General features: G+C 41.7%; 1 pseudogene; it reads right to left on the bottom strand.

Moving 5' to 3' along the window:
* Positions 1-10795: 10795 nt before the first annotated feature.
* LOC126189084 (5S ribosomal RNA) lies at positions 10796-10913 on the bottom strand (annotated as a pseudogene).
* Between the last annotated feature and the right edge of the window lie 133266 nt (positions 10914-144179).

Genomic DNA, 144179 nt, shown 5'->3' with positions numbered 1-144179 from the left:
ATTGTTTGTGATGAACCATAGGCCGGACGCGAACGTCGTAGGGCTTAGTTTCCTTTAAAACTTTTTTTCTTAAATTGTGCTCTGGGATGTCTGCTTTATTTGATAGTTCATTCTAAGTTCGACAGAAACTCCGTTATCGAGTTCCAAGGCGATTTGTGGAAAAGGGTCTCTGAAAACCATTCGTAGCGCAAAAGAAATATTCGATATCACGGCCTGTGTGGCAGCATGTAATTTTAATCACGGCCTGACTGGCGTTATGGAAATTAGGAACGAGCGTGACTTGAGATCGGACCAGTTTGCTAAAACTTCTGCACAAAACTGGCCGAAAAGCGTTTCGAGCAAGCTGAGCAACCGATGACACAACTTGCCAAACAAGTCAATAGGACCGACATGCCCACGAAGAAGATGGAAGAGAACTTATTTTTCAACCTGGAAGGATTTTTGTATTGCCCAGAGACCACTGACTAGAGGTATGTTCAACTTGACTACTAAAAATGTAAACCTAAATTTAAAACGCGTTTTTGCTCGAAAACGTAATTTTCAGATGTTGAGAATTACGATACCGATCGGAATTTGATTCCTGAACTCCAAATAAATAGATTTCGCTATCAGCTTATATAGGCACTTAACGATATCTTCAAAAGTCAACTTCTGATGCGACTTTGCGAAAAACATAAAATTGTTTAAAGAATACTTTTTTGTTCACTATTATTTTAGTCGAAATTGGCAGGTTTATGACGATCACACTTACACCAGCCTAATAAGTCATCATCAGAACTAAAATCCAGACAAAACAAGTATGTAAAATTACCACTGAAAATAAAATACTTTTAGAAATTTTAATATGGAGTAGTAAATTGTGAATCTATCTTCTGGATTTTTAGTTCTGATAGTAATTCATTAGTCTTGAAACTGTAGTATGGTAGATCCAATTAAAGAGAAAGCAGCAGAAGAGGTAGTGAGTCATACTTTCCAAGGAATTATTAAGTCGTTCTCGGAAACTGAACTTTGGATAAATTTTGAGGAAACAAATTATTCAGTTGTATACAATAACTGATATAGCGTATGAGCTGGAGTCAGTAACTTTGGTATAATGTTTCACATTTTTGGGTAAACATATTTATGAAAACTTGAACTGGAAGAAGCATATTTCAAAACTTGTCAAGCAATTAGGTACAGCTACATTTGCTCTTAGTGTTATTGCTAATGTCGGAAACATATTTTGCATATTTCTACTCGTTAAAATCTTATGGAGTAATTTCCTGGGAAAATTCATCACTTAGAAAGAAAGTACTGAGTTCACAAATGCGAGCAGTAAGAATAATATGTGGTGTTCACCCGTTCAAGAAGCAGGCACATTAACCGCGGCGTCACAATACGTAATAGGATGTTAGGGATAAAGGTACAGATATGATGATTGGCACCTTGTCTTTTTTTCTGCGTCTGTTTTCCCACAAACGCACGGCATAATTTATTACCTGATATTTCATGCACGATTGTAACTGAAGTGGACTGTATCTGTCAGTAAAGACTTTTCTGTGTTGTATCCATGCATCCATACTCCAATACCTGATGTGTTGCCCTGGGGAAAATAAACCTTGCTGTCTTGCGTGTGTCATTTGTTCCTGCAGGTACTAAGCAACCTAAAGCTGCACTGCTTGCAACAGCTAAATTACTAGTCTCCAAGTGAAGTAAATATATAGGTAATATTTTTCTGTAAAGTGTCCTCAGTCATCAATAGAAATATGTAATCACTCACCAAATTCTACATCTACATCTACATCCACATCCATACTCCGCAAGCCACCTGACGATGTGTGGCGGAGGGTACATTGAGTAACTCTATCGGTTCTCCCTTCTATTCCAGTCTCGTATTGTTCGTGGTAAGAAGGATTGTCGGTATGCCTCTGTGTGGGCTCTAATCTCTCTGATTTTATCCTCATGGTCTCTTCGCGAGATATAGGTAGGAGGTAGCAATATACTGCTTGACTCCTCGGTGAAGGTATGATCTCGAAATTTCAACAAAAGACCGTACCGAGCTAACGAGCGTCTCTCCTGCAGAGTTTTCCACTGGAATTAATCTATCATCTCCGTAACGTTTTCGCGATTACTAAATGATCCTGTAAAGAAGCGCGCAGCTCTCCGTTGGATCTTCTATCAACCCTATCTGGTACGGATCCCACACTGCTGAGCAGTATTCAAGCAGTGGGCGAACAAGCGTACTGTAACCTACTACCAAGACAACAGTGAAGAAAAAATAATTATTCGAAACAGACTGAGTGCTCCAATTTGACAACCTTAAAATTTGTTCCACAGTGTTCAATCACACACAATCACTAGAGCCTTTACTCTTCTAGAGACTGGAAACATTCGATCTATGAACAAACTTTGGAACATCACTGTGTTCCAACTCATGGCATTCTCCGGCGCTTGACGTCAGACATGGCACGGGTTTCTCTTCTTGAGCAGTATGAAGTATTTAGGTTTCCGCCCAGCAATAGTTCCTCTTTGGCATAAGCATGCGAGGGGACTGCGGGATAGCAGGACACGCGTGACGCGTCGCGGCAATATGGATGCAGAACACCTGGGTGGGCGCCAGCGGGCCTGGCGCTCAAAAACACGGCGGGCGGCAGTCGCAGCTATAGCGGCCCAGCCGCGTCAGCCCAACGGAAAATAAAGCGTCGCGTCCCGTGACGGCAATAACTCAGCCGGGAATTTTAATTTGCAGCTCTCAGCGCGGGCGCCGCTCTCTGCGGACCGTGGAACTGCACACGCGTGTGCGGCCGCGATGTGTTAAAAGAGAAGCGAACAAAGGGGAAGCGCGCAAGCGAGTGTGGGTGGCAGCGCGGGTGCGGGGCGACAACGTGAGCGGGTCGCAGGTTTGGAGCGCAGCGCGCGCCGAAATGACAGCCGCGCCCGCGGGCGTCGCGGCACCAGCGGCACAAAGGGGCGCGCGGGCGGGAGGGGGTCCACACTGTACCGTCTCTTAAACGCTGTGCGTCAGCCAGAGCCTGCGTTCCCATCGCTGTCACTCGTTGAGCCAGACAGATATCACTGCAAGGTACTCGCCATACGAGATTGCGTGGACGCTGATGTACTTGGATATAGAATCGAATATTTTAACGATATCGTTTTCTATAACGCCATAGCATAGGAAAGGGCTTTACAAAACGTATTCTTCCATCATCATCATTTAAGACATTATGCCTTTCAGTGTTCAGTCTGGAGCATAGTCCCCCTTATCAAAATCCTCCATGATCTCCTGTTCAGTGCTAACATTGGTGCGTCATCTAATGTTAAGCCTATTACTTCAAAATCATTCTTAAACGAATCCACGTACCTTCTCCTTGGTCTACCCCGACTCCTCCTACCCTCTACTGCTGAACCCATGAGTCTCTTGGGTAACCTTGCTTCTCCAATGCGTGTAACATGACCCCACCATCTAAGCCTGTTCGCCCTGACTGCTACATCTGTAGAGTCCATTCAGAGTTTTTCTTTGATTTCCTCATTGTGGGCACCCTCCTGCCATTGTTCCCATCTACTAGTACCTGCAATCATCCTAGGTACTTTCATATCCGTAACCTCAACCTCATTCATAAGGTAACCTGAATCCACTCAGCTTTCGCTCCCATACAACAAAGTTGGTCGAAAGATTGAACGGTGCGCAGATAACCTAGCCTTGGTACTGACTTCCTTCTTTCCAAAAGAGAGTAGACCGTAGCTGAGCGCTCACTGCATTAGCTTTGCTACACCTTGCTTCCAGTTCTTTCACTATGTTACCATCCTGTGAGAATATGCATCCTAAGTACTTGAAACCGTCCACGTGTACTAACTTTGTTCCTCCTATTTGGCAATCAATCCGTTTATATTTCTTTCCCACTGACATTACTTTCGTTTTGGAGATGCTAATCTTCATACCACAGTCCTTACATTTCTGATCTAGCTCCGAAATATTACTTTGCAAACTTTCAATCGAATCTGCCATCACAACTATGTCATCCGCATATGCGAGACTGCTTATTTTGTGTTCACGTATCTTAATCTCACCCAGCCAGTCTATTGTTTTCAACATATGATCCATAAATAATATGAATAACCGTGGAGACAGGTTGCAGCCTTGTCTTACTCCTGAAACTACTCCGAACCATGAACTCAATTTACCGCCAACTCTAACTGCTGTCTGGCTGTCTATGTAAAGACCTTTATTGCTTGCAAAAGTTTGCCTCCTATTCCATAATCTCGTAGAACAGACAATAACTTCCTCCTAGGAACCCGGTCATATGCCTTTTCTATATCTATAAAGCATAGATACTATTCTCTGTTCCACTCGTAACACTTCTCCATTACTTGCCGTAAGCTAAAGATCTGGTCCTGACAACCTCTAAGAGGCCTAAACCCACACTGATTTTCATCCAATTTGTCCTCAACTAATACTCGCAGTTTCCTTTCAACAATAGCTGAGAATATTTTACCCACAACGCTGATTAAAGAGATACCTCTGTAGTTGTTACAATCTTTTCTGTTTCCATGTTTAAAGATTGGTGTGATTACTGCTTTCGTCCAGTCTGATGGAACCTGTCCCGACTGCCACGCCATTTCTATTATCCTGTGTAGCCTTTCACGACCTGACATTCCACTGTATTTGATGAGTTCAGACTTGACTTCATCCACCCCAGCCGCTTTATTGCACTGCAATCTATTGACCATTTTCTCCATATTCTTCCATAAGAAAGGCAAAGTGTAGAATCCCCCGTATACTGTGTGATAAAAGGTATCTGGAGACCCCATTTAATGTGGACACCAGATGCCCCTTGAGCCTGGTGGCCTGGAAGAATAGAGGCAGGGAGTGTTGTCATTGAAGGCGCAGTAATAGTAGAACACTTTGCCCAAGACAGCTCATTGGTTTCGAACGTCGACTAGTCATTTCATGTCATACGAGTGACAAATCCACCAGGGAGAGTTGGGTTTAAATCTGGAAAAGTTGACTGTTGCTGAGGTGATTGCGAAGTAGAAACGAGAATGAAGAGCCACAGTTACACCTTGACCAGCAGACCTCATGTAATGATGGCCAGAGACCGCCCACCATCGCCGAGGTTGGATGCAAAATACTTCATGAAACCAGCAAAACAAATCACTCTCAGTACCAAAATGCTATCAGCAGTCTAGCTAGCACAACGACAGTGTGCGTGAGGTTAAAAAGAATGGCGTACGATGTACCAGCAGCTTCTCAAGCCTACATATTGTTCTAGTCAGCGTTAAACGGCTTTTGATGTGGTGTAAAGCGCAATGCCACTCGACGGTGGATGGCTGCATATCTACATCTACATGGATACTCTGCAAATCATATTTAAGTGCCTGGCAGAGGGTTCATCGCACCACATTCACAATTATCTATTATTCCTATCTCGTATAGCGCGCGGGAAGAATGAACACCTATATCTTTCCGTACGAGCTCTGATGTCCCTTATTTTATCTTGGTGTCAACAAAATATTTTCGCATTCGGAGGAGAAAGTTGGTGGTTGGAATTTCGTGAGAAGATTCCGTCGCAACGAAAAACGCCTTTCTTTTAATGATGTGCATCCCAAATCCTGTATCATTTCAGTGACACTCTCTCTCATATTTCGCGATAATACAAAACGTGCTGCCTTACTTTGAACTTTTTCGATGTACTCAGTCCTATCTGGTAAGGATCCTACACCACGCAATCTAAAAGTGGACGGACAAGCGTAGTGTAGGCAGTCTCCTTAGTAGGTCTGTTACATTTTCTAAGTATCCTGCCAATAAAACGCAGTCTTTGGTTAGCCTTCCCCACAAAATTTTCTGTGTGTTCTTTCCAATTTAAATTGTTCGTAATTGTAATACCTAGGTATTTAGTTGAATTTACGGCTTTTTGATTAGACTATGAAACGTCCCCTTAGAACAAATTATACAAGACTGTGCTTAAACTAACACACAATATTTTTAGCGCAACGCAATCTGACTTTCCAAAATCCCTACAAAGGAATGGCCCCGACTAACATTAACCTGTACCTTTCACAAATCACTTACCTCACCAAAAATCTTCGTTACTCGAACTACTGCAATACAGCGAGCGCCACTACTGCCAGCTAAATAAAAGATTCAAACTACGGAAGGCACTAACTAATGATAGGCATAGTTAGCAAATGAAAGATTTTAATAGAGAACAAACAATGTATTTACCTTAATATCATCAAAAGTCATAATATATGTAATTTCAAAACTCCGCCATTTCCTTCCACACATCTACCACTGCTGACGGCTCACCTCTAACTGCGCAACGCTACGCGCTGTTCACATCCAGCTGCCGCTGCCCAACACTACAATGGCAGACAACAATGCAAACTAGCCACAGACTGCACACAGCACAGCCAGTGATTTTCATACAGAGCGCTACGTAACGTTGCCAATAAGAAAACATAAACAGCCTACTTACAACTAATTTATCGTGTAACCGAAGTTTAACGCGTACCTTTTAGCTCTCATGTGGATGACCTCACACTTTTCGTTATTTAAGCTCAACTACCGCTTTTCGCACCATTCAGATATTTCTTCTAATTCGTTTTGCAGTTTGTTTTCATCTTCTGATGACTTTATTAGTCGATAAACGACAGCGTCATCTGTAAACAATCGAAGACGGCTGCTCAGATTGTCTCCCATATCGTTTATATAGATAAGGAACAGAAAAGGGACTGTAACACAACGCCAGAAATAGCTTCTGTTTTACTTGATGACTTTTCGTCATTTACAACGAACTGTGACATCTCTGACAGGAAATCACAGACCCTGTCACATAACTGAGACGATATTCCATAAGAACGCAATTTCACTACGAGCCGCTTGTGTGGTACAGTGTCAAAAGCCTTCTGGAAATCCAGAAATACGGAATCGATCTGAAATCCCTTGTCAACAGCACTCAGCATTTCATGTGAATAAAGAGCTAGAATACGACTAATTTGGTTTGACGAATCGCCCTATACTCTGCATGGCTTTGGAGTTGGCGAATGCGGTACCTGCCATCAAACGTATTTGCAACTGTGGTATCGTCCAGAGTTCGCAGTGCCACACCAAAGATAGTGAGGCACATCAATACCACAGATGTTAGCGATGTCCCGCTGCAAACCGCAACGACGAATCGGAAGTGCTCCCGGAAAGGCCTCATGTCTCAGCACTGCAGCGCCTTCATACTGTGGTCAATAAGAAAGAACTATCCCCCAGTTTGTGACCTCTGCTTCAGCAGTCAACATTATCTAGTAGGACCGTGTTAGTCTAAGTTGTGTCACTGTTGAAAGTTGTGGCCGGCCGCGGTGGCCGAGCGGTTCTAGGCGCTACAGTCTGGAACCGCGCGACCGCTACGGTCGCGGGTTCGAATCCTGCCTCGGGCATGGATGTGTGTGATGTCCTTAGGTTAGTTAGGTTTAAGTAGTTCTAAGTTCTAGGGGACTGATGACCTCAGAAGTTAAGTCCCATAGTGCTCAGAGCCATTTGAACCATTTTTTTTTTTTTTTGAAAGTTGTGCTTCTGAATAACATTTGTGATTGTATGCATCAAGTGACGCTTTCGTTCAAAAAAAATGTTCAAATATGTGTGAAATCTCATGGGACTTAACTGCTAAGGGTATCAGTCCCTAAGCTTACGAACTACTTAACCTAAATTATCCTAATGACAAACACACACACCCATGCCCGAGAGAGGACTCGAACCTCCGCCGGGACCAGCAGCACAGTCCATGACGCTTTCGTAGTCAATTACACTTCCGAATATTCTACGCTCTCCTGTAGCCAAGGACTATCTCAAGTTAAATAAATCTTATTCTTCGTTTATGTATTAAAGTGAACTGGTATTTCATCTGTTGTGGTGAAGAATGAACCATCTCGAGCACTAAAGAAACCCACGGTTGTGGCTCTACAATTGTAATACTGTCTCGTCACAACAGCAACATTGAAGTACGGAGGAGGCAGCGTTCGAATACGCAGGTGTTTTTCGTGGTTACGGTGAGATCCTCTTCTTGCGCTTAAGGAAAAGGTGAATACGGAATGATATGAACACATTTTACAGCATCGCATACTGCCATAATATTGTATCATCATGCTATTGTATTCTATTGTAAGGCAGCATATACCAGGCAATGGTCTGCGGACCATCATGTTCCTGAAATGGAATGACTTGCCCAGAGTTCTGTCCTCATCCAAATGGGACTTGTTTGGATGAGTTGCACAATCGCCTTCGCTCCAAGCCCCAACTTCCACCATCAGTACCTCCTCTGGTTTTCCTCTTAAGGTAGAATGGGCTGCCATTCCTCCATGGACATTCACACATGTCATTGATAGAATCCCAAGTGCAGTTCAAGACATTATGAAAACGAAGGTCGGACTCACCACATGTCAATTTCGTCTAGCAGCAGTTCAGTCTGCCTCAGTAACTGAGTGTTCAGCGTAGATGGATGCCATGTGGAGGACTGTAGTGCAGTTCCCGGTACTGCCAATGATTCTTCCTTGATGAAAGGAGTGATGAAGGATAGGGTCAGCCTCGTGACGCCAGTTGACGAGCTACTTGAATGAGAAGTACTGGCTCCAAGGTCTGGAAAGTCGGCAAAACAGAGAGGAGAGCGGTGTACTGACGACATGACCCTCCATACCATGACGCCTCATGGCACAGGATGACACGGCGACCGGTCGACATCCATTGGCTCTTCAAGGCTCGGACCCGGACTTCATTGATCAGATAGTCTAATTGGGGTTCCCTACACTTATCACAAATTCCTTTGGAGTAATAGTTTAACGTAAGCTCACGGAACATAACATTAGTAACTCATGTTTTAGTGTTTCGTATATAATTACCACTGTGAGGTTGCTCGACGTGGAGAACTTACAATACAAAAGTAAGGAACTATCACATGACCAATCCATTACGGAATATCCCCGATCTGCTGATGTATTACGTGTCTACGTTGAATGATATAATTACCACTCACAGCAATGTGTGACGCATTGAACAAACACTGGTAGAAAAAAAATCCTGACGGACACGACAGACAATAACTACTGCTATCAGTGAAGCTATGTACATTTTAACAAGTTTTGAACTGAATATTGCTGAGTATAGTTCATGCAATCGTTATTTTGAGGCGAGTACTCGCATAATGCCATAGTTCCTAGCGACACACAAAACACAGTTTTAGTGGGTCAAGAAACACAGAATCGTAACAGGAGTTGACTGTAGACGTAGAGTGTCGTCCGATGAGTCTTGAGTTTGGCTCCGATCAAATGATGTGTTCACCGACAACTCAGTGACGCGTTTAGTCTACCGTGTATCTCAGGCCAAAAGTAGTTCTGTGACGTTTTCGGGATGTACTTCATACCATGACTTGGGTCATCGCATTCGCATTACTTTAAGAAAACATACCAACAACTGCAATTCAACTTGATAATTTTATTTGGCTACCAATTTTGATGTCTCATTGGCACAACATTCAGAACCCTATACACGAAACGAGGTAAGTCATCCAGTCATTTGTGTTGTAATAGGGACAGCTATATTCAACTAGTTAACGCAGACTTTCAAATTCGGACCACGTCAACTGAGATGTTTTTGGATGTCTACAGAAACCAGATATAGTAAATCCTAGAATAACACAAGCCACTAGATCACTTACCTAGTTTCGCATATAGGGGTCTCAAAGTGGGGCCAATGAGGCGCCAACACTGGTAGCTAGAAAAATTATAAAATAAAGTTACGACTATTAGGATCTGTTTTGCTCAGGTCTTCGACCAGCCGCAGTGCCATTTCATTTACATAGACGGAATTACAGAAGCATTCACACGAATGTGAACTTGGACCAGCATGTATATCTAAACTTCTTCGGTGACCGTGTGCTGTCCTTTCTTCAACAGGTTAATGTTGAGTAGACACTCCACGTAGGCGGCAGAAGTGGCCGAGCGGTTCTAGGCGCTACAGTCTGGAGCCGCGCGACCGCTACGGTCGCAGGCTCGAATCCTGTCTCGGGCATGGATGTGCGTAATGTCCTTAGGTTAGTGAACACATGTCTATGCCCAACTAACCTACGTTCAACAAAATCTTGTACTGTATTTTACACAAGACTAACATCAGACTTTAATATTCATCACTCTCATTGGAGATGATCGACGGATCAGAGTCAGACAGTTCGTTGCACAACTGGACGTCTCTGTTCGTAGTGCTGGCTCACTGGTTCACCTCTTGGAGTACTCAAAGGTGTGTGCTCGCTGGGTTCGTCGCCGCCTAATACAAGACCATAAAGAGCAACTAAGGATGATCTGCAGGAATTACGTGCGCATTACGAGGCTGAAGGTAACAATTTTTGTCGAACATCGTTACAGGCGATGAAACATAGGTTCATCACTTCTAACAGGACACTAAATGGCTATCCATGGAATGGCGCCACACCACCTCTTCTGCGAAGGTGTAGTCCAGGGCCGCACTCTCAGCCGGCAAATTCATAGCAACGGTCTTTTGGAATTCTGAAGAGGTTGTTCTGTTTGATTTCTTCCCTCGTGGTGCAACGGTCAGCTCTGATATTTATGGTGTTCTCCGTCCGAACAGGCCTTGGAAGGTACAACGGCACCGACCGACCGCCGTGTCATCCTCAGCCCTCAGGCGTCACTGGATGTGAAAATGGAGGGGCATGTGGTCAGCACACCGCTCTCCCGGCCGTAGGTCAGTTTCCGAGACCGGAGCCGCTACTTCTCAAACAAGTATCTCCTCGGTTTGCCTCACAAGGGCTGTGTGCGCCCTTCTTGCCAACAGCGCTCGGGAGTCCGGATGGTCACCCACCCAAGTGCTAGCCCAGACCGACAGCGCTTTACTTCGGTGATCTGACGAGAACCGGTGTTACCACTGTGGCAAGGGCGTTGGCAGACTTAATGCCGTACCTGGTATCAAACCCGTATTTCACGCTTATCACGAGCTGTCGCCCTACTACTAGGCTATCCGAGCACTTTACGGTCTTACCCTCAGGAAACTGAAGAAATATCTTCAGCGTTTTCGTCACCAAAAAAATGCAAGCGAACTTCTCCTTCCCCACGACAACGCAATGCCTCACAAAAGACTGCGCAACCGAGAGGTACTCATAAACGTTCTCTGGACTGTTCTTCCTCATTGACTCTGCAGTTCGGATCTCGCACCTTCTGACTTCCATCTGCTGGCCCAATGAAGGATGTACTCCGCGGGAAGCCTTAGGTGGAGGATGGTGACGTGGTTGATGCAGCAAGGCGTAAGGTCGTTGCGTTGAACGGGATTATGTTGAAAAATAGGGTTTTGTAGCCAGACGTGTAAGGAATAATATACTGTATTGGAATCCCGAACAAAAGTAACCTGCTTTAAAAAAAAAAAAAAAAAAAAAAAAAAAAAAAAAAAAAAAAAAAAAAAAAGAAATGTATTGCATTTCTTACTCAACGCCTCCCGTACCTGTGTCACTGACGATTGAACTTTATTCTAAAATGAATAGAATAATTGTAAAGCACATACAGACACTGTGGAAACTTATATGACAAACAGTTTTAAATTATTGACTTTGTATTCTTATAGATGGTCTAAACTGAAAGTTGAATAAATGGAGATCAAAATGTATTAAAATATATGGGGAATGGTTTTCCCCTTGTCAAATGGAACGACTTTGACTTACCGAGGACAATTCCAGATCCATACGCCCAACATCGATTTGCTGCAGAATCCTTTAATACTATTCACAGTTCGAATATAGTAAATTTTCGTGAGACTGAGACGGCCGAGATGTCCAAGAATCAGCATGGTTATAGAAAGCTTCGCTGGTGCGAAATTCAGATTCTCCATTCCTCACATGATGTAGTGGTCCTATAGGTGAAGGGAAATGATAGATTCCGTATTTTTAAGTTTCCGGAAAACATTTGCAACGGCACCTCATTACGTTGACGAAAGTACGAGAAGATGTAGCAGATCTGCAGATATGTGAGTGGCACGAAGTCTTCTTAAGTAACAGAACCCATTATGTTTTCCTCGACGGCGAGTGTTCATTAGCAACAAGGTTACTGTCAAGAGTACCCCGGGAGAGTCTGACAGGACACCTATTACTTTTCTGTATGCATAAAGGAGTTGATGAGCATTGTTTACGGGAATCTAAGATTTCTGTTGATGCTCCTATGTACCGGAAGGTGTAGAAGTTGGGTGACTGTAGGAGGATACAAGATGACGTAGACAAAATTTCTATTTAACTGTAAACGATGTAGAAAAATGTAAAGTAACATGGATGAGTAGGAAAAGTGAACCGGAACGTTCGGATACAGCATTAGTATCGTCCACTTGAAACAGTTGCATCGATTAAAGATTTGGTCGTAATATTGCAAAGCGATATGAAATGCAATGAACACATCAGGTTGGTAGCTGGGAAAGCGAATGCTATACTTTGTTTCATTAGGAGACCTTTGGGAAAGTGTGGTTCATCAGCAAAAGAGACCGCTTATAGGATGATAGCGCGACCTATTCTTGATTTGAGCTAGAATGTTTGGGGTCCGTACCAGGTCGGATTTTAGGAAGAGATCGCAGCAATTCAGAGACAGGCTGTTTGATTTGTTACCGGCAAGTTCGAACAACACGCAAGTTTTAGAGATGCTTCGGGAACTCAAATAGGAACCGCTGCATAGAAGGCGAAGTTCTTTTTGAGGAACACTATTGAGAATATTTAGAGAATCAGCATTTGAAAGTGACTGAAGAATTATTTTGCTCCCGTCAACATACATTTTTGCGTAAGGACCACGCAAGTAAGAGAAGAGAATTAGGGCTCACACGGAAACAGTCGTTCTTCTCTCGCTCTTTCTGTGCGTGGAGCAGGGAAGGAAATGGCTGGTAGTGGTGCAGGGAGTGGCTTCTGGAAAATGTTTACAGACGTAGGAAGAGAAACAAATACTGGACAGAACGATGTTAGGCAAAAAGGTAGGTGATGAATATTATGCTACACGAGACGCTGCGCGTTTTGCAACGACTACTTGGGATCAATACAAGCAATTAGTTTTGCTGACACGGTTGACATACCAGAAATTCCGAAATTCACTCACAGATAACCAACGAGGCACAAATGTGCGTCGTGTGCGATTAGGTCCGACTGCTAATGCTGGCAAAGGAGCCGGCCACTCCGCCTCTGCTTGCTAGCGGAGCGTTTTTTACTGGGCCCTCGCTCCCCGCTGTGCATTAAGCCTGCCGGTCCAGTGCCGAGAGTGCTGGCCAGCTGAAAAACAGTCGTGCGTTAAACAGCGCCCGGGCTAACGGGCCGGCGGCTAAACGTGTTGCGTACCCGCTCAACTCGATTTGGGGATTCATTACGAATAAACGCAAACAGCGTGCCGCCAGCTTTTAATGGCGTCCGAGCTGACAGAAATGTGCGGCCCGCGCACTCGTGTGAGAGTCGACGTGTGTGCGAGACACACCCGCCCACCCGATATGCGACAACTCGGCGCTGTTGGCACAGACCTAATATACTAGCTCAAAGAGAGAGCTCTTCAGGTCTCTGGGCAGTCGCCCACGGACGAAAGAGTGAGAACGGCTGTGGCGAGGATAAATGGGAATGAAACCGTACCTTACGTCAATGTGTTTTCTAACTATATAGCCAACCTCTGAATTTTCACAAGATTATTTGTGATTTTCGCCAGATGGATTACTAAAGTCATATGGAAAATTCCCACTCACTGCCTCTACATTAACTGGACATATTTCTAAGTGCTGATAATTGGCTGCCAAATCGAAGCATAGCAAAAAGATATATATTATTATAGGTATAGTTTGTGTTCTGTTGGACATGTCCGACAGCACAACCACCATTTTTGATAAAGCGGCCGGTGTTACCACTATGGCAAGAGCTTTGGCAAAATTTGTGCCGGACCGGGTATTAAACCCGTATTTCACGTTTATCACGAGCGGTCGCCTTACCATTAGGCTATCCGAGCCTATATATGTCGCGTGTATCTCTATATAAAAAGGCAGTGTAATGACTGCTTGACTCATCATCGCCCAGCCCAAACCGCTAAGGATAGGAACTTGAAATTTGGAGAGGGTGTTAATCATTTAGTGAAAGCATCGCTTAGTAAGGGATAATTCGAAATTCCGCGCCTAAGGTGGTGAAGTGGGGATTGAAATGTCTTTTGAAAATACGGCGGTATTAAAACAATTTTGAAGCTGCAACTACAAAAAATTGTACTTGTTTTCCCTTCATAAATTAAAGTACATACTTAAGTATTTTTAGAAAGGTATTGTTCAAAATGACATCTCGAGAACGTTGAACTAGGGAATTAGAGAATTTCAGAAAATACGTCGCTATTAAGGCATATTTGAAGCTGAGTACACGAAAACTGGTTTTGGTTTATTGGTCAGAATTATAAGAACGTGTGCTTCAGTTTTTGACTTAATTCAACCTCTTAGGAGTGAAAGTATTGGGTCAAATTTTTTGACGTAATTGTCATTAAAGTACTAATAAAAACATTCTTAAATCTACCTGTATGAAAATTAGTATTTGAACTTTTCGGTTGGAAAAAAAAAAAACCATACGTATTTGAGTGTTTCTGGAAATTCAATCCATAAGGGGGTAATGAAAGGGATGAAAAATTTCATGGAAAAATTTCATTACGAAACAATTTTAGAAATTAAATGCCTGAAAATTTGTATTTGGCTTCTAAGTTAGAAATAAAAAATACGTGTTTCAACGCTTCTTGGAAATTCTACTGCCCTAAGCGGTGAAACAATGGATGAAACTTTTCAAGAAAATATTTCGTACAATATTTCTAATGCTACATCCACGAAAATTTTCATTTGACTTCTAAAGAAGCATGGGGTAGGAGATGAAAGTTTCTACGGAAATATCACCACGAGTACTGTAAACGCAGGCTTAACGAACACCTGCGACTCTAACTGCCACATCGCTTTTTGGTCAGAAGTGCACTCGGGAAAGACTATAGTTCTATGGCCTTAATTAGTGTCCAAAGGCTAAGAGATGTTGCAGTTTGAGAACAACGTAAAGATTCGATTAAAAGGAAACAAAAACAATCTTTACAGACCGTACCGTCAACTCAAGCGAAGCAGTGGGCGATAAACTAGTGGTATTATATGTGTGGTCGGATATTTCCGGTAGAACAGACACCACACATGTAACATATGTGCTGCTTCGTGGTAATGATAACTTCAGTCCGCCGGCCGGTGTGGCCGTGCGGTTCTAGGCGCTACAGTCTGGAGCCGAGCGACCGCTACTGTCGCAGGTTCGAATGATGTCTCGGACATGGATGTTTGTGTTGTCCTTAGGTTACTTAGGTTTAAGTAGTTCTAAGTTCTAGGCGACTGATGACCTCAGACGTTAAGTCGCATAGTGCTCAGAGCCATTTGAACTTCAGTCCTAATGCACACTATGTCCGATCTCTCGCAGGAATCAAGTATAGCCGCGAGCAAGGGAATAATGGATTGTGGACGCTACATGGACAGTGTGCGGCAATTTGGGAATTTGAGTTGGAGTTAAGGCGACCAACCGCGTGATGCAGGAAATCCGGGTTCGAGTCCACGTCGTGCAGCACAAATTTCACTTGTCATTAATTTAATTCGGTGCCCAATTTCGGCTTAGATCTATATTTTCTTAAATCACAAATCAAAAGGGAGTCACGTAAATCTGAAACTCTGAGATGCATTAAAACTATATGCTACATCAGGAATCTGACTCGTACTATGATCATTGTAGGCACAGCCTTTAATGTGGGAGATGATAGGCGTAGCTGACGTGCGTACAAATCTGAAAGATAAAACAAATCGAGAGGCAGAAATGGAGAGTTTCTCTGGAGAAACTGGTAGCGGGGGACGCTAAAGCCACGTTCATTGCTGGAACGTATTATCCACAAAGTAATATCTGTGTCAGGAGGGTAACAGCTCGACCGAAGTGATACTGCGTGTGATTTTTCCCAAACTTATGGGCGTCTTAGGAAGTGAAGCTCGTAAAGGCGCGAAGAAGAGCTACTTTCGACTACTGCAATAACTTCAACTAAATGAATAATTTCGTAACCTTTCGCAGCAGGATTTAAGTTTCAAAAATTCTTTTGGATTGTAAAATGTAGGCAAAAATTTGGTCGCATTTCCCTGATGGAATTAGCAATTCTGATGAAGGCTACTGGTAGTTGTGGTCGAGACTTTGGTACATTTTAGAAACCGAGTTGTATGAAATACGAATGAGGTTAAAAACAGTTTCTTGCACCGTACTAAAAGAACACGACGAACTGAGTAACCCGCATTTCTAAATTGTGTGAATGCGCTTCACCAGCATTGTCAAGTGAAAGAAACTGATTCTTTATAAAGTAAATATAAACTAGGTAATGAGCTGGAACCCCAAATCCAATAAATAATAACTGGATTATTTATTTTCAGTTTTTTATTGATTGACTGATATAATCTGGCAATCTCTGCACCATTGCGAAAACTACATTGATTATGGCAGCAAGTGTGAAAGGGTACAGTACCGCCCGACATTGAAAATAGGTACAACATACTTCATTATTTTTGTCAGAACAACACATTTTTTTTAAATAACTCAATTTCAATTAATACAGCGAAGCCGGATACCAGTGTGGGAAAGAATGACAATTTATTTATTTAATTGACCACATGTGCACTCCCATAAAGTAAATCCCTACATCCAGTTTGGTGAGATCTGTGAAATTAATGAATGTATGGTCGTCTGCTAACCGCAGATAGTGAATGTGAATATATGATCATCTTTGAGACGATCCTTTGGTGGGACCAAAGAGATGAAACTTACCTGAGCTTTGAGCGCCTGAAATGTGGCTGACCAATACGGTAGCAAGGTGCTCCCCCACTTCAGCAGAGGTGCGAGAGGACCTCGAGAACGGCCATGTTTCAGCACTCTGCCGCTGGAACTTGTGCTGTTATGACCTGTTTTAGTTGTGCTCCGTAATGACGAAAGAGTGGAGACATGGTATGCATGTGGAATATTTAAGAGTAGTTTGAAATAATAATTTCTCTATTTCAGGAACTTTTGTGGGGAGAATTAAATGTCAGGCAGGTAATATTAACGGGATTGTAGTAACCTTCGGAAGTGACCAACGGTCACAATGAAACCACGTGTAGCAATAAGTTGAACTACTTCCGTGTGCTTAAGTTAAGTTGAATTACTAGCGTGTGTACAATAAGTTGAAATATTTAAGAAATAGCGTGTGTACCATAAGTTGAAATAATGAAGAAATGGCGTGTGCAGGACTTGAAATTAGAGACAAGTACTTCCACGTGGTGAGTACTGTGTGAGTCTCAAACTGTGTATGAGACAAAGGATAAAGAGAAGTACTCGTCCATGGTATCAGTTGAGGACTCTCGTGTGTGATGAATACGTTCTTAATATTACTTTGCGTGATATGATTCCGTGTGACGCTAGAATCAAACTCTGAGAGAGAAGCAAGGTGAGTCGGCCGTCTATCCAGCAACGCCACTTGGCTTGCATTGCACAGGAAGACGTGCATATATCTCCAGAGTTCATAGTAGGAAAGTAGAAATTACGAAGTGGGGCAGTGTCGTGTGAAACTGGGATAAATATTAATTGAAGTGGGAAAGCTGAAAGTGATAATGTTGTGACTATTACCTGTGTAGTATTTCATATTGTAGTGTGGTGTATGTCATGTAATTTGGGTATGTGTGGTTTGCATGGGAGAGTAGCGAGGTAGTTTCAAAAGATTAGTGGGTTATGCTTGTTCCTTCTGTACCGCTCGGTCTGGAGGAAAGTTTCGTGATGATGATTGTGAGAGTCGAAGTGTGAGAAATAATAAAAGATCCACCATCCTATCCAGAAAGTGCACTGTAGCGTTAAATAATTACGAGACCATAATATAGAGATTCACCAATGTAAAGCCATGCCCACTGGGCGGAATTTCTCATGTGTTATTGTTGTAGGTTATAGAATTTGTGTGTTTAGGTTATAGAATTTATCGGAATAAATAAGATAGTGAAAAGAAAAAGATTGGTGGACTTTTCCTTCGAATTGTATGTTGTCATGATGTCCCGAATTTTTAATGTGTGCGCCATTCATATTCAGTGCGGTGGCCACGTGTTGATAAAAGCCGTTAAATAAAAGACATAAAGAAAATGTGGTATTGCCAGTGCGTAGTGAACAGTCTGAGTTCTGTAAATCACTGATAGTCAGATGTGCGTTTCCGTTGCGTATTATTCATACAGGAGGATAATTTGTAACTTAATTGTGAGTACGAGAGTTCATGTTACTCGATAAATAAGAATGAATCCACTCGCTTGGCAGACCACTCATCTTGCAGGCCTGACTGCTTGATGCCACAGTATGAGCAAGGCATGTGGGTGGCTCTCAAGTGATAGGAGAATAGAATAGATATGTAATATTCCTTAGTGTTCAACAGTAACGCTGAATTGTTCTTTTGGATCGTAACAGTATGCAAATATTGGCTAACTAAATACCCCATTTGTCGTTATTCTCGTTCAAAATCGTATACAAAACGAGGACCATTCGTAAGTTGCAGAACAGCTTTTATGGGCGATACCTTTCATAATCACGAAAATCCCTTGTGGCTCACTGAAAAAATGTTCAGCAAATTCAAAGTAATATTGGCTCATTACATATATGCTTAAATTTTACAGAGCCCTTGACTGTTTACACTGTGCAACAAGTTTTCATCCCAAATTTAACCGAGCGAGGTGACGCAGTGGTTACCATACTGGACTCGCATTCGGGAGGACGACGGTTCAATCCTGCGTCCGACAATCCTGATTTAGGTTTTCCGTGATTTCCCTAAATCGCTTCAGGCAAATGCCGGGATGGTTCCTTCGAAAGGACACTGCTGGCTTCCTTCCCCCTCCTTCCCTAATCCGATGAGACCGATGACCTCGCAGTTTGGTCTCTTCCCCCAAATAACCCAACCCATCGCAAATTTATAAATTACGTTTTTTTACGATTTATCTGATTATTTATAAGTAATATGAAGCGAACGGCGGATAACGGAAGTAAATAAGCTCTAGCTTTAGAAATAATATCCTACCTTATATCAGTAATATACATCACTATTTTTACATCTACATCTACTTGATTACTCTACTATTCACAATAAAATGCCTGGCAGAGGGTTCAATGAACCACTTTCAAGCGGTCTCTACCGTTCCATTCTCGAACTGCACGCGGTAAAAGCGAGCACTTAAATTTTTCTGTGCGAGCCCTGATTTCTCTTATTTGATCGTGATGATCATTTCTCATTATGTAGCTGGGTGCCAACAGAATGTTTTCGCAATCGGAGGAGAAAACTGGTGATTGGTATTTCAAGATTTAATAAATAATATATCCTAAAATGTTTCACACGGGTAATTTACAATAATTTCGAATCTCTGAGGTAAAGAATCAGTAGAATAATATTCATATAAAGTCTGTTCAGAACGTTACTAAATTAAAGCTAAAGAAACTGAAAAAGTTTGTGTGTTTTAAATTATGAAATAAACACAAGCAATCCATAAATATACAATAAAGAAAATAACGGTACGCACCATTAGAGTATATAGTATTGGGTACTATAAACATATTTGCCATCGTTTGTGCTCTGACCTGATATTTTCAAGAATATTTGATGTTATAAATCTGTTGCACATTTCCTATTGGCTTTTCGCTTGTGAGTACCATCTGGAACTTTCGTTGTAATAGTTTAGCCGTAATCTGTCAAAATTGGAGGACGTCACTTCCCTCCACAAACGTAATTTCTGAAGATATCTTACGTTATGTTCGTCACAAACTGCTCCGCAGTTCTCAGGGAAGAAATCGAGATGGACCTGAAGGTCAAGCATATTCAGAAACATGTTACAACCAAATTTTCCATAACACCACAACACTTGATCCAGACGTTCCTTGTAATTTTATGCTCTCTTGCTTCCCAAGAAAATGAAACAAACGGTTTTGATACATTTTGAGACAGCATTCTCATTACCGTATAACATTTTATCAAGTTACTGTGACAAAATGTAACAACCAAAACAATCTATGATCACTAAGTGTTTGTTTTATTCCGCGTCCGGCTTCCATAGTAATGATCATCTTCAAACTGATCTGCCACCTTGAAACTTATAAGAGGGGCAGATGAAATTTGTACCCATGATTGGCAACGTCACATGTTTAAAATAATATAAAATTGCAGTAATAGCACACGGCCCTCTACGAAAGGCCGTTGTTAGCACGCCAACTGTTTTTGCATCTTTTGTTCACTTCAAGGAGTTAGGTAAAGATGTTAGCTGCTTCTCAGACAATGTTAATCATGCTACTACTTATCATAATACTTTTATCCATTAATATGCACATTTATTTTTATATCAGTCTAAAGGTGGTCATCATGATTGAAACCAGTCATTGGATAAAACAAATACCTGACATTATACAGTGTTTTGGTATTTACATGTTGTTGAACTTTGGATAACTGACAGTTTCAAGGTAGCCACGTCTTCCCTCATCAAAATTATTTGACTTGATACAGAATATGTGCACCAACGAAGACATCATCGTAGACGTTTGATCACTCAATTTTCTGAAATGTTTCGTGAAGTCGTAAACTTTGTTATTAATTCCCTTAGCAAAATATTTATGTGATGTACAAATATTACTTTAGTGGAAAACAAATGAACAAATTACAATCACCATCGTCCATAATTCTAACTGAAGTCAGGTACTGAATTGGTACGACCAGAGCGTTGAATAATATGTCTGTTACATTATTTGTTTCTTGTGATATGTAAGAATTATGCTTGAGTTGGCAATAAATTTCTTATTTTTGCTCTATCGATGAAAATCTTTGTAAAACCGATATCAGACGCAAGTTTAAGTTTTCCTTAAGCGGGTAGTATTATCTAGCCAGCATAATACGTCAGTGAGACTCCTCGGTGAGTTCGAAACGTGGACTAATCATTTGATATTACCCGAGTAACAAACCTATGAGGGACATTATAACCTCCTCTAAAGTAGCCAAGCTGCCTGTTATGGATGTGGCGCAACTGGACTGTGAATGAATGGAAACGAGTAATTTGAAGTCATAAATCAGGTTGTATCCTGAGTCAATTTGATGGAATGGTTAGCGCTTCGTGCATGAGTGGATAACGTCAGTTGAGATCATGCGTAAGAGGAGGAGCAGTTACGGAATGGAGATGTTTTTCTTGGTTAGCGTTTACTCCCCTTACTGCTCGTAAAAATGCTGAATGAAAAAGATATGAGCATATTTCATCACACCGCGTACTACGTACAATAGGGGAAGCATCTGTGAGGAATGGTATGGGGACAACAAATTTTGAGAAATGAACTGAACTGCCTATAGTCATCGACTGAACCCAGTGAAACACCTGTGGGATGCGTCAGAACGTTGACGTCACGTCAGGCACTTACGTTCAACACTATTACCTTCGGTATTCAACCACTAACTCGTAAAAGTATTAGCCACTTGTTTAAGCAATTTAAACAGACTGGCAGTGTGTCCAAAGGAAAAAGCACAGGCCGACCACGTGTGTCAGAGGATGATATCCGACAGATTCTAGAAAGTTTTTATCGGTGTCAATAAACTTTACCAACAGCCGTACACTTTAAGATATTTTATTCTATTCTGAAAACAATTGTTGCGCAGATGTTTCATACGAAGACGTGACAGTTGCTGCGATATCCAGTTTTACGGCGCTATACGATAAGTTCATTGATTTGAAATGGGGCCTGCAGGTGGCTAAATGAATTGCCGAAACTGGTTGCTTTCAGAATAAAATAAAATATCTTGAAGTGTACGGCTGTTGGTAAAGTTTATTGACATTGAAAGGTACGTACCAATCGATGTGCCCTGGTCGTAATGGACCAACTGAGATGTTCAAGAAAGTTTTGTGCGCAGTTCCACTAAGTCTACCAACGGAGCCAGTCGAGAACTTGGAATACCTCAGCCAACTCTATGGAAAGCTCTGAGACGGCGTTTGCTGTACAAGCTTTACCGATTACAAGTTGTGCAGTCTCTAAACCCCAATGCATTTGGTGGTTATATGCTAGCAAAGACGGAGGATTAGTCATTTCTAGAGCGTGTTTTTTTAGCGATGAAGCGATATTCCACCTTAGTGGAAAAGTCAACAGACACAATGTTCGCATATGAGATTTGGAAAATCCACATTCACCATTGCAACACGAAAGACATTCACGTAAGATCGACGTGTTCTGTGCCGTATTCCGCACAAAGGCTTCTGGACCATTTTTCTTCGCGGAACGAACTGTAACGGGAATGACGTACCTGGATATGTTGGGACAGTGGCAGTTCTCTCAAGTTATGGAAGACTCCCAGGACTTCATTTTTAAACAGGATGGAGCTCAGCCCATAGCCACCGTTATGAAGAAGGCTTTTTGAACTACTCCCTTCCTCAGCGCTGGATCGGTCGCAGAGGACTTGAGGATCTGGCTCTGAACTTGAGGCCACCGAGATCTCGTGATCTCTCACCCTCTGACAATTTCTTATGGGGTTTTCTGAAGGAAGCTGTTTACGTCTCACCTCTACCAAACAATCTGAACGATCTGCGGAACTGGATCACTCCTGCCGTGCACTCAGTAACAGCAAAAAACAGAGTGTGTGGGACGAGTTTGGCTACCGTGCAGCTGGACATCTCCTGCAATCACAGATGCAAGGAAGATAATTGCGAATAACAGAAGAAATGCTCAATTGATCGACTAAAGAAGGAAGTACAAAATTCATCAGGGAAAGGCAGGAATATAGCAACATAAATCACTTACAAATGAAATCAACAGCAAGTGCAGGGCAGTAAAGGCGAAATGGACACAGGAAAACGAGAAGAAATCGGAAAAGAAATCATCGTGGTATGACTAAGTGAAAAAACCTTCGGTGAAATCAGTAGCAAGGCTGGTGACATTAGGAAAGCAGAGGGAATTCCACCGTTAAACGGAGGGAAAAGAGCGGATCAGAATAAAGAGTACACTAAAGGCCTATAATGAGAGGGAGGACTTGTGAGATGACGTAATGGAATAAGAAACTGGAGTCTATAACGAAGACACAAGGGATCCAGTGTTAGAGTCAGAATTTACAAGACCTCTCGAAGACTTGTGGCAAATAAGAAACAACGGATACATAGCATTCTGTAGGAATTTCTAAAACCATTGGGACAAATTGCATCCATACGACTATTCAAGTGAGTGAGTATAATCTGCGAGACTGGCAACGTACATTGGACTTTTGCAAAAAAAAATATCCCAAAGATACCAAAGGCTGATGGGTTCAAAAATTATCCCACAGTGAGCCTAACATCTGGTGCGATGAATCTGCTAACGACAATAATATGCAAAGGAATGGAAAATACTCTGAAGCATCTGTTATCTCATCATGAGTTTGGGTTTAGGAGAGGTAAGGGCAACAGAGAGGCAGTTCTGACGTTACAGTTGATAATGCAAGCAAGACTGAAGAAAAATCATAGGATTTTGGAAACATTTTTAGAAAGTGTAAAGGTAAGCTGTTCGAAATTCTGAGGAATATATGAGTAAGCTACGGGGAAAGACGTCTGATATTCAAAATACACGAGACCCTTGAGGGGCACAATACCACTGGAAGACTAAAAACTAAGTGCTCGGTTTAAAAAGGATGTTAGACATGGTAGGAGACTTTCGCCCCTATGTTCGATCTGTACGTAGAAGAAGCAATGACGCAATTAAATGAAATTTTCAAGAGTAGGACAGGAACTCGCCATAAAAAGATACAATTGTTGAGATTCTCTGATGACATTGGGATCCTCAGTGACAATGAAACAAAATTACAAGATCCGTTAATAGGAATGAAGAACCTAATGAGTACAGAATATGGATCGAGAGTAAACCGGAAAAAGTAACAAGTAATTTCAGTAAGAAGTAATATCAGAAATGATATTGACGAGAAACTTAACATCAAATGGTGGTTACGATATAGACAAAGTTCAGGAATTCTGTTGCCTTGGAAGAAAAATAACCTGTGACGGACGAAGCAAGCAGGACGAAAAAGCAGATTAGCACAGACAAAGAGAGCATTCTTGATCAAGAAACAAACAAATGCCTTGATTTAAAGAAAAAATTTGCGATAATGTACGTTTTGAGCACAGCACTGTTTGGTCGTGAATCATGAATAGTGGAAAATCTTGAACACAAAAGAAGCGAAGTGTTTGCGATTTGCTGCTACAAGAGGAGGCTGAAAATGAGGTTGAATGGTATTATACAGGGTGAGAAGGCTCTCCGCCGAATCAGTGGTGAAGAAATGTATAATTTATAGAAAACGGAGGCAGAAGATGTCTACGGCATCAGGGAATAACCTCCGTGATACCAGAAGGAAATTTAGGGGCTACAAGCTTTAGGGATGACAGAGACTAGAATACAAGCAGCAAATAATTATGGACGTGGGACGCAGGTACTGCTCTGTAATGAAGCGGTTCGTGCAGGAGTGGTATTCGTGGCGGACCGCATCAAACCTGGCAGGAGACTGACTACGCAAAGAAAAAGAATCTCTTTCTATCAGTAGTGTACGTTATCAGCACAGTGGAACTGATAAAAAATAACCTTGTATCGTGCAGTTTCTGTTTCAAACATTGCGCAGCGTTATTAGAAATTAGACATTGGCGTCCGAACGTATCGTTCGCCGCGTTGTCACGCCCCTGCAGCGCTGACCTTCCTCTGACGACTGTGCTGCTGGTGTGTGCGGTCGTAGCCGGTGCTACTGGACACACACACACACACACACACACACACACACACACACACACACACACACACACACACCGGTTGACACAGGGGTTGCCACAAATGGCAGGTCAGTCCCATCGCGATGCGCGAGTTGTCGTGTAACGCTGCCAGAGCCCGAACGGACAGCTGTGATCTCATGTTACAGTATTTCATTGTGAAAGCCTGACTGACAGCGATTGCGCCCGTGGCAGTAAAAGTTACGCTTTCGTTTAACACAACAGTAATTTACACTGACAACCTGAAGGAAGACCTATATCATTTGATAAAATGTTTTCAGTCACAATCAGTACGTAGCAACTTAACCAGCTAACTAGCCAACACCATTAGTGTGAAAAGTGCAGTTGTTCTCGTGGCTGTTACAAACGACGGTGATATATTATTCTAAGGGACGATGACGTGCATCTTCTGTCTTCCAACTACCCACCATAACACCTACCTTCCTCTCCTTAGTTTCGTACTTGACCTACATCTTTCTGCCCACATCCGTCAACCCAGCAGAACACATTATCATCTCGCCAGATCCTTTTCTCATTATGCAGATCCTTTAGGTTTTAAGTGAAAGTGTAGTGCTGTTCCTCAGCAGAATGTCACCTTTTCAGCGAATTTTTAAATTTTTTAAAATATATTTGTTGTTAATTTACTAGTCATTTGATTTTAATAAATAACTCAGTTGTGTAATAGACAAAAAATTCACCGGTTTTTATCGTTTTCAAAACTGCCTGTAATCTTTTGACGTCATTTATTTTCGTCATTGTGTTATTTTTTAAACTTCTCGACTCAAGTGTGGAAGGTCGTACCGCTGACGTATAGGGCGAGGTGAATGATTAACTAATAAAGAAAAAAGAAAGCAATTCTGAATTGGATCTCTTTTCGGGAAATTTAAATGTGAATTGAAACCATCCATAAGCAATGTTCTTAAGTACTAAGTTCACGGGAGCGGCTCAAGACACCAGATATTTTTTATTTGTCTGTGACGTTTAGCTGGTAGCTCACTACATCATTAATATGACAACTAAATATCTGTCGATGACATCCTTATTCAAAAGATTCTCCGTTTCCTTGCTGCCTCAAAACAGAGTTACGACTCTAGTTTCTCATCGTCTTCGTCAGTTGCTCTGTCCAAGTTTGCCCGAATGGTGATTAGGCACAAAATATTATGTGTAATGAAGTGTGTTAAATTGAGGAATTAGCGTTCTAATTGTCACGTGCGTCATATGAAAGCTACTGGGATGTCAGTTATACTTACGTAAACGCTCCATCAGCAAGACTAACACTCAAAAAGTTACAGAGCATTCAATTTGGGTGTTACGAGTGCTATTCGAAACGTAAGGGACGATAGGTCGGGAAATGGAAACCGCAATGAAAATCAAAACTGTTTTATTTGCAAATGTTAGCTACGACTCTCAGCTACTTATCTCCATAGTCACCGATCCTACTTAGACGTTTATCGTAGCGTTGTACCAACTTTCCAATACCCTCGTTATAGAAGGCAGCCGCCAGCGCTTCCCGCCAATTCTCTACGCTGGCCTAAAGCTCGTTGTCTGTGCCAAAATGTTGTCTTCATAGCCATGTGAGCAGAGATGAAACTCAGAGGGAGGCAATTACGGGCTGTATTGTGGGTAATCAAACATTTAGAATTGAATACGATGCAGGAGCATCTTCACTGGCCCTGCAGAATGCCGCTGAGAATTGTCTTGAAGAAGTAAACGCACGACAGTTACGTAATGTTGGCTGCATAGCTTCAGGCGAAATTTCTCACCAGGCCCTCGTACTTGGCGCGATTACTATTGTTCTACGTATCTTTATGTGCTCCCTATGTGCTCAGACCTAAAAAGAACGACGTAATGCGATCAACGGGAATCTAGAGACACTGCCCAACACACCTATGCTAAACTCCATCGGACTTCCACTGTGGTTTCCATTTCGTGACCGATCGTTCCTTACTTTCCGAATAACCCTCGTATTTGTAAAATTAATTATAATTCATGTAATGTAGCTACGGTGACATACTAGAGTTCAGTTTAAGGTCACTGGAATACACATTCAGTTTTCTCTACCATCAGCTCTCTAAATATTGGAACGTCGCCTTTAGAGGCGATAATGGTAGTAAAAGCCTTTACACTCAAGTTTTGCTGCCAACGGACACTATATAACATAGAGGGAGGTCCAATTAGTAATAGATTAATGTTCATTGTTTTCATATTGTTTTGTGTCATGGCAAAAATATTTCTACAAATGCTGTCATTTGGAAACGGCTAAGATACATGAAATTCAGCTGCATGAACGAAAGCAGCGGGCGTGAATAGTCGGAACTGATAAGCTACAATGTAAATCAGACGTATTTTTTAATATTTACACCACAGTCGCGAGACATAAAAAATTATGCTTTACCACAGAAACAATTAGCATAGGATTAAGTTTGAGGTATCATTTTAATCGCTGCCCCAGCTCCAATTTACTAATGGTGTAAATAATTGTACTGAATCCTGCAAAGCAAAGGGCATGAGCTCACTGCAGCGTGGAACAAGTTTCAAGAAGCGTTCTCGGTCAGTCAAAAAATGAGAAGAACGAGTAAATCATTAGGAGAGAAGAACGCAGTCACTCTGGTCACGGCTTTCGAAAAGATGACTCGGCTTTTATGATGGTAGGCGTGAGGGCCGTACGATTGTAATTTTATAGTTGACACTCGTAAATGATTCATTTAGTTAAATTTTACTGCATTAAATTCAGTCGGTACTGAGATATTCTGTTGGACTTTGATAAATTCTGACCTCATATCTGTGCAGTAAATGAGCGAACTTGGCTGTCATAAGCGCTTAAGACCACGTAATAACAAATAAAAGTTCGTGGAGTTCTGCAATTTCACTGAAAATCAAATATAATAAACCACAAAGTTGCACCACCCGTATCATTTCAGTGAACACTGCATTAGCCATAGCAACTTAGAAACTCACTACAGAAAATTATGAATGTTTACAGAAACTTATAACCGTTAATGATTAAGAGCCGTAGATACAAAAGTATGTGATCGAAACACAGATACCAGTAAAGGAGCCAAGTTTTTGATGTGCCGAGCATACATTTCCCCCACAGTTCCTTCACTATGTTTGAAGAATGGTCCTGAAACGTCATAACTAAAATAGCGTTCAGGAGGAAGTATTTTTAAAAGATCATAAGGCACTACAATTTAAGTCATCCTTGGATCCCTTGAATCACTTAGACCACGCGCGGCCAACCTTTAATGATCCGCTGCCCTGACTGACATACTTTTTAAAGCTCAAGGACCGCATCGTTACGCCACACGACAGCAGTGCTAAAGGTGCAAAAAGTCAAAATATAGAGTCTGTTACTGAAATGTTTATGGGGTAACACACCGATATGAATTGCATTCCCTTCCCTACTCGTCTTCCCCTCGAAACACAGTTTGTGGGAGGACATTTATTTTATTTCCATCCCACTTCTGTTGCAAAATTCTGCACCACCGGTAGTAAATAAAATGTTCAGGAGACATAAATAAATATAAACACCTGGAGATGGGACACCAGGCTTCTTGAAAAGTCAACATGTAAAGATAAATGCCTATAAAAACAACAGATTGGAACTAATTTGTTATAAATCACCTTCAATTTCAACACTTACAGTGTCCCATTACGTCCGCAATGGACAAGAATTATTTGCTAATGTTGTACTCTGAGGTGAAAAAAGTCCTGGGATACCTCCTACGATCGTGTCGGACCCACTTTTGCCCGGCGTAGGACAGCAACTCCACTTGGTATGGACTCAAATCTTCGGAACTCCTCTGCTGAAGTATTGGGCCACTATAACCATCCTTAACTGTGAAAGTGTTGCCGGTCCAGGATTTCCTGTATGAGCTGACCTCTCGATTATGTCCCACATATGTTCGATCTGGATGTATAAATCATTGCCGCACGGGGTAGCCGTGCGGTCTAGGGCCTCTTGTCACGGTTCGCGTGGCTCCACCTGTCAGAGGTTCGAGTCCTCCCTCGGGCATGTGTGTGTGTGTGTGTGTGTGTGTGTGTGTGTGTGTGTGTGTGTGTGTGTGTGTATTGCCCTTAGCGTAAGTTAGATTAAGTAGTGCGTAAGCCTATGGACCGATGACCTCAGCAGTTTGATCCCATAGTCCTTACCACAAATTTTCAATATAAATCATTCGCTAGAAATTTCCAGAATATTCTTCAAACCAATCAACTAACAGTTGTGGCCAGTGACATGGCTCATTGTCTTCTACAAACATTCCATCGTTATTGGGGTACATGAAGTCCACGAATGGCTGAAAATGATCACAAAGTAACTGAAAATAAGCATTTCCAGTCAATGATTAGGATCAGTTGGACCACAGTCCATTCCTTGTAAATACAGGCTACACCTTTATGGAGACACAACCAACTTTAATAGTACTGACAGCTTCGTTCCATGGCTTTGTGGGTTCTGAGCCACGCTCTGACTCTACCATCAGCGCTTACCAACTGAAATCGGGACTCATCTGACCGTGCCTCGGCTCTCCAGTCGTCTACGTTCCAACTGATATGGTCACAAGCCTCGGAGAGAGGTTGCAGGCGATGTAGTGCAGTTAGCAAAGGCACTCGCTTCGGTCATCTGCTGCCATAGTGCATTAGCGCCAGATTTCGCCGCAGTATCCTAACGGCTACGTTCGTCGTACGTCCCACATTGATTACCGCTGTTATTTCACGCAATGTTGTTTGTCTGTCAGCACTGATAAGTCTACGCAAACGCCGCTCTTCTTCGTCGTTAAGTGAAAGCCACCGACCACTGCATTGTCCGTGGTAAGAGATAACGTCTGAAGTTTGATATTCTCTGCACACTCTTTACGCTGAACATCTCGTAATACTGAATTACCTAAGGATTTTCGATACGCAATGTCCCGTCCGTCTAGCTCCTACAACCATTCCGCATTCAAAGTCTGTTAATACTTGTCGTTCGGCCATGATCACGTCGGATACCTTTTAATATGAATAAGCTGAATACAAATGACAGCTCAGCCCATGCCTTGCCGTTTTGTACCTTCTGTACGTTAGTAATAGCGAATACTCTGTTCAAGAATCACAAGAGGAGAAGATATACTTGGAAAAGGCAGAGATGTGCGGGAAGATTCCAGTTAAATTGCATCCTGGTCAGGAAGCGATTCCGAAACCAAGTATTTGATTGTATGGAGGAGACGTAGACCCAGAACGTAGTTTAGTAATGTTGAACAACAGACTGAAGTTTAATTTACTCGTCGGAAAGAATCAATGTGCAAAGACATGGGACACGGAAGTACTAAGGAATAGAGGGTTACGTTTGAAATTCTCTGAGGCTATAGATACTGCGACAATGAATAGCTCAGTAGGCTGCTCAGTTGAAGTGAAATGGACAGTTTTGAAAAGCACAGTCACAGAAGCTGGAAAGAAAACATTAGTACAAGGAAGGTAACTGTGAAGAAACTATGAGTCATAGAAGGAATACTTAAGGTGATCAATGGAAGAATGAAGTGCAAAAATGTTAAGGCCAATTGAGTAACATAGAAGTGCAAATCACTTAGGAATTAAATAAACAGGAAGTTCAGGAAGGCTAAGTTGAAATAAGAACACGAAAAATGTGAAGAAATCTAAAAAGAAATGATTAAAAAGTTAGGAAAATCAAAACAATGTTCAGTGAAATTAACTGCAAACGTGGTAACATTAAAAGTGCTATGGAAATTCCATCGTTAAATGCAGAAGAGAGAGCAGATAGATGGAAAGAGTACATTGAAGGCCTCTAAAAGGGAGAGAACTTGCCTCAATACGTGAGACAAGAACAAGAAACAGGAATCGAAAGTGATGAAATAGGGGATACAGTATTAGAATCAGAATTTGAAAGAGTGTTGGATGGCATAAGGTCAAACATTGTATAATTTCTAAAATCATTGGGAGAAACAGCGATAAAGCGATTATTCACATTGGTGTGTAGGATGTATGAGTCTGGCGATATACCATCAGAATTTCGTAAAAGACGTCATTAACGGCGTTCCGAAGTAAGCAAAAGCCGACAAGTGCGAGAATTATCATAAAGTCAGATTAACGGCTCTTATATACAAGTTTCTGACAAGGATAACATCCTGACAAGGATAACATCCTGACAAGGATAACATCCTGACAAGGATAATGGAAGCAAGACTGAAGAAAAATCAGTACACGTTGAAGGGATAGGTCTACCTGTAAAATGTTGCCAGATGTTCTAAATTCTGAGAAAAATAGGGATAAGCTATATGGAAAGACGGGTAATACATATTATGTACAAAAACCGAGAGGGGAGAGTAGGACTGGAAGACCAAGAATGAAGTAGGGTGTAAGACACAGACGTAGTCTTTCGCCGCTACTGTTCAGTTTATGCATCGGAGAAGAAAAGACTGATGTTAAAGAAAGGTTCAAGAGTGGAATTAAAATTGATATCAATGATAATATTTGCTGACCAAATAGGTGTCCTTATTGAAAGTGAATAAGAAATACAGAAGTTGTTGATAGGCATGAACGGCCTAATGAGTACAGTGGCTGGACGCAGAGTTAATAGAAGAAAGACAAAAGTATTGAGAATTAGCAGAAAACAGAACAGCGAGAAACTTAACATCAGAATTGGGGATCACGGAATAGATGGAGTTAAGGATCTCTGCTACTTGGGTAGCAAAATAATCCATGACAGACGATGCAATGAGGACAAGAAAAGCATAGAAGCACTAGCAAAAATGGCATTCTTGGCCAAGAATAGTCAACTACTATCAATGATAGCGCTTAATATGAGGATAAAATTTCTGAGAATGTACGTCTGGAGCACAGCATTGTGTGATAGTGAAAGATGGACTGTGGGAGGACCGAAACAGAAGAGAATCGAAGTGTCTCAGATGCTGAAAATTAGGTGGACTGCCAGGGCAAAGAATGAGGAGGATCTCTGTAAAATCGGAGAAGAAAAGTATGTATGGAAAACATTGACAAGAAATGAGGCATGATAATACGGCGTCTATTAATACATCAGGGGTTAACTAATGTGGTAATAGAGGGAGCTGTAGACGGTTAAACTGTAACGGTAGACAGAGATTTGCAATATATTCAACAAATAATTGTGGACGTAATTTGCAACTAATACTCTGATAGGGAAAGGTATGCGCCGGAGAAGAGTTCGTGGTGGGCCGCATCAAACCAGTCAGAAGACTGATGACACAAAAGAAGAAGGCGATACTACCCGCATCTGTGCATCACTATTGTCATCGTAGTGTAAGGTCTCTATCCTATTTTTGGTATTCAATGAAAGTGATGTGAGCTCTCTTCTTCTTCGACATCTCATACTTCATGCTAGTTCACTAGACACTTTTCTAACAGAAAACGTCAATAGTCGATATGTTACGCTACGAAGGTTCTGAGTAGAAGCAGAGTGATATTTGGTTGTCAACATCGTTGTCGTTGCTGCTGTTGCATTCAGTGAGAAGTACAAAAAAGAGAGTCGTGTGTTGGTCACGCTGCTGAGCGGTCTGGAAATATCTAGCAAAACACGGAGCTGCAATACCAGAGGATGTTGTTTTCCGGAAATATTATTTTTCAAAGACTGTTTTGAGAAGTGTAAAGATATTCAGTTAATTTTGTCGTTGCATTGCTTGTTCCCACGTAATATATCATGAGTCGGACAAAGACAAATATTTATCACAACTTCTTCTTCATTGGTTTTGGCCAGTTATTTGATGGTTCGAGATAAATTTAAACGAAGCCATCTGCACATCTAGCTGAGCCTCATAGTTATAAATTCACCACTTCTTTACCATTTCATTTACTAATTTCATGGGAGAATCATATGTTATTTAGTTCAGTGATTCTCGTAAATATGTTTATAATTGTTAATGAATGAAGCTCATGATACAGTTTCGATTGCTCGTCTCGTTTGAGACATTCAGTAAGACAGTTTCTTCCAGTCTCCTCACGAAAGCTTAATTTTGTAATTGTATGCCCCCGAATTGCACTTACCGGAACATAGTTGGTGAGAACATTAATCATTATGCGCATAGTTTAGTTCCTTTTCCTTCCATTGCACATAGGAAGTTTTCCTTAGTTGATTTGTTGCGGCGCTGTGGTTTAATATTCATCAATTTCTAGCAGTATCGAATTTCCGTTGTCACAAGGTGTCATGAAAATTTAACATTACAGATAGGACACAATAAGATCATTTACAGTTACGCGTTGTCTCAAAACTATTATCAGGTTCAGTTCAGTTATGATTTCATTTTTTTGCTACACAGTCTTATTCTTAAAGTCCAGTGTTACATGCAGGGGTGTTCGTCATTTACCGTCTGTAATTTGGTTTAGTTAGGTTGCGTATGTAAAATTGCAGTGCATTTAGAAAACTTTGTAATTTTGTGTAAAATTTTTATTCTGCATGTTCTGTTTGTTGATATTATGAGTCACATACTGTGATGTCACGTACTGTAGCACTGTTCACTGCACTGTATAGTAGAGTATGTCATGGGACAGTTTCTTTAATTTACAGTTTTACCTTTTCTAATTAATTGAAAAACAGTCACTCAGTTTGACATGGAGTTGACGACTCCTTTTCTGAGATAGCGTTTATGTAAGCACACACTTGCATTGCTCATGTTCACGTTACAACACGGACACGCAAAATAGCAACAGAGTAAGAAGGTATGGAGGAATGTTCCGTCAGTGCAACTAAATGAAAGGCAGTTTTTTTTCATGCGCGTTTGGGTACTTTTATTTATGGAGTATTTTCAATGGCGTGTAATACATAATGCATTTTTATGTATTATAAATGCATTATGTAATTGTTACAAATATATTACTATCTTACATTTCTCATGTTTTCTCTTGTTTTTCAGATTAGAGACAAGTTTTGCAATACACGCTTCGTGAGGTTAAATTATCATTTCATGTTATTTACGATTCCAAACGTTGCTACTGCATTATGTGGTCCTGGAGATGTGACTATCATCACTGCAAATGGTTAACACCAAACGATAATTTACCTCATGAAAGAGAAGTTGTTTCTAATTTAAAAACCAAGAGGAAACATGAGAAATGTAACACATTAACATATTTGCAACAACTGCATAATGCATTTGTAATACGTATGAATTACAGACCAACAGAGGTGCTTCACAAATGAAAGAAGCGAAACGATTATGGCAAAATCAAATTGCCTTTCATTTAGTTTGAAAGACGGAACATTCCTCCAAGAATTTTGAAGCAACTGAGGAACAACGGAAAAAGAAGAGATGGAAATAAGAAAGCAGTTTACCTACACAAGCAGCAATAAAAGAACCGTTACAATGTTAATACGCAAATATTCGAAACAATTGTCCTGAATGGAACACAACGCGAGCACCCCTCTCGTCCTCTCCCTTGAAACTTTTACGCGGGGCGAACTGAATCCAATCACGGGCCAGATCCAGCCAGCGGGCAGCTGGTTGCACGTCAGTGATTTAGACGAATACTCTCGTTGTTCCTCTGCAAACGTCACGCTCTGGTCCCTCACCCACATTTTTCCAATCCGAACTTATGTTCCGTCTCTAACAATCTCGTTGTACCCGGGCCTTATGTTGTAATTTTCCATCCTTTCCTTTTGGGACGTCGAGAAAGTTCTTCCGCGTATCTTTCTGGGCCGAGTGCCTTGGATGGGTGTATTTCCATTAAATCAGTCAGGAGTTTGCTCTTAAAATTGAACGTTTGCTGTGCAGATATGTCAGTCGGTGCCTGGGTCGTTCCTAGATATTTCAGTCAATAGTAACGGGTCTTGCATCAGACATGATTACTCTGCAATTAATAATCAAGTGCCTGGCTGAGGGTTCATCGAACAACTTTCAAGCTCCTTCTCCACCGTTCCACTATAGAAAAGCGTGCTCGAAAAACAAATACTTAAATCTTTCTGTACGAGCTCTCTCTTCTCTTGTTTTGTTGTGATGATCGTTTCTCCTCACGTAGGTAGGCTCCAACAAAATATTTTCACACTCTGAGGAGAAAGTTAATGACTGAAATTTTATGAGACGGTCCGCCGACAACGAACAATGCTTATGTTTTTAGGGACTGGGGACCAAATACGCGTATCGTATCCGTGACACACTCTTCCCTGCTTCGCGATAACACAAAACGAATTGCCCGTTTTTGAACTTTTCCGATGTCATTCATCAGTCCTATGTGATGTAGATCCCAGCCGCACAGCAGTACTCCAAAAGAGGATCGACAAGCGTGTTGTAAGGGGTCTCTTTAGTAAGCCTGTTGCACTATATAAGTGTGCTATCAATAAATCACAGTCTGATTTCCTTTACCCACAACACTATCCATGCGATCGTTCCAGTTTAAGCAGTTTAAGTTATTCGTAATTGTAATCCTTCAGTTTTTAGTTGAGTTTCCATCCTTTCAATTTGTGTGATTAACTGAAATTTAAAGGGTTCGTTTTAGCACTCAAATGGATAACTTCACACTTTTCGTTATTAAGAGTCAATCGTCACCTTTTGCACCACACACATATCGTATCCAAAAACAATCATATACAATTCGTTTTCATCATTTGATGACTTTGCAAGACGGTAAATGCATCGTCTGCAAGCAAACAAAGAGGGCTGCTCAGGCTGTCTCATATATCGTTTATGTAGATCAGGAACAGCAGAGATCCTGTAATACTTCCTAAGGGAGCGCCAGGTAATACTTCTGTTTTACTCGATGATTGTTTGCAATAATAACGAACTGCGGCCCTTATGACAGGAAATCACGAATCCAATCACACAATTGAGATAATACTCCATTGGCAGCCCGTTTGATAAGAAGTCGCTTGTTAAGATTGGTGTCAAAAGCCTTCTGGGAATCTAAAAATAGGGAATCAGTTAGGCGTCGCGTGTGAAGAGCACTCATTACTCGACGAGGACAAGGAGCCAATTGTGTTTCACCAGAACGATTCTTTCTGCATCTGTCTTGACTGCTCGTCAATAAATTGTTTCTTTGTTACAACATTTTGTTACAGCACATAACCGATTGTAGGGTGTAAAATATATTCTGAAAGTACACAGCTCAATAACTACAGCTCGTATATCTGAAGTTAGCCAGAAAAAATCGCATCAGTAAAAACTAATGACCTTGTTAGAGCAGATGCATTATTAGTATTAGCTGCTCGAGCTATGCATCATCGAATGGCAATGCTAGGCACCTGGAAGTAATGTTGAATAACTTATAACTACCCTGGTTTATAATTTTAATGTTACTATAATATCAAAAACATTGTGGTTTTCGATTCTAGCTTAAGAAACCATCCCAATATTAACCTGAAACTTATGAAGTATTATAAATTTATTTCGATCATTATCCTGCTGCATATGCGCCGGCACATTCACTTTCGATACATCTGTTTATTGAGGTACGCTTTTCGAGCCATTGGTAGTAGTTACAGTTGATTGAAGGACGTCATTTCTTAGCAAAAGAATTCATTTTAAATATGTGCACAAACTGCCACATAAAAAAGGCTTTTTTGGGATCGATGTCGTGATGCAATCAGTATTCGAAATTTATTAATAATGTAAAGGATTTAATAGCATTTCCAATTTAGCTCATCATGATTTCGTGCAAACGGCATACCTCCATCCGGCCTAAATGTCCGAGTAATTGGATTTAGGAAGAAGTGCCTGCAGCGTTGAGCGATACCGGTAGGGAGAAAAAGCTGTCAGCTGTATGTAGACAGTATTTACGAGCGCAATGGAGGCGGCATCGATGTTGTTTGGTCGTCGTTCAATTATTCCACTGGTGACATCCTAATTACGGACGAAGTGCTTCGTAATTATGCTTGCGAAATTTGAAGGCAGAAAATGTAATTATGTATCACAGATATACTGCTAGGGGTTAAGCTATTATTCACCGTTCCCACAGTGAAGTTGACCTTACTTTATTTTACATGGTAGACGGTCGAGATCGTTGAAAAGTTCCGCTCTATTATATATTAATCTGAATGGTACAGTATATGTACAATACTCTATGCCTGTTTCTATAGTTTGAAGATTATTTTCATCCATTTTATTCAATTTCTTTTGTAGATAGAAAGTAGTTTAACGTTTCTATTCTTTCTACATAAACCACTGAGCTGACTGGAGTAAATGGTTGGAATTCAGCTGAGAGTCGTATTAAGAAGCATCTTTTATTTATTGGTGGTGGCTGGTTTTGGGCATTATGTCCATTTTCAAACCATCCGTTTTCGTAAGTAAATAGGATACCGTCAAATATGCATCCTTGAATATAGCCACAGCAGTCAATTTAGAATGACAGTCCAGATACTTCAACACCTAATAAGCTATGCCGAACAGTACGATAGCTGAAACTCAACTGAGTATCTAGGTAGTAAATAAGATGGTGCAGATGTCGTTATACTATGCCTCACTCATCTTTGACTATTCACATAGGTAAAAGAAACTCTTTCATATACACTCCTGGAAATGGAAAAAAGAACACATTGACACCGGTGTGTCAGACCCACCATACTTGCTCCGGACACTGCGAGAGGGCTGTACAAGCAATGATCACACGCACGGCACAGCGGACACACCAGGAACCGCGGTGTTGGCCGTCGAATGGCGCTAGCTGCGCAGCATTTGTGCACCGCCGCCGTCAGTGTCAGCCAGTTTGCCGTGGCATACGGAGCTCCATCGCAGTCTTTAACACTGGTAGCATGCCGCGACAGCGTGGACGTGAACCGTATGTGCAGTTGACGGACTTTGAGCGAGGGCGTATAGTGGGCATGCGGGAGGCCGGGTGGACGTACCGCCGAATTGCTCAACACGTGGGACGTGAGGTCTCCACAGTCCATCGATGTTGTCGCCAGTGGTCGGCGGAAGGTGCACGTGCCCGTCGACCTGGGACCGGACCGCAGCGACGCACGGATGCACGCCAAGACCGTAGGATCCTACGCAGTGCCGTAGGGGACCGCACCGCCACTTGCCAGCAAATTAGGGACACTGTTGCTCCTGGGGTATCGGCGAGGACCATTCGCAACCGTCTCCATGAAGCTGGGCTACGGTCCCGCACACCGTTAGGCCGTCTTCCGCTCACGCCCCAACATCGTGCAGCCCGCCTCCAGTGGTGTCGCGACAGGCGTGAATGGAGGGACGAATGGAGACGTGTCGTCTTCAGCGATGAGAGTCGCTTCTGCCTTGGTGCCAATGATGGTCGTATGCGTGTTTGGCGCCGTGCAGGTGAGCGCCACAATCAGGACTGCATATGACCGAGGCACACAGGGCCAACACCCGGCATCATGGTGTGGGGAGCGATCTCCTACACTGGCCGTACACCACTGGTGATCGTCGAGGGGACACTGAATAGTGCACGGTACATCCAAACCGTCATCGAACCCATCGTTCTACCATTCCTAGACCGGCAAGGGAACTTGTTTTTCCAACAGGACAATGCACGTCCGCACGTATCCCGTGCCACCCAACGTGCTCTAGAAGGTGTAAGTCAACTACCCTGGCCAGCAAGATCTCCGGATCTGTCCACCAGTGAGCATGTTTGGGACTGGATGAAGCGTCGTCTCACGCGGTCTGCACGTCCAGCACGAACGCTGGTCCAACTGAGGCGCCAGGTGGAAATGGCATGGCAAGCCGTTCCACAGGACTACATCCAGCATCTCTACGATCGTCTCCATGGGAGAATAGCAGCCTGCATTGCTGCGAAAGGTGGATATACACTGTACTAGTGCCGACATTGTGCATGCTCTGTTGCCTGTGTCTATGTGCCTGTGGTTCTGTCAGTGTGATCATGTGATGTATCTGACCCCAGGAATGTGTCAATAAAGTTTCCCCTTCCTGGGACAATGAATTCACGGTGTTCTTATTTCAAATTCCAGGAGTGTATTTTAAAAATTATAAAGTTTGCACCATCCATGCCGACATTCAGCCAATGTTCAGATTCGAAAACTGTGAATTTTTGATTGAAACAAATACAATGTTGTTGAATCGCAACACATTTTGAAAACAACATTTCGTTTCACACTACCCCTCAGTCAGACAGAAAAATACCAGTCACTATCGAAACTGAGAAAACGAACATCTTCAGTAACTTGAACACTTCCAGTTACAAGCCAGTTATCAGTTTGTTCTTTGGTTAAGTCACGCCGTATCGAATGTTTGCTCACAATTTCTGAACTCGAGGCGGAGTGATGGATGTATCATAGCTGCAGAAGGTATGCTCTTCAAAACTCTATTTCTCACTGAACGCAAATAACTCGTTGTTCAAGGCACTCCATCAACGTTGTGCAGTTCCTACTTAAAAATATGCTAGTAAAGTTTAAAAATCTCTTAAAATAGCTGACCAGCTCTGTTTCCCATAGAATGTGAAAATATGTAAGCGATTCAGTTGCAGTTTCAAACCTACGTACCATGCAAGAGGCATACCATGAGACTGCAGCCGAAAAACCGTTGAAAAGCACGCATAAATGATGGTAACAGCTACGAGCTGAAGCTGTGATAAACTAGCATGTATGGATACATCCGCTACATACCTCCGAGAAATCAGTTTGGTCTACTTACGCAGAAAGCTACAAATTCACTAAAGTTAAGGTTGATAAAGGATTCTTGTGTCCAAATGCCACACTAGTCTTGAAGGTATAGCGATTTTTTTATTGAATGATCAGCTCCAAGTAGGAAAATGTTGTACAATGGCGCAGCAGTAAAACGTCACATATGTTACCATATGTTCCACCGAGGGATGGGGAAGCTACATACTTTGTGAACAGCTGCCACCAAGTTGGAGACGATAAAGTCCAGTGCAAGGATCAAGACTTAGGCCTAAACACAATGAAAATGAGCACAGGTATGTTATCTTAAGACTATATTCTTCTATGTATCATGTCGTAGTCTTTTCACGGTGTGTGTACAATTTATTGCTAATGATTTGCCATCGTACATTAGTGTCATTTGTTCTCATAGCGTCTGACGAGACATCCCTGGCCTGAATTGCTAAATTCAGTGGTACATATGTTAGAAACGGTGCAACGTATCGGATATTTTCATGACGATTATTACTCAGTGCAACCTACTCTGCAGTATCCTTATTAGCTTCTAAGACTCTTTAGCCAATCCGGTACATAGTGTTCTTTTGTGTTCAAATGGTTCAAATGGCTCTGAGCACTATGGGACTCAACTGCTGAGGTCATTAGTCCCCTAGAACTTAGAACTATTTAAACCTAACTAAACTAAGGACATCACAAACATCCATGCCCGTGGCAGGATTCGAACCTGCGACCATAGCGGTCTTGCGGTTCCAGACTGCAGCGCCTTTAACCGCACGGCCACTTCGGCCGGCGTTCTTTTGTGTCTTTTAAACTAATTTGAACAGTATTGTTGACAGTTGGAAGCTGTGTAGTGTCACCAATTTGTTAACACTTGAAATCTCAGTCCTAACACAGGTAACCTACAATTTTGTCAGGTTTTGTAATTCAGTGAATATGTATCGTATTTTGATACACTGCAGTTTTACTCTATTCAGTTTACAGTTTCATAATTTTTGATGCTGGTGGTTTATTTTAATTTTATTTTTATGCAGAGCTAGCGAGTGCCACTGTAAACTGGAGTTTATTGGTAACAGATCCACCATTATGCATGCCACGCCGGCAAAAAATCCTAAATACGGATTTTGTTCGGAACAGAAATCTTGTGTCGCATAGTACTTAATACTCCCGGAGTGATGTATCGTCCTCTACACTGTGACAAAATAGTGAAGGTGTTTTCAAATGAAGCAGAATTGGTAGTGTGCCAACGCTTTACGTCAGACGAGACCGGCCAACTGGATCTGGACGATACTAATTCGTTATTCGCTCCGTTCTAGTGAATGACTTGCACAAAGTCAGGTGAAGTTCACGCGCAAAATGGCTACAAAGCGTTCTAAAAGCTCCAATTGTGTGTCAGTGTCAAGGAACATAAACTGTTAATTAACACAGTGTCAAAACAATATTGCTGACGGTTTTTCTACGCATCGAGTTAGCCTTGAAAAAAATAATCCTCTTTTTGCTCGTTCATTATATGTTTACTACCAGCAAACCAACGAGCTCCTATTAATTTACCCCGTCTGACCCATCAGTACTGGACAGTATATTAGCACTTTGGTTAAGGTAACAAAAATGTGTGTGTACGCCCTTTTCAGACAGAACGTATAGACAGAATAATTAATGCATCTGCAAGGAAGCTCAATGCGCAACGAATTTAAGTTTTATGTATCTGGTGACGCAAAAAGCCCTGCTCTGTTCACAAAATTACTGCTCCTTGGAAAACCTGTCACAGGAAATTGAACTTCAGGCCGGCGAGCAGCCGCTGTTCTTTGTTTCCTAGAAATAATTTTCCTTGCTGCTTTTGTTTCTTTGAAAATATGCATGAAGAATTTAGAATGCTCAGATACTAATTATCTCTGTTGAAAATAATAGAGTATTCTCGTATTTATATTGATATATGAGCAAGATACTTCAGTTAGACTGTGTTTCACCTTGCAGCAATAGTGAAAGGTCGAATTTATATTATACAAGTTGGCTACTTCCTTCCAATACCGTTACTCAAGTTGGAAATTAAAAAAAAAATTGATAAAGAAACACTACAACTTGTTCCTGAATAAGATTACCTCTTACGATCTCCTAATCACCCGCACCCCTATTCTTAAGGCAAAATCTTCTTTTTACTTCGTTTACATGCAATAAATGGATAAAACATAACTTCTTTGTAAACTGTGTAAAGAAAAGTATTCCAAAAATCAAGTTGCCGTTTCAGTTACGATATCGAACATCGGGAATGAGCTTAAAAAACAAAAAACGAACAAAATGTCATTGAAAATGTCATCTCCAAAATTGACCCTTTTATGTCTTCATTGGATGTCATAAAACAAGTTCCATGGTAGAAGAAATCGTTTCAATGAATGAGAAAAGGTAATTTAGGTATCAAGAATAAAAATAAAGTGTTTTCAGTGTGTGTGTGTGTGAAGACGTTCGCTTGGACGCAGACAGATTACTATCCACGAGCGTTGTACTGCAACAGTGAAGGAAATGCATCTCAGATTATTAACGTAAGGTTATTCTAGCCGTATACACCGACTATAAAATGGATTTGTCAAAATTACAGTGCGACGACACAGATTATATTGGGCCTCACATTTCACACATTTCGTGTGAAAATAGTGGCAACTGTCAAGTAAAAGTTGCAAAGAGATCCTCTCTTGAGAGAAAATAATTTCGTCAACTACAAAAGTTCGACAGTAAAGGAAGGACTCAGGGAGATACGCATAGCAAATACAAAAAACATATAAAACATCTGAGCAAATAATTACTAATAGTATTTAATCTTTCAATTTCCGGAATTAAATGGTCCATTGAATAGTCAATTTTCTCAAAACACTTGGGAAACAGTTCATTAGATTCTTTGCCTGTTACTCTAGCCTGAAACTTCTCATTGTATCACTGGCGAGCTTGCTGTAACCGGAATCGCACGTAGCTTTATTTGCGGAGGAGTACCGAAACGAGCTGTGGCGTATCTCTACCATTAGACTGAATGGCTGCTTGCAAGCTATAAACGTTTATCTGTTTATGATATCTGATTATCGAACTGCGAATGGCTTAGCAAATAGACCGCTTTAGTCAACTGCCAGAGTGCACCAGCCATATCCTCAGATAATGCTTCCATTTGCATATTACCAGCACCAAATAGTCACATACGCTATCAGAGATGAGAATCCCACAGAAAATAGAGAAGAAAACGTAACACTACAGGGGTAACAGTGACTATTTCATAAGATGGAAATGTAAAGTAATTCAATAAAACATTAATCAAATGCTCAATTTTATTTTCGTTATAGTCATACACGTATTAGAATGTAAACCAAATAAATACTAATAGAAAAAGTTAAGCAAAGAAAGATTATAAGTTCCATCTCTGATTTCAGTGCAAGTTCTCTCACCTGAATGATGTCTTCCACTTCAGCCAAACTCCGTTCATTTGCAGGTTCATATGAAATACGACTGGTGGGCACTGCTCGCGTCTCATGCTGTTTAGTGAAAACACGAGCAAATATTCTGGAATCTAGTAGCCTGCGATTACAAAATCTCCATCGTTTTCTCTATAGGCAGCAGAGGCGAGTCGATTACAAACCCCGTACATAAACACCACATCTCCATACTCAGCATTTGTAAATACGTGCTGCATGCTTAAATGCTACAGCAAAATTGTGTAACAAATCTAAATCAAAATTCCAGTTAAAATACTCAGTTACGAAAACTGAATCACAACATGAGCTTCAAAACAAACATGAGAATAGATAAACAAACTAATAGCGATGGGCGTCTGCAGAAAGTTTTCCTAGAGAGAGGGAGGTGTAATTTTCTAAAATTGTCATTTCAGATATAATTAATCCAATGAGCTAGAAAATATGTTATCCCCAAGAACTAAATTTCGTAATAAGTAAACAAAACTAATTTTACATCGAATTAATGATCATCTAGATTCTTTAAGGTAGACTGATACCTATATCTTAAGCAAATTTCAATAACGTAGGGAAAGTGCACACGTTATTAAGATGAATATCGTATCTAAAAGTTTGATTTAGCTATTCAAAATTATGCCCTCATATGATTACATCGAGGGTATTAACAATTTATAGATTATAAAGGTTGAAACAATTTTAAAAAGAAGTGATTTACAGATCATGTTAGGCTGAAACTGAAACTTAAAGATCCCCAACAGAAATGAAAAAAAAAAGAGCGATTGGAAAAATCCTGTTGGATACCAAGAAACAACGCTCTATTATTAAATAGGGAAGAAACTTTAAAATAGTCTTATTCAATCGCTCATTTCTTGAATTACGTTCATCTTTTCTATTCATCTTTTCTATATTTTAATGCTGACTGCGACAGTTAAAGTTGAACAAAATGTATTTTGAAATCCACATTTTTGCGATTGGTTAAGTAAAGTGGAGGCCAGGGCCATCATAGGACTAAGACTATGGAGTGGAGAAAATCTCAATTCCTAGGGTGGAATGTGTGTAGGCCCACAGATAAACGTAAACTGTACACACCTTCAATACAGCATGCCTGGTATCGGCTGTCTACTGCAACCACTTTACAGTGTGAAACTGAATGTAGGACCAGTAAGCTAAGACGGACCTTCTTCACTCACAGAAAGAATGATAAACTACCATCGTGCTTCCGTTGGAAAACAAGAGCAAGTAGCGTTCTTGTGGGAAAAGGGGAGAGCCAGTGTACATTGCTTCCATGTTCACGTTCTGTACCTGTTCCGCTGATGACAGCTCCCTTCGTGCGGCTCGGAAAGGGCTACGAGAGGAAGAGACAGAGAAAAGCTGGAGCATACTATTGCGGCATACCTTCAGATCCATCTTGACTCCAGAACTAGCGGAAACTGTCGCCGTGCCAAGTAATCTCTGTGATTTCACCTGACAGCGTGAAGAAAAATAAAAGAAAAAGGTATCTAGTGATTGCCAAAACCACAGTGTTTCCCGTCGTGCTTGGCGATGTTAAATGTACATTTTCAAGAGAGTCACAGACAATCACTGCTAAAAATTTGTGAGCATTCTCCAATTAATAAAAATATCCGCCGATTCCCTTACAGAGGCCTACACCTGTAACAACACGCGACATAGTAATTACCTCTGTAACATTCTGCACCTCTGTAACCTGTCGTCAGTCGTTATGGCGGAGAGGCGCTGTAACAAATATTCTGAAAATGGCGTGTGCAGCGTCACTGTTTGGTAGGGAGAGGGCGGGGGATAGGAATTCGTGGTGCTCGGTTCTTATTTCATCTAGGAACATATATATATATATATATTGGCCACGACATCTTGGTATATGATTGTTGCAGTGTGTCTGTGTGTTTATGGGATGCATTTTTTCATATGACTTGTCAAGCCAATGGCAGCACGGCATCTCTTGCCGCAATTGTCATAATTGTCAAAAGTGTATCTGGCTGCTGAGGCAGGAGGAACATGGGGTAAAAGGATTTTGGTTTAGCCCGGTCCAGCAGCCATTTGTATAGCCATTCAAACATTTATCTCACTGTAGATATCTTACAGTACATTAAGCAAGGCTTAGACGACGAATTGGAGCTGGCATCCATGCAAACTGTGTGAATCGAATAATTCCTCTTGCAAGAGATTTTAATTGGACTAAAGTTAATACTTAGCTAATGGTACCATTTGCATATGCACCGTTCGGATTTTACGTGAAAAAGAGTCATCGTCGTTCGAATTTTATGTGCGGAAACAGTCACCCAAAAATAAATCCGGACTGGAGCGAGAATGACTGTTCAAATTTGGTCCACCGTTGTATCGGATCTTTGTCTCAGGTAAGGCTCAATCATTTGAAAAGGTTTTGCTTCGTTTGGATTTTAAGTGCAAAAAATACGTCTGTGTAAGGTTTTTACACAGGCCCCTTCTATATTTGAAACTTGTGCGAATCGGTTCACATTTTGCAAGAAGATAGACAAGTGTACATATTTTTTGGTCCTCCTGTTTTTCTGTGAACGTTTTATCCACTGCCACGACTGAAGAACATAGTTCTAAAGAAAATAAAATAGCCTACACCGGATCAGTCGTCATCTGAGTCAACGAAATTCTACATCGGCTGCCAAGCTGTGACAGCTTAATGTAAAAATTATCTTAGAGTAAAATTTTGGAACCAGAATGAAAACTGCTCGTACCGCGGCGCAACGAAGACGAATTTGTCCTGGGCAACATTAAGGATGTAAAAGAAAGGAACTAGCTTTTCGACTAACCTGGCAGCTTTAAAGACATTTAACTCAAAACATCTTGACATAGTCGCGCTTTTTTACGAGTGCTCAGAGAACTCTCTTAGATCTCCTAGACTCACCCCACTGTTACATATACGGTGAGAAGTGTAGGATAAAGCAGTTAAAAATTTATCTACCTGTAGACAGTGGGATGGCTCCACAATAAGGAGTATCGGAGAGTGTTGATGCATCTACAAAAGTAAGTATCCCAGAGTGGGTATGCGCGTACCGTGATGTTTACTGACGAGTTGTGACATATTGCAAGACATGGCAAATGCCGTGTTGGATGACATGATGAAATATGTCATGTCATAGGAAGTGACATCATGTAACATGCCACTTTACTTGACACGATGCATTCTGTTACGTGACTTGGGTAATACTAGCAAGTAAAAACGCTATAATGTGTCAAGGTTTCCTGATTTAAATATCTTTACATGTGTCACATAATTCGGAAAACTAGTTCGCATCTTCCACATCCATAAATCTGCCCAGGACGTACTCGCCTTTCTTTGTGCTACGATAGAAGCATTTTTCAATGTGGAAAACAATTGGACAGATGACATTTGGAACTTTTTATACGAATTAGTATATACCACAACTTCCTAAAATATTTAGTATTTAACTTAAACCCAGAGTATAAAAGGAAACCATGAAAAGCCATATATTTGTTTTGGTATCCAACCAATGAATATATTTACGATAATGTCGACTTCTATAAAACTTAAGAAAGTTACTCTTCGATCTCTTCCTGTCGGTTGATTACACTGGTATGGGAGACAAAAATTATGACAGCAGCTAATGAAGTATTCCAGTCTATCTATGTTATTAGTGTTCTGCTAGTATCACGCTACCAAAAACCTTGCCGTTTCATACACGATGAAGAGCGAGGAATTTCTGATATGGGGATTTAGGGAGACGCCGTAAGTGCAACTCACCACATTCCATTTTCATCCCTGTTCAGCTACACTGTTACTTGTCCGGCTGCATTCACCTAATGCCATTACCAAATAACAAATGCATTCCGAATAATAAGGATGGTACGAGAGAATTAACGACTTTTCAGAAAAATAGCAGCCCTTGGCGTTTAAGCTGGTCTCACTACATCACGTTGTTGACTCATTATCGTGGAGGCTTTCAGTAGCAAATATTAACGTATCGGTATCAATATCAACTAAAGTTTCCCATCTGATACCGCGTTTTACACGTAACAAACAGATAATTTCTGCTCGTAACACTAACTTTCTTTCTGCTGAAAATTGTGGGATATCTACAACGTTCAAAACAGCCAATCAACTGACATATCTGAGGACAATCGCTATCTTGAGAAATTAATAGTCTTAAGGTGTCTTGTAAGAGTAGGCACCGAATACGACGATATATGTTTTTCAATGAACACATAGCGCTAAAATGCTGTAAATACCATCGCCATTCTTGATCATCAAACGTCTTCGATCATTAGCCCCCTGAGACAGCTGTTGGTGTTGGACTTAGTACACCTGCTACTCCTATGCCAGTTGCAAATGCATAGAAAATACTTTCAAATTCCCCCTACTCCCACCCCCCCAAATTTAGCGCCAATTTCTTTGCTTCAATGAGTTCCTCTGATACCAATGGCGTCGTGGATTTCATTTGTATCACAAGCTTAGTACATTCCTGTTCTCAATTGTCTGGCTTTATTCTGTCTAAAGGATGGAATTCTGTACGCTATTCGGAATTACTAAATGTGGTGGGTTTAAGTGGTTTCCTCTGACTGAGAGCGCTTCAAATTCTCAGTGTAATATCTGGAATTTTACTGCGACTTTAATCTTGCATCATCTTAATTGGAAAGCATCTTTATTTTAAATACGGCATTCATATTGAGAGATGCACTTAAATCTAACTCAATTACAAGTATCATTTTAAAACTTTCAGTAACTCTAACACAAATTAATTGCTGAAGAATTAAATTACGTATGCGGTACATTCGATCACCCAACGACGTAGATAACATAGCAGTTTTTTTTTTTACTTTTTAATTCACTTATTTATCTTTCCACTTTCAGAAGGTGTAAAATAATGTGAGAGCATGTTCCTGCATGCACTGCAGCAAATGTTACTGTAATGAAGCAGTTTCCTTGTTGGATCCAAATAGACAAGGAAATATCGAGGCAAAAGTGGATTGATGGCACTATTAATACATTCAGGAGCAATATGGAAGCTAATACCCGAAAAACGTGGTGATTCAGCAAAGCTAGAGAAGGTCTCTATCTAGTAATAGATCTCAAGTGATTTTCGTTGGTGATGATGACGAAGATAATAACGATGAAGACTGAGATACCTGATGTTACGATGGTGAACAAGTATAGTAGAACCAAAAAAAAAAAAAAAAAAAATTCTGTTCTGCTACAACCAGTGGCTGTTTTCATATCTTTAGGGCAATTACTTTCCAGTTTAGTTTTACAAATAGGTTGTCAGTCTTAGACGATTAAGGCTTAGATAATCCAATGGTTTTCCTACCGTGACATATAGCATGTTTTGTAAATAAACTAGCAGTTTCCGGTAAAAAACTTATGTTGCGTTTTTAGCTTTTTTCTGTTATCCGTGGAATTTCGGGTGTGCGTTATCCCCGGTTACTGGGCTCTCGCTGTATGCTGTGTGTTGTTTAGTATTAATCTATTTCGCTGTACTACAACTTTAGATCGCTGATCGCGTGCTTTTAATACCGATGTTCTCTGCTATCGCGACATATGAGAGAAAGCAGAGGAGAAGGGAAAAAAACTTAAGGACTAGTTCGTTGATATCGTCAGCAGGGGGCGGAAGTTGAAAACTAATATAATTCCAGAGACGAAATTTCTGACGACAGCAGAGGCACGCGTGCGGGCAGAAGTTGTGGTGGTGTATCGGGGAACCGCGACCCCCGTTCGGCCGGGCAGGCGTTCTTTTATTGGTCGCAGTGGCCGTAAGTTAACTCGCGGGAAGGAGCGGCATTAATAACGGGGCTTCGAGATACTGGCCGGTGCCACGGGCGCCGGCCGCTGTTTGTCACGCGGGCAGCCTATCTGCGTGGCTGGCAGATACCGACTGGCGAGCGGAGCTGGGCGCGGTACACTGCCGAGTGGGAGCCGCGCGTTATTAGGCTGCAGCGATAAGTAGGCGACCGACTAACGGTCGGGATAAATCCCTTCCCTCCTGCGGGCGAGCTGATGCGATTGCCGGACGCGGACTAACCCCAACCGCCACCCCTACTCCGCAGGACAACAAGTACTGCAGTGGTGGTGGCGGTAGTCGCTTAGCCCCGCCCAGACTTTTGGCGCATAGCGGCTTCCAGTTGGCACAATTGGAGGCGCGAGACGCTCCGATATTCTGACCCAAAATAGCCAATGGTAAATGAAATTATGCTTTACGTGGGTGAGAAGAGAAAGGAACGTAGCTGATGTCATGGCATTGAGCCTTTCAAGACATAAGTGAAAAATGAATTTTGTACCACAGTGAAACAGTTTTTCCACGAAATCCTAGTAGAGATCAACAAATGAAATCTGTCTGCTTGTAGGTTTGATCATTGTACGGACTTTCTGAAGGGAATATCGATGTTAAAATGACGTCATAAGTTCTGTAATTTTGTACTACGAAACGATAGAAAAAGAAATTATGCTAAATAGTATAATTTGGGGAAAATATCTTTAAAAATGAAAAAAATGTTAATAAACCATCCACGATCCATTCTTGTACAGAAAGGATTTACCTAAAGCAGGATGGTGGGAGAGTTGTACGTAGAGGATAGTGTACATAACACTCAATCTTATTTGGTCGGTACATCAGTCTAGTGATTGAGTTTTAGGATCACATGATGGAGTGGGCATCATTTCCAAAATTTTCTACAGTTTTTGTTGTTCTTAGGTATGAAGATACGTTTTGTGCAGCATTTCTAAATATTTCGTGTTCTAAACATTAAAGTGCTGTATAATACAATGTAACCATTTACACTAAATTAACTCAGAATTTTAGACTTTTATGATGTGTGAAACGGTATATGTTTTTTTAAAACTGTTTGTATAATGTTTGGACAGTTAGGCCATATGTCATTGGTCGTGCATCATCTTGTATATTGGAATCGAAGGAGGCCTGTTACCAAGAACTACCTTTATTATCTCAAAACTTGTGCCTCTGTTGAAAATGGAAATTGATTTTAATATTCAGAAGTTTCTATTTCAAAATCTATCCAACTTATCACTGGTTTGTAATAATATTTCTTTTTAATGTGATTTCAGTCCTGATTATTCGTGTATATAATGGCAAACAAACGACTAATTAAATTAGTGACAAGTTTTTATCGAGTGCAACGTTTTTAAATTTCGGTTGAATATTAGTTCCTAGGTACATGTCCATATTGTACCTTGGAACCTGCTTTCAAATTTGGAAAAACATGAATTTTTGGAGAAATTTACGTAGCTACAGAAGGAAACTGCAGTAAGTAAAATATGACTGCCGCTATTTAAAAATGAAATAATAAATATTTGGAACTTCTATTACAGTGTTGGCCAGAGGTGGAAGCCTAAAAAGTGTGCGAATCTACAATCCTCTCCACTGCATCCGTCCATCGTTCGGAATTATGAGAAAAAAAGACACCTTTTTCTGGGAAGTTTTGGAAGCGCGTCCCTTCTATATTTTAAACTTTTACAAATCTTTTGAAACGTTGCACGAAGGTGGCAGAATGGATAAAGTGAAAAATTATTTTTGTATGCAGTTACCTTTATACTTTGTCGATACATGATGGTTTAAATTTGAGCTAAATGTAGCTTGTAAACTTCGTTCTTAAGTGAATTGAATGCCCGAAAACGGTTTAATGTGAATTAAATGAATAAAAAGTCCATTATTACCATAAAACCGAAAGATCGCTTTCAAAGATCTAGCTTTATTCATGTTTTACGTGCAAAAAACACATTTTACGATGTTTTTACAGGCACCACATCAATATTTCAGACCAGAGCAAAGACGTTCTCATTTTTAAGAAGTTAGGCAAAGACAGGTAATTAATGGTCCTCCCGTTTTTTTGTGAAATTTTATTAGTATCCACGATAAACGAAACATTGTTTGAAAGACAATGAAAAATAACCTATACGGGATCAATCGTCGTCCCAACAAACAAAAGCCTACATCGTTTGCCCCGTAATAAAAAACATGGTAAACAAGAAGTTGGATATAGGAATGGAAAATGTTCCTGACATAGCACAAAAAAGGCGAATATGTCTTGAGCAAAGTTAGGGCTGTAAATTGGAACTACGTTCATGATTTTTCTGGCAGCTTCATAAAACATGTAAATCAAAACATTTTGTCGTATTCGCTCTTTTTTACGAGTTAAAATTCCTTTCACAACACAATAAGTTCTCTTAGCGGCCAGGTACTGGTGCACTTGCACCCTGCAGTTCATAAGCTGAAGTCTCTTATCCCGTGCCAAAAATCCAGAAGGTTTGTCAGAAATAGTAAACAAATGAAGCATTCACAGGCGCCGACTCCATGGGACCTCACGGGGCCCGAGCCCCCTCAAAAATTCGTAATGAATTAAAAGAAATAATTATTATGGTAGTAAGCAGGTTAACTGAAACAGAGTGTTGTGAATCTTGACAATGTTACGGTGCTGCGGGAACAGTTACAATTTGTAACTGTGCGCGAGCCTTCTTATAAAGTCTGACGACGGCGGCAAGCGCTTCGGCCGTGGCGACATCAAAAGGACTGCAGCAGAAGCGTATGGAACCCTCCGCCTCGTGTCGCCTTGGCGCTTCGAGACATTATGACGCCGCGGGTATATCAAGCCCACCCTGCAGTCGAAGTTAGTCAGTGTGGATAGTTTCGTTCGGTGCATGCTGCAGACGGGTTCAATTCCAACTTTCGTGTCTAGAGGACTATTTTATATGACAATACTTTTTCGTTTGCTTTAGTCTCTTAGTGTATTGTGAATTAAGTTTGCAGTAGATAAATTTGTAAGTAGGCTGTTTATGTTTTCTTTATGTAAGTAGGCTGTTTATGTTTTCTTATTGGCAACGTTACTTTGCGCTCTGTATGAAAATCACTGGCTGTGCTGTGTGCAGTCTGTGGCTAGTTTGCATTGTTGTCTGCCATTGTAGTGTTGGGCAGCGGCAGCTGGATGTGAACAGCGCGTAGCGTTGCGCAGTTGGAGGTGAGCCGCCAGCAGTGGTGGATGTGGGGAGAGAGATGGCGGAGTTTTGAAATTTGTTATACTGGATATTATGAACTGCTATATATATTATGACTACTAAGCTGGCAGTAGTGGCGCTCGCTGTATTGCAGTAGTTCGAGTAACGAAGGCTTTTGGTGAGGTAAGTGATTTGTGAAAGGTACAGGTTAATGTTAGTCAGGGCCATTCCTTTGTAGTGATTTCTGAAAGTCAGATTGCGTTGAGCTAAAAAAAATATTGTGTGTCAGTTTAAGCACAGTCTTGTATAAATTGTTCTAAGGGGACGTTTCATATGGTGACCCTGCCAGGATACCTCACTGGAATCTTCTGATTTTTTCTTGTAGTTTGTGTAATTAGTGTAGATTTTGTTTATTGCTAGCACGTAATTGTAGAGAGAATCTCCTTTGTAGTTGCAGCCTTTCATTGTTGTACAGTAAAACAGTTGTGGCATGCATGTAGATTTGCACCAAGTATTTCGCAGCTACGCTTGCAATTAACTAGATATTATTTTCAGTGCTATGTTAATGGGTTCCCCTATTTCTGCTCTTCAAATTGCATTTTTCTGTGTTGTTGTGTGAAATATTGTGACAATAATGGTGTGTGAAAAACGTAACACTAGGCTCCAAAGTAAACTGAGAAATGACAGTGAAGACGAAAGCAGTGTGTTAACGCCACCATGTAATGAATTAACTAATATTCAAAGTAGTAATTTGGTAACTGTGCATAGGGAAATGGAGTGGGTGTCAAATAATGGTGTAGACAGTGAAACAGGTAGTAAACAGGGAAGCATTATCGATCGATCAGTCGGCAACAGCTCGCCTCAGGAATTGGGAATGACAGAACACAATATTGCAAATACTGTAGACTCAGGTTTTGGGTTCTCACCGTTTTCTCAAATAAGTCAAGACACATTTTCTGCTTGTCAAAATGTGAATGTTGCCGGTGCAAATGCACTGCCGAAAAGCATAGAGGAACAGATTCCAGACACTAATACATTATTATTGCAATTAATGCAACAAATGAAACAAAATCAGAGACAAACACAGCAACAGTTAGACACAATGGAACAAAATCTTCAAAAGTTAGACACAATGGAACAACAGCAGAGACAAACACAGCAACAGTTAGACGCAATGGAACAAAATCTTCACACCACGCTTGAACAAACACGTGAAGATTTGACTACTGAGTTACATAACATCGAATCGAAATGTCAAAAAGTCTCTAATGACGTAAAAACACAAATTTGTGAGCATTTTCAACCTATTTTTTCGCGTCATGAAAATGCATTACAGAATCATGAAGCAGCCATAAAAGAACTGCAAACTATTGTTCATGAAAATCACGACACCTTGCAAGCTAAAATTGACTCAGTTGCATCTACCGATTCGGTTACGCAACTTGCAAAAACTCAAGAAAACATAAAGGACACAGTAGATACGATTTCAACACAAATGGACACTCTGAAACTTGGTTCAGAAAAACACACTGAGGAAATAAGTACACTATCGGAGAAAGTAGCCGAACTTTCGGATCAGTTCACTAACTTATCTGCAAAGGTAGATGATGATCTGAATGACACAAGACCTGTAGCCATCACTGATACAGAAGAGTGCGAACAAATTAGGAAATTCAAACAAAATCAGAATCAAATTAATACGCAACACCAAAGAGAAATGCGGGAAGTACAAGATCAGCTGACACAGGTAATACAAGAATTACGTACTTCAGAGGCCACTCGCGCTCCAATACGGGAAGAGGGACATAGAAATACGTAACAGCCACAAAATAATAACACAGGGCAGTTCGGAAATTATGAAAGAAATTGGCAAGGTGCACCGAATTTTGAGATGGAACCGCCGACACGACGTAACAATGACCGATACGCTACTCGCCGACATGATGATTTTGACTATAAGCTGTTCATTACTACACGTAAATTCAAAACGTTTAAGAATTCTGCCAACGACATTCATCCACAAGCGTGGCTCCATCAATTCTCTCATTGTTTCCCTCCCAACTGGTCATTGGAGCACAGGTTAAAATTTATGTGTGGCTACTTAGACAATGAACTAGCTGTAAGAATGCGATCTGTCATTCACGATTGCCACAGTGAAGGAGAATTTTACCACGCCTTCCTCTCAGCATATTCGTCTCAAACTACACAAGACCGAGTAAAACATAGCATCATAATGATGAAACATTTCGAACAATCTGAATTTTCCAGTCTTGTGAAATATTTTGAAGACATGTTGCACAAGAATTAGTACCTGTCAAACCCATACAGCCCCTCAGAACTCATCCGCATTTGCTTAATCAAACTGCCTGAACATTTACGACATATTATTTTAGCAGGACGTTGCAAAGACGACATTGAAGCTTTTCAGGGACTGTTACAAGAACTGGAAATTTACAGTGACAATCGCGGAATGCGAAAACAGGAAAACAATCACTACAGGTCACATCCGTCACAATTCCGTGATGACAGAAATAATAACTGGACACGACAAGCCTATTCTTACAACGTAATTCGTGACCAAAACAGACACCACCCGTATGACAACCACTGGCAGAGTAATAGTTACAGAGAAAGATCGCATTTCCGTAGTAATGAATATGACAGAGACAATCATAGAAACAGACAATTTGGCAACCAGAACTATTATTATCACGGGAGACAGAATAACTTCAGTCGCAACAGTTCAGCGTGCAGTTACAATTCAGGAAGAAATTCCCCAACACGTGACCGGCAAGAAAGAAACTATGGAACCTACCGACATGACGACAGACGATATGATCATAACGACAGAGCTGAATTGCATCAGAACTGGCGAGTATATATAAAGTAAGACATGATATGTATCAACATATTGTTGAAGAGTGTACATGTAATAGCTAAAAAAGATTTATTGGAGGATAAAACTTTTGATGGTAGATTATTCCTGGTAGGGATGCTAAAACATTCTTTTTTATTTCTCGGTGCGTATGGGTTGATTTTTTTCCCCAAGGGAACCATTTCTCCTCTAACCCACATGCTGTTGTGTGTATTGTAAGGGATATTTGAATAAAGAGACAAAAGTTTATCTGGTTCTAGAGAATTAGATACATCTACCGTAGTAGGTATGCGAGAGCACCTATTATATGAACTATCCACGAGTGGGGATGCGTGCATCACTAAACTTCCATGATACCTTCCCTCATACTTCACGTCATGACAAATGCGATGCCGGATGTCACAATGGCGTGTGTCATGTTATACGTCATGACATTGTGTATAATGTTACTGTAATTGGAATGTTGTATTATGTAGTTTGACATGGGTACTAACAACAACAACCAAAGAAGGCACGAATCTGTCAAGATATTTTCATTTAAATGTCTTTGAAACTGCCAAATAAGCCGAAAAGCTCGTTCTTTTCTTCTGCACTCATAACTCTGCCTAGGACGAATTGCCTTTTTCAGCGCTATGATAAAATTTTTCAATCTGGTAACGATATGTCCACAAATCTATACTTTTTGAAACATGACTCAATATGTCCTCTCACTCCCATCTGTCTATTAGAAGAAGTAGACACTAGGTAATACTACATGATATTACCGCCCATTGTGATATCCTTCAGCGTATACTCACAGTGAATTACACTATATTTCAGATAGACTCCATTCGGATTGAATCACACCCTTTGTCGCACTCTCCTGTAACGTGGGCAGATTGTTAATGAGTTGGGAATGCACCTTGCCTTGAAATGCCACCATATTCAGGAATCCAAATGATATAGATTCGGTGAACGTGGAGCGTATTCTATGACCTTTCCCACGAGTTCATCGCGTGTGAAATGTTGCGGTGATTTAACAACCACTGGATCCGCAGACAATTTGGTGGCTGGACTTCAACCACAGGAGTTGTCTTTCTGGAAGAATAATGTTATCCAATAGAGGTATCCTTTCATAGCGCAGAAATTGATGTTACACGACTTCTTTTACTCTGTTTGGCAGAGTGTGTCACCTACAATTCATGCCCCTACACGGAGAATGAAGTAATCCTGATGCCTCACCACCACGATAGTCGCTGATTTGCATCTGCCCATACGTGAGTACTCTGATAATTTACTAAACACTTTCTTGTGACTCTTTCCTCATACTACACATTACTTTTCTCCTTTTTGCACGTGTTACGCATTTGCTTTTGCTCCGTCTTGGTTGAAATTATTTGTCTTTCCACCCATTTCTCCTTTTTCCTAAAGGTCTTCTATTCGTTGGTAGTAACTTAAGATTGGAAACAGTATCCACCGCAATAAAATATTTATTTCCAATAGTTATTGGTTTCGGTCAGAATGTGACCATCTTCAGACCATTGATACTATAATGGCTGGTGGCGTCGGCGAATGGAGCAGATGTGACTCCATGAACGTCAACTGCTCAGTTGGCGTTCATGAAGTTGCAACATCTATTCCTTTCACCGACACCACCTAGCGTCTTGGTATAAACTGAAGACTATCACATGCTAACTGGAACCGGTAACTACTGCAAATATATATTTTAATGCGGCCAAGACTGTTTTCAGTCTTGTGTGATACTTTCTTAAAAAATTCTGTACGTATCACAGAAAATCACGTTCTGCGTACAGGCACTCTTGACCTTGCCAGACCGACCGTCTAGTCTGGCATCCTCTCAAAACGGCGTCCTTTGTGGCATGACGAGGGAATGGTATCATCACCACTCTCCGAGCTGTTGTAAGCTTGGAGCCGCCACTTCCCATTTAAGTGGCTCGTCAGTAGCTATCACGGCACAGAGTAGATCCACTTGCAGCCCGTCTCACCTCAAGGCCAAGGAAAATGAAGCACAAATGACAGATATGACAGATTTGTGGAATTTAGCTAGTCCATGTCTGCTGCTTGGTTAGATTCCGAATTCCCTCTGCTCCAATAAAATCTTTTTCCTGACGAAACTATGTGGTTCCAGAGACCTTTTCAAGTCTCAGATACCTATGACGTATACAGGGTGGTCCATTGACAGTGACCGGCCAAATATCTCACGAAATAAGCATCAAACGAAAAAACTACAAAAAACGAAACTTGTCTACCTTGAAGGGGGACACCACATGGCGCTATGGTTGGCCCACTAGATGGCACTGCCATAGGTAAAAGGGGTATCAACTACGTTTTTTAAAATAGGAATCCTCATTTTTTATTACATACTCGTTTAGTGCGTAAAGAAATATGAATGTTTTAGTTTGACCACTTTTCTCGCTTTGTGATAGATGGCGCTGTAACAGTCACAGACATATGCCTCACAATTTTAGACGAACAGTTGGTACAAGGTAGGTTTTTTAAATTAAAGTACACAATGTAGGTACGTTTGAACATTTTATTTTGGTTGTTCCAATGGACCACCCTGTATATGCGGCACTGAAGTAACAAAGGAAAATTTGTACCAAGGCTGGGATTCGAACACGGCTCTCCTGCCCTCTAGGCAGATACGCTAACCACTACGTCATTCCGGCACAGTGACTTTGAACAACTGCACGGAATATCCTAACATGCGTCTCATTCATGCATTAGTCATGTTTCTTTTTTTCTTAAAAAATACAGGAAAGGAAATTACAGCAAAGACGTACAATGATGCCACCAGTGAACACGAAGTCGCTCTTAGATCCTCCGGATAATTTAAACCTTCTGGACCGGCAATTAGCACATGCATCATCGAGTGCTGTCTTTTCTTCAGAGTGTTGTGAGAGGCGTGTGTCGGACGAGGTGAGGAAAGAGCACCGGTAACTGGTCGTCGTATCGTCGCTATGAAACGGAGTGGGCCGTGACACGGTAGGCGCCCCGCCGTCGTCTCCCTGGAGACGCGGCCTGAGTGCAGAGCGCTTGCTCGCCTGTCCCGCCCAAGACGACGGCGGAGGCGCCTGCGACGGTGACAGCGACGTCGGCTGCCAATAGCAGCCAGAGGCGCTCGCACGCTGTTTCTGCGCGATCGATGCTGCGACGCTTCCAGTCCATGTGCTCTGCCAATGGCTCCTTCCCTCCGGTGACGGAGACGGTGCCACGCTATTATCATCGTGTAGAAAGGCGCAGGCGGGTACGGCGCTCCATCAGCAACCGCCCGTTTCTCTCTTTGCATCTATCCACTACTTCTACAAAACGGCAGCACTTTTGGTGCTTTTGGGTAAGGAGGAACAAGATTTTCTTAGTGGCGTGGTGAACGAAACTATGAAAACACCAAATCCGCAACACAATAGCATGCCTAATACGGTGTAGTGACTACGTTGACGGTCAATACAGTTTCCAGTCGTGTCGGAATAGTAAGTTCAGGTCCTGTACGCATTTCAAGAAAATCTTACACTGAATTGTCAAATGTCGTGGGACAGCGAAATGCACATATACAGACGGCGGTAATATCGCGTATACATATTTTAAAGGGGCGCTGCATTGGCGGAGATGTCATCTGAACTCAGGTGATCTATGTGGAAAGGTTTCCGACGTGATTATGACCGAATAACGGAAATTAACAAATTCCGAAGGTGGAATGGTAGTTGGAGTTAGACGCATGGGACATTCCATTTCGGAAATCGTTATGGAATTCAGTATTCTGAGATCAACAGTGTCAAGTATGTGTTGAGAAAATCCAATTTTAGGCTTACCTCTCACCACGGACAATGCAGTAGTCGAGGGCATTCACTTAACGACCGGGAGCAGCGGCATTTGCAAAGACCTGTCATTGCTAATAGACAAACAACATTACATGAAATAGCCGCAGAAATAAATGTGGGGCGTAAGACGAACGTGTCCTTTAGGATGCTGCGACGACATCTGGGGTTACTGGGCTGTGGCAGGAGACAACGGATGTGAATGCCTTTGCTAACAGTACGATATCGTCTGCAGCGTATCCCTTGGCTTGCGACCATATCGGTTGGACTCTAGCCGACTGGAAAACCTTGGCCTGGTCAGATTAGTCCCGTTTATATTTCGTTACAGCTGAAGGTATGTTTAGAGTGTGGCGCAGACCCCACAAGACGTGGACTCAAATCGTCAAGGCCTTGTGGAAGCTGGCGGTGACTTCGTTGGCTTTCCCGACGTAGTAAGTCTTGAAAGTCTCTTCGGGTTTGCTGCCGGATCCTACAATCAACTCGATTCGATATTTGGGCCATTCAACTGTTCACCATCTTCAGGAGATTGCTGCTTCTGCTGATGTGTCCTACAGTTCTCAATTAGAAATATCTAATCGAGTTGATTTTAGGGTCCGGCAGCAAACTTGAAGAGAGTTTCATGATAACGTGTTTACGTAGAATAGACTGGTATCTCGGTTCCAACTGAACCGATCATAGAAGCGGATCACTGACGGCAAATGGTTTTCCTCGGCTACTTGGAGACCATTTACAGCCATTTGTGGACTTCAAGCACCCTAAAAACGACGTAATTTTTATGGATGACAATGCTCTACGTCACCGGGCCACAATTGTTTGCGATGTGTTTGAAGAACATTCTGGACAGATCGACCGAATGATTTAGCCACCCTGATCGCCTGAGATGAGTATCTCCTAACATTGATCGGAGATAATCGAGAGAACAGATCGTGCAGGAAATCCTCCACTGGCGTCACTTTCCCATATGGATGGCTCTAGGGGAAGTATGGCTCAATATTTCTGCAGGGTACTACCAACAACTTGTGTCCAAGCCATGTTCAGCTATTGCATTACGCCGCGGAAAAGGAGCTCAGTGTACACGAAGCTTCCTGCTATACAGTGGAAATTTCAGGTAACGATGGTGGAGGTGGGTAGCGATCACATCCCCTTCTCTCAATGATAGGGAAATCTAGTCATTGTGGTGGCCGGCGGAGACGCGACAGTTCATCTTTGGAACCCAGAACAAACAATGGGAAACAAACACTGTACCGTCGCATGGACCTGATCAGCCAAAATGGAAATATAATCCTTGGCAGTAACGCACACTAGCAGAGTAACCATGAGACACACTGAATACCAAGATCTGGCTACCCAAATGATCACCGCGCCAGGTTCCACTCTCAGGACGTAAACACGGACAGAAGTTAGAAGCAGGGTGCAACAGGACTCACCCAACCAAACGACTTTCTTCCATTGCTCTCAATCCACGTTCTGTACTCATTAGTCTGTTCATTGGATTCAGCAGTTCCTGTAATTCTTCTTCACTTTCACTGAGGATGCCAACGTCATCTGCGAATTTTGCCATAGATATCCTTTCACATTCACTTTTACTTCCACTATTGAATCTTCCTTTTATTTCCGTCATTGCTTCTTAGATGCGTAGAATGAACAGTAGGTGCGAAAGGATACATCCCTGTTTCAATTCCTTTTTAATCCGAGCGCTTCTTACCTGCTCTTCCACTCTTGTTACCCACGTATCACCTATTGGTTTTTGCAGATATTGTATACTGCCAGTATTTTCGCTTAGGTTAATTCTATTTTTCTCAAAATTTCGATATCTTGCACTATTTTACATTCCCGAACCCTTTTTCCACGTTGACAAATCCCATAAACATGTCTGGATTTTTCTTAGGCTTGATTGCATTGTCAACCGCAATGTCAGAACTGCTTCTCTGGTGTCTTTACCTCCCCTAAAGTGAAGCCGGTCGTCTTCTAAGGCATCTTCAGTTCTATTTCCCATTCTTTTATACAGGGTGAGTCACCTAACGTTACCGCTGGATATATTTCGTAAACCACATCAAATACTGACGAATCGATTCCACAGACCGAACGTGAGGAGAGGGGCTAGTGTAATTGGTTAATACAAACCATAAAAAAATGCACGGAAGTATGTTTTTTAACACAAACCTACGTTTCTTTAAATGGAACCCCGTTAGTTTTGTTAGCACATCTGAACATATAAACAAATACGTAATCAGTACCGTTTGTTGCATTGTAAAATGTTAATTACATCCGGAGATATTGTAACCTGAAGCTGACGCTTGAGTACCACTCCTCCGCTGTTCGATCGTGTGTATCGGAGAGCACCGAATTACGTAGGGACCCAAAGGGAACAGTGATGGACCTTAGGTACAGAAGAGACTGGAACAGCACATTACGTCCACATGCTAACACCTTTTTATTGGTCTTTTTCACTGACGCACATGTACATTACCATGAGGGGTGAGGTACACGTACACACTTGGTTTCCGTTATCAATTACGGAGTGGAATAGAGTGTGTCCCGACATGTCAGGCCAATAGATGTTCAATGTGGAGGCCATCATTTGCTGCACACAATTGCAATCTCCGGCGTAATGAATGTCGTACACGCCGCAGTATATCTGGTGTAATGTCGCCGCAGGCTGCCACAATACGTTGTTTCATATCCTCTGGGGTTGTAGGCACATCACGGCACACATTCTCCTTTAACGTACCACACAGAAAGAAGTCCAGAGGTGTAAGATGAGGAGAACGGGCTGGCCAATTTATGCGTCCTCAACGTCCTATGAAACGCCCGTCGAACGTGTACCTCACCCCTCATGGTAATGTACATGTGCGTCAGTGAAAAAGACCAATAAAAAGGTGTTAGCACGTGGACGTAATGTGCTGTTCCAGTCTCTTCTGTACTTAACGTCCATCACCGTTCCCTTTGGATCCCTACGTAATTCGGTGCTCTCCGATACACACGATCGAGCGGCGGAGGAGTGGTACTCAAGCGTCAACTTTAGGTTACAATATCTCCGGATGTAATTAACATTTTACAATGCAACAAACGGCACTGATTACGTATTTGTTTATATGTTCAAATGTGCTAACAAAACTAACGGGGTTCCATTTAAAAAAACGTAGGTTGGTGTTAAAAAACATACTTCCGTGCATTTTTTTATGGTTTGTATTAACCGATTACAGTAGCCCCTCTCCTAACGTTCGGTCTGTGGAATCGATTCGTCAGTATTTGATGTGGTTTACGAAATATATCCAGCGGTAATGTTAGGTGACTCACCCTGTATATTCTGCTTGTCAACAACTTATGTGCATGAGCTGTTAGTTGACTGCGCGATAATACTCGGACTTGTCAGCTCTTGCAGTCTTCGGAATTGTGTGAATAATGTGTTTCTGAAAGTCAGATGGTATGTCGTCAGACTCATACTTTCTACACACCAACCTGAATAGTCCTTTTGTTGCCACTTCCCGTGATAATTTTGAAAATTCTGATGGAATGTTATCTATTCCTTCTACCTTATTTGATCATAAGTCTTCGAAAGCTCTCTTAAATTGTAACTGTAATACTGGATTCCCTATCTTTTCTAAATCGACTCCTGTTCCTTCTTCTATCACATCACACAATTCTTCCCCTTTAGCTTTTAGTTTCAACAAAAGTTGTTTAGACTTTCCTAAATGCTGAGTCGCCAACGGCCTTGCCGCAGTGGTAACACCGGTTCACGTTAGATCACCGAAGTTAAACGCTGTAGGGCTGGGCTAACACTTGGATGAATGACCATCAGGTCTGCCGAGAGCTGGTGCACTCAGCCCTTGTGAGGCAAACTGAGGAGCTTCTTGATTGAGAAGTAGTGGCTCCGGTCTCGGAAACTGGCATACGACCAGTAGAGTGGTGTACTGACCACATGACCCTCCATACCCGCATCCAGTGACGCCTGTGGACTGAGGATGACACGGAGGCCGATAGGTACCTTTGGGCCTTTATGGCCTGTTCGGGAGGAGTTTAGTTTTAGTTTTAATATGCTGAGTCAGTCCATCAGACAATCATTTCGTTTCCGAGTTCCTCACATTTTTCATGCAGCCAATTCGTCTTAATTTCCCTACACTGCCTGTTTATGTCATTCCTATGTGACCTGCATTTCCGTATTCCTGAATTTCCTTGAACATTCTTTTACTTCCTTGTTTCATCGGTCAGCTGCAGTATTTCTTCTGTTACCCGTCGTTTCTTCGCAATTACCTTTTTGTATCGACGGTTCTCTTTCCAACATTTCTGATTGCCCTGTTTAGACCTGCCCAGTCCTCTTTAACGTAACCGCGTACTGAACTATTGCTTATCGCAGTATATATATAGCCTCAGAGAACTTCAAGCGTATCTCCTCATTCCTTAATACTACCGTATCCCACTTCCATAAGCCTTGATTTTGCCTGACTAATCTCTTAAACGTCAGGCTACTCGTCATCTCTTGTGATCTGAGTCTGCATCTGCTCCTGGGTACGCCTGACCTTTATGTAATCTGACTGAAATCTTGCCGTACCGGCCTTTCCCACGTATATCTCATCCTCATAGGATGACAGATTCTTGAACAGAGTATTCCCTAGTACTAGATGAAATTTGCTGCAGAAGTCAGTTAACCTATCTACTCTCTCATTCCTAGTACCAAATCAAATCAATATGTTCCTATAAGCCTTCCTTCTACTACTTCCTTACATCTGCAACCAACCCCCCCTCCCCTCCCCCCCGACCGTGACTATTAGAGTTTTACCTTTCTTTACGTACTGAATTCCCTGTTCAGTGTCCTCATATACTTTCTCTGTGTGTTCAGCTTCGGCTTGCGAGGTAGGCATGTATACCTCAACTATCGTTGTCGGTGTTGGATTGCTGTTGAGTCAGACGAGAACCGCCATATCACTGAACTGTTCCCAGTAACTCACTCTATCTTCCTGTTCATAACGAATCCTTCTGCCGTTATACGATTTTCTGCCGCTCTTAACGTTATTCTGAACTCATCTGACCACAAATCCTTGTCTTCTTGCTGTTTCTCTCTACTGAACCCCACTGCATTTAGAATGAGCCTTAGCATTTCCTTTTTAAGATTTTCTGGCTTCCCTGACACGTTCAAACTTTTGAAATTCCACACTCCAACTCTCACAATGTTTTCCTTTCGTTGATTAATCTTTTTCACCTGGTCACCTTCTCCTTGCCCCCCCCCTCCCACCCTCAGAGATACGATGGGAGACTATCATGATATCTTTTGCCAATGGAGAGATCATGACACTTTTTTAGTTACAGGACACATGTCCTGTGGATAAACAGTGTGTGTCTGTAATGCAGTGGTTTCCATTGCCTTCTGTATCCTCATCCGGTTGATCATTGCTGATTATTCCACCTATAGGCGCCATTCCCCACCTCTAGGGCAACAAGGTGCCTTGAACCACTGTCTGCTCCTCCGCCCTCTTTGACAAGGCCGTTGACTGAATGAGGCTTATGGCAAGTCTTCGGCCACCACTGCCGATGAATTTTATTCAAAATGTAAGGTTTGTTTGCATTCGTACCCGAGACCAAGGGCGTTCTGATTACTAAGCAAGGCTGCTACTCCTAGATCATGGACGCATTAAAGCCTAAGGGTTTGAAAACCGACATTACGTCAGATACTTACATGCTATCAGCGTTTCGTTACAGTGAGAGCAATGGGATGAGAAGTCACCGCTTAACTGTTGACAATGGTTGGAAAGTTGGTGACGTATACGTAGTCTTGTTAAATCTGCAGTCTCCAGTCACATTAATGTGACCAACTGTTAAGCGCCTGAATAATAACGTTTTGCAGCACAGATCGCAACAATACCTCCAGGAAGGGGGACAATGAGTTTATGGATAGTACTTGTCAGGGCTGTGGAGATATGCCGATCCCAGGGCTATGACCAGCTGCGCTGGGTTTCTTGGTAGAAGGTCGATGGCACTAATAGCCTGATCGAGGTTAACCCACAGATTCTCGAATGGGCTTTAATCCTGGGTATATGGTGGCCAAGAGAGCACGATGAACTCATTCTGATATTCTTCGAATCTCACACGTACAATGGAAGGAGTGCAGTCCTGCTGGTAGATGGAATCATGCTGAGGAAAAAAATCTGCATGTAGAGTTGTTAAAAAAAGCTGCGTGTTGAGATAGATACATACATCCGTTGATCTATTGTGCCCTCAAGAAGCCCGACGTTTCAACTGAATTACGTCAGTTACTTAAGCAATGAGCTTGAGGTATATGACAGTGAGTGTGTTATGCATAGTGAACGATAAGTGCCGTTCTGAAACATTTTAATGGCAGCAAATACACATCTGATGAGATTTTAACACATTAAATCATGTCACCTGTTCCACACACAGCTACTTCTGGAGAGATACAGTTCTTCACTGGTGCTGCGTAAGAACAACTGAAACGCAATTTTTGGCTAGGACACACGTTTCATCATACTCAGTTAAAACGTTAAGGACTGTAAAGTTCTCCCGTTAATTTCTTACTTATAAGGGGGATGCGATATCCACATCCACGTTTCACTAGAATTCCATGTCACCGATGAAATAAAAGGAAGTGGGAGACTATAAAAGACAAATAACGGAGAACAGTTTGGCTGATAATAATGTCAACTACTGGGGTAACATTTTTAACGAGCCATAACATAGAACACAGGCAGCTGGGTCATCCAACTGAACTATGTTCGCTCAATCTCTGTACACATGGGTTATGCAGAGCTGGTTGTAGCTGGGCGCTAATAACGTTGAACACAATGTTTTTCCAGATACGCTCAGTATGTTGTCATGAGATCTATGAAGTCATAAAAAGATACTCCGCAGCTTTATCAAAATGTACTTGCTGTGGTGGTTTTCAGTCGAAAGTCTAGTTTGTTGCAGATCTCCATGCTACTCTATCCTGTGCAAGCCTCTTCATCTCCGAGTAATTACTGCAATTACTGCAACCCACATCTCTCTGAATCTGCTTACTGTATTTATCTCTTGGTCTCCGTCAACGATTTTTGACTCCCACGCTACCCTCCAGTACTAAATTAGTACCAGATGGTAGTTATAAGAGTTGAGTGGCAGGAAACGGAAGCATAGGTTAAGAAGGGAGTGAGACAGGGTTCTAATCTATCCCCGGTGTTATTGAAGCTGTATATTGAGCAAGCAGTAGAGGAAACAAAAACAAAAATTGTACGAGGGTAATCCCAAAAGTAACGTCTCTTATTTTTTTATAGGTAAGTTGACCTGTTTATTGCTACAATGGCTTACATCAGTTTAGAGTTTTTACATTTTGCTATTTTTCGAGATAATCACCATTTCTGTCGATGTGTTTTCGTAGACGCTGGGCAGTTTTTGTGTACCGATGTCTTACCAGCTCGCCGCCGTGCTGTTCAGAAAGTTATGACTCTCTTCTTTCACCTCGTCGTCGGAGCTGAATCTCTTTCCGGGCAAACATTCTTGTAACCTACGGAACATGTGATAGTCACTGGGCGCCAAGTCAGGACTATAGGGTGGGTGATTATGTTCCACTGAAACTGTTGCGGGAGAGCAACGGCTTGCCGAGCGATGTGTGGGCGAGCGTTGTCATATAGAATGTGTACGCTCTTGCTCAACATTCCTCTTTTCCGCTTCTGAATTACCCGTTTGAGTTTTTTCAGAGTCTCACACTACCTGTCGGCGTTAATTGTGGCCCAGCGATTCAGCTCCAAGGACGAGGTGAAAGAAGAGGTTGATAACTGTCTGAACAGCATGGCGGCGACCTGGTGTGACATGGGCATACAATAACTGCCACAGCGTCTACAAAAATGCATCGACAGAAATGGTGATTATGTCGAAAAATAGCTAAATGTTCAAGCTGTAAACTGATGTAAACCATTGTAAAAATAAACAGGTCTATGTACTTATAATAAATAGGAAACCTTACTTTTGGGATTACCCTAGTAGCATGAATTAAAGTCCATGGAGAAAATCTCTGAAGTTTTCCAATGACATTGGATTTTTGTCAGAGTAGCAAAGACTTGGAAGAGCATTTGAATGGAATGGAAAGTGACTTGAAAGGATGATATCAGATGAACATCAACAAAAGCAAACCGAGGATAATGGAATGTAGTCGAATTAAATCAGCTGATGCTGACTAGATTACCAAATGAGACACTTAAAGTAGTAAATGACGTCTTCCATTTGGGGAGCCAAATAACAGATGGTGGTCGAAGTAGGAAGGTTATAAAATGTACACTGGTAATGGCAAGAAAAGTGTTTCTGAAGAAGAGAAATTTGTTAACATCGAATAAAGATTTAGTTCTCAGTAAGTCCTTTCTGAAAATTTGTATGGAGTGTAGGCATGTATGGAAGTGAAACATTGACTATAAATAATTTAGACAAGAAGAGAATAGAAGCTTTTGAAATATCTTGCAACAAACGAATGCTCAATATTAGATGCGTAGATCACATAACTAACGAGGAGTTATTAAATAGAATTGGGGAGAAGAGAAATTTATGGCACAGCCTAATCAGAAGTAGGGATCAGTTGCTAGGAGACATTCTGAAGAATAAAGGCATCACCAATTTAGTACAGGAGGGAAGCGTTGGGGGGGGGGGGGAGGGTAAAATCATAGAGGGAAACCGAGAGACGAATACGTTAAGCAGGTACGGCAGGATGTAGATTACAGTAGTTACTCGGAGGTGAAGAGGCTTACACAGGGCAGAGTAGCATGGAGAACTGCACCAAAGCAGTCTCTGGACTGAAGACCACAACAACAAGAAACATTCACTTGACCAGAAGTCCTGTTCCTCCTGCCACCGGAATTCATTAAGTATCACTATATATAAATTCAACTTTTCCATTTTCATTTTTAAGGTTTTTAACCTACCTGGCCAGTTGAGGGATTTGACATTCGAAGCTCTGATCCGAGAACGGCAGTTTTGTTTCTCCTAATAACGACGTCCTTCTGAGTTCCCCCCGGCCTGAGATCCAAATGGCTGACGGTTTTACCACCGGAATATTTTACCTAAGAGGATGCCGTCACTATTTAAGCATACAGTAGAGCTGCATGCCCTCGATAAAAATTACAGATGTGTTTTCCCTTTGTTTTCAACTTTTCGGAGCACCACAACAGCAAGGCCGTTTTGGTTAGAGTTACAGGGCCAGATCAGTCAATCATCCAGACTGTTGCCCCTGCAACTACTGAAAAGGCTGTTGCCCCTCTTCAGGAACCACACGTTTGTCTGGCCTCTCAACAGATACCCCTCCGTTGTGGTTGCACCGGCGGTGAGGGTATCTGTATCATTGAGGCACACAAGCCTCCCCATCAATTGCAAGGTTCATGGTTCATACAGTTCGTTACACTGGGACTACGCATTATTTAAATGGAGATAAAGGGGGTTGCGGTGCGACGTAGGCTAACATCCGCTGGACACGACAGGATGGTAGTCCTCCGTCTTTGAGATACCATGACAAACGTGTGACGACTTCTTTTCATCACATATGAGCAGCAACATCTGGGGAAGCTAGTGAAAAACTGACGATATTATCAGTTAAACATTTTAATAAATTCATTTTTGGAAGTTTTTCTTTGCACGTATTAGTAAAGGGACGATTTATTGTTTTGTACCTAACGGTATAAATATTCCTGTTAACAGGAGCACCATTATTTTGAAAGTTTTAAGAGTAAACGTAAAAGTATCATCTTATCTCAGTATAGATGATACACGACATGGAACAAGGCACGAGATAAAAATACAAGTAATAATCTATTACATTTTTTCCCAGAAGGTATTAATTATTTCAACTTTAAATAGAATGAATTAATGAATTATTGTGTTGAAAATTAGTGTAACGTGATTAGTAACTTTCAGCAAAACGTTTCCTGTTTCAACTTTTAAGCAGCCCTCATGCTACCGTGTGGTGCATTTGCAACACTTTATCCAGCCCTCTCGTGGTGATACAATTAAGACTCAACAGATGAAAACAGTGCACTATAATGCCTTTGGGAACTATTCTTTGTTGTTTCAACCGTTCTTATTGTACTTGTGTGCTTTATTATCAGCCGATGTTGGTTTTTGTAGGTGAGCTTATTAAAACCCTTGCACGTCCCGTCCTGTGACGTATCTTTTTGGTTTACAAACGGCCTTTCTGCAGTCAATTCATCTTCAGGCTCAACTGCCAGTCCCAGTGACGATTTCGTTTCATTAAGAGTGGCGTACCACAAAGTCAAGTATCTAGTAATGTTGGGAAATATCGAACAAAAAGGATGATTTTGGCAGTGATAACAATGTTCCCATTCACATACACTTCTTCGTTGTCAAACCAGCAATCCACATGAACCTATCTTTTGTAGTCAACGTGAAATGATAGAGCGCACAGATTCGGTATTCAGGAAGGTTGAGACACAGATTTCCTACGAACCAGTGTACAAAATAATTAGATGGAGCGAAATCTGGCCGTCAAAAAGGTAGGCTGACACATTCAAATATATTTTTTTTATTACCGAATTTGGCCAACTATAGACAGCTTAGAACCTAAGACTTAGGTACAATCTATTCCTTCTTTTCTCCTCAGAACTTCTACATGCGTTGGCTGATGGCCTACCTCTGTTAGCTTCACATCAGCGTCATGGCTGTGGTTTTTGTTGTTCAACAGGAAATTTTGCAGTGTGGCATCAGTAGCGTGAAAATTTCCCGGTCTTGTATGGTGCCTTTGAAACGTCCCCTTAGAACAATTATACATGACTGCTTAAACTGACACACAATATTTTTTAGCGCAACGCTATCTGACTTTCAATAATCCCTACAAAAGAATGGCCCTGACTAACAATAACCTATACCTTTCACAAATCACTTACCTCACAAAAATCTTCGTTACTCAAACTACTGCAATACAGCGAGCGCCAATACTGCCAGATAAATAAAAGATTCAAACTACTGAAGGCACTAACTGCTGAAAGGCATAGTTAGCAAATGAAAGATTTTTATAGAGAAAAAAACAATGTATTTACCTTAATATTGTTCAAATGTCGTATTATATATATCAGTTCATGACATCCAGTCTTACAAATTTACTGTCTCTGTCCAGATCATCCGCTCTCACAACTCCGTCATCTCACTCCCCACATCCACCACTGCTGGTGGCTCACCAACTGCGCAACGCTACGCGCTGTTAACATCCAGCTGCCCAACACTACAATAGCCAACAACAATGCAAACCAGCCACAGACTGCACATAGCACAGCCAGTGATTTTCATACAGAGCGCTACGTGGCGTTACCAATATAAAAACCTAAACAGGCTACTTACACCTTCTGTGATGTTAAGTTTTCTAAAGGCATTTCTTTTCTCCTCCACACATCCTGTGGTGTTTTCAATCTGGAAATGATTTATGACACGCTTCACAACAGAATCAGTGAATGCATCAACGCCAAAGAGGATGCAACGTCATACATATAAGTGGGCTGATACTGTCAGTGTTTTGTAAATTTGAAATCAGGAAAATTTTCTGTCTGTGAAGTTTCTTTTACTTTCCTCCTGCCTTTGTGGGTGCAGTGAAAAGTAAGTAAAGTCCTATGGCAAGAATGGCTTGAAGACTCTGAAGAGCAGGTTGATACGCCTAATTGGAAAGTACCTCCCTATCGTTCGCGACCACAGACCCCTTTCCTTCGCGAAGTATGAAAGAAAGAGCTGAGCGTGTATGTGTATATGTTAGGTGAAGGTTACTTAATGGTGTGGGAGTGTAGCGCAATTTCATCGTCGTGTCGCAGATAATGAGAGAAGTGAGAGGGTGAAATGCGGAGCCGACACGTAGCCTGCTCCTCGCCAGCAGCACGAAGGAGCTGCCGAGTTTAACGCCACCATGCGACGGACGGATCACCATTAACAGTGTCCCGTGACCTGAGTGCGGAGAGTTTTAAAATTTAATCCAGAAAATTAACCCATGGTTATGTTAGAGTACACCCAGGGAACAAAGGTTACTTTTGAAATGTGATGTAGAGGTTCAAAATGGTTCAAATGGCTCTGAGCAGTATGGGACTTAACTTCTGAGGTCATCAGTCCCCTAGAACGTAGAACTACTTAAACCTAACTAACCTAGGAACATCACAAATATCCATGACCGAGGCAGCATTCGAAGCTGCGCCCGTAGCGGTCGCGCGTTTCCAGACTGTAGCGCCTAGAACCGCTCGGCCACTCACGCCGGCTGATGTAGAGGAAACTACATTTTTCGAGTTTAAAAGAATAAATGATTCTTGACTGATGGGGCCCAGAAGGGAAACGTGAGAGTCACACTGTTACGTACAACCAACAGCAACAAAGGTCAGACGTAGCTGCACCTCACTCTCATGGTTTCTTCGTATATCTGTGTGTGGTACTATGTGTTGAACATGCTGCCTATCATCTGAAACGCGTCATCTTACATCCGGCCAAGGCACCGAGTTTTCTGAAAACCTTGGAATTTGTATATGTTTCCCAAATATTCCTTTTTCGTAGTTTCCCTTCACTCCCTTCATAGATTGTTCGGTATACGATTTGAACGACGTTCGTCATAAGCCCCAACCTCAAGTACTCGTCTACAGTAACCTACATCTTCTAACTTCCGCTTACATTATTTCAGTTTAGTAGTTGTAGGCACTGTTCAGGGTTAACCTATCTATGTATTTTAACCATAAACTATAAAAAAAATCTAGATACCTTATTACGATTCACATTGTCGAAGGTTTTCTCTAAGAAAGCATCCAGATTTTTTTCTGTTACTAACTTGCGTGCAAATTCAGGTTGCTTATAGAGTACATTTTCCTGTTTTGAAACCAAACTGATATATGTACAGTACATCTTCAAGTGTCTTGCTTTTCTTCCATAGTTTATATTATTCTGTTGAGGAGTTTGTAGGCGTGACTCGTCGGACTAATCATCCATCAGTTTTCCCATAATAGGCATGTGCAATCTTTGGTACTGAAACGAAGAATTTTTCTGGAGATCAGGAGTCAGTCACCCATTCCATACATGTTCAAACCGGCTTGTGGTTTCTACAGCTATCACAAATTACACTATATTTGGAGCTACGGCATTAAATCATGCTCAGTTGCTGCAGCACCGATCACTTAGCGCTATTCCAAACTCTGTCCGCATGCCTGGATCAAATATTTGTTCCATATTACCTCATTTTCTCTTCGGTCGGTGCCTCCACCATCTGCCATTTCTTCTGAAATTAACAGAGGTTCCGCATCTACATTTTGATAGGTGTCATTTGAGCATTAATCAATTGTACAATAAAGTCATATCTTTGCTCTCGAGCTGTTACATGTGAGCGAGCAACGATGTTGTAAGCTGTATCACAGGATTTAGTTATAATCTTTGGTGTGTGCATAGGGCAGTATCAGATAGTGGCTAGCTGTGTTAAAGCTCGTAAGTAAGCAGTTGTAATGTTATGTTTTAGATGTAAAATCTCAATTTATCGATGTGTTTAATTAAGATTATTATGTAATGGTAAGTGATCTGAGAAGGAGGAGGTGTTATGAAATCTTTTATTTACGTGAAGAGGAATTATAAGCTAATTTTTTGAAGTCACTCTTTTCGTATTGCAGCGCCAATTTTCACCCATCTTTCTCTTGTAATTTTTAATTGATCATGGTGTTTTCAAAGGTAAAAAAGAAGCAAAGTGTGTTCCAAAAACACTTCGATTTGCAACTAACGGAGAACTCATTGGACCTCACGAGTGTCTCTGCTTCAGCAGCTTTAGCGTAGCGGCACGCTAGACAGAGCACTCTGCAACGCGTTGTCCAAATTTTGCGCAGAATAGAGGTAAGTACTAAATATTTTGAAGTTTTCTAAATTCAATCAGTGCAAACTTATGTCATTCAGAGAGAGTTAGATTTTTCTGTGTTGTGTATCACTTTTAGTACTGGGATTTGAGATCAGTTCTTCAAAATTGATTATAGTAAGTTTTCTGTCAAAGTTAATTACTCCGGCAGTTTATACTGTTCAAAATTCTTGCAGTCAGATTATTCACTCCACCAGTTTTAAAGACTTGCCTTCTTATTGCGACAGTCCAATTTTCTATTACGGTTCAGTATGACTTCTGCACAGCTCTTATTATTCAAAACGGAGTATATAGTTGCAATAGAACGTCGCACGTATTTGACCTTTCATATCAAGTACCTTCAGAATAATATTTCCTCACGCAAATACAATCTTCAGGACCATATTTCCTCACGTAAATACAACCACCATAGCAACACCTATCAAAAATATCAAATACCGTGTTATTCACAGAACAAATAAATGGTATCAAAACAATTAGATTAGAATTTTAAAAATCGTAACCAAGTTGTTTGGGAATACTCGCAGTCATTTGGTCTGGATATAGTAAATTGTTCTTCGTGCCTTTTAAGCAAAAATCTAAATGAAATTACATACGTGTTCGAATGGCGAGCATAAAAACTGGGAGACAAAAGCGTAAGTCCCCTTTGTGTGGCGTCGATGCGCGTGCTCTGCGGCGGCGTTACGCTGTGTCAAACGGCGCACGTTGGGGTTGGCGCCCGCAGCTCGTCTCCATGGCAACGGCCTGGGCGGCTCGCCGCCGTGCAACCCCGCCCACCACCCGCGCGCTTTGTCGGGACCCCGCCTGCGCAAGGCTTGCTCAAGATAATTGCCAAACGACCGAGCAGCAGCGCGGGGGCGAGGACTGGTGGGCGGCGTGTCGCAGGAAGCTACACTAAAGCGCCTGCTACACTGTGTCCGCCCACCCTACAGGTCTGCACCCTAGGAATCTGCAAATATCACACAGCTTAGAGGTGATGGGAATGAAACAATCATCGCTTCGGCTTCTGATGCTCCATAGAGCAACATATTTATCAGTCAGTGGCCGCGCGGAGTCGCAGCGCTGTCTTGGGCGCCATGTCACACATTGCGTGGCCTCTCCCGCCGGAGATTCGAGTCCTCCCTCGGCCCTCGGGCATGTGTGTGTGTGTTTGTGTGTGTGTTTTGTTCTTAGCATAAGTTAATTTAAGTAGTGTGTAAGTCGAGGAACCGATGACCTCAGCAGTTTGGTCCCGTAGGAATTCACACACATTTGAACATTTTTTCAGTCAGTGACCATAAGGTTTTTCTTTTTTTTTTTTTGCTTATTTTCTGTCTAATTCTTCATAACTCGACAGAAGGGACTCTTACTAGGAACATTAAAATTTCCCTCTACCTTTTTCCTCTTTCTCCCTCTCTATTTTCCACATTTCCCGACTTTTCTGGGATCAAACGTCTTGGAGAATGGCGGCTGATTGTAGGAGGCTACGTGAAAGCGAATGTTATACTATATCCGCCCATCCTCCACAGATATCGCGCGTACTAGAGGGGAAGAAACTGAAGATTTCTCTAGTTCTTGCTGCTACATAGAAAGATGGTTTAATTGATTACCGATACTCAAGTTTTTTCTGTTTCTTTTCTAATATCTTCATAACTACACAGAAGGGAACTGAACTAAGTAACTTAGAACGACTCTCTATATTTCCGTTTCTCTTTATCTCCGTCTTTATTTTTCATTTTCCCTCTTTCCGGGGTCCACACGCCATGAAATAGGCGCATATCTGATATAAGACAAATGCTATTAACCTGACCTAAACTTCGTTCCATTGTACAGCTATTATAGCATGTATTCTCTCTTCTGTATGAGAGCGTTATTGCTACACGAATCCAAAATTATCTTCCCAAAGAAAGAAAACAGTATGATTACATTATTTTGTGCCGAGTAATAACTTGCAGTCTGCGTACTGTGTGTAGCGTAAGAGCAATTTAATTAAGAGAGAGCTATGGCGTGTCCCTCACAGATGACGTAAATTAATATTTGGGCATTATCGTTACAAAGGTGTAAGCTTTCTGAAAAATAAGGAACATGCGGGAGTGGCCCTGATAGTAAATATTATATTATGTTAATAATGACCCATTGTGGTGACACCTGTTTAACGAACTGGAAGCTCATTAGTGAGGTTTTGTGTTCCAACTCTCGTCCAGGTGTTACGTGTTTTTTCCCACACATTGCGCAAGACGAATGTCGGGATGATTAGTTGGAAAATGAACTTTATGGGCGATTTGACTCTTTATGTTTGACGTCTGTATTCAGTCAGTTTAGAGGAAACAAAATTATTTCGTATTGAAACACATACACTATAGAAATTTTCTAGCTGCTTATGACTTTGTACTTTCACAATTCCACAAAGTTCACATGCGTACTCTCCTCGATGTGCAGCTCCTGAAATAGGATATGGTGCAATGGCATAGGTAAAGGCTATTTAGTGGAGTGTTTGTTGTAATCCACAAAAATATCTATAATCTAAAAGCTAAGGACCGGCTTAAGGGTTAGTCGAACAATGGTTGTGGATGAATTACGATTCCTCAGGAGTCTTCCGATGAATCTCAGTCTGGCATCTGCTTAACACATGGTTACATTCATTGTGGAGCCACTGCTGAGACGCATGTGGATAGGTGCTTCAGATCACAATTCATCTATTTACAGCTATTAGAGACTGTATTTATCTACATTAGTGATCAATTACTAAATTCTGCGCTAAAACTGAAGTTTCAAGCGTGAGGAAACTTATCTGACGGTGGTGTAAGAAGCCGAAAACTTTAATTTAAGCATAATTTCAAATCTTTTATAAACTTTTTCTCTCACCTGCTTAATGTGAAATATTTAGCACATTAACTCATTTGTAAAGTAACCAGACGTATGAAGGTGTTTCATAAATGAACATCGATTCTTTAAAAATGACAGATTTACTGTTTTTTATTGTTTCCCAACCCAAATTTCTGTTTCATGTTTGAAGAATGCCATGACGTAGACCTATTGTATACTATCAAGGCGTTGCAATATGCGCTTTGAAAACTGATGTGGTCACCAAATTCACTTTGTTCCTAACAACTCTAAATTACAACTAGCTGAGTACCAAGTTTTACTTGGGTATACACTTACTGTAATCCTCTGTTACTCCAGTCCTTCCTTCCTCCTATCTTTTTCTATCTGTTCCTTCATCCCGTCTCTGTCCTTATCCTTCACCTCCTCTCTATGTTCATTTTCGCCACTTTCCACACACAAAACCTCAAGTTCTCCTCCCTTCTGTCTCTCTGTCGATTTACTCCTCCATCTCTCTCCGCTCATCTCCTCCTCCTTAATTTCTCTGTCCACTCTTCATCCCACTCACTTTGTCTCTCACCCCCCCCCCCCGTCTCTCTCTCTCTCTTTCTCTCTCTGCCTCTGTGTCTCTGTCTCTGTCTCTCTCTCCCTCTCCCTTCATCCCTCTCCCTGTCCAGTTCCTCCTCCTTTTCGAGCATTTCTGTGTTCTTGACATCACACCTCCTGAAATTTGTACATATTTTTATAGGTACATTAAGTGGCACATGTGAATACTGTCTGCAAAATGTGTTGCGAATATGATGGTAAGCAAGCAATAAATGTTACGCATTTTGAGGCACTTTTTCACTTATCACAACGTTAATGACGTCGTATATCCTGAGCTAAATGTCACACACTGATATAATTTTCCTGATACATTCAGTAGTGTATGTGAATACTGGCAAAAAAATGTGTCCCGAACACAATTAGGAGCTAAGAAGTAATAAATTTAAACGTCGTGTGCCAATTTCAGTACATGAACCGCAAGAATGTAATAGGCGATAAACTTCTTTCCTTTCATTACCTTGTTGAGGATCGTCAGCTATAAAATGTTTCGTAAAGGTTTCAGAGTATGTGTAAAGTTTGTTGCAAGTCTCTAAGTGCTTTCATCTCAAATACTGGAGGAGTAAACATGGGTTTTAGCGTTTTGTATGCTACACTAATTTTTCACCCCAACCCAACTCCCTTGAAGGTAGGTGATTCCCACCCCCACAGCAATGGTTTCCAGACAGAAAGGGACATGCCTGACTCAAATCGATCCAGTGGTTTAGGAGAAGATGTTGAACATTATATAAATGTATGGTTTCATTTGTTATCTGCCATGGTAAATAATACACCTTTAGTGTATTGGCACAAAGATAACTGAGCGTGCTGTACGAGTAGTGAGTAAGGCCCTTGACTCTGTGTTTTCTGGAATCTGTGGTCGCCAGTCGGATGTGCAGCAGTGGGCAATCTTATGTGAGGCTTACTAGCGAGCAGTTGAGGTCATAGAGATGAAGATTAGATATTTGTAACTCTGAGAGATATTACCTGGAATACATTGGTATTTTGTCTGTAAACATACGTTTCTCCTCCTCCTGAACAGATGGCTCTGAGCACTATGGGACTTAACATCTAAGGTCATCAGTCCCCTATAACTTAGAACTACTTAAACCTAACTAAACTAAGGACATCACACAATCCATGCCCGAGGCAGGATTTGAACCTGCGACCGTAGCGGTCGCGCGTTTCCACACTGAAGCGCCTAGAACCGCTCGGCCACACCGGCTGGCACATACCTTACTAATTCTATTGATAGGGAAGACGTTTGTGGAGGAAATTTTCAAGGTAACCAAAGCGTGCTGAAGAATGAAATGAGTAGGTTAGAAGCATAAATCACATACTCCAAAAACAAAAATTTTCACAAATGACTAAAAAAGTGTTTTACATGCGTCGTGCGCATGTCCGATCTATTGACATCAGTATGTGCAACAACAATGGATATAAATCATTATGTACATTTCAGATTATGTTTGCTTATTGAGAAATTAGAATTATTTAAGGTTATATTATGGATAATGTGAGTTTCGTTAATGAGCTATGGAACATGTTAGTTTTGACACTCCCCATTTTGGATCTTGGGAATTTTGGTACTGAGCTGTTTGGACGATGTTGGTTTCGTGGTAACTGTCATGTTGCAACTGGATATGCAACACTTTTTGGTTCCGACTGCAAGCCACTTTCTCTTCTACAGTGTATATATAATATTACATTCCAATGTTAATCGTGATAAATATCAATTAATCGTCTTTTATGGATATTGCTTGTGTTAGTTTAAAAAAGATATTCTCTAGTTTGGAATACCGTTTGCAATTTCATAAAAGAAATGTCTACCGTGCACATTTCTTCAGTTTAATGATCAAAGAAATTTACAAGCTTTCCATTCATGAGAACTAATTATTGATCACAAAGAAAAATAGAATATTATAATCAGGAAAATAATTCAAACTTGTTAAGCATTCTTTGAGAAGAAAGAAACTATCAAATTCCAAAGGAAAATAAGCTACTAGAATAAAACTGAAGATTTGTAGGAGATGCACTTCTAAAACTGAAAATAATTTTACTCTTCCATGTCTATATCACAACATTAAGTTCCTCTTGAGTCATGCCAAGCATACACTCATGATCCGTTTGATCCAATGTATTCTCATCAATGACATGCTTATAGAACTTGAGCTCCTCAATTTCTCTCCAGTTTTCCCCAAAATGGGCAGTCAGAAGTTTTTCAACATCCCTCCTTTTCTCTAAAGAGACTGAATTCTTTGGTTGGATGAGTTCGGCATGTGTAAGTGCATTTAGCCCAGATTTAAACACAGATTTAAACACCCGAAGGTCATTTGTTGATGCTGTGAACGTTTCCTTGGCCTTCCTCTTTCTCCAACGGGTGAAACATTTTCTTCCATGACTTCTGTCTGAAATCAGTTTTATTCCAACCACTATATTGAATTATATTCCCCAAAATAACTGAACGGAACGGAAAACACACTCCACTGGCACCAATATTTACTACTACACAAGAAAATGGCGTCGAGTGAGCTAATTGCTCATTGGTCAAGATGAGGTACGGGACAAAACTTACAAGATCCCGCAGGTCATGACACTTTTGAAACTAACCATCAAGTTTAGCTCCGGTTTTCTCAAGGATCTAATGCCAAATGTGAATAGCTGTTTCGTGAATTATGTTCTATGTATAAAGCTATATGAGAATATGTCGTCATCTCAATTTTCATTATTTTGGAGCATGTTAGCTATGACTCTAACTTACACAAATGATTGTTAGTCAGAAATATTAATTGAAGGAAATCTTCGTTCCTCAGGTATTTAATGATAATGACGTTTAGTGCTATTTTTATCTCTTTGTTTTGATTATGTCACAAATAACTCGGTTAGAATTTCTATAATTTTTGGTTTGAGAGAATTTCGTAATTGTTAGCATCTTCTTATGTTGTGCAGACTGTTTTTTTAATACTCAGGGTTTGTTCTTTCAAGAACGATTTACCTGAAATTAAGTAAATGCCTGCTCCGGCATTGCAACTTACGCCACACGAAGCCACAGATTGTACTGACAAGCAAAACACAAATTCTGTATTGTGCAGTTGACCGTTTCTTTAGCTGCTGCATCTGCTAATTCCTATTTGTTTTCGAGAACTTCAGTACACACAAAAAACAACATGGTGAGCATGTGATAAGTTAGTTTTATTTCCGAACAGAACCTCACTTCGCATTCTCGTGAGGAAACAGCTCGTACTCAGAATAATCAGGCGTTGAGTTAAGCAAGTAGACTAATTTACAGTGAACAGCGTAAGCAATCTCAAACAGTTATTTTTCTTCTGAGTACAAGAGTACTTTATTTCCAAGGCCATTTGAAGTCAAGAGTTGCGCTTCAGGTCACGCAACTTCCGTAAAGTACGTTCATGTTCACACAAAAAAAAGAATGCCTTGAATGACTAGAGGTAGGACGTTCATAATCACAGGTCATGTACATTGTTATGTTCTGCAGAAATAATTAGCATTTCAGTCACCACGGTTCAACATGTTTTCTGTTGTCAAGAGGCACAGGGTCCGCCACGGGCCGTAATAACTCGTGTCAAGAGTGATGGCATTGACGCATATAAGGCGCAAATGGCGTCCTGTGTTACAGCCATCCATGCTACATTCACCAGGTTCCAAAGTTCATCCGTGGTGTTCGGCATTAGGTTACAGCACAACACCCGTTGCTTCACCATGCCCCATTGGTGCACTGTTTTAGTGAAAAATTGAATCTTCAGTGTTGTGCAGAAATGACGTGGCTGTGGGTCTCAGGATGCATTCACGTAGGTCACACTGGGCACAGTGCCCGGGAAACGCATGGTGTTGTACCCAATAGCCCCCGATAACATAAAGCCTTGTGTTGGCGCTGTATGTCTTGTGTCACTGTGGTGCCGCTCCCACTGGCTGCAGCGAACCAAAATGTGGCCATTATTTTCAAACAAACAGAACCTGGATTCGTCCTAAAACACTACCTAATGCTATTACTGTCCCGAGTGACGTCGTTACGTGTGACTTCTAGCATGTTTCTGCAAGTTCGTCAAAGGAGGGCGGAGAACTGGACGACACGTACGTAACCCATGCCGTAAGAATCAATGACGGACTGTCACTGTTTACGATGTGTTATACTGTTCCACTGTTGCGCCAGAGCCGAGGAGAACGCAGATCTGTCCTGCAATTACATTCTGATGAGGTGTCTATCTTCTCGGAGTGATGGTCTGGATGGGGTGACCTGACCCATCTCGTCGTGTTCTACGGCCTTCCGTGAACCACTCTGCACATACTCGTTGCACTGCTGCAGCACTTAGTCCCACACGAGCAGCAGTTTCCTAGCTGAATGCATCACATTCACTCATTTCAATAATGCGCTCTGTTTCAAATGGTTGAAATGGCTCTGAGTACTATGGGACTTAACATCTGAAGTCATCTGTCCCCTAGAACTCAGAACTACTTAAACCTAACTAACCTAAGGACATCATACACATCCATGCCCGAGACAGGATTCGAATCTGCGACCGTAGCGGTCGCGCAGTTCCAGACTAAAGCGCCTAGAACCGCTCTGCCACACCGGCCGGCGCGCTCAGTTTCAATCTCATTGATTTGACGGTTCAGTTCGCGCATTCGTCTGCATGGAATCCTGCACGTCTGCTCAAGTCACTGCGATCCTTTACCTTCGGTTTATTGCGACAAACAGAGCCGCAGGCAGATTGTACCTGTAGGCTGTGTTGCGGCGCAGTACCTATGTTGACTTTGAACCTGCGACCCGACAGGCTTCAAATGAACACAGTAAGAGCATATGGAGTATCAGACCAATTGTGTGATTGGATTGAGGACTTCCTAGATAACAGAACGCAGCATGTCATTCTCAATGGAGAGAAGTCTTCCGAAGTAAGAGTGATTTCAGGTGTGCCGCAGGGGAGTGTCATAGGACCGTTGCTGTTCACAATATACATAAATAACCTGGTGGATGACATCGGAAGTTCACTGAGGCTTTTTGCAGATGATGCCGTTGTGTATCGAGAGGTTGTAACAATGGAAAATTGTAGTGAAATGCAGGAGGATCTGCAGCGAATTGACGCATGGTGCAGGGAATGGCAATTGAATCTCAATGTAGACAAGTGTAATATGCTGCGAATACATAGAAAGATAGATCCCTAATCATTTAGCTACAAAATAGCAGGTCAGCAACTGGAAGCAGTTAATTCCATAAATTATGTGGGAGTACGCATTAGGAGTGATTTAAAATGGAATGATCATATAAAGTTGATCGTCGCTAAAGCAGATGCCAGACTGAGATTCATTGGAAGAATCCTAAGGAAATGCAATCCGAAAACAAAGGAAGTAGGTTACAGTACGCTTGTTCGCCCACTGCTTGAATACTGCTCAGCGGTGTGGGATCCGTAGCAGATAGGGTTGATAGAAGAGATAGAGAAGATCCAACGGAGAGCAGCGCGCTTCGTTACAGGATTATTTAGTAATCGCGAAAGCGTTACGGAGATGATAGATAAACTCCAGTGGAAGACTCTGCAGGAGAGACGCTCAGTAGCTCGGTACGGGCTTTTGTTGAAGTTTCGAGAACATACCTTCACCGAAGAGTCAAGCAGTATATTGCTCCCTCCCACGTATATCTCGCGAAGAGACTATGAGGATAAAATCAGAGAGGTTAGAGCCAACACAGAAGCATACCGACAATCCTTCTTTCCACGGACAATACGAGACTGGAATAGAAGGGAGAACCGATAGAGGTACTCAGGGTACCCTCCGCCACACACCGTCAGGTGGCTTGCGGAGTATGGATGTAAATGTAGCAATGATAATCATTTCTACAGAACTTACTAATGTACATGTCATGTGAATAAGAAGGTCCTTTCTAATCGTTCAGGGTGTTCTGTTTGGGTGCACTTTCGTACTGACTTTCAGTTAAATAGTTTCCATTGAGTACACAGTTTCTTTTGGCGTTTAATTAGATTCAATTTCGTTGTATAAAATTCAGTATTTTAATAACTTTTAAGTTTTGTTCCAGGGCGCTGTTAAAGTGCGCAACATAGGACCAGCCAATAGTCAGTATTGCTTAGCTGTTGAATACGATATCTGAAGTGAAATTTCATTCATAAATAAATTTTTATAGAAATATGTATGGATTTGCAGTGCCAAGTAGTTTATTCTCCAATAAGTCGACGTTCCTGTCCCGACAAACAATTCGCAACCGACTTCAAATATGAATCACGGTTTATTTGTTCGTCAGAACACCAGGTTAAGGACACACGTAACCATACGACAGCGTCTTGTGCTGTCCTGTGAGCCACCCTCCGCAGAGATTGCTAATATCAAGTATTTGGGAGCTACGCGATGCGTCTGGAATGTCGATTTGCCACCTGAGTTGTTACGAATGCCCCGGGAGCGGCGGACACGGCGCGTTTGACATTCGCAGAGCCGGGGTGTGTTGTGTCGTTGCCCAGCAACAAGTGCTGAGCCGCCAGGAATTAGCGGGGGCGTGCAGGCGACTCACGTGCCGCGCGGGTGGAGGTGTAGGCAGGGGCGGAGGCTGCCGGCGTGACGGGCATACCGCCCGGTGGGGGACAGAGGGGGTGGGGGGTGCGCTGGGAGCAGGGAAGAGGGGCACCGGCCACATTAGCTGCCGTAATTACTGCCCAGCTCAGCACCGGCCTTTTCTTCCCGCGCGCTGCACTTGTTGAACTGGAGGGCGAGACCTGCGAGAGATTCCAGGAAAGCAGATACGTACGAACTGAAGAGATTACGGGAATTTCACTTTTCAGCAGCGCATTTCATGCAACAAACTTTTCCTTACTGTATACTATCATATTTTTAATCAGAGTTTGAAAATACCGCTCCTGTTGCAAGGTTTTTTGTAAAAAAACTCGACCGGTTTCTGGCACTTCGGTGCCTATCGCCAGCTGTTATACTGAATTAACCATTTCGGTCCCGCATTATTTTTTTCCTGAAAAAAAATCATTGCTTTGCTATCCAGTTCTTCAAATTAAATTATGATTTTTCAGATGTATAAAATATTCCGAGGGATACAACACGTCCCCAAATAAGGACTTTGTGTTCAAGTGGGTGCAGTGTAAGTGGAAAATTCAAAGTATTTTATTTGATTTTATTTCATCAAAACTCATAAATTACACAAAGCTTACTTAAAGATTATACACATAAACTATTATTTTACCCTTGTGAAGAATGACAATCAAAGAAACAATTTTTTTCTAACTAGACATTAGCGAATGTTCCATTTTACACAATTAAATATGGTTTTGCCTTCGCAACCCGGTTTCCTGCTCCTGTCAAATGATTTTTTGTCGCTGACCACTGTAAGGTTTCCAACGTTGTCCAAACGAACATCAGATTCTAAACCAACTTCCGCATTCACTCGTTTTGAGGTACTTGAAGGTGGCATTGGACACCACCTTTTCTTGGCAGCTGGCTAATCTAATTTTTGTCAGTACTTTTACCACACTTGCCCTAAAGTGAAGAAAATCGAGTGTCTTATTTTTAGGAACACCTAATTCTGATGCGTTTTTCTTGTGCTGTAATATCAATTGCATGAACATACATGGCTGTCGAAAATCGTGTTCGGTTTCAAACGCAGGTAACTGCATTTTGTCTTCGGGTGCAAAGCCCGCTAAATGCCCAATAGGTGTGGCTGTCGCCCTGCCATGTCCGGACGCAAAGCACGTGAACAGACATCAGACTTACCCATCTGGACATTGAAAGCTACCTTACAGTCTGTTACGATTAGAGTGGGTATTTTTATTATTCAGCCTTAGGTACAAATTCGTATGCAGCGATAACATTCTCGCTGCCAATGCATTGTCGTTTGGATGGGAAGAGTCACTTATCGTGCAGTTAGCGGGCTTTGCGTCTATGCTACTAAGCTTACAATATACCGTATGGTATAAACATCTAACATTACTTCCCTCAAGGTCCTCTTGTTCAAAATTATGGCCATCTTCATCGGATAGATCGTCAATTTCAGATGAATTAAGGAGCTCTGTAACTTCTTCTTCTGTAAGTGACCTTCGTATATGTTAGAAACGGGGCATTGTGAAATCACCGTAAGATGACTAAAAATAACGAGAAATAATGTCCAAAAATTTCTGTGCCATTACAACCTTTCAATCACAATGTCCTCATTTGGAGACATGTATAAAGTTATAAATATGTCACTTACCTATAGTTCTGGAGGACACCTTCAGTCTTCACCTTCAAGAATGCACCTTTCTATGCACAAATAATTTTTTTTTTACCTGAACTCAGAAGGTATAGAGCTGATGGAAGGTATAGAGATTGCTGGGAAGCGTCCATGTGACTGTGCGCATTCAGTTTTGCTTTGTGGTACCACAGATTGTAAGCGATGTCAATACCGTTCTCAAACTCTCTGATTCTGACAATATGAGGACAACAATCACATATGATAAAAATTTAACGAATTTTAATATACGAAGCATTTATTTAGTACGTCCTTATATGAGGACGCCATGACCGAAAGGGTTAAACAAAAGATCGAATCTAATAATAGTTTTTACTAGCAGTAGTACACATAAAAAAACAAAAAAGAAAAATTGCATATAAAGTTTTAGGTAACAGCCGTCACGCTAGATGCGATAAAACCTAACTCAATGGCAAACTGACACTAGACAATACTGCGGACGACTGCCTGGATAAAGAAGTATGCAACGAACACCAGGACACTTACATATTGAGCTGTGACCCCGAGCACAGCGGTGGACGAGCACAGGACGTGGTGGACCACCAGCGAGCAGAGCACGGAGTGGCTTATACAAAGGGGGAAAAGAACTGCCATCTGTTGATGGGAAGACGAACGCGGGGCCACTAGACAGGCCGTTAATAATTTGAATTAGTGATTTACATTCAAAATGAAAACAGAACAATGCGTAGAAAGCTACATGAAAAGCGTTGAAGGTATATTATGTGACAAAGGAACATACTGAACAGGGACAGTACAGAACTGTGGTAAAACTAATCCGAAGCCGGTGACATATAATTTATGTATAAACCATAAAACACAATGAAAATTTGTTTCCTTTCGCGAGTGGCATACAAGTTTTTAATTTAGTGTGGATAGATATGGCAACGGGCCACATCATGAGTTAAAAGAACAAATACCATGCCACTTTATTAAATAGCATCTTGCGGCTGAACAAAATGGAAGGTAGCAAAACATTAGAGTCTGTACTGTCCAAAACTACTATATCAATTAACAACGTGCAGCAATAGCACTGACTATAAGAACTATTATTAACTCCGGTCTCACGTTTATTATCAGCGTGACACCTGATGACGGGCATATAAGAGCCCGAAATGGATAGCGTTTTAACTAGAAAGAATCTTACAACGGAAGCGGTATCTTCAATCTCTGCTGTAATAACCAGTTGCGGGTATTCCTCCGGTAGGACTTTTTATTTTTAATATCATAAATTCCAGTAGTATTGAAAACAAATTTCCCCTCTCTGTCGTTAGTCACTCGCCTCTAAAAGTTGCTCACATCTGCTAGAAAGTGACTGAAGTGGTCGGAATATATATCCAAACGAATCGACGACCGAAGAGGTAGCAATATTTACCAACACGCCCACCTAAATGATCATTCGAGCATGTCGGCAGATTTTGCTTGAGGTGAAGATGTCGAAAACGGCATGACGAATGGCGGGAAGTAAAGACGGACACTCAATAGTCAGACCTAGCTAACCATTGAGATTCGGCATCGTCACCTGTTTCGCTTTGTAAAGAAATCTGCGCTCTAGCCGCTTTTTGCTAGATATAGTAGTCCCGCACACTGTAAATGCAGTTTGTCGGAAATAAGAACACGACTCGTTTCAATGGCAGCAATTTAAGTTGTGCTACTGTATACCTAACCAACCCCATTCTCTAAAATCGTGGTATGTTTGTAGAAAACAGGAAAGTCGTTTTGACGACCTGTGCTGTAAATTTGATTTTCTACTTCTTTCATTCCCAATAATTGAAGCTGTGCTATTAGGTCGCTGCCCAACAACATTCTCTAAAATGTTGATACATTGGAAGAAAATACACTCCTGGAAATGGAAAAAAGAACACATTGACACCGGTGTGTCAGACCCACCATACTTGCTCCGGACACTGCGAGAGGGCTGTACAAGCAATGATCACACGCACGGCACAGCGGACACACCAGGAACCGCGGTGTTGGCCGTCGAATGGCGCTAGCTGCGCAGCATTTGTGCACCGCCGCCCTCAGTGTCAGCCAGTTTGCCGTGGCATACGGAGCTCCATCGCAGTCTTTAACACTGGTAGCATGCCGCGACAGCGTGGACGTGAACCGTATGTGCAGTTGACGGACTTTGAGCGAGGGCGTATAGTGGGCATGCGGGAGGCCGGGTGGACGTACCGCCGAATTGCTCAACACGTGGGGCGTGAGGTCTCCACAGTACATCGATGTTGTCGCCAGTGGTCGGCGGAAGGTGCACGTGCCCGTCGACCTGGGACCGGACCGCAGCGACGCACGGATGCCCGCCAAGACCGTAGGATCCTACGCAGTGCCGTAGGGGACCGCACCGCCACTTCCCAGCAAATTAGGGACACTGTTGCTCCTGGGGTATCGGCGAGGACCATTCGCAACCGTCTCCATGAAGCTGGGCTATGGTCCCGCACACCGTTAGGCCGTCTTCCGCTCACGCCCCAACATCGTGCAGCCCGCCTCCAGTGGTGTCGCGACAGGCGTGAATGGAGGGACGAATGGAGACGTGTCGTCTTCAGCGATGAGAGTCGCTTCTGCCTTGGTGCCAATGATGGTCGTGTGCGTGTTTAACGCCGTGCAGATGAACGCCACAATCAGGACTGCATACGACCGAGGCACACAGGGCCAACACCCGGCATCATGGTGTGGGGAGCGATCTCCTACACTGGCCGTACACCACTGGTGATCGTCGAGGGTACACTGAATAGTGCACGGTACATCCAAACCGTCATCGAACCCGTCGTTCTACCATTCCTAGACTGGCAAGGGAACTTGCTGTTCCAACAGGACAATGCACGTCCGCATGTATCCCGTGCCACCCAACGTGCTCTAGAAGGTGTAAGTCAACTACCCTGGCCAGCAAGATCTCCGGATCTGTCCCCCATTGAGCATGTTTGGGACTGGATGAAGCGTCGTCTCACGCGGTCTGCACGTCCAGCACGAACGCCGGTCCAACTGAGGCGCCAGGTGGAAATGGCATGGCAATCCGTTCCACAGGACTACATCCAGCATCTCTACGATCGTCTCCATGGGAGAATAGCAGCCTGCATTGCTGCGAAAGGTGGATATACACTGTACTAGTGCCGACATTGTGCATGCTCTGTTGCCTGTGTCTATGTTCCTGTGGTTCTGTCAGTGTGATCATGTGATGTATCTGACCCCAGGAATGTGTCAATAAAGTTTCCCCTTCCTGGGACAATGAATTCACGGTGTTCTTATTTCAATTTCCAGGAGTGTAGGAGTCAATTTCGGCGAACAGTACTGTAAATATGAATATTAATATTAGCACACTTCAATTACGAAGTGAAAGATATGAAGAGTAAGTTTGTCATTGGCCGTCAACATATCACTCCTAATTATCCGTCTTTACTTCCCTTGATTCATCACGCTGTTACCAACAGCTACAATTTACGCAAAAGCCACTTTAATTTGAACGTGTACCAACGTACCCATCTACATAATCGCACAACCCTGTAGGGGACAGTGTTCAGTGTTGTATCTGGAGGATAGCGTTCCTTCGATCATATGATGTGTCCTGTTGGGTGTTTCAGCCTAGTGGCTGATTTTAGAATCACACAAAGGAACTCGCACTACAAACGGCCTTATGAAGTTTCCGGCATTTTCTACTATTTTTGTTGTTATGCTACGTGAGAATGTGTTTTGTACAGCATTTATAAATATAACGAGTTCTACATAATTAAGTGCTGAATGACATATTAAAGTTATGTGGAGGACATTGTTTATTCTTCATTTAGAGAGTTTTATAAAAATTAAATTTCTGTTTATTTTCAAAACTAGTTACATAACGTGTGTACAGTCAAGCTATAGTTAGTAGGTCGTGCACCATCTTGGACCTTGAAAGTGTAGAAGGTATCCTACCTTGTGACTCGTGGTATTCCCAAATGAATTTAGTTAGTTTAATGCATTAAAATATTTACCTGTGTAGTAAATATAAATTTAGCTTAGTTGCCAACATATTCTGTTTTAAAATGTTTGTAACATACAACTGGTTTGTGGCGATACTTGTCCTGATTTTGATTTCACTAGGCGTGTGATAATGTAACAGACTATAGAGAATTGACAAGATTTCCTCGACTGCAACACTTTTAAATTTGAATCGAACGTTTGCTCCTACGTAAATGACGATGGTATACCTTTGAAGAGGTATATCACCTTGACTTACCTACGACTAGTTTTTCACATTAGCAAAATCTTTACTATTACAGAGTAATTTTTGTACTGTCAGGGAAGGTTTTCCACGCACATCAAGTGAATGCTTTCATAAACATCTATTATAGAGGTGGCTACAGGCGAACGTCTTAAAAGTGTTTCAGGGTACGGCACTCCCCCTGCATTCACGTTCCCAAAATACAAATTTGTGTCATAGTTAAAACTAAACGGAATGAAATAGGAACTGAAATGGAAGGTCTAACTCCTGACGAAAGTCGATGTCCATCACTTATTCTTTCATTTTTGTTTCTGCCCTTGGGACATGATCCTTTCAGCAAACTAGCAATACAATACACCCTAATAATTTTAGTGAGTGGCTCTTATTTTATTAAAATGAGACATATTCAAACGCACTCGTGCATATACCAATGATTCGCATTTCAAGCGTTTATATAATGACATTATTCACCGTAAACAGTGTCTTTACTCTGGTGAGAAATCTTCGTCTAGGAAACATATTAAACTACATATCGTTAGCTATCACAGTGGGCAACCGAAAATGTTATGGTCGATATGTCCTGCTTCGTGAAACAGAGAAAAATGGGAGTGTCAAAATAAGTTTCAGACGATATAGGTGCTCTGGGGAAAATCGGAGGGAGAACTAACTGACTATGAGCCTTCTGCCGTACTTAGGAAGGAGTATCATAGCCGTGGCGGGATGCTCGGCAGTATAGCTATATAACGTGTAAAACAGGAAAAACGCAGCACTAAATAACCATTAAAATTGTCACAAATATTATACCAATTTAAAAAGTCAAGAATGATGAGATTTTTGCAAAAGCTGCTCGGCTGTATGAATGTGTTTTGTTCGCAACTACCGGTTTCACGTCAGCATAGACGCATTTTCATGTTTGTAATGGTTAGATGGACAATTGTACAGTCAAAGTACTTGGGAAGTTAGGTTATGAAAATATAACCTCTATAAATCCTAGGACGCGTCTATACTGACGTGAAACGTGTCGTTGCGAATAAAGTACCTTCATACAGCAATGGAGCTTTTGGAAACATTTTTTACTTTTGAATTGTTATAATTTTTATAATGAATTTAATGGATATTGAGTGTTTTCCACATCTACATCTACATCTACATCATTACTCTGCAATTCACATTTAAGTGCTTGGCAGAGGGTTCATCGAACCACAATCATACTATCTCCCTACCATTCCACTCACGAACAGCGCGTGGGAAAAACGAACACCTAAACCTTTCTGTTGGAGCTCTGATTTCTCTTATTTTATTGTGATGATCATTCCTACCTATGTAGGTTGGGCTCAACAAAATATTTTCGCATTCGGAAGAGAAAGTTGGTGACTGAAATTTCGTAAATAGATCTAGCCGCGACGAAAAACGTCTTTGCTTTAATGACTTCCATCCCAGCTCGCGTATCATATCTGCCACACTCTCTCCCATACTACGCGATAATACTAAACGAGCTGCCCTTTTTTGCACCCTTTCTATGTCCTCGGTCAATCCCACCTGGTAAGGATCCCACACCGCGCAGCAATATTCTAACAGATGACGAACGAGTGTAGTGTAAGCCTTCTCTTTAGTGGACTTGTTGCATCTTCTAAGTGTCCTGCCAATGAAACGCAACCTTTGGCTCGCCTTCCCCACAATATTAAATGGTTCAAATGGCTCTGAGCACTATGGGACTTAACATCTGTGGTCATCAGTCCCTAGAACTTACAACTACTTAAACCTAACTAACCTAAGGACATCACACTCATCCATGCCTGAGGCAGGATTCGAACCTGCGACCGTAGCAGTCGCGCGGTTCCGGACTGAACCCCACAATATTATCTATGTGGTCTTTCCAATTGAAGTTGTTTGTAATTTTTACACCCAGGTACTAAGTTGAATTGACAGCCTTGAGAATTGTACTATTTGTCGAGTAATCGAATTGCAACGGATTTCTTTTGGAACTCATGTGGATCACCTCACACTTATCGTTATTTAGCGTCAACTGCCACCTGCCACACCATACAGCAATCTTTTCTAAATCGCTTTGCAACTGATACTGGTCTTCGGATGACCTTACTAGACGGTAAATTACAGCATCATCTGCGAACAACCTAAGAGAACTGCTCAGATTGTCACCCAGGTCATTTATATAGATCAGGAACAGCAGAGGTCCCAGGACGCTTCCCTGGGGACACCTGATATCACTTCAGTTTTACTCGATGATTTGCCGTCTATTACCATTATTTCTATTATTATTAACAATGCAACTACGCTTCGGTTGTCATCCCCAGAAAGTATTTTGTATTTACATCATGTCTTTCGATACACTAGTATTATAGGCGCCACTTACTGTCCTACATAGTTCTGGCCCCACACATCTTGAAGAAGGTTTTGTTTAATGAACGAGGTCATACGTCGGCAGAGAGGGGGTAGGGGATCGCTCCGTGGTTGAGAGGAGAGAGCGAGAAATGGGAGCTGCCTGTTTGCCGTAAGTCCAGCAGGGTGGCTTGTGCGGGTGCGATTGCCACCTTACGCCACTGAAGGACTGCTGTCGATTTCGATAAGACTGCCACTTGTGGAGCCGAAGTCAACCAGTTTAGGTAATGGTGATTGCTTATCTTTCCAATAACATTTCTTCTCACCTCTGTACTTACAATCGCAGCGGAGTCATCTCTAACATAATGGCATCAATTCGAATAGACCTTTAGTTGCATGCCTAGACAAGAAAAGGAAGTGTCCGGTCCGTTAGCTTGTTCCACAGCAGTGACGTCAAATCACATCGTCACATTTGTGCTTGTGGTATGTTGCCATTTATATGTTACATTTTACGAATTTATGTTTTTACAGTGTTTCTTCTTTTTACTTCTTTCCATTTTCTCTAAAGCCTCCATTTAGTCCGTTGCAGGCTAATTTGTATACCGGGAAGATGGTGATATATTGTTCAGAAGCGTAAAATATATGGCCCTTGTCTCTTCCCTTGTGGATAGTTATCGTATGTAACATTTAACGTAGTAGATTAAGTGCTGCTTTCATTCACTTGTTCCAAATTCATAAATCTTGGCATTCTTGTGACTTAGCGGTAAGACAGGATAATAATCAAATCTGGTCATTTAAGGGTCTTAATAGTTTGAATTTATATTTGAATTTTTAAATGATTGCTAATCTGTACTATACTAGGGCAAGTCGTCTCACCTGGAGTTATATTTAATATTTTCTTGCATTCGTCTTAACACGGAAGTAGGCCTTGTTATTAATTACAATACGGTTATTGTGTGTTCATGTGTAAGCACATATTGCTTCTCAGTTTTCGCTTTGAATTTGTAATCGCTTATACGTCAGTGGGAACAGAGTGGCCAAAAGTGCTGAATACTATGATAAATTGTCTGATGGGTTCTTGTGTGCTACACCTGATCTTTCTATGATATCTTTAATCTTCTTATTTAAATGTACCGATCTGTGGTTTGTATTTCATGTAGCCGCCTCACGATTGAATTAGTCCAAGCCCAGACTGGTGGTTGTGAATAGCGTGACCTTCTCTAAGCATTTGCGCTCATGTTTGGTTTTTCGTGCCCGAGCGAACGGAATTTTGCTACAACACGGACGATTTATGCCCACGCTAGAGTTTCCGTGGTCCTGTTTTCGGTTGTGGAACTTTACAGTAATAAGTAGCACTACCAAACTGCCACTCGCCTATTCCGACACACTTCGGATGAAAAAATGTGTATGAAATCTGATGGGACTTAACTACGAAGGTCATCAGTCTCTAAGCTTACACACTACTTAAGCTAAATTATCCTAAGGACAACTCTTCGGTTACCTTGTAGTCTAGGTCAAAATATTAGACATGTAGTTTTTTATACGTGCCTATACGGCCGTTGGAGTGGTTAAAACCCTCCCTAAGAAAACGTGATTATTACCTTTCCGAACACATATCGTGAAAAAGGTAGAAGACATAACAAAATTATTGAAACATATTTCCCATGGTTGCTACTGTACTTTACAACTGTGCAGTCACATCTTAAAGATTTAGATATATTTCTAAATTCTTCCCTAACCTCATGATTTTTGAAACTGTAAAAATATTAGTTGTAGTAAATCTAATACTAGCCCTCTCAGTTAGCAGTGGGCTCTTACGTACTGCTTCCCGGGCAGGAAGATGTGCCGTTCCCCGGCACAAATCCGCCCGTCGGATTAGTTTCGAGGTCCAGTGTGCCGGCCAGTCTGGTTTTTAAGGCGGTTTCCCATCTGCCTCGGCGAATGAGGGCTGGTTCCCCCTATTACGACTCAGTTACACTACGTCGGCGACTGCTGCGCAAACACTTTTTCTCCACGTACGCATAACCATACTTACTCTACCACGCAAACATTGGGGATACACTCGTCTGGTGTGATGGAGTAAGTGGCGGCAGGGGTGGGGGAGGGGGGAGGCGCTGGAGGTAGAACCGCACAATAATCCTGAGTTAGGTGCGGGGCGGCGGTGGTGTGAGTGGATGCTGTAACCTGTTGTAGGGTTGTGTGCCACTGCGGGCTAAGGCGGAGACGAAGCCTCTCCGTCGCTTTTAGGTCCCCAGTTCTATACAATACGAAGAATACAAATCTAATAGTATATTTAACAATAAATAATCGACAATAAATTCATCCATACATGATAATGTTACTTCCTGAAGTCGCAACAGTTAGATATAAGTTGGGAGTACCCATATATAACACTATACGCAAGCTCTTTCCACCGTATGACGCTTGTCATACATGGCGAAAGTGTTGTTTGCAATTCCATAGCGCAGTCTTAAAAGACTGTCTATCTACACATTTTGAGTCTCTATTTTACTGCTTAGATTGCTGCGCCTGGCAGTAAGATCATATTTTGATTAACTGTTTCATGTTAAATTTTCACTTTGATCAAAGTCTGCCAAAACATTTGTTTTGAGTCTCTGTTTTATTATTTAGTTTGCTGACCCTGCCTGCGAAATAGTATTTTGCTTCTTTGTTTCTAGTTAAATTTACTTTAATGCCAAAGCATTTGTTCGGGTTCTCTCTCTTACTATTCAGACTGCTGAGCTTGCCGGTAAAACCATGACTTGGTTTAGTCTTTCCACTCCAGCAGCACATGACCCGCTTACCTACCGTACCAGCTCACATCCTTAGCACACTGGTCCTTTATGAGCGCTGTAGACGGTTTAGAACTGATACCAAGTGGTCATATGTTTCTCGATTACTACCTAAGTCATGCTAGTGATGTAACGCGTATTTGCCAGCAGGTTATACGGTATCTTCCCAGTAAGATGGACTATGTGGAGACGTGACAGGTTGGCAGGCGCAACTACAGCGTTTCAACATGGCAAATCCATGCGGGGGTGTTTGTCTGATTTGTAGGTGTAACAACAACATGTCACAAAGAATAGTGGACCATTCGCAGGCGTGTAAAACGAGTAACTGTGACACCCCGTCAGTGGCTATCTGCCGTGACCGCGAAGCATCGACTGCTCAAGAATGGCGTCCCATTGTGTTCAGCGGTGAATCGGCGAGTATGGCGACGACATGGCGAGAGGTTCCATTCTTCCATCGTTGGGTAGAGACACAGGAGTGTGGTTTCTGACGTCATGGTAAGGGGTTCCATCGGGTATGAATTCTTGTCACGCCTGCTAGTGATTAAGAGCACTTCAACGGCCCATTACTTCCTCACCGACATGCTGAGTCCTCATGTGTTATCTTTCATGTAACAATATCGTGGCGCCAGTTTTGACACGAAAATGGTTGTTCACAGGTGGTACGTGTCTCTATGACCAGTCTGCATGACGATGAGTTACTGCCGTGTCCAGCAATGTACCCAGATTAGTCCCCGACTGTACCCTCTCGGACGATCAGTTCCGTCCAACGATATCAAGGGCCAATTACAAGATTTCTGTGACACCTAGTCTCAGGGGAGGTTACACAGGCTATACGACACCATTCCCACCCGAATCAGTGAATGCAGATGGAACAGATGTAATGTAATGTAATGTCATACAGGAAGTGAGTTCAAACAGCTAAACTCTGTGTTACTTTGGCTCGATCACCGAGTCACTGAAGTAATATCACGTACACTCTCAACCCTTGCTGTTTGATTTCCCACTTCCCTTCTGGTGGACAGCTCAGTTTTAATTTTTATCACGCAGTGTATAAAACAGTGGCTTCAGGCAGGTAAGTTTCATGAGAAAGAACCTTTGGAACCTCATCCTCAGAGAATTAAGGCCATTACCACCGTTATAGATGGCGTTAAACGGTACTGCCTTGATATCTCTTGGGGTGGGGGGTGACAAAATTTTTGTCCACTGTTCTTATCTTTCTGTTCCAAAAATTCCAGTATTCCTTTACCATAAAGAGGTAGCGGTCTAATGTTCTTGACGCATGTGCCGGCTCAGCAGCCCATTGGCAGGAACCGGGATTCGGCGGGCAGACACGCGCCCGCCCCTAGCACGGTCCGGAACTCGAGCTGCCCCCCCTGAAACCTGCGCTTGCAGCTGGCCCGCGTCCCTGGTGGCCGCCGTGAATAATGCACGCACACGAGCAGCTAACCGGATACAAACGCGCCCCGCGTCTGGTTTCCGCACCGCAAACCAGAGGCCGCTTCCACCGTTACACGTGAAGTTACAGAATGCAAAGCACCTGTTCAGGACGGTACCTGTCGGAAATTTAAATTTTACTCCTGAGACGTGCGAAGGGATCTCTGCGGATATATGTGCGTCTTCAAACACACGAAAGGGATATCACTCCTTTGATTTACTTCAAGTGGCACTAAAGAGGTTGTAAAAATGTTTCTGCCGGTAAATACTAAATCTGACTAACGAGTAAATACAACCAATTGTAACTATTCTCTTACTTATACACATGGTTTTGCCGATGAACACAAGCATCCGTACATCACAACGTATTACTACAGAGTTTCTTATAATTTCAGTAATGAAACACATCACCAATTACATTTTTCATGTATAGCACGATGAGTTTCAAAAATTTATTACGATTTGCAAGTGCAACTATTTATTTTGTTATGTAATATGACATCTGTGTATGAGCGTTATTCTACCTCCCTTCCACTGAAGTCGTCTTCATTGTGGTTTTACAGTAATCGGAACAACAGAAAAAATACATCGTGTGTTTTTTTGCAAATTTATATCAGCAAGTAGTAACTTTGAACATCTAATGGTAGATATTAGGTCTCTCGCTTTGTGCATAAATTCGTAAATACCAAAACAGTCACTCAAAATGTTTGTTTGCGTGAGATCAAGCTGTGGTATAAATATGTTACGAAATTATCTGTTCCCACTGATTGTGGGTAAAATCAGAGCTATTAAATCTTTCATGAATTCCATTATAAACATCAGTTTGTCAATTATGAATACTATCACTAACAACATTGCTTGTATTGTATTGTATTGTATTGTATTGAACCAGAGACCTAGAAACGACGGAGAGGCTTCGTCCCCGCCGTAGCGTCAGTGCTACACAACCCCACAACAGGCTACAGCAGGCATAAAATATTAAGTAAAGAGGAAAATCACCCAAAGCTCTTGCATGTATGTTTCCAGATCTTTTACATTTTTTGCTTGACGCATAGGCAGACAGGTAAAGGGTGAGAAGAAACCGATGTTTGTACGACAAAGAAAAAAAAATAACAAAAACACAAAGAAACAAAAATAAAAACTCAACCAGACCAACAAATAGCCTCCGTTGATAGAAGTTGTTTCACCATGAGATTGGGAACTGCTGTAAGTATCAGCTTTGGCATCTTCAACAATTCTTCAAAATTAGAACCTCAAGAAAATACAAAATTAATAAAGGTGGCTGTACGTAATTCTTAACAATGTAAATGTTTATTTTCTTAAAATCTAATCGTGTATCGCCAATCGCAGCGTCAGATGGTCCATCGAAAGAAGTATTTATTTCTTTCTACAGCCTTAGAGCTACAGAAAATTATTCACTGCGTGGTTTATAACTTTTAATATAATGCCAAAACGGCATATGGATAACGACTTTTGCAAAAAGTTTTTCAATTTTTAAGGTACAGTGAACACAGAGTGACTTAGATCGGATCGTTACGTCACAATATTTCATTTTCGAAGATATCGAAATATGTCTCTTAGAAACTGACAGTGCGTTCATTTGTGGAGGACTTCCTAAGCAGACAATATTATCAACTAATTATCTAGTGATACTAAAGTATCAATGGAATTTTTGATACAGCGATGTGCTTTTGCAAAGGCATTTTGTACGCCATGAGAAGAGCCTTACAATAGTACATGTTGTATTCACGGGGAAACTTCTGATGTGAGAAAGAGTGTGTTGGATGGATTACTGTGGCAGCAAGATCACCTTGTTAGCTAAGAGTCCTATTGACTACCCCAGCTGAGATTGGACTCTGATAGTAATGCACAGTTCTCTAAAAAAGAAAAATTAGAAGATTCTTCAGTACTAAGCATTGAGCAAACTTTTTGCCCACGACGTACTATTTTCCGAGAAGTTGAAGCAGTATCTTGAACCGATCGAGATAGGTTTATGACTTATGTTAGACTCCCTGTATAGACAAGATGTTAACATATTTGATTTGTAAAGTCTTCTTCAAGCATTCATTTATTAGATATTTGAGCTGCTACCCTAGCACACAGTTTTGCCTCCACCTGTTGGTTTAATTTTCTTGCATTTTTCGGGGGGAACATTGACCATCTCACCGTATTTTCGTAACAGTTACATACGGTTAATAAGGTGGAAATATCTCACAAAAAACACAATAACTCAACCAGAAAAGATGATCTGATTTCATTTAACGAGTTGTGCAAACTATAATTATGATTATGTTAAAATGTGAAATCTGGCAAATTGAGAGAAGTGATTATATATAACACCCGCCCCTAATATATAACGCCCGCCCGGTTAGCCGTGCGGTCTAACGCACTGCTTTCCCGGAGGGAAGGCGTGCCAGTACCCGGCACGAATCCACCCGGTGGATTAGTGACGAATTCTGGTATGCTGGCCAGTCTGTGGATGGTTTTTAAGGCGGTTTCCCATCTGCCTTGGTGAATGCAGGCTGGTTCCTCTTATTCCGCCTCAGTTACACTATGTCGGTGATCGCTGTGCAAACACTTTCTCCAAGTACACGTACACCATAATTACTCCACCATGCAAACATTGGGGCTACACTCGTCTGGTGTGAGGCTTGCGGGGGTGGGGGGTGGTGGTTCCACTGGGAGCTGAACCGCACAATAACCCTGGGTTTGGTGTGGGGTGGTGGTGGGGTGAGTGGACTGCTGTGGCCTGTTGTGGAGTTGTGAACCACTCAGAGCTACGGTGGGGACGAAGCCTCTTCTAGGTCCCCAGTTCCATACAATACAATATATAACACTTCAAGAAAATCAGCAATAAACATTTAGTATCATTTTATCTATTTGGATTGGGAAGCACAGCAGACTTTTGTGTAAATTACACTGAAGGAAGTAATTCAACCCACCACAAGTTTTCTTCAAATGCTTTAAGTAAAACACTTCTATTTCCGAGACTGAGCCAGTCGTCAGAAGAAGTCAGCGCTTCCGTCTGACGATGGGCTCAGGCCATAAACTAGTAATGTTTTATTAAAATCGTCTCAAGGAAACTTGTATCCGGTTGTAGTATTTCCTACAGTGCAATAAATATTTAATATTTGAAATTAGAGCAATGTTAATTGAAGGTACAAAATTGTGACGTCGTGTAGACCTTCAGCTCAATCAGTTGGTTCTTCCTCCAGATAAATTCAATAAAGCACAGTATGAATTCAGGTACTACTAAAACAGGTATAAAAATTTCATGTAACAAATATTCCAGAATAATAGATGAAACATCAGTAAACACTTTGTTAATACGTCAGGTTAGACTGTTAACACACCTACAAGCATACCAGATAACAGCATACGGAAAGCAACTTTAAAATAGTTTGAAATGTAGCTTTTAGGTAAACCCGGCAACCTTATTTTAATTCTCATAGAGACAGGGGTCTATTCCTTGAAATGCATGTACTACTCAAACATGGAGTCAGGTACAATGTGAATCTCAGCCGAGAGAAATACTGTAATGTATGTAACTTAAATTTATCTTGTGATAAGTCAGGCTAGTTGTATAAAACAATGGGTAAATAAAATTTAAACAACAACGCTGCCGTGGGTGAAACTAACTCAACAGGTAATAAAACTGAACTTCCTTTAATACGGAGTACAGAATAAATTACACATAATCAGCGCATATAATATTCATAATTTACCAACAGAGTTAAACAAATAAAGGAGTATCAGACAGCGTGCCCCGAATAACTAAGGCATAAACAAATTTAACACTGTAAGTTACCCAAGTTGGTATTAGTGAACTCTTGAAATAAAATCAGGATTAACTCAAATGTAAGAAATTTAATACACACAGCGTAAAGAAACGTGCATCTCTCCAGCTAACTCCGAGTAAATGTTCATACAGCGTAGACACAAAATTGCTCATCAAAAAAAAAATTTACATGTGGCAGTGACTGTCGATACAATGCCCGTGGATTTTGTTGTTACAAATGAGCAGGCAAATTTCCAAGGTCATCTTCCACCAAGTTGAAGCACTGCGTTGGTCAGGCGACTACTACAAAGATACTCTGACGAGTTTAGTGGGCGATGTCAAGTTGAACGTCAATAAATGTATTATATTGTTCATACATAGGGAAAGAAATTCACTATTGTACAACTACACTATTGACGAAACATTGCTGTGATCAGTATCTACCGTAAAATGTCTAGGAGCTACTATCCACAGTGATCTCAAATGGAATGGTCACGTAAGACTATGAAAAGCAGATGCCAGAATGACAATCATAAGAAGAATCCTAAGAAAATATAATTCATCCACGAATGAAGTGGCTTAGATTGCGCATTTTCGAACGAGTCTTAAGTACTGATCATCAATCTGGGTCCCTTACGAGGAAGGACTTACTGAAGAGATAGAGAAGACATGACGAAGAGTGGTGCGTAGTCACGGGATCGTTTTTTCGACGTGAGAGTGTTATACTGACACTCAACAAACCCCAGCAGCAGACGGTACAAGAGAGACGCTGCGTATCACGCAGACGTTTACTATTGAAATTTGGAGAGAGTACTTTCTGGGAAGACTCAGGGAACGTATTACATCCTCCCACATACACTACTATGAGAAAATTCGCGAAATTAGTGCTAGCACAGAGGTTTACCGACGATCATTCTTCCTACGCGCCATTCACGAATGGAACGGGGAAGAGGATGTCCGTTGGTGGTAAGGAAGTAGCCTCCGCAGCACACCGAAGACTGAACTGGGGAGTATTTATGTACCTGTAGCATCATGTGAAGCTGTATGAGAGGGCCGTTTTGTTCAATGATAACGTCATAACTTTTTGCACAGGACACAGTTACCATTGCTGCTTTTTCAGGCTTTCAGGTTTTACTTTACCGAGCCAGTGTCTTTTCTTGAATGTTGACACCATTTCGTGCCAGACATTTCCAGACTGTAAACGACATGATTTTCTGAGTAAACGATATTCAGACGCCGGCAGTGGTGGCCAAGCAGTTCTAGGCGCTTCAGTCTGGAACCGCGCGACCGCTACTGTCGCAGGTTCGAATCCTGCCTCGGGCATGGATGTGTGTGATATCCTTAGGTTAGTTAGGTTTAAGTAGTTCTAAGTTCTAGGGGACTGATGACCTCAGATGTTAAGTCTCATAGTGCTCAGAGCCATTTGAACCATTTGATACTCAGACTTCTGCAACAAACTCTCCCCAAATCATGCAGTGTTGGGAAAAATAGATCGCATTGAACGTTGACTGAGCAGAGAAAGATTCACACTAACTTTCATGTTTGCTGCTTGATATTTTTCGGTGTGATCTGCTAAGTTGAACCACATCCGGATTTTATTTCCCCACCTCTTAGAATAGTTTCGTCATTTCCTACGTTGTGGAGATATCGGAGCACCCGCAAAACGTTCGCCAAGGAACGGACAACTTTAAGTAAGCACTTGGGCTGTGGTCCTACTCCGGTTCGGGGCGCGGCCACGAAATATTTTTGTTAATGGCATTAGTCTCGGCCGGGGTCCGGTGGCTGCGTCGAGCGGGGCGGCCTATAACCCAATAAGCGAGGGTCGCCTTAAACCGATTATGGCTGCGGCGAGACCCCAGATGTTGGTTGCTCTTGCCTCCACAGAGGCCGCAGCCGCCGAGCCCTCAGCTCCCATGACACCAGACGTCGCTCGGCAGCAACGTAATCCGGCTCAGAGAACTACCTTCAGACATTTCGCACGTCAGCGGCCAAGTGATAAGAGTACGAACCCCAGTAAATAACGACTAGCGCCAGAGGTCAGAACAGAAAAATTTTGTAACGCAATTTTTCAGGCTGCATCAGCATCCGTCAGCATTTCAGGCACCATTGTAGATCGCCTGTGAAGTTTTAAATATAATTCTGGCCACGAACATAATATAATGATCATTTTTTTTGTTTTGTTTTTTATCTTGTCCGCAGTCTATCCCAAAGATTTGCTTCCACCTCGTGAATGCATGGTATCTCTGCCAGCTAGCGGGCGAATAGTGCCACCGAGAGTTACAGTTGGATCGCGGGCTGCAGAGTATCGGCGCGTTCTGGCGTGTGCCCTGGTGAAGTGTCACCCAGTCGTGAATGCTTTCGTTTGAGTTGATGGAGTCGTCCAGGTGTGTTATGGTGTTGAAACTGTCCTGGGGCACGGTACACTGCGTATCCATTGCTACACTGAACTTTAGATGGTGCCCGCCTTTATAGCCATGATGGGTGGTGGCGTCTACTGTCGAACGTAAAAGGTGTTTACTGGATTCATTTGGGATAAATGGAGGCGCCTTTCACATCTTGTCTTCACGGTTAACGAGCTCTCGGTGGATGGATAACTCGATCACAGAACATATTTGAGAAAGACGCGGTGCAGCATTTTGGAAACGGTGAGCACCGACCAGATCACATGTAAACGACTTCTTGCCTTCGCCGTTGAAAGTGGTGCTCTCCCTTAAAGTCGTCAGAGCTAAGCTTCAATTGCAATAAGCTGTTGGGAACCTGTTCCCGTGTAATGTTACGCATTCCGGGTGTGATGTTTGTGCGGCGTTATGCGTTTTGAAAAATTATACTGTTGTTTTGAAAATATTAAGCAGCATTTCTTCACCTAATGGAGAAGACACGATAGCAAAGAATCATTTATTCAAAAATAATGACCAGATTCAACCTCTATGCTGGCCATCTTTAGGCCGCGAGGGGTAGCCGCGCGATCTAGGGCGTCCTGTCACAGTTCGCGCGGCTCCACCTGTCGGAGGTTCGAGTCCTTCCTCGGCCATGGATGTGTGTGTTGTCCTTAGCATAAGTTACTTTGAGTTAGATTAAGTAGTGTGTATGTCTAGGGACCGATGACCTCGGCAATTTGGTTCCACAGAAGCTTACCACAACTTTTCCAAATTTCATCTTTAGATCCACGGCACCATATTGCTGAAGTCAGCAGTAAAGGACCGTGGAATCAAGCAACTCTTCTGTACACCTCCGACTTCAGCCATATCGAGCCATTGATCTGAAGATGGTCAGCAGAAAGGAGAAACCAATCATTTTTGAATAAATAATTAACTCTGATCGTGACTGTTTCCTTAAGTGATCATTTGCTATATATCGCTCTTTTATCTCCAGCTTTATTTGTCTGTTTTTAATTTGAAGCATATTCCTGCTCATTTAATTCACAATGGTGTCCACTCGTCGTTTGTTTGAGAGCAGAGCGGCTAACAGTGAGTTAGCTACTAAAAGTTTAGATCTGAGCTGTTAATTTTAGTTGCAGTAATCGCCGGAATGGTTTAAAGTTTCATTTGCTTTATAGATAATTTTTTAAGCTCGTCCTAATCCATGTGACTTATCAAGGATAAGTGATGTTAATTATTGATCCGTTTGTTGCTTGGTTAAAAGCTATATATAGTCCCGAGGTCTGGAGGGTTTTCTTTTAAAGGGGCTTCTATATTAACTAAGCGGTTTACTGAAATATTTCATTTGAGTTAATTGTTCTATTTTATGTTAGATTTAAACATTCTTGTCGATACTGGAGTAAACTGCTGTGTAAAGCTGAGCTCGGCGAACGGTGTCAGCGTTCAATGAGGGTCTGTGGTTCATTGCTTCCACAACAAGAATCATCTGTTGAATGCAGTGTTTCAATGATTTACCCAGATGAATTTCCACTTTTAATTAACATTGTGAATGTTTTACGTAACACATTTCTTGAATTCAATGCTCGCTTCCTTTCTGAGGTGCGTTTAAGCACTATCGAGCCTGAGCGTCGTCCTTTCCTCATTCTGTGTTTCTATTTATACGTTAGCTCTTTCCATTTAGAATTTTTTTTGTGATTGTGATTCATTGAAATAAACCAGAAATTAGAATAGAGAAATGAAATCAAAGCACAATGTAAGTAGATTATAAAAGTTGAAGTAAATCGACCACTGCTCAGTTCTTGAGGTGGTCTTCAGTCCGAAGACTGGTCTGGCGCAGCTCTCCACGTAGGTCTACCCTGTACAAGCCTCTTCATCTCTGTATAGCTATCACAACCTACATCCACCTGAACCTGCCTACAGTTGAAAAGCCTTGGGCTCCGTCTACAATGTTTACCCCTTACATTTTCCCCCTTTACGAAATTGACTTCTCCATTATCCATTATGATGTGTCGTACCAAACGCCCACTTTTATTCAACTTTTCTTCACTCATCAATCTGATCCAGTACCTCCTCGATAGTGACTCAATCTACCCATCTAATCTTCAGCGTTCTCCTGCAGCATCACTTATCTAAGGCTTCTGTTGTTTTAATTTCAGAACTATTTGTCGTCCACGTTTCGTTTCCACACTAGGCTACTCTCCAGATAATTGACTCGAGTCCCCTAGTACGAAGCTGCAACGATCGCTCTAGAAGAATTATGATATGTTGAAAATGAGTGACGAATCGAAACTGATGTAGCCAATAAACAAAATTTGTATGAGCATTGACTAATATGAATTTGATATGGAAACTTAATGTACTGACTGACACACTCCGCCGACAACATGGCAAATCTAAACAACTTGAGAAAAGAAATCGTAATACTTAAATTTGTATGGGATATTAACAGACTTCTCAGTTAAAAAAATGCTTTTATTGCTGTTCTTAGTCTGTAGCTTGTAGCATCATTTCGGCTATCGCCTGATTGTCAGTTATATTACTAAAGAAATAGAAAAGTATACCAAAAACTTTGAGTGTTTCATTCATTAAAGAACCCAACTCCCATGTACAAAACAGCTTTAAGCGTTTGATTACTTTCCAAGTGAATTAACGCGTTAAACATTTGAAATTAAGCACATAAACGAGAAAAGATGTAGCAAACGATTGGAAATACGTGTTAAGTTTGTTGAAACTCGCGAAGTTTTTCCATCGCGAAAAGCTATATGAGTATATTCTGGGTGACTTGTGCTCCATTTCACCTAAATTCTAGTTTTTCACGTATCTAAAAGTTTAGTACTTCATATCTCCAGAACTGTGTGTCGTACAGTGATATAATTTTGCAGATAAATTATGTGGTATCAGTGAATACTGTCCGCAAGTGATGTTACGAAGAGAGTTGGTGAGGGGTAGGTAATAAATTAAACCATTTGCCTGAAACAAAAGTTCGACTGCATCATCAAAATTGTATTGTATGATATTTCTTTATTTTTCTTTCATAAATTTTTGGCGTGTAGGTTTCAAATTACGTGTGAAGTTGGTTGGAAGTCGCTAATGGCTCTCATTCCCTAATTTTTGTTTTTAGTCATCATCCTTGTGAAAGGTTTGATGCGGCCCTCCACAAATTACTCTCCTGTCCTAACCTCTTCATCTAAGAGTAGCACTGACATTCCAGTCTTTGTCTTCCTTTAGCGATTTTACACTTTAATACCGTGGACCAACAGACTTCTCTTGACCCTTTTTGCCACTACTATTCTGCGTTTTATGTCTTCCTTGCCCTGTCCGTCATGGGTTTTTGCTGGCTAGGTAGCAGAATTACTAAACTTCATCTACTTCGTGATCCCCTTTTCTGATGTAAAGTTTCTCACTGTTGTCATTTCTGCTTCTTCTCGTTACTTACATCTTTCTTCGGTTTACTGTTAGTTCACATTCTATACTCACTTGACTGTTAATTCCATTCATTAGACCCTGTAACTCTACTTCACCTTCACCGAGGATAACAATATTGTTTTCTCCACTTTTCGTGTTCATGTTCTACTAATGTGATGCGTGACAGTCCTCGCACTTATTAGCTTTTGATATATTCCGAATTGTATGGTTGATGTTTCTCCGCCGATGGTACGTCGTCAGTCTCATAGGTTCTACACACGAACTTGAACAGTTAGTTGGCTTCCACTTCCCAGTCTATTACACAGACTCCGGTGGAATGTCATATACATTCTGCTTTATTTGATCTAGGTTTTCGAAAGATCTTTCAAATTATGACTTAATTACTAGATCCGCTATCCCTTCAATTTTCTCTCCAATTTCTTCTCCTATCACGTCATTAGACAATTCATTCCTCTCAAATAGGCCCTCTTGTTCTCTTTCCACCTATTCGCTGTACTTTGTGCGTTGAACAATGGAATTTTCATTGCACTCGTAATGTCAATACACCTGCTTTTAACTTTACCGAAGTCTGTTTGTTACTACTTTTCTATGTGCTGAGTCAATCATTCCCTCAATGATTTCGTTTTCGATTTCTTGCTACCATTGCACCTTGGCTGCCGTGCACTTCATATTCATTTCATTTCTAAGTAATTTATCTTATTGTATTCCTGTTTTCAACTGAACATTTTCTGCTGCCTTATTCGTCGATCAATTGAAGAAGTGCTACCCAGGGTTCCTTCGCACTACCCATGTTTGTCTTTCAACGTCTGTGTCTGCTCCTTTGAGAGATATCTACTCCTCTTCGACAAAACTGAGTATTTCAGTATTCTATTTTTCGTCGTTACTGAATTGAAATGCTAGACTAAATCTGGTCCTGAGCAGGCCCTGTATTCCAGTATCTGGTTTCGGAATCTCTGTCTGAGCATTATGTAATCCATGTTGACTCTTCTCGAGTTTGGTAGCAGTTTCCCACCCAGTGCCTCCTGTTCGCAACTCCACCATCTTTGACAAAGCCGTTGACAGAACGAGGGTGATTTCTTATGGTGGAAACTCTCGGCCTCTACCGCTGATGATTTTTATTCAAAATTTAAGCAGAGATTAGATCAGAACCCGATAAGTTTTTATTACTGTTCGACGACCCCACCCGTACATCACGGGTCATTACTTTTATTCTCGTATAAGGGACAAATATAATTTAGGCATCTGCGCGCCATCGGTTACGCTGCAAGAAGAACATACAGTTTCTAGAGATCAAGTGCTGGCAGAATTAAATTATGAGTAGGGTTAGTGAGACGTGTTTGGGTACGTCAGCTGGCAGAGACCTTGCCTGAAATAACAGAGGTCTCGACCTCGAGTCGCAGCATGGCACACATTTCGAATCTGACAGGATGTTTCATACAGTTCCCAACTATATCAGCTGTATTATTGTGTTACACTTTTAACGTACTGTAATGACAATTAATGAGTAGAGTATGACGGCATTTAAATTTCAAAATTCGATGAATTATTAAGTGAAACACTGAAAACCAAATTTTTGTTGCACGTGGATGCCTTTACGTAGGCAACCTGCAACTGATGCTGCGTTCTGGGAAAAGGGTTTAGTAATACAGATTTCATCCCTTTTCTGCAGATCACCTGATTTAAGGAAGGGATATTAGAAAAATCCTCTATATACATATTCCATTGCTTAGATAGGGTCACGAGTATTATCAGCGTGCTTGCAAAGCGATCAGAAATCCACTTGGGACAGCCAGTGGAAAATTTCTGTAGTCGTTGAATCTGTACGTATATAAAGGAAGATGTATTTCGAGCATCTCCTCCTGAACCACTGGATCTATTTCAACAGGATTTGGTACACATACCGCTTGCTGCTTGAGAATTAGCAGTATGGTGTTAGAGCCTCCTAATGCCCATAGAAGCGGAGATACCGGATATAAAGAGTTTTCTACCACTGACATATAGACTGCCATTTACAAGAGGCATTTTTTGTGGGTCGTATCAGCATACCTTTAAAGGAATACTCGTGCTGGTGGCCAAGGATCAGCAGAGCGGAGGCAAAGAGTGATACAATGAGAGACGGGGAAGGATTTTGTGGACACACAAAGAGAGAGGAAGACGTGGACACAGAGTGGGGGAAAAACGAGATGTGTGCAAGATACCTGTCGAATTCCTATTAGACTGAAGCTATGAGGAGAAATGAAATAAATCACTTACTTCTAACGCAGAAATAATGCTTTGGTCTAGGATACAATATCAGAGGTAAACTTGTGTAATCCGTTACATCCATTGAATGTTTATTGACAATATTAAGATGCCATGTGAAACACGTAAATTCAAAAACAGCGAAGTACGAATGGAAGACTAAGACTCATTGGAAGTATTCTGTGAAAGCACGGCCCATTTTTAATCGAAGCTTCATGTTCTTGAGCTAATGAAACTTTTATTTAAAATTCGTCAGAATTGCATCCTTATTCGCTTCCCGCTATTTACAACCACGGTGATTCGTTTCCATTTTCACTTGTTTTTGAGACATGTGGTATTGGAAAACTTTTCTCGTTTTCAAAAATCCACTTTTAAAACAGACTTGTTTAAAGCTCACTATGGATAGAAAGTAAGAAGTATTTTCTGTTCGTGTAAATACCGCAAGGGCTGCCAAAGAGTTGCTAAATGCTTAATGTATCGTATATCCCAGTCTCTGATGTTCCTCCGCAGTGCGACTGCTGTCCATACAGCGTGATGGGAGAGTAAACACATAATCGGCTCAGAGGCCTTACGTGGGCAGTATACGGCGGTACGCTTGTGAACAGCGTCCGGCAGAGGATTTTCATTGCTTTCGAAGAGGCTGGCGCCAGCAGCTCTGCAAATTTTAGGCAAAGCCCAATGGACTCCTACAGAACAGGCGTGCTGCGAGAATTCAAATACGTATGTCGCCTGGCACTGCTCTCCAGAGAGTAATTTTAGAATACACTGACAGGAAGCTACACGCAGATGACGGGTGTTTATTTGGTACTAAGTAACTCTGAAAATGAATTAGGACTCAGATTCAACGATTGACTTATTGCTTCTACGACGACGGAATTAAATAGAGAATAATGCTTTCCAGAAGACTTCCAATTTTGAATCACCTATTTCCACCATGATGATGTTATTCAGTTAGCTTATAGGCTCCAACAGAAGAATGCTGAAGATAAGATGGGTAGATCACATAACTAATGAGGAGGTATTGAATAGGATTGGGGAGAAGAGAAGTTTGTGGCACAACTTGACCAGAAGAAGGGATCGGTTGGTAGGACATGTTCTGAGGAATCAAGGGATCACCAATTTAGTATTGGAGGGCAGCGTGGAGGGTAAAAATCGTAGAGGGAGACCAAGAGATGAATACACTAAGCAGATTCAGAAGGATGTAGGTTGCAGTAGGTACTGGGAGATGAAGACGTTTGCACAGGGTAGAGTAGCATGGAGAGCTGCATCAAACCAGTATCAGGACTGAAGACCACAACAACAACATAGACTCCTAATTGCAATGCCCTTGCACGACTAAAAGTAGAAACTAAAGAAATCCATTTATCGTGTTGCGTCCTTAAGGTCGAACTCGGCTTCTGGCTTTGCCCGCCCATTAAGAAATGAAAAGTAGCGGAGTCATTCTATACTGAAACACCGACAACACTGAAACACTATTCGGTTTATAGGTAAATAGATTCCCTTGGACCTCGTAAGCAACCCTAACACTTAAGGTTCAGCTAAAAACAAGTGTCTAGCAAGAATAACAATCTACCAACAACTCTATTTTTTAGAACTCCTGAGTAGCACGTAGGATAACATTCGGATCTGAACAGCTAAGACGCTCTGATGGTATGTGTGACAAGGATAAAAACATCTACTGGAAAATGTTGTTTATATTATTAACATTACCATTACCAAACATGTCTTCCTTTAACTGGGGATGTGGTGTGTTCACAGCATTCCAGGTGTAATAGTTTACTGGTATTTAGTGAGGCATGTTAATCACATTGTTGAGCGCATTTTTACTTATGTTCAAAGGGATGCACGTTGTTGCGAAACCATTGTACGTGTTTTTAAAAGTACGCAACTCTGTACACAACAAGTTTTAAACGCTCGGTTGCTGATGACATCCCACCTACGTAGCTGTGTGACTTTCTGTGTTGAACAATGTACATCATGAAGAGAAGCAGAAACGTCTTAGAAGGCTGTTAGAGGACGTTTTTAATGAAAATGAAGACTGCGAGGGTCCACAGTTTGAAGGTTCGGATGACAGTGAAGAAGAAAAAAGTGCGAATAAAGCGATCATGCCACTGCGAGTGATCAATATGATGATGATGGAGGAGATGAGGCTTCCTCTTTTCCACCAACACCGGAGAGGTTTATGCTTGGTAAGGGTAAAGTAACTAAATGCATGACTATACCTAAGCATAATAATATCAGAACAAGGAAGCAAAATATAGTAACTCAGCTTCCTGGTACCAAACTAATTGCTAAAGACGGCAATACTGAAGTAGAATACTTTGATGTGTTCATAAATGAGCAGATAATTCGCTCAATAGTAGAGTGCAGCAACCTTTATATTGATCGCACTGAGGCCATCTACAAGAACAAAAACAGGTGCCGGAAAGCAGATGTAATAGAAGTACGATCTTTCACTGGGCTACTTATATTTGCTGGTTCTTATAGAGCAGCTAAAATGAATTTACAAGATCTGCTTTCTTCTCAGGGACTAGTAGTAGAATTATTTCACACTACTACGTCACTGGACAGATTTTTGTTCCTTATGAAGTGTTTGAGATATGATAATATTCATGATATGGGGCAACGTAAGAAGCTGGATAAAATGGCTGCAATTCAGGAAGTATTCACCTTGGTCAACGAAATCTGCAGAAATGCAAACAGCCTTGGAAGTTGTACTACAATTGATGAACAAAAGTTCCCTTCAGACGTAAATCGTAAATGTCCCTTTTTGGTGTATATTCTTAGCAAACCTGCTAAATACGGTATAAAAATACAGACATTATGTGATGCAAGGACTTGGTATACATCTCAAATAGAAGTGTATGCGGGAAAACAGCCTGAAGGGCCTTTCCAAGGTTCTAATTCAGGTAAAGACGTCGTTTTGAGACTTACTGAGGGGATTCAAGTAACTGGACGAAATACAACAACACATAACTGGTACACTATTATCTTGCTTGCTGAAGAATTACTGAAAAAGCGGCTAACAGGTGCTGACACAATGAGTAAAAATAAGCCTCAGCTTTCTACTGAATTGACTGTCATAAAAGGGGGAGAACGTGCAAGTAAAATTTTTGCTTGGAAAGGGGACATCACTTGCCTTGCATATGTACCTAAAAAAAGGTAAAAATGTTATACTGTCGTCAATAATGCATCCAAATGTCAAGAGTATTGACACTAAGACACCGCCGTGTTTCTTGAGTTCCGCAAGGCGTTCGATACAGTTCCCCGCAGTCGTTTAATGAACAAAGTAAGAGCATATGGACTACCAGACCAATTGTGTGATTGGATTGAAGAGTTCCTAGATAACAGAACACAGCATGTCATTCTCAATGGAGAGAAGTCTTAAGTAAGAGTGATTTTAGGTGTGCCGCAGGGGAGTGACGTAAGACCGTTGCTATTCACAATATACATAAATGACCTTGTGGATAACATCGGAAGTTCACTGAGGCCTTATGCGGATGATGCTGTGGTATATAGAGAGCTTGTAACAATGGAAAATTGTACTGCAATGCAGGAGGATCTGCAGAGAATTGACACATGGTGCTGGGAATGGCAACTGAATCTCAATGTACGCAAGTGTAATGTGCTGCGAATACACAGAAAGAAAGATCCTTTATCATTTAGCTACAATATAGCAGGTCAGCGACTGGAAGCAGTTAATTCCATAAATTATATGGGAGTAGGTATTAGGAGTGATTTAAGATGGAATGATCATATAATGTTGATCTTCGGTAAAGCAGATCCCAGACTGAGATTCATTGGAAGAATCCTAAGGAAATGCAATCCGAAAACAAAGGAAGTAGATTACAGTACACTTACTCGCCAACTGCTTGAATATTGCTCACCAGTGTGGGATCCGTACCAGATAGAGTTGATAGAAGAGATAGAGAAGATCCAACGGAGAGCTGCGCGCTTCGTTACAGGACCATTTAGTAATCGCGAAAGCGTTACGGAGATGATAAACTTCAGTGGAAGACTCTGCAGGAGAGACGCTCAGTGGCTCGGTACGGGGTTTTGTTGAAGTTTGGAGAACATACCTTCACCGAGGAGTCAAGCAGTATATTGCTACCTCTTACGCGTATCTCGCGAAGAGACCTTGAGGATAAAATTAGAGAGATTAGAGCCCACACAGAGGCATACCGTCAATCTTTTTTTCCACGAACAATACGAGATTGGTATAGAAGGGAGAACCGATAGAGGTACTAAAAGTATCCTCCGCCACGCACCGTCAGGTGGCTTGCGGGGTATGGATGTAGATGTAGATGTACAACAGGTGACAGAAAGAATCTTTCTACAATCTTACGAAGGTGGAGTTGGCACAGTTGACAAGTTGTGTGCAACATACACCGTAGCAAGAAGAACAAAACGAAGTCCATTAGCGATGTTCTTTCGGATGGTAGATTTTGCTTGCATTAATGCTGAAGTTATAATGAAGAGCAAACTCCCCAGTTTTGCTAGGAAAGAAGGTAATTTATAAGACAGGTGGGGCAGGAGCTTGTGATCCTCAGGTTTTAAACAGAGCTTCAAACTCGGCTGTACCAAGACCTATCCGGCTGAAGGCAGCTAAGATCTCAAATACGGAAGAGTTTTTTCCAGCAGTTCAAAACAATACACTCACATCAGGAAGATGCACAGTTTGTCCAAGAAACGTTCTTCTGTTGCAAGTGTAACCAATTTACGTGCTTTTCTTATTTGATCAATTTGAAAAATAGTATGTATACGAACATTTGAAACCATTTCACACATGTTATTGATTAATCAGTCACGGATAATTATTAGAGTACCTTAGTGATTAAAATTGTATTTAAATGAATTAGTGAAAGACCAAATACAATGTTTATTATGTAATAAACAATCCAAGAAAAAAATCGAAAGCTCAATATCGTATTTATGTAGGGCACTGTGAACACCCCACCTCACTAGTTATGTTATGAATGCTCTCCTCCCCAGTTAAGGGTTAATGTTCCTAGAGCTAACTAGGAAATCCTTCACATAACATGGGTCGAAACAAGTGATGCATTAAACAGAACCTATGTATAGCAGAGCACAGTTCGTGGCTTATGCGTTATTCGGTGACTACGTAATATATAAATCACTCTACTGAAAAAGGAACTTGGTTACCCTGTTTACACGTCTGTAGAAGATAGCATAATTGCGGACGCAAAAGGATTAAGTGCGTAACAGATGAAAGTGCGTTCGGTAGAAACAAACCAAGAGAAGTCTCCTTGGAACATCATGATGCCCAATTATTCTGTTACCGACACTGCTGCTATGAACTAATTAACGTTAAAATTACGTTTATAAAGTTTGTGTTTCAGCTTCACCAGTGGAATAATTAGGTTTACACGCCTTTATAGTAGTTGTATCACAGATGTGTCCACAAAGTTCTTCGTATTGGTTAGTTTACAACTAAGGGAAATCCATGCAAGTTGTGTCTGTCCTCCCATATTCTCAGATTATGAATTAAAATTTGGATTTCCTTTGTTTCAGTATGATCCATCAGAAGAATGCCTAAAACTAAACTGGAGTGCTAAACTTAAGGACGAAAATAACTCTCGCTTCATGTGTCACTGATAGCTAACATAGCTCGACGGAACTAGGACAACACAGAAACATACACTACCATATAATACAAAAGTTAGGTGAAGGAAATGCGAAATCAAATGAACACAAATGAAATATTTATTCAAAGGCTATAATTATAATGAAGACATAGCGGTTTGTGATGTTCCAACCGACATTGAGAAAGGCGGGTAGTGGTTCTTAGTACTTTGTGTTATCAAAACGAACACAAAGGCATGCTGTACAACGTGCTTTCAAGCTGGTTGCTAATGACTCCTTGTGTTTGCACGTTCATTCTACCAGCGCGGTTAACAACTATTGGATGGTCGTTGGTGCATGCTGACATGCTATCATACGTCGATACTTACATTGAGGTGACTTAAGTCACATGCACAGGTACAGATATGCACATATACAGATGGCGGTATTACTGCATACACAAAGTATAATAGGGCAGTTCATTCTCGGAGCTGTCACTCATGCTGTGGTGACTGATAGTTTTCCGAAGTGATTAAGTTCACATGACGGGAATTAACAGATGTTGAACGCCTAGTTGTAATTGGAATTTGATGTATGGCATATTCCATTTTCGAAATCTCTAGGAAACTCAATATTCTGAGGTCCAGTGTCCAGAGTGTGCCGAGGAGAACAAATTTCAAGCCTTACCCCTCGCCACGGACAACGCAGTGGCCGACGGGATTCTCTTTACGAGCGAGAGCAGCACTCTTTGCTTAGAGTTCGTCAGTGCTGATAGACATGCAACACTGTGTGAAATAAATGCAGAAATCAATGGGGGTCGAACGTATCTCTTATGGAAGCGTGGCGAAATTGGCCGTTAATAGGCTATGACAGAAGTCAACCGAAACGAGTGACTTTGCTAATAGCACGATAGCGCCTGCAGCGCGTCTTCTGTGCTCGTGACCATGTCGGTTGGACCCTAGACGACTGCAAAACAGTGGGCTGGTCAGGTGAGTCCCGACTTCAGTTGGTAAGAGTTGACTTTAGGCGCAGACCCCTCGAAGTCATAGGCCCAAGTTGTTAAAAAGACAATGTGGAAGCCGCTGGTGGCGCCCTAATTGTGTGCCCTGTGTTTAAATTGAATTAATTGTGTCCTTTGGTACAACCGAACGGGTCTCGGACTGGAAAGTGTTATGTTCGACTACTTGGAGACCATTTGCTACCGTTCATGGACTTCAATATTACGGATGACAGTGCACCATGCCGCCGGGCCACAATTGTTCGAGATTGGTTTGAAGGACATTCTGGTAAATTCGAGCAAATGATTTGGCCACCCACATCAACCGATAAGAATCCCATCGAACATTTGTGGGACATAATAGAGAGGTCAGTTCGTGCACGAAACCCTGCACCAAAAACCATTTCGCAGTTGTGGATGGTTACAGAGGCAGAATGACTCAATATTTCTGCAGTGGACATCCAACAACTTGTTAAGTTTGTGACAATCGAGGTGCTGCCTACGCCCGACAAAAGGAGTTCCGACGAGTCATCGGCCTTCTGACTGCTTTGATGCATCCTGCGACGAATTCCTATCGTGTGCCATCTTTTTTTCTCAGAGTAGTAGTTCCACCCTACTTCCTATTAGCATCTACTTGCTAAATGTACTTCAATCTCTGTCTTCCTCTACAGTTTTTATCCTCTGTAGCTCCCACGGGTAACATGGAAGTAATCTGCTGATGCCTTAACAGATGTCCCATCATTCGGTCTCTTCTTCTTGCCAGTGTTTCCCATACGTCCTGTTCCTGGCCCATTCTGTGGAGAACCTCCTCATTTCGTACCTCATCAGTCCACCTAACTCTCAATATTCTTCCGTGGTACCCCATCTCAAAAGCTTTGATACCCTTCTGTTCTGGTTTCTCCACAGTCCATATCTCACTACCATACAATGCTGGGCACCAAACACACGTATTCAGATATTTCTTCCCTCAAGTTATGTCCTATGTTTGATACTAGCAGATTTCTCTTGGCCAGGGATGCCTTTCTCGCTAGTACATTTTTTACATTTTTTACATTCTCGGTGCTCCGCTCGTCATGGGTTATTTTTCTGCCTAGGTAGCAGAATTAATAAACTTCTTCTACTTCGTTATCCCCTGTTGTAATGTTAAGCTTCTAGCCGTTCTGATTTCTGCTACTTGTCATTAGTTTCGTCGTTATTCTATTTACTCTCATTCCATATTCTGTACACATTAGACTGTTCATTCCATTCAAAACATCTACAACCCTTCTACTCTTTCACTGAGGGCAGCGATGTCATCCGAGAATCTTGTCACTGAGTCATCTTACCCTGAATTATAATCCAATTTTTGAACCTTTCTTCTATTTCTTTCATTGATTTTACGATACATAGATTGGATAGTAGTAGTGAAATATATATCCCTGTCTTACACCCTTTTTAAGCACTTCGTTCTTGGTCTTCCAGGCTTATTATCCTGTGTCGACTCAGGTACATTTTGTATATTACCCACCTTTCCCTTTAACCTAATCCTATTTTTCTCAGAATTTAGAAATTTTTACAACATTTTACATTGTCAAACACTTTTTCCACGTCTACAAATCCTTTGAACGTGTCTTGATTTTTCTTCAGTCCTGTTTCTATTTTCAACCGCAACGTCAGAACTGCCTCTCCCGTGCCTTTAACTTTCCTAAATCAACATTGATCATCATCTAGTAGATCTTCAATTAACCGGCCGCGGTGGCCGTGCGGTTCTAGGCGCTTCAGTCTGGAACCACGTGACCGCTACAGTCGCAGGTTCAAATCCTGCCTCGGGCAGGATGTGTGTGATGTCCTTAAGTTAGTTAGGTTTAATTAGTTCTAAGTTCTAGGCGACTGATGACCTCAGAAGTTAAGTCGTATAGTGCTCAGAGCCATTTGAACCAAGATGTTCAATTCTCTTTTCCACTCTTCCTTGTTTTATTATTGCCAGAAACTTGGATGAAAGAGCTGTTTAGCTGGTTGTGCTATAATTCTTGCACATGTCGGCTTTAGCTATCTCCGAAATTGTGGTGATGATGTTTTTCCGGATGTCTGACAGCATTTCGTTTGTCTCATACAATCTACACATCAACGTGTATAGTCGTTTTGTTGCCACTCCCCCCTCTCCTCTCATTATTTTAGGAACTACGAAGGAAAGTTACCTGTCCCTTTTGCCTTATCCAATCTTAAGATTTACAAATCCTTTTTACATTCTGATGCTGTTACTGACTCCCCTACCTCTCTTGTATCATGTTTCTTCTCCCATCACCACACGAGAGAAGCCTTCTTCATCGTTGAGGCCTCCAGTGTACTATTTCCACCTATTCCCTCTCTTCTTGCATTTAAAAGACGAATTCCCATTGAACTATTAATGTTACCACCATTGCTTTCAATTTCACCGAGATTGTTTTGACTGTCCTATATGCTAAATCAGTCCGTCCGATAATCATTACTTTTTCGTTTTTTCACATTTTTCACGCAGCTGTATCGCTTTAGATTCCCCACACTTCCTACTTATTTCGTCCCTCGGTGACTTGTCTTTCTGTATTTCTGAATTTCCCTGAACATTTCTGTACATCCTTCTTTCATCGATCAGATGAAGATTTTCATCCGTTACCCATGATTTCTTCACAGTGGTCTTCCGTGTAACCTAGGATTTTCTTCCCAACTTCCGTGATCGTAGTCTTTAACGAAGTCCAATTCCCTCCATTTCTACTGCTTGCTGAGCTGTTCACTATCGCAATGTGTGTCACCTCAGACGACTTCAAACGTAACTCCATATATCTTAATACGTCCGTATCCCACCTCTTTGCGCACTGATTGTTCCTGAGTAGTCGCTTAAACTTCAGCCTACTCTCCATCATCATTAAATTGTGATCTGAGTTTATATCTGCTTCTATACACGCCTTACAATCCAATATCTGATTTCGGAATCTCTGCCTGACCATGATGTTATCTAACTGAATTCATCCCGTACCTTCCGGCCTTTACCAGGTATATCTGTTCATCTTGTGATTCTTATTGAAATTTGTTGCAGAACTCAGTTAACCTCTCTCACCTCTCGTTCCTAGTACCAAGGCCATATTCTCTCGTAACCGTTTCTTCAACTCCCTCCCCTACAACAGCATTCCAATTACCCATGACTATTAGATTTCCAACTCACTTTACGTACTGAGTTACCCGTTCAGTATCCTCAGATACATTTTCTACCTCATCACCCTGAGCTTGCGACGTCGGCATGTATACGCTAAATACGGGGTGTTTCAGAAATGACCGGTATATTTGAAACGGCAATAAAAACTAAACGAGCAGCGATAGAAATACACCGTTTGTTGCAATATGCTTGGGACAACAGTACATTTTCAGGCGGACAAACTTTCGAAATTACAGTAGTTACAATTTTCAACAACAGATGGCGCTGCAAGTGATGTGAAAGATATAGAAGACAACGTAGTCTGTGGGTGCGCCATTCTGTACGTCGTCTTTCTGCTGTAAGCGTGTGCTATTCACAACGTGCAAGTGTGCTGTAGACAACATGGTTTATTCCTTAGAACAGAGGATTTTTCTGGTGTTGGAATTCCACCGCCTAGAACACAGTGTTGTTGCAACAAGACGAAGTTTTCAACGGAGGTTTAATGTAACCAAAGGAACGAAAAGAGATACAATAAAGGATCTGTTTGAAAAATTTCAACGGACTGGGAACGTGACGGATGAACGTGCTGGAAAGGTAGGGCGACCGCATACGGCAACCACAGAGGGCAATGCACAGCTAGTGCAGCAGGTGATCCAACAGCGGCCTCGGGTTTCCGTTCGCCGTGTTGCAGCTGCGGTCCAAATGACGCCAACGTCCACGTATCGTCTCATGCGTCAGAGTTTACACCTCTATCCGTACAAAATTCAAACGCGGCAACCCCTCAGCGCCGCTACCATTTCTGCACGAGAGACATTCGCTAACGATATAGTGCACAGGATTGATGACAGCGATATGCATGTAGGCAGTATTTGGTTTACTGACGAAGCTTATTTTTACCCGGACGGCTTCGTCAATAAACAGAACTGGCGCATATGGGGAACCGAAAAGCCCCATGTTGCAGTCCCATCGTCCCTGCATCCTCAAAAAGTACTGGTCTGGGCCGCCATTTCTTCCAAAGGAATCATTGGCCCATTTTTTAGATCCGAAACGATTACTGCATCACGCTATCTGGACATTCTTCGTGAATTTGTGGCGGTACAAACTGCCTTAGACGACACTGCGAACACCTCGTGGTTTATGCAAGATGGTGCCCGGCCACATCGCACGGCCGACGTCTTTAATTTCCTGAATGAATATTTCGATGATCGTGTGATTGCTTTGGGCTATCCGAAACATACAGGAGGCGGCGTGGATTGGCCTCCCTATTCGCCAGACATGAACCCCTGTGACTTCTTTCTGTGGGGACACTTGAAAGACCAGGTGTACCGCCAGAATCCAGAAACAATTGAACAGCTGAAGCAGTACATCTCATCTGCATGTGAAGCCATTCCGCCAGACACATTGTCAAAGGTTTCGGGTAATTTCAATCAGAGACTGCGCCATATTATTGCTACGCATGGTGGATATGTGGAAAATATCGTACTATAGAGTTTCCCAGACCGCAGCGCCATCTGTTGTTGAAAATTGTAACTACTGTAATTTCGAAAGTTTGTCTGCCTGAAAATGTACTGTTGTCCCAAGCATATTGCAACAAACGGTGTATTTCTATCGCTGCTCGTTTAGTTTTTATTGCCGTTTCAAATATACCGGTCATTTTTGAAACACCCTGTATTTTTGATGAGCACAACCTTATCACTGAACTATTCACAGTAACTCATTCTCTGCCCTACCTTCCTATTCATAACTAATCTTACTCCCTGTTATAATTTTCTGCAGATGTTGATATTACCGTATACTCACCTGTCCAGAAACCCTTGTCTTCCTCCCCTTCAATTCACTCACCTATATTACATCTGGATTGAACTTTAGCGATTCCCTACATGTTCAGAAATTTCCTCGTAGAATTAAGGCCTATGTTTCGTACTAGTAGATATCTCTTGGTCAGCAATGCCCTTTTTGTCAGCGATATTGATGTCCTCCTAGCTACGTCCATCATTGGTTGTTTTGATACTTGTTTAGTAGAATTTCTTAGCTTCATCCACTTCGTGACCATCAATCCTGACGTTAAGTTTCCCGCTGTTCTCATATCTACTGTTTCTCATTACTTCCGTCTTCCATCTATTTACTCTCAGCATATATTCTATAGTCATGTGATTGTTCATTCCATTCAGCAGATCTTGTGATTCTTCTTCACATTCACTCATTACAGCAACGTCATCAGCGAATAATATCACTGGTATCCTTTCACCTTGAATTTTATTTCCGCTCCTGAACTTTTCTTTTATATCCATAATATCCGTCATCTACAGTGTACAGATTCAACAGCAGGGGCGAATGACTACAGCCTCCTCTTACACCTTTTTTAGACCGAGCACTTCGTTCTTGGTCGTCCATTCTTATTGGATTTTTGTACATCTTGTGCATTACCCGCCTCTCCTTGTAGATTACCCCCTATTTTTCTCATTAATTTGAATATCTTGAATCATCTTACATTGTCGAACGCTTTTTCTATGTCGACAAATCCCATGAAATGTCTTGATGTTACTTTGGTCTTGCTTCCATTATCAACGGAAAGGTAGATTTGACTCTCTGGTGCCTTAACCTTTCCTAATGCCAAACTGCTCGTCATCTAATAAATCCTCAGTTTTCTTTTCCAGTCTTCTGTATGTTATTCTTGTCAGCATCTTGGCTGCATGAGCTATTAAGCTGCTTGTGCGATAATTTTCTCATTTGTCAACTCTTGCTCTTCTCGGAATTGTGTAGATGACATTTTTCTGAAAGTCAGATGGTATGTTGCCAGACTCATACGTTCTACACACCAACGTGAATAGTCGTTTCGTTGCCACTTCCCCCAATGATTTTAGAAATTCTGAAGGAATGTTTTCCAGTCTTTCTGCCTTATTTGAACTTAAGTCCCCTAACTCTTCTAAATCGGCTCCTGTTTCTTCTTCTGTCACTTCAGACAAATCTTCTCCCTCATAGAGGCCGTCAACGTACTCTTTCCACGTACTCGATCTCTTCTCTGTATTTTGCAGTGGGATTCCAGTAGCACTCTTCACATTACCACAGTTGTTTTTAATTTCCCGATGGCTGATTTAACTTTCCCGTATGCTGAGTCAGTCCTTCCGACAATCATTTATTTTTAGATTTCTTCGCATATCTCATGCAGCCATTTCGTCTTAGCTTCCCTGCACTTACTACTTATTTCATTCCTCAGCGACTTGTATTTCTGTGTTTCTGAATATCTCTGAACAGGTTTGTACTTCCTTCCTTCATCGATCAGATAAAGTATTTCTTCTGTTAAACATGGTTTCTTTGAAGTGGTCTTCCCTGTACATGTGTGTTTCTATCCATTTTCTGTGATTGTCATTTTTAGAGATGTCCATTTCTCTTCAACTGTACTGCCTACTGAGCAAATCTATAGCCTTACATAACTTCAAGCGTACTTCGCCACTCCTTACCTTTAGGAGCTGTTTCCCATCCCAATGGCAAGTGTATGTCATGCAACTCTAACCAGTCTTCCGCTTTCTTTGATAAGGCCGTTGTCTGAAAGAGGGTAACTTCTTATGCCGGATGTTGATGATTTTTATTAAAAACTCAAGCGGTAGCGTGGCCTGAACCCGGGACCATGTATGTTTCGATTACCTAGAGTTCTTTTTGATTTATACACGGAGACGCTATTCCTAAACCATCTGGAGCGACGTCATATCAAGAGGTATACCGCAACTATTGTTACCTCAGTGTAAATATCCTTTTGGCTGATATTCTCTCGTTCCAAGAGCTCACTGACCTGCAATGTTCGATGTGCTCGCACATTGTCGTCCACGAAAAGTAATTCATGGTCTAATGAAGTGCTGAAAAGTCGCACCTAGGGAAGGAGTACAATCTGACAGTAACGTTGACTGCTGGGTGTAGCGTGTTCAAAGATTTGGATATCAGTACGCCCATGCAAAGTCATGCCACCTCTTTCCATAAGACACGTCCAAAACCATCGCATTTGACAATGTTCTTGGATTTACTACGTGTTTCCACATCTCGGCGTACGAGGGAGCGTCCTGAATCATACTGAGATTGAATGTGTTTTCATCGAGAAGAACACGGCATCCCAACCCTCGTTTATCCAGCCCCTGTGTTCTTGGCAACATCATAAACATTCCCATCGATATGTAGGTGTCAACGAAACACATGTTGGTCGTCGGACAAAGGGACCACTTCCATGCAAGCGCCTTTCTGCTGTGGAGCTTGCGATTGTATGCCTTGCAGTCCTGTTATAAGTCGTTGTAATTATCCGCTCTATAATGTGGATCGCCGGCCGGAGTGGCCGTGCGGTTCTAGGCGCTACAGTCTGTAATCAAGCGACCGCTACGGTCGCAGGTTCAAATCCTGCCTCGGGCATGGATGTGTGTGATGTCCTTAGGTTAGTTAGGTGTAATTAGTTCTAAATTCTAGGCGACTGATGACCTCAGAAGTTAAGTCGCATAGTGCTCAGAGCCATTTGAACCATTTTTATGATGTGGATCCCGTCTTGCCTGTTGCATAATGTAACACTGATGTTCGTGGTCGACTTTCTGTTCTCCTTCAGACAGCACTGTCTGTGGCTGGGAACGCTCCCCATGCACGTGAAACAAAGCTGTGAGCAATACCAAACTACTGGGCAGCAATCGTCACAGTTCGTGCTTCTTCCAGTTCCTGTATGATTCTTCCCAGTGTGTAGCAATCCAGACGTTGTCTCCAGGTCATTTTGTAATGACGAACAGCAGCACAGTGTACCGCAATTTCTCGCTGATAGTCACACACAATCTATTCTCGTACCTTCATCTGCCTCGTGTTGAGAGGCCAGTCCCATTTTCCGTTGTAGTCTGGCTGATCTCACGCCATTAGACTTCCAGCTTTCACTACGTGTCTTGGACACCACTGTCAGTATGCTCCCGCACCTTCATTCTTTCCCGCCGATTGTATAATATTGTATCTTATTTATCTACGTCGTTCTTAAGTTTTGCAGATCAGTATAGCATCAGAGATAGAACATCAATAAAGTGAATGTTACGAAATAGGAATATAGGAAGTTAAAACTGTACAAAGTGGAAAAGCTGGTCTCAGAAAAGGGTACGGAACATATTTCATGAGGTATAAATTTTAGACAAGTATATGGAAACGGTTATCACGTAAGTGGAGTGCTGATCAAAATATAACACAAATACACATTTCTCAGCAGTGTTCTGGTTCTATGAAAAATAATCCAGTTGTTTTAACATACTAACTGTTACTGTAAATGAAACATGGTTTTGTTTCTTAAAATCAAATATCCGTTACCAAAAAGTAAACATGAAACTGTTTTCCAAGCAGTGTTGGAGATTGGTGGTCTTGAACACGGGGTGCTACTGCCTGTCTCATCTGCCGCATAGGTTTAGGCCAGCGTTTTCTGAGAAGAGAAAGTAATTCCTTTAATTTGTAAAGTTACAGAAAATAAAATATTACTTACGAGTATTACATCTTTTGTTCCACATAGACTACTATATAAATGAGAAGACTTTTGGATTCCAAATTCAGGAGACTGTAACTGTGGATAGTAGGAGAACCAAAGGAATTAAAACATCTACTGCTGGAACACATATTCATATATTTAAAGGAAGGAAGACATTTTGTACAAAGAAAACGTTGCCATCTCTGTAGATAAATATTTTTCAGATCATGCAGCAATACTCATCTTGGATAGAAACTAGTCAGAGGAAAAATTTTGGATACAATTCGCTGGATGAAAACGGACTACGTCGAAATGTAATTGTACACTCCTGGAAATGGAAAAAAGAACACATTGACACCGGTGTGTCAGACCCACCATACTTGCTCTGGACACTGCGAGAGGGCTGTACAAGCAATGATCACACGCACGGCACAGCGGACACACCAGGAACCGCGGTGTTGGCCGTCGAATGGCGCTAGCTGCGCAGCATTTGTGCACCGCCGCCGTCAGTGTCAGCCAGTTTGCCGTGGCATACGGAGCTCCATCGCAGTCTTTAACACTGGTAGCATGCCGCGACAACGTGGACGTGAACCGTATGTGCAGTTGACGGACTTTGAGCGAGGGCGTATAGTGGGCATGCGGGAGGCCGGGTGGACGTACCGCGTGGGGCGTGAGGTCACCACAGTACATCGATGTTGTCGCCAGTGGTCGGCGGAAGGTGCACGTGCCCGTCGACCTGGGACCGGACCGCAGCGACGCACGGATGCACGCCAAGACCGTAGGATCCTACGCAGTGCCGTAGGGGACCGCACCGCCACTTCCCAGCAAATTAGGGACACTGTTGCTCCTGGGGTATCGGCGAGGACCATTCGCAACCGTCTCCATAAAGCTGGGCTACGGTCCCGCACACCGTTAGGCCGTCTTCCGCTCACGCCCCAACATCGTACAGCCCGCCTCCAGTGGTGTCGCGACAGGCGTGAATGGAGGGACGAATGGAGACGTGTCGTCTTCAGCGATGAGAGTAGCTTCTGCCTTGGTGCCAATGATGGTCGTATGCGTGTTTGGCGCCGTGCAGGTGAGCGCCACAATCAGGACTGCATACGACCGAGGCACACAGGGCCAACACCCGGCATCATGGTGTGGGGAGCGATCTCCTACACTGGCCGTACACCACTGGTGATCGTCGAGGGGACACTGAATAGTGCACGGTACATCCAAACCGTCATCGAACCCATCATTCTACCATTCCTAGACCGGCAAGGGAACTTGCTGTTCCAACAGGACAATGCACGTCCGCATATATCCCGTGCCACCCAACGTGCTCTAGTAGGTGTAAGTCAACTACCCTGGCCAGCAAGATCTCCGGATCTGTTCCCCATTGAGCATGTTTGGGACTGGATGAAGCGTCGTCTCACGCGGTCTGCACGTCCAGCACGAACGCTGGTCCAACTGAGGCGCCAGGTGGAAATGGCAGCGCAAGCCGTTCCACAGGACTACATCCAGCATCTCTACGATCGTCGCCATGAGAGAATAGCAGCCTGCATTGCTGCGAAAGGTGGATATACACTGTACTAGTGCCGACATTGTGCATGCTCTGTTGCCTGTGTCTATGTGCCTGTGGTTCTGTCAGTGTGATCATGTGATGTATCTGACCCCAGGAATGTGTCAATAAAGTTTCCCCTTCCTGGGACAATGAATTCACGGTGTTCTTATTTCAATTTCCAGGTGTGTATTTCTGTGGGTGAAAAACATTCAAAGGACGACAAATAACCAAATAGTAAGCCACGTAACTACTGTTGTCATCTTACGAAAACATTGTGGGATGTTGTAGTTTGCAAAAAAATATTGAGCGTAACTAATTTCTTGCCTAGTCCATGCCTTTGAAAATGTATAAATTTTTATACGTACACAGAAATTTACATTCCATGTTCCAATATTCAGTTTCTTTCAGTACTGATTCATGAATTTAATATGTTTATTACAGAGTCCAGGTAGAAGAAGTTTTCACGTAACTTTTCAACTGGGTCTGAACGAGTTCAGAAGATCTGCTCACCAAATACAAATAAAACAAGAATAGTCGGGACACTCTTTTCGATTTCCAGGACAAGGAAAGGCTGTTTCTCCCTCCCCGTTGACAAGGTATTTGGTAAAGTAAAGAAAATGGTACAGGAGTTAAGTCTGTTCCTTACACAGTAAATACAAGAGACAACCCACTGTTTTCCGGGCAGTGTGGGAGGTAAAAGGACTGTTTTGCAGCACAGTGCTCCCAAGAACTGCAGGTAGCATTTGAAGAGCGCATTCGTCAGTGAAACATGTTCCTAAAGTATACAGTAGGAATGAGTGTTAAAACACCATGAAGGAGGCATCAGCCATTGACTTGTGAGGCATTCAGAGATATACAGAAGTTAATACAACATCCATGTGTATTCTTAGAGCGTACGAGATGCATCATTTCGCTGTTTTCTGGGACATTCCCAGTATGAGGCAGCCAAGTTTATTTGTAAGGTGGCTAAAATTTCGCACCCTAAAAGCACTCATCTACATACTTCGAAGGGATCTACAATCAGAATTACGTATAATTTGATAGATTGTACATCGAATATATGAATATTTACAGAAAACTGACATTGTCACGTACACCTTCTAAATAGTTGTTAACGCTTATTGCATGAAAGGTGATGGAGTGTCTTTGTTATCAATACGGAATAAAGAATGATTGCCTATACTAGTAGTGGCTGGAACGCTATTGGAAATGAAACGGCAGGCGTAACTCAAGCCCTGGGTGGAAAAGCCCGCACAGGTGTGCTGGTCCTGCTTCACACAGGAAGTAGCCAAGACGGACGGTCGGAGCACCTGAGCGCTGAAGCACAATACAGCGGCGGCCGGCCTGTGAGTAGCGCGACCAGAAGGATAACCAGATAATATTTTGGAAACTCTGGAATCTTGGACGCAGCAGAGAGGAACGAGCAAGCGTCACGTCAGAAATCATGCAGGCTGGGTTATTTCAAGGAATTTTATTCTGAGAAGCGCACCATTGTGTGTATTCCTAATTAACGGGGGTAGGTATTTCCTCGCCAACTTCCCGCGCTCGACGACAAAAGACCAAAGTACTCTAGGTCAGCGTCCAGAAGAATCTGTAGAGAGGGAGAATATTCCGCGGATTCGCTTTCTTCTTTTATGAGGGAGTGGAGCTGAGCTTTGCTGGGAAGCCAGCGATGGAGTGAAAGGAGTCTTTCGTTTTGAGTTTAAAGCAGATCCAAAGCCAAACAAATTACTAATACTTGTGGGAATCATTTCGCTTCAGAATTTTGGAAAATTAAGAGAACGAAAGACATAAGTCAGTAGCCTATCGTGTTGTAACGAACATCACGCTGACATCTGGGTCAGTTCGATAATATAAAGTAGCATAGTTAAACGTGTTGGTAAGACACAAAAGAGTACTTTACTATTCCTGCGTGAGGTGGGGGTGGGGAAAAAACTGAAACCAGACTAACAGTGATACAGAAGGAATCAATCTCCTCATACCTTTGGCATTTGGAGAAATGAAGAAACAGACACAGCAGCGAAGTGTATCTTAGGACATACAGAGGACAGGACGCCTGTGGTGTCTGAGTCACTCGTAGTTAGAATGAGCTCTTATGACATTAATACATTCTCCTAAAATATAAAGGTAGTAATTCCGCTAGCTTCTGTGACATTTGAAGTAAATGAAGAATCTGATACCGTAACCAATTATGTTTCTAAAACCTTTTGTGTATCAGATTGCGCCTTACCTTTCAGTCTTTACACGATGAAGAGGGGTGGAGGGGAGGGGGGTGGTAGAAGACGACGACGAAGACGACGACGACTATTGTTCAAAGGAGAAGATAAGTGGTTGGGAGTTGAACTTATCTATAACAGATGAAACATACCTCTAGCAAGTCAGATGGAGGCAACTGTGAACATGTTATGGACATCGAACTGCTGGCAATTTCTTTAGGTGGGAGCGCACACTACCAATGTGGTCCTTATATTGTAACATTTACAACGTATTACAGTTTAATCAAGTGGAATGGTGGCTTAGTCACTCACAGATATCTAATTTCTGATGTAAACGACAAAACGAATAAGGCGGATCAAACTTTGTGAGTTGTCTCGTCTCAGAACAGATAGAAGTTCCTGGAACACTTTAGTACGCCAGGTAAATTTTGTTTTAATTGATATTCTAACATACATCCGGATGTATTTCCTTTATGTACTTCCAGTCGTTGTTATCACACTCTATGTCTGCTCTACAACCATGATCCGCTGTGGAGAGCATGGTAAGAATACTGACAATTGTAACAGTCGTTAGGGCTTCTTTGTTCCACTGACGTATGGAACAATGAAAAAATTACTTTTTAAATACCTCTCTGCACGCTGCAATTAATCCAGTTTTGTTCGCTTTATTCCTCGGAAGCCTATTCCTAGTTTCATTATTTGAAACTGCTTCTTGAAACTTTGTAAGTACGCCTTTTCAGTATAGTTTGGGTCTTCACCACTAATGTGACATTCTTCCACGGTTGAGACCAACTTGTGACCATTCGAGCTGGCCTTCTCTGTATATAGCATTTGTTCAGTGTCTGTTTTAGCCCTATTTTGTACGGGCCCCATACGCTGGGATGAGTCGCACGAGTAATTTGCAAGGAATTTCGTTTGCAGACTGATTGAATTTTGATAGAATTCTAACAATGAATCACAGTCTGCCACTTGCTTTACCTACGACTGGGCGTATGTGAACGTGCCACGTCTCTACAAAGAGTAACACCCAGGTAGAGTTGATCGATTGCATTGCTGACTCGTTGATACTGTAATCGTTTGAAATTACGTACCTCCATATTGTAAAGTGCTGAATATTTAAAGCAAGTTCGCACCACTTACAAGGGAATGGTGCAATCCGACATGCCGAAATCGGCCCCGATATTTTTCACGCAGGAAGAATACATCGAAAGAAATGTACTCTCAGAATTTTAGCTGCTAAGGCGCACTGCAAATTTTGTTTCAAAACTGTTAAAGTTGCTCATATTTGCCGCACAAAGAACCGCTTATAACGGCGGTTCTTTGTAACCGTTCCCGCCCTGCGTTTGAATTGGTGAATAATCAGACGTGCCCGTGACAGGAGAACATGGTGCTAAGTCCAAAGTGCTAAGTCCAAAGTGCAAACATGTGAATTTTACACACTTAAACCATTCTAATAATTTCTCAGATCATTAATTTTTTTAAATAATTGGTACTTCATATGGACAAACTGTTGCAAATGTGTTTCTTACGCACGTGATTAGCAGAGGAAAGAAAATCAGAGCAGCGCATGATGTTAAATTACAGACGACTTCCATCAGCTAGGACTGTAATTTATTGATACTAAATATTTTATAAACATTTCTGTAAGCACATTAATGAATATTGTATGTTTTTCTAACTATGGAACAGTTCCTTGTTACCCCCTGTAGTCATCACAAAAATGCAAAGTGACTACTGTATGATGCAAGAAAACGTTTTTCCTATACCAGGTACACCCGGGAAGAAAAGGAGCATTTAGGCACTTCACAGTAATTGATCGTGTTTTATTCAGATAGAAATGATATTGATTAAGGAATGTTTGTGGCACTTTTTCTGCACTTAGTACTGCGTACCAGGTGTACTCGATCAAAATCAGTTTTGTGATGTAAACGACTACGCAGAAATGACTCAAGTTTAACAGTACAGTTCCGCTGATATACCTGAAATGACGAAGAGCTTTCGGAAATTATACTGAAAAATTCTGTACAACGTTAATTTCTTTATTTTTCTTATTTTTTAATCAAGAGGCTGAATCACGCTATTAGCTCCAGGTGGAATCCGAATTATATTTCTTTGTCTTCCTAAGGACATAGGTGTAGTTATGTCCAGACGAAGAGTCAAACAAAGGCAATGAATTATTTTGAACAATTGGTAAGGAGACGTGTAGGATGTAATATTGAAAATTATTCTCTCCCATTTTTCCCGATTTTGCTACGGCGATTACAAGACTTGTGCAAGTGAACTGCCTTTTTAAATATTTTTTTGTTCTAATTTGCTTTGATATTCCTGAAGACAGAGATAAAGCTGTGTAAACAGTAACCCACCGATACTCATTACTGACACTGCTATATACCAATGAGTCGTAGCACACATGTGGACTGCACTAGCGACTCACTCTGTTTTCGGCTTGAAGTGATAAAGTGTGGTTTGCACCATATTTTACTGGCCGGCTATACCATACTCAGCTTTTCGGGGATGACTAAAAGCTTCTTTCTCACGCCAGAGACGCATTTTTCTACAGAATTACCTGCTAATGACATCTCCTTTACACGTTTACTTGAGATAAACTTCTTAATTTTGCGACTTTCTTTCCCGTATAATTTCTTTAATTTCTTTAACCTTGTCGAAGAAGCCCACATATCAGAAACGTCCATCTCACTTGCAATTCAGAGCTCCCAGTCTCCTAGATCTCCCTCGCTAACGGGACATTGACTCTCGCGACCAGTTCTAAATTTATGGAATAGTTTTTCTTTCACACGTCCGCGGGTTTCATTTTTGGGCACATTTATCACTTCGTGTAAATCTTTCTTCCATTTAAACATGTTTAGATTTTACGAAACAAAACGGGCTTTACACGCTGCTTCAGCGTAGGTTTGAAAGGTACTCCGTTATTGTTCCGAAATTTAATTAGTAAAACAATCATCGTTCGAACCACAGTCCACGGATCCGTCCGACTTATTTCCTGTTTTCCTCTTTGTTCTGATGTTTAGACAGTTTCTAATGAAATGTCGACAGCACTGTATATTTAGGTCTCCAGAAGGAGTAAGCGGTTTCAGTTGCACACACATACCAAGTTCTTTAAATTTCAAGTTTGCAAGGTTGGAAACATAAACTGGATTCGACATTACTGTGAAAGTGATGAAGCAGCACAAAGACATATGTTATTAGCAAGCATATACCACGTAAACACAAAGAAAAGTAATTCAGTTTTATGTCCATTGCTAACACATAGTGACACCGCAAAGGCAACTGCTAATTATTGTGGGTATGAAATGAGTTGCAAATTCGAGCGAATGGTAACTGTGAAAGAAATCTGCGAGAGAAACTATCAACGGAAACTGTAATTCACTTTACAAATTGCTATAACGTTGTGCGATGTTATCCATCCACCGCTGTGTCGTGAACCAGTTACATGTGCAAGCGGGGTTGCATATGCGCTGTTTCCACACTACTACAGGGGTGTACAAGTCTCCAGCCGCCTAGTGAGCTACGAGTTCAAATAACTTCAAATTTTTTAAAAATGGGAAGTGTGCCTTTGCAGCTAAAACGTTGATATTATGTTCTTTTCGGTGTACTCTTCCTGTACAAAAAATTTGATTGCAGGATTCCACTTCTCAGATTTAACTTTCCCTTGTTAGTCAGCATATCAAGAGGTGATCGATCATTAGTGCACCTTTATTCAGACAGTATTTCATTACATATAACTGCATCATCTATGAAAATTCACTATTATCAGAGTCATTAATATACAATATGAAAGGCAAAGCACCCAAAACATTTTCCTGGGGCATATACGACGTTGCTGCTACATCTTTCGACAACTTTCCATATTAGGTGACGTTCTACGGCGTCCCTAAAAAGAAATCCTCATTTCAGTCACAAATTTCTCTTGTTGATACCTCACTCCATCGTACTTTTAATAGTAAGCGTTGTTATGGCAGTGAGGCATATGCTTTTCGGAAATCGGGAATTACTGCATCTACTTGACTGCCTTGGCCCAAGGCTTTCCGGACGTCATTGTGCAAGTTAGGTTTCACACGATGGATGTTATCGAAATCTGCGTGGTTGCATTTGCTTTGCTACCCTGAATATCAGACCCCCGTCTTGTCGATGAGTCTCAGAAGACAAATTTTGTTCCCACCAAACGGAATTGCTTCGGGTTTTGTGAGATATCCTTCGATGCCATTATGCAACGTTAGACACCGAAGGCTTTGTGCATTGCCCTGCCCTGTTGACAGCCAAACATTTTCCATTCAGCAACTCTAACTATAGACCTGTTTTCCCGTTCAATACCGACAGTCTATGAAGAAGTTTCGGTTTATTTAGAAGTTTATTTACACGGAAGATATACCCTTGAGGGTGCCTCCCATCATGAAGAGTTCTACTTGTTTGATATCAGTCATGTGCATGGCCAACCACTCTTCTAAACCTGAGACAGTTCTCCCACACGCTCCTCTCCAGAGCTAAATGTTTGGAGTTCCTTACTGAGACACAACACTGTTCCCTGTTTGTCTAGCTTTTTGAACAGGTAAATCCTTTCGAGAATGAGATTTTCACTCTGCAGCGGAGTGTGCGCTGATATGAAACTTCCTGGCAGATTAAAACTGTGTGCCGGACCGAGACTCGAACTCAGGACCTTTGCCTTTCGCGGGTAAGTGCAGGTTCGCAGGAGAGCTTCTGTTAAGTTTGGAAGGTAGTAGACGAGGTACTGGCAGAAGTAAAGCTGTGAGGACGGTGCGTGAGTCGTGCTTGGGTAGCTCAGTTGGTAGATCACTTACTCGCGAAAGGCAAAGGTCCCGTGTTCGAGTCTCGGTCAGGCACACAGTTTTAATCAGCCAGGAAGTTTCATGTAAATCCTTGTACTTATTTTACGTGTCCTTGGTATACTGGTAAGCATTGTTTGCTACACTTTTCTCATGGTCACTGATATCCGTTTCTATGGGAAGGTCGTCGTTGCTATCACAGCCAGTATATTTCCATCATGAGTGGGGTTCCGAACAATCTGTTCCAGGTAGTTGACAGAGAACACATTTAGCAATTTTTCGCAGGACAACTTGTGACGCAGCCTCCCGAAAAAGCTATTTTCTTCCTATACGACTGTGTTACTCCAGTGATGACAGTATGATTCGGCGCTACACCTACTAGTGAACTTACGTTTTCCCTAAAGTTCTCGGTAACACCTGGGGGTGGGTCTGGTGGTCGGTAGAAGGGTTCGTTTGTATGTTTATGCCTACCATTGATACAGAGCTTTGTCAAGGCAATCTCGCATGTAGAATCAATTTATATATCTATCATTTAAGTTTCTTGTTCGTTGTGACTAATATATCTGCTGCGACTAATGTAGCACTTTCATTTACCGTTAGGGGCTCGATTTTCGATTAAACGCATAATTTTTTCCCAAAAATATCAGTGCTAAGATACGTATACCGCTGCCGACAATGTGTAGTGAACCCTTTATTCATTTAGGGGGCCATACAGTCCTCCGACCTATGGTGCAAGTCCAGTACCGAAGATCAATTTGTCTAAAGCTTTCATAGACCAGTCCTTCCACTCTGCTCAGGAACAGGAGGCCACATGCACTTCTGAAGACAATGCTGCCATTACCAGCTTCCTTCAAACTTCGTGAGCAACGCTGACCTCAAATTTCTCTGACAATCCCTAGAATGATCCAAGTATTACCTTGGAGACCAGACGGTACGCATTACTAGTTTTAAGACCCCACAGTCTTTATCTAGACGCACACTGGTCCCTCAGTGGCTGGTGGAATAACCTCTTCAACGGGTTTAATCAGCCCAGATATACATTGCGTGCAAGTGGTGTGCATTCGCATCCCTTGTTGCCATTTCCACATTCTGTTGTATTATTCGACATACCTTTGGCATCTGTGTCCCACGACTCTCAGAGGCCCTCCCTTCACACTCATTCACAACAGCTTCCAACCGTTTCATAGTATTCAGGGCGATTTCCAACTGCTTATGAAGGTCAACTAACTCAGTGTTCGGGAGCAGCGTACACAGTAAGGCTGCGTTGTGATGGTCTAATGTGTCAGAGAACGGCAAACAAATAAATTTAAAATAAGTCTGCTGTCTCTCTTCTAGCTTCCGTGGTTTTTAATCTGAAAGTATTAGTAATTTCCTTTAAAAACTGTAGCAATTAGTACGCAAAACGAGATTTCTTTTAAGATTACAGAACTGCCTGAGGTGTAATTTCCTGAAAAATGTTTTGAGGCTATAGTCGCTAAAAGAAATCGATAATAGGTTACTATACTATTGACTCAGATGATATTCAATCCTACAGAAAGGGAAAACTAAATGTAACGTAATATTTAGTTACATGTTTTACAGTAACTGAATTACAAACCTACATTTGTCTTAATAGGAAATATGTACAACACAACACGAACTTCCGAAAATTGTCAAAGTACGTTTATTCAAGATGACGTACACTGAGTTTTGGAGAGAAAGATTGTTTAAACTAGGATACAACTACTAATCTCCCTAAAGTGCTAGTGTCGATTACAACTGATGTTATAGTGCAAAATTTTGTGGCAAGGAACCAACAAAAATAGACAGTATCTCATGACACACGCTGAAGTTCTGATGCAATCAACAAGGAAAAACGTTTACATTTTGTTTGAGATTTTTACATCTGCGTATTTTAAACGAAATTCTCTGCCACTCGTGATTTTATGCGGACACAAACAAAGTACCAGATGTCGACTTATATACAGGGTGTTTAAAAAATGACCGGTATATTTGAAACGGCAATAAAAACTAAACGAGCAGCGATAGAAATACACCGTTTGTTGCAATATGCCTGGGACAACAGTACATTTTCAGGCGGACAAACTTTCGAAATTACAGTAGTTACAATTTTTCAACAACAGATGACGCTGCAAGTGATGTGAAAGATATAGAAGACAACGCAGTCTGTGGGTGCGCCATTCTGTACGTCGTCTTTCTGCTGTAAGCGTGTGCTGTTCACAACGTGCAAGTGTGCTGTAGACAACATGGTTTATTCCTTAGAACAGAGGATTTTTCTGGTGTTGGAATTCCACCGCCTAGAACACAGTGTTGTTGCAACAAGACGAAGTTTTCCACGGAGGTTTAATGTAACCAAAGGACCGAAAAGCGATACAATAAAGGATCTGTTTGAAAAATTTCAACGGACTGGGAACGTGACGGATGAAAGTGCTGGAAAGGTAGGGCGACTGCGTACGGCAACCACAGAGGGCAACGCGCAGCTAGTGCAGCAGGTGATCCAACAGCGGCCTCAGGTTTCCGTTCGCCGTGTTGCAGCTGCGGTCCAAATGACGCCAACGTCCACGTATCGTCTCATGCGCCAGAGTTTACACCTCTATCCATACAAAATTCAAACGCGGCAACCCCTCAGCGCCGCTACCATTGCTGCACGAGAGACATTCGCTAACGATATAGTGTACAGGATTGATGACGGTGATATGCATGTGGGCAGCATTTGGTTTACTGACGAAGCTTATTTTTACCTGGACGGCTTCGTCAATAAACAGAACTGGCGCATATGGGGAACCGAAAAGCCCCATGTTGCTGTCCCATCGTTCCTGCATCCTCAAAAAGTACTGGTCTGGGCCGCCATTTCTTCCAAAGGAATCATTGGCCCATTTTTCAGATCCGAAACGATTACTGCATCACGCTATCTGGACATTCTTCGTGAATTTGTGGCGGTACAAACTGCTTTAGACGACACTGCGAACACCTCGTGGTTTGTGCAAGATGGTGCCCGGCCACATCGCACGGCCGACGTCTTTAATTTCCTGAATGAATATTTCGATGATCGTGTGATTGCTTTGGGCTATTCGAAACATACAGGAGGCGGCGTGGATTGGCCTCCCTATTCGCCAGACATGAACCCCTGTGACTTCTTTCTGTGGGGACACTTGAAAGACCAGGTGTACCGCCAGAATCCAGAAACAATTGAACAGCTGAAGCAGTACATCTCATCTGCATGTGAAGTCATTCCGCCAGACACGTTGTCAAAGGTTTCAGGTAATTTCATCCAGAGACTACGCCATATTATTGCTACGCATGGTGGATATGTGGAAAATATCGTACTATAGAGTTTCCCAGACCGCAGCGCCATCTGTTGTTGAAAATTGTAACTACTGTGATTTCGAAAGTTTGTCTGCCTGAAAATGTACTGTTGTCCCAAGCATATTGCAACAAACGGTGTATTTCTATCGCTGCTCGTTCAGTTTTTATTGCCGTTTCAAATATACCGGTCATTTTTGAAACACCCTGTATGTAAATGTATGTAAATAAACCTGCCAATATGATTTTGAAGTCAGCTGGTTTTCGTGTCACTTACTACATTAGCGTGCCAAAGATTAACGGTACAGCGTCAATACATAGAAAAATTAAGTAAAAAGTGGAGCTCAACAAATCACGCTGAGGTAAACCATCCCTGAACTGCACAACTTTCAAGAAGAGACTTACAGTCGCTTGTAAGCGTGCCTGACATTGACAGAAATGTACAAATAATTACTCTTAACGTCCAGGTAAACATCTCCAGGCAAATCTGTTAGTTGATGTGTAGCTGAAGCGTTCTAATGTGCTAGAGATGTAGAGGCTTATCTCACTAGGGGTAAGATAGATACTGCCTACAGGAAAATTAGAGACACCTTTGCAGAAAAGAGAGCCACTTGTATGAATATCAAGAGCTCAGATGGAAACCCAGTTCTAAGCAAAGAAAAGAAAGAAAAGCAGAAAAGTGGAAGGACTATAGAGAGGGTCTATACAAGGCGATGTACTTGAGGACAATATTATAGAAATTGAAGAGGATGTAGATGAAGATGAAATGGGAGATACGATACTGCGTGAAGAGTTTGACAGTGCACTGAAACACCTGAGTCGAAACAAGGCCCCGGGAGTAGACAACATTCCATTAGAACTACTGACGGCCTTGGGAGAGCCAGTCCTGACAAAACTCAACCATCTGGTGAGCAAGATGTATGAGACAGGCGAAATACCCTCAGACTTCAAGAAGAATATAATAATTGCAATCCCAAAGAAAGCAGGTGTTGACAGATGCGAAAATTTCCGAACTATCAGTTTAATAAGTCACAGCTGCAAAATACTAACGCGAATTCTTTACAGACGAAGGGAAAAACTGGTAGAAGCCTCGGAGAGGATTAGTTTGGATTTCGTACAAATGATGGAACACATGAGGCAATACTGACCTTAAGACTTATCTTAGAAGAAAGATTAAGGAAAGGAAAGCCTACGTTCCTAGCATTTGTAGACTTAGAGAAAGCTTTTGGCAGTGTTAACTGGAATACTCTGTTTCAAATTCTGAAGGTAGCAGGGTTAAAATACAGGGAGCGAAAGGCTATTTACAATTTGTACAGAATCCAGATGGCAGTTATGAGAGTCGAGGGGCATGAAAGGGAAGCAGTGGTTGGGAAGGGAGTGGGACAGGGGTGTAGCGTCTCCCCGATGTTATTCAATCTGTATATTGAGCAAGCAGTAAAGGAAACAAAAGAAAAATTCGGTTTAGGAATTAAAATCCATGGAGAAGAAATTGGAACTTTGAGGTTCGCCGATGACATTGTAATTCTATCAGACACAGCAAAGGACTTGGAAGAGCAGTTGAATGGAATGGACAGTGTCTTGAAAGGAGGATATAATATGAACATCAACAAAAGCAAATCGAGGATAGTGGAATGTAGTCGAAATAAGTCAGGTGATGCTGAAGGAATTAGATTAGGAAATGAGACACTTAAAGTAGTAAATGAGTTTTGCTATTTGGGGAGGAAAATAACTGATGATGCTCGAAGTCGAGAGGATACAAAATGTAGACTGGCAATGGCAAGGAAAGCGTTTCTGAAGAAGAGAAATTTGTTAACATCGAGTATAGATTTAAGTGTCAGGAAGTCGTTTCTGAAAGTATTTGTATGGAGTGTTGCCATGTATGGAAGTGAAACATGGACGATAAATAGTTTGGAGAAGAAGAGAATAGAAGCTTTCGAAATGTGGTGCTACGGAAGAACGCTGAAGTTTAGATGGGGAGATCACATAACTAATGATGAAGTATTGAATAGAATTGGGGAGGCGTTTGTGGCACAACTTGACAAGAAGAAGGGACCGGTTGGTAGGACATGTTCTGAGGCATCATGGGTCAACAAATTTAGCATTGGAGGGCAGCGTGGTGGGTAAAAGTCGTGGAGGAAGACCAAGAGATGAATACACCTAGCAGACTCAGAAGGATGTAGGTTGCAGTAAGTACTGGGAGATGAAGAAGCATTTATAGGACAGAATGTCATGGAGAGCTGCATCAAACCAGTCTCAGGACTGAAGACCACAACAACAATGTGCTCTAGGACCAAAAATTAAAAGCTTCACGGGCGCACTATTTTGAGAGCAAACGGTTAAACTTATACCCCTGTCTAAAACAAAATTCGGAATTCATTTTTGTACGCGTTACTTTTCACAAGACATGTTATGAACAAGAACACAATAAGAAAGATCCACCGGAGCAACAGGAATGTTTTCACTGAATGTGATTGTGATGGATCTTGGTAACAAAAATTTTGTGTAATTCGATGGTTGTGTCCCCAAGTCAATGAAATTTTATTAAGTTTTACTAGAAAGAAGTTTCCGTATCAGCGTTTGTCCCGTCAGTTGGCCAGTGAGTTTCCAGTCGCTTCGTTGTGGTAGTATTGTCTGACGACGAGTTTGTCAAACACTAATGTTGTATCCAATTTAGAGGAGTATTCTACTACTGCACACTTTTCACACTGCGTTTCTATCCTATCTCTGGATAATGGATATATCGAGAACGAAGTTCTGACGTCAGAGAGGTGCAGGTGGAATGCAAATTTTAGTTGACTGTTCATACAGAAGCTGGTTCGAGACAACATACAGCTTCAAGCTTTAAACTGGTTTTGATGTTGCTGAGAAACAGTCATACAATAATTTTTAAATGAACACATATTCATTTGACTGTATTGTTGTCTATTTAATTACAACCCAGGTTCCAGGTTTTACGCCATTTTCAAATGATTGAGTTTGTGCTATTAACATGTATTGCAGGACACGAAGCTCAAAATTGACCATAAATTAAGAAAAATATTCGCTCCCCATCTGGCATTCCGTGGCGAGCGAATATTTTTCTTGATTTATGGCCAATTTTGAGCTTGATGACCTGCAATTTACGTTAATGACGTAAACTCGGCCACTTGAAAATGGCACAAAAGGCTGAAAACTGGGCCGTAATTAAATAAACAACAATACAGCCAAATGGCGGTGTGCTCATTTAAAAATCTAAGCCTTAAGACCATGACTGTACCACTGGATTACCACATCAAACCTCTTGTCATCTTCTGCTGATCAGGATCTCGAGAGGTTTCGGTTTACTTTCGCAGGAGTAGCAACAACGGTACCAGGGCTCCCATGAAATCTGGAGTGCAATTTATCTAGCATTTTGTGTTAGAGTCGTGCACGTATATTTAGGTTACAGTTAGGTTAGCGTTCTTCGAACGTCTAAATAATATCTGAAGTAGAACTTTATATTCTATGTTATGCACGTTAAAAATGGAACGGACGTCCTGCCTTACTTCTTCGACAATTCAGAAGCTAATTTGTGTGCCAAAGATGAGTGGAGTTTCAGTACTGACTGCGTTCTTAATGACTAGAGCGCATCTAAGTAAAAATTGTGTCGTTCCTTGCGTATTTCTTAATATTCACCCTCTGAATTCGAACCGTTGTCCTGAAGTTAATCTCGTTTATTAATACAAGAAAACACGGCATAGGGCGAACTTTTAAAATACTGTGAATATCAGTTCATGGGTGCAATAATTATTTCTCTAACTCTGCAGACAGACAAAAATAGTTATTTTGCGTAATTGAGAAGGACTTCTTTCATTCATAAACCGCGAAATATTGCTATAACTATTAATGTTGTTACTTACCGGTAATTATGCCTCTGAAGTGGACACCTGAAAATGAAGAAAATAGTGTTAACAATGAGAACCAGTTGTACATTAACCAAGAAAATGACACGTGGGCAGTAAAAACACATGATTTTTGTTGCTCGTAAAAATGAAGAATTCCGTGTGGAATATCTCATATCGTTTTAGCGTCTATCGGAGTTTTGTTTATGTGTACATATGTATCATCTGAAGTTGCATCACATTATTTATTATCACTGTAGAATGACTAATGGAAGCACCAAGATCACAACATATTACCATGCTTAATACGGTGTAGAAAAATCGTTGGCAACCAAAACCGATCCCAGTAGTCTCGGAATGGATTAATACAAGCCCTGCATTGATTTCAAGGAAATCTTATATCATTCTTCCTGTAACATTGTGGTAAGTTCAAGTACCGATTAAGAAGGTGGATAGAGATCACCCACCATTCTCTTCAAAGTAGACCACGAAGGCTTAATGAATCTAAGATCTGTGAACTGAAAGCGATCACAGATTCGTCACATTCACCCGATCGTTAGCCATTTTCAAGGAACAGAATTTGAATCAATATTTTCGTATTCAAAATTATTGCAAAGATAATTACATCGTAATTTCGTAGCCAATACATTTGAACAGCCTCCTTCGTAAGAGCGCTGCATTTTTATTGCTATCCCCTCATTCCTCAGTCCCCCTTAACTCGTAGCCTAACTTTTTTTAATGATCAGTCTTCCGAACTGTTTGATGCTGTTGCTAAGTACTACTATTTAAGAGGATTAAAAAAAAAACAGAGAACATCACCAGGTAGAACACCCATCACAATGTTATCACACGCTCTCCTGCTATGGAGTGTGGACAGGTTACTCGTTACTGGAAGAAGGCAGCAGATGACGTAACTATTTCTTGTTACTTCCCATCACCCTATCTACCCTGATATACCTCATGGAATGAACAGATGCATCAGTATTTCTTCCATTCGTCTGCAGAAGAATGATGCACCTGATTTTAACTTCTCTGCCATGCCGCACCGCTTCCACAACTGCTCTCTTCCACGTGTTTCATAATTTGCTATCCTGCTGGTGTTGAACAACTTACCAATTTTGGGACTTATTCTTGATGGATGTCGCAGCATCTCACCTTAGTGTATTATCAGTAAGAGATTTTTGTTTCATCCACACTAAGGATCACCATTTACATTCTATCTCAGTTGGAACTCCGTGGAAAATTCCTTCCAAGTTAATGGTTCTGGCCCACTACCAGTTTACCAAAATTTAAGTGAGCTGATGTCAACGCCATATTACTCTCTCCTTGAATAATAAATTTGGAAATTATTGTGCCCTTTTTGTAAATCGTCAGGCTGATTCGATGCATGTGCCAATATCTCGTCTCAGAGTAGCACTTGCACCCTAGGAACTCAGTTTGTCTTCCCGTATAGCCTTCACCCTCTTAGCTCCCTATAATACCAAGGTAATAATCATTTGATGTCTTAACACTTGTCCTCCTATTGCCCCCCTCCCCCGCCCCTTCTTCTTGACGGCGTTTTCCCCTTTTTCCACCAATTTTGCGGAGAACCTTCTCAATCCTTAATTTGTCAATCCCCTTAATTTTTTACATCCTTCTATACCAACATCACAGCTCTTTTTAATTCCAGTTTCCCCACAGCCCATAGTTCACTACCATACAATGATGTGCTCCTAGCGTACATTCTCAGAAATTTCTTTCTCAAATTCAGGCAGTTGTCTGATACTAGCAGATTTCTTTTGTCCTTTTTATCTGTGTTAATCTGCTTTTTATATTTTTCTTACTTCGTCTGCGACGTGTTTCTTTGCTTCTAAGTTAGCGATGTTCGTTAACTGCGTGTACTTCGTGATCTCCAGTTTTCATGTTAAGTTAATCACTAATCTCATTCCTGTTACCCCTCGTTACTTTCGTCTTTCTTCAGTTTATTTTAAATACATTTCATGGTGTGGGTTCCTGTAGTCATGTCCTAGTTCATGAACCACGGGCAACGTATGAGTGGCGAAGTAAGTGGTCCCGACAGTCGGGATACCAGTTACTTTGGAATAAGGCTGGGCATTTCGGACATATTCTGAGTCGTGGTCACCTTTGTGCTCATACGGCAAATACTACCAAATCCACCGGTTAGTCCCTCAGCCGTTAGGGGTAAAACCCAATGGAACTCGGGGCAAGTAAGGCTAGCAACCTGCTTCCCTGGTACTTTAAATATGATGCTGGCAACAATCAGAGCAAAATGCCTCGGACCTTTGGAGGTGACGGAGTCCCACCTCTAACTGACAAACCAGGGACTCCTAAGATACGACTTGGCAAACAAATGGTAATGAGATGGGGAGCTATTAATATCAATGGGGGCTACTCTGGGAAGAAGGTAGAGCTGGCAGAGGCTGCAAGTAAGATGGGGCTGGACGTTTTAGCCTGTTAGTGACATTCGGGTAAGGGGTGAGAAAGAAGAGGAAGTGGGAGAATACAAGGTCTACCTGTCGGGAGTCAAAGCAGGAATAGCACAATGGGGTGTAGGGCTTTACATCAGGAAAGAAATGGAACCCAGCGTAGTTGCAATAAGGTATGTAAACGAACGACTGATGTGGATAGATTTGACAGTGTCTAGCAAGAAAATTAGGATTATGTCAGTATATTCGCTTTGTGAAGGGACAGATCAAGATAAGATGGATAGTTTTTATGAGGCACTCAGTGATGTAGTTGTTAGAGTAAAGGACAAGGACAGTGTTCTGCTCACGGGTGATTTTAACGCCAGGATTGGAAATCGAACAGAAGGGTATGAAAAGGTTATGGGTAAATTTGGAGAGGATATGGAGTCCAACAGGAACGGGAAACAACTCTGGGATTTCTGTGCCAGTATGGGCTTAGTAATCACAAACTCCTTTTTTAAACATAAGAACATTCACCGGTATACTTGGGAGGGCAGGGGAACCAGATCTGTCATTGACTATATAATAACAGATCAGGAATTCAGGAAGGCTGTGAGGGACACACGTGTATTCAGGGGATTCTTTGATGACACTGATCATTATTTAATCTGCAGTGAAATTGGGATTGTGAGGCCGAAAATGCAGGAGGTCAGGTCCATATGTAGGAGGAAAAGAGTGGAGAAACTTCAGGATAAGGAAATCAGGCACAAGTACATAACAGCGATCTCAGAAAGGTACCAGTTAGTTGAATGTAGTCAATTACAGTCATTGGAAAAGGAATGGACAAGGTACAGGGACACAGTACTAGAAGTGGCTAAAGAATGTCTTGGAACAGTAGTGTGTAAAAGTAGGATGAAGCAAACAGCTTGGTGGAATGATACAGTCAAGGCAGCCTGTAAAAGGAAAAAGAAGGCGTATCAAAAATGGCTACATCCCAGAACCCAGGTAGACAGAGAAAGTTATGTTGAAGAAAGAAACAAAGCCAAACAGATAATTGCAGCATCGAAGAAGAAATCGTGGGAAGACTTTGGAAACAGGTTGGAGACTATGGGTCAAGCTGCTGGAAAACCATTCTGGATTGTAATTAGCAGTCTTCGAAAGGGAGGTAAGAAGGAAATGACAAGTATTTTGGACAGGTCAGGAAAACTGCTGGTGAATCCTGTGGATGCCTTGGGCAGATGGAGGGAATATTTTGAAGAGTTGCTCAATGTAGGTGAAAATGCGATCAGTAGTGTTTCAGATTTCGAGGTAGAATGGGATAGGAATGATGATGGAAATAGGATCACATTTGAGGAAGTGGAAAATATGGTCAATAGATTGCAGTGCAATAAAGCGGCTGGGGTGGATGAAATTAAGTCGGAACTCATCAAATACAGTGGAATGTCAGGTCTTAAATGGCTACACAGGATAACTGAAATGGCCTGGGAGTCGGGACAGGTTCCATTAGACTGGACAAAAGCAGTAATCACACCAATCTTTAAACATGGAAACAGAAAAGATTGTAACAACTACAGAGGTATATCTTTAATCAGCGTTGTGGGTAAAATCTTCGCAGGTAGTGTTGAAAGGAAAGTGCGAGTATTAGTTGAGGACCAATTGGATGAAAATCAGTGTGGGCTTAGGCCTCTTAGAGGTTGTCAGGACCAGATCTTTAGCTTACGGAACATAATGGAGAAGTGTTGTGAGTGGAACAGGGAATTGTATCTATGCTTTATAGATCTAGAAAAGGCATATGACCGGGTTCCTAGGAGGAAGTTATTGTCTGTTCTACAAGATTATGGAATAGAAGGCAAACTTTTGCAAGCAACTAAAGGTCTCTACATGGATAGTCAGGCAGCAGTTAGAGTTGACGGTAAATTGAGTTCATGGTTCAGAGTAGTTGCAGGGGTAAGACAAGGCTGCAACCTTTCTTCGCTGTTGTTCATATTATTTATGGATCATATGTTGAAAACAATAGACTGGCTGGGTGAGATTAAGATATGTGAACACAAAATAAGCAGTCTTGCATATGCGGATGGCTTAGTTGTGATGGCAGATTCGATTGAAAGTTTGCAAAGTAGTATTTCAGAGCTAGATCAGAAATGTAAGGACTATGGTATGAAGATTAGCATCTCCAAAACGAAAGTAATGTCAGTGGGAAAGAAATATAAACGGATTCAGTGCCAAATAGGAGGAACAAAGTTAGAACAGGTGGACGGTTTCAAGTACTTAGGATGCATATTCTCACAGGATGGCAACATAGTGAAAGAACTGGAAGCGAGGTGTAGTAAAGCTGATGCAGTGAGCGCTCAGCTACGATCTACTCTCTTCTGCAAGAAGGAAGTCAGTACCAAGACTAAGTTATCTGTGCACCGTTGAATCTTTCGACCAACTTTGTTGTATGGGAGCGAAAGCTGGGTGGATTCAGGTTACCTTATCAACAAGGTTGAGGTTACGGATATGAAAGTAGCTAGGATGATTGCAGGTACTAGTAGATGGGAACAATGGCAGGAGGGTGTCCACAATGAGGAAATCAAAGAAAAACTGGGATTGAACTCTATAGATGTAGCAGTCAGGGCGAACAGGCTTAGATGGTGGGGTCATGTTACACGCATGGGAGAAGCAAGGTTACCCAAGAGACTCATGGATTCAGCAGTAGAGGGTAAGAGGAGTCGGGGCAGACCGAGGAGAAGGTACCTGGATTCGGTTAAGAATGATTTTGAAGTAATAGGTTTAACATCAGAAGAGGCACCAATGTTAGCACTGAATAGGGGATCATGGAGGAACTGCATAAGGGGGGCTATGCTCCAGACTGAACGCTGAAAGGCATAATCAGTCTTAAATGATGATGATGATGACATATTCTGTACTCACTAGATTATTTATTCCAGTCAACATAACCTGATATTCATCTTCACTTTCACTGAGGACGGCAATTCATCTGCGAATTGACATCTATTCACCCTGAATTTTAATCCCACTCTTGAAAGTTCCTTTTATTTCCGTCATTGCCTCTTCGATGTTTAGTTTTAGCAGTAGGGCTGAAAGGCTGTACCCCTTTTCTACACCCGTTTCAACCCTAAAACTTCTTTCTTGATATTCCATTCCTGTGGTTCTCTCTTGGTTCTTGTACGTAAAAAATTACGGGATTTTCTCATAATTCGAACACATTGCGCAATTTTGCGTTGTCCAACGCTTCTATTCTTATCTACATAGTGTTTCGGATGTCTTCCTCCATTTAGAAGCGACCAACCAACTTTCTCAAGCAGCGCTTCGCAAAGACTATCTTACGTTCGCACCAAACTGTGCACTCTGTTTTCCAGTTTACAATTCAGTTACTACTGCTTTTCCAACCTGCTGCTCATTCCAGTAAGAAAATAATTATTCCTCGTGGGTAACTTAAATAAGCAAGTACAGACTTTGAGCCCCGCCCCCATCCCCTTTCGCCCCATTCCCCTCCTCTGCGGACCTATTCTTGTAGTCGTTTAATGTGCTTATTGAAACCAATATTACTTTATTATCAAGCAAAAGGTACATATTTCAATAGCTCTTTCCCACTTTTCTCGTTTTTCAATTATTTCTTCAAGTTTTCGTGGGTTTGCCTCAGTTGGGAAAAGTGAGAATGGCTTCATCTGTTCTTTATTTTATTTACTTATTTATTTAACCTGATCTGATTAGGCTACCCGCTCTCTCTTACATCGGACCAGTGATTTAGGTATACAGTAATTCTTCTGCGTCATAGTTACCTACACAATAACATTAAGTTGTGAAGTAGTATTAAAATTATTGAAGCGTCTGTAGTGACAATGTGAGGAAATAACCCCTACTGTGAACAATAATGTTAATACTGGCAGTTCTTTAATATTGCTGCAGTTGCTGCTGCCACTAATAGTGATAGTAATAATAACAACAATAATAATAATGAAATTAGAATGGGAGCAATAACAATCTCAGCCTCTCAGCACCAATGAGCGGCGGGTCTTAAAGAAGTTTTGCTCAACACAATCCTGAAAGCCTCACGGTTCTCATTTACGCATCCCCGCTCCCTTTCCACGTTATTGCACCCTAATCTCATCCCTTTCTGATCCTCTTTTGCTACTCCCACTTCTTCACCTCATACTTTGTCTCCTGTATCAGTTTTTCCTTTGTCCTTTCTCATTTCGTTCCCCTGCCACAAAAATGCTGTTATGCCCTGCGTAGATGTCTTACCAGAAGTCCCATTAAACTGTTCTTCGTTTTGGTAAAGGTCTTCATTAGGGTTATCTCCTCACATATCTTTTTAAAAAGTTCTTCGTCTGCTTGGTTTTTAATATTCGCCGATGGCATGCTCAAGATTTCTTCGATATATAACCAATACAAGTTC

This window comes from Schistocerca cancellata, chromosome 5, assembly GCF_023864275.1.
Source record: "Schistocerca cancellata isolate TAMUIC-IGC-003103 chromosome 5, iqSchCanc2.1, whole genome shotgun sequence".
NCBI lineage: Eukaryota > Metazoa > Arthropoda > Insecta > Orthoptera > Acrididae > Schistocerca > Schistocerca cancellata.
Note: the sequence above shows the minus strand (reverse complement) of the source record. Positions and strands in the feature narration are given on the sequence as shown.